Below are 144,179 nucleotides of genomic sequence, written 5' to 3'. Positions count from 1 at the left end.
CAACCAGAATTCAGTTAAGCTTTGTGGAACAGTTATTATTAACTTTCTAGGTTAAGATTTTCAAATACCAAGCACAGAATATGAAACTAGTTGTTGCTTATAAAAGGACACAGTCAAAAACTTGCATTGGTAGAACAAACAGCACTTTAAAGATACATCAGTTCTTTTTGTGGAGGATAAGTTACCTGAAATAGGCGTACAAGCCAAACCATTCTTTTTAATCCCCAACCCCTAAATTTCCAATTGCATTTTCATATTATATACAGACTCAAGGGGCATCCTGTTTCATATGCAATGTATAAATTATCTGAGGTATGGGCAATTTCCTTTGGTCTCCTTCTACTGCAGTCAGCACAACAAAGTGCAGGTTCAGAGCTACAGCTCTTAACAATACCATGACAAAATAACAGACCATTGAACGCCTTGCTTGAGAGTGTGTTAACACGTCCGGTCAGGAATCAGACCAAGTACTCAATTAAGAAAAATTGGTCAGGGCAGCTACATGCAAGAGTGGGTTTCAGCCAGCAGCTCCCAAATTGGACAACATGTGGACTCATCAGCACAGCAGCAGCCATCTGGCCACCTAGTGACTGGCCAGACACTGCCACAGCCCAACAGTTTTTGACACACAGCTCTGCGCATCCCACATCACCATGTCCCTGCTCTGGCAGTAACAGGTAACCCATCCGTGCATAAATAGCAGCTTGCAAATCTACAAAGTAATAAGCAGCTGTGAATATTTTCTTTGACTAATCCTGTGATATGATAGCAGCATTTGCTGATCTGAGCATAACGTGGCAGTACAGATCTACACCCATAAGCAGAACAGAAGGCTGACATGTCAGGGTCACCCAGTAAACATCTGAATAACTAGAGACACATATCATAACTGCATAGATAATTGTTTGGAAACAAACAAACAAACCAGTTGTCTTTGTTTAGTCCATGCTATTTCCTAAACTAAGTGACAATGACAAGCAAATTAAACATCAAAGTAGTAAAGTAGCCACTAATAATACTAAATAAGGTCCAAGTTCAGTCAGGTGCTATAGTCAAATGCATCGCTACTGGGTGTGCATCTCCTGAAAGAAGTATTAACAAATATCGTGGGCTTTTTCCATCGCAGTGGTATAACTATGTTTCCACAGCATTTTATCACCTCAGTGTTTAGTAGGTTGCTAGCACTTCTGCTCATTCTGAGGGATTTAATCCACAATTGCACTTTAGCCTCCAATGCAGAATTGTACCTATAAGCCAGTACAGGTTGTTATATTCTTTTACTATGAGCTGGGATGGTGTTAAGACCTGTCTAGGGTTTTACCTTTTCACACACCTGGAAGTGAGGGACAGGTTTTTCCTGGGACTGAGAAAGCCTGAGTGGGAGAACCAGTAGCAGCATAAAAGAAGCTGACACAGCTCCAGAGGATCAGTCAAAGCAGCAAGCATATTGCATGCAGCAAGAAACATTTAAAAGGCTTTTGAGAAAATAGCTGCAGTTTCAGCTACCACATCAACTGAATGGCCCCCCACACAGCCCTAAAACACATGAAATAAAATACTTTTCTTACAATGTGCCAGGAAAAGAATTGAAACAACTATCAGAATGAGGGTGCATCTTCCTTAGCAACTTATTGTGTAGTGTCAGTGCTTTTCCAGTGCAAAGCTCCTTGGTGCCTACTTTTGAAGTGCTTCAGATTGTGTTTTGCAGATCCCCCAGCTGGACCTTCCCCAGAGAAACCCATGTGGAAGCTACACACCAGCAAACCTACCAGTCAGGCAAAGATCATGAATGCAATATCCCAAATGCCAGTTTGTAAAATCAGACTTTGAAATAAGATTACCAGTCTAGCCCTAAGAGACACAAACAGTCACTACGGATGACAGGTCCTTGAACTGTATTGCTTCGCTTTACAACACCTCTTGTTGTGCTAAACTGTTTGCTATTGCAGATACACCCTGGGGATCTACATATTTCATGGCAATTATCTGATGCTGTAAAAATTACTCCTGATGTCTAGTCTCAGAGCTGTTATGTCCAGTGCATCCCTCCAACATTGGCCCTGCTATTCTAATCCCCTGCATTAACATTTCTGTTAAACCCTCTACTGTTTCACTGAAGTTTCTGGGAAATGGCTTCTAGCTTTGTCTGTCAAGCAAGACAGTAAAGATTTGCATTCTAGGATGTTAAAAATGCAGTGTAACTGTAGACATGGAGATCTACATTATATACCAGAGCCTTGTTCTTCCACCAAGTGAACCCAGCAATCTCTGCATTCCGGTACTGTTACTCAGAAAATGGATCTTAGGGACAAATGTCTGAATCCAAGAGTTTCTCAGGGAAGTCGTGATTTTGCTTCAGATCAGGGCAGATGGAGTGATAAAATACATCTCTCCTCTTCAGTCAGTTTCTTTTATAACCTTGGTTTTTATCCTTAGAATAAAGTCAGAAAATTTTGTGGGGTTTTGTTTTTGCTTCCCCCCCTCCCCCCCCCTCTAGTCTAAAACAAAACCAGGTTTCCAAAGGTTAACTGATTCTTTTCTATGGCCTTAAAGAGACTAAAATTTCATTTCCCCATGCACAATAAACTCTGCATGTCATCTCTCAATACCTGTAGCTAAATTTTGAAAGAAAGTGGAATATACAGCAGGTTAAATTTTTAAAGAAACAGGTCTTAAGTTTAGAGCTTATATAATAATGGGTTTATCAAATAAACCAGGTATTGAAGACAACAGCCAAATCATATACTCTTATTTTAGCAAAAGAAAGTGGATGAGAAAAGAGGAACTAGATCCTTCACAAAGACAATGGAGAAAAACCTGATTTGAGAGAGTTCTGGGAGTCCCGCTCTGTTGCTTACTGGGAGTAGGATTTTGGGACACATCAATCCTTCCCTTCAATTGTACTTCCAGAAATTCTCTCAGCCCCTCCATTCACACTACAGCTCATTCACCTTTGTTCCTGTCTGAAAATCAATATATTTGCACATAATTATTGTTCCGTCAGAGTCATCAGATAGTACTGCTAACTCTGAATTCAGTCACATATCCAAAAAGAAAACAGGCCAAGTATTTATATATAACTGCATTTCTGCAGCACCTGTGACTCTTAATTAAAGACTAGACCTCCTTGTACTAGCTGGGACAAACACCAAAAAACAGAGTGGGTTCTTGTCTGCAAGGGTTTTCAATCCAAATGTCAGAGAAGAGAGGGTAGGTGGGAAATACAATGGGAAGTATATGAGCACCACAGAAAGGTCTTTCTTAAGCCACAGAGAACATGTCTGCATAAACATTTTCTGAGCAGCATGTAGATTCTGGTAACCAGATTAGATTGCTCCTTTCCAGGACACTAGGAAATGGCTCTTTCCTGCAGAAGACCATTTTTCACCTTTACTGAGGATAGCCACCTAGAATCGTGATAATGGAAAGGTCATATAGATACAGATAGTAATAAACTACTACAGAAATACATTGCTTCAGGGCTAGAAATGACCACCACCACTTACAAATTGGCAGATTTTTATTGTCACATGAGGCTTCCCTTTTCATCTCACACCCTATCATCCTGTTGTACCTCCAAGCTCTGTCCCCATCACAAGGCTAAGCAGGTAGTTAACAAGGGAGGTTTAGATTCAGGACAGCTTGTTAAGACAGAAATTACAGTAGCTTGCATGACAGAATAAAAGAGCATTTTAGAGTTTGTTGATTGTTGCATTTAAAAGGTATTGATCATGGGTTGTGGAACATGAAATCATGCTTCAAGTGCAATGGGTGTAATATCAAGTGCAATTATCCCAAAGAAAATATGAGGGATTGTGTATTAAAGCTATTTTCTTGTAGCCTTTCCTTCTTGTCTTTTAACTCTTCTGCAGCATCAATTGTTATGCTAGGAATACAGTGAACTTTGTTTCTCTGACCCCTCAACGGGAGAGTTTGCTTTTTTCATTTTAACTCTTCCCAATAATTCTTTTGTAGGCTTGCCTGCTGAAAAGGTTGTTAAAGGTGAATTTACAGGGAGCTTGATCAAATCAGCCTTCTAAAGGAAACATATTGCCTGGCAAATTTTTTCTTATTACAATAATATTAAGTAACCATTTCCACACAGGAAAGAAAGGCTCCCATTTCAAGCTGAGTTGTGGCAAGCATACCCACATCTTATGCAGTTGACCTGTATGTATAATGTATGTGCATAACTATCTATTTTAAAGAAAGAAAATAGTCCAGTCAACACATCATTGTGCATGAGCTTTTCTTCCTGCTTAGAATACAACACCCCAAAACATATGTTTTAGGTGGAGCAATCACCAAGCACCTGAGCTGGTCCTCAGAGAGAAACATATTGTTTCCTACAATGTATAGAGAGGAAAGTTAAGGTATAAAAGTGTATAAATGAGAAAGTGAAGAACCAAACTCAGCCTTTAGCTATAGGTTAGAGTAAAGCAAATAGAAATAACACTCCATAAGACCGCTTCCTCAATATTTGTTATAGTAAAACCTTTTTTGAGAGGAGAATTATTCTAGATTCTTTGAGCTATGACTGAGGATGTATAAGTGACATCACTATGCATTTCTTTTATAGCCCTAGTTCTTAAGATAACCTATCCATTTTCAAAGATTTAACAGTATTGGTAAGACCATTCATAAATCTCTGAAGTAAATTGAAACACAAGCTTGTGAAGAACAATGTGATCAAACAGTCCCCTGACATTGCACAAAACCACACATAACCCTTTTCATAACTATTTCTTACCTATTAAATCCACTTGCTTACCCTTACTTATTTCCCCTACTTTAAAACCTCAAATCTCTGACATAATCCCTCTCCCAATCTAGATTTACCAGCAGCTTTCTTGTACCTACTTTGCACACATGCACCCTCCTTCCTTCCTTCCTTTCCTCTCTCAGCTGTAGCCAAGTCCAAAAGACCTTAACAAGCAACACCTGAAACTTATTGCCTCCCAGTTCCCATAATGCACTAGAACACAAGGTTAAGGAATTTATATAAGGCTCCTTTATTAAGTGCTTTTCTATTTTTAATGAGAAAGGCATTTTTAAGGAAAGTGTATGTGTTATTTTGGAGTTAAGACTAGAGCAAATTTTGTAGGTTCTTTTGAAGTTCATCATTTCAGACAAGGGAGGTATTACAGGAAATACTGAAGGGAGGGAGCTAAGGGATGGTGGAAAGGAAAAGGACTAGTAGCTATTTAGTTCAGCTGTAAGATGTTGAGAGATGAACAGCTCAGAAAAGCTCAATCTTGATTTTAGGATACCAAGTGATTTCATAAATACGTATCAATTTATTTTGAAATCTCCTGTTTTAGGCTAAAATCTACCTACATATTGGTTACTACTAGAAAGGAGTTTTACTTAGTAGCAGGATAATCTATAGCCTTATCCTTAGAGCCTACTGATGCTGCCTATTCTTAAAGGTAGCAGTGTATTGCTGCAAGAATGGTGGTTGATCCAGGTTTCTTGCAGCTTGTTATAAAGTGTTGATACTTGTGGTGAGGTTGCAGCTGTGATTGTTTAAGAATTGGTATTTTATAGCTTAGAAAAAGTCTCTATGTTCAGGGAATTGAAATATTCATCACTAATTATTTCTACTGGTACTTCCTATTAGGCTTGTTCTCTTCTTGCAGGTTTTTTTTTTTCACAAAAGGAGCCTCAGGGATCTTTGTCAGGAATATTGCTCCCTGTGGAGGGGTTAAGGACTGGTTCTCAAGCCATAGCAAGTACATTTCTAGTACATGAGGCAAAATGCTTTGTAGAGCCCTTGTATTCTTGTTGGTATCTTGTTGCATCTGGCAGAACTTCAAGAATCTTCAGTCTATTTATTACGTAGCTTCAAGAGCGTGAGGGTATGTGCTGAAAGAGAGAGACTGGGTAGTACCCAGTTTGTAAGTACATAGTCATACTCATTTCCTCTGTTTTTGAACTCAAGGGTTTCTGGGGTTTATGTGGTGTGTCTAGGTTTGGCAGATGTCCATGTAATCAGGTTCTCTATTTTCATGACTTCTTCACAGCCCAAATTTCATGTGGGAGGGAAACATAATGAGACAAGTGACAGCAATCTGTATCATACATAGGTCACTTAGCAGTGCTGGATTGCTTATGACCAGGAGGAATAGGAGGGAAGACTGATAAACACAAATCCACAGCCTAGTGTACTTGAGGTAAGCGACTTTGTACGGACAGCAGGATAAACTACACTTGTATCCTGCTTAACAATAATAGTCTAAGCATCCTCAGCAAGCATTCATTGGGATGTAGTGGATTAGCCAGAAGGAATATAAAATACTGTACCTGCCTCCCACACATGGTGTAAGGCTTTTGCAAGATGTTTGAAGGTTCTAGCAGGAAAGGGGCTATTACAAATGTGAAGAGCTGTTATCAATCTAATGTGCTAAAAATATTCATTTCTTTGCTTCCGATAAAGCGTATTGTTAATGAGCTATTTCACAAATGTCTAAATGAATTCAGTGTAAAATGATTTATTGCCATGCTTGCAATAAAGAAAATATACACACGTTCTCAAAGAAACAAACTCTCACTCAAGGAGCACGTTTTGGCAAGGTTCATAAATTCTGCTGTTACTTTAACAATTCTTTTTTTGTTTCTGCCAAAGCAACTTGCCAAAATAAAATAAGACATGGCCTGTATTTTCTTAAAGTATTTTATTTCTGTGTGTATTGACTGTTTGAGGTAAGGTAAGTTCAATTGTCCTGCAGTTTTAATGCAATTAAAATTAATATGAAGGTCTAACATGAAGGAACTTATCTTGAAAGTCTGATATGCTGAGTTGACTACCCAAAATATGACTATATTTGCCTTATTTTTTTTTAGTTTGTATATTTAAATCTGGAACCAAACCCCTTTAACTGGAAATAAGCATGTAAAATCTGAGCCTCAAAGGCCACATTACTGTCTCCCAAAACATATTGCAAACATGTAGATCTAGGCTTCAGAGGGCCTTACACAAGTGTTTGGTAAGATAAAGCCCTCCTTCATCTAAGTTATTAATTGTAATTTGAAAGAAAATCTTGAAAATAGTTGATGCTGTAGATGACTGCACATGTGTCAATCCACACCTAAAACAAGTCAGCACTGGGAGGGACCATCTGAGTTAACTCAGATTCAACAAACTAGTGATGAAATTATGCTGTTATTTGTTAGTCATAAAATTTTGTCAGCTTACCAGTTATAGAATCTATTCAGAGAAAGCAGATTGTCTCTCCTCATGTGTGTAACTTAGAGGCTTTGTATTTTCCACTACTTTTTGCTTATGGAAATTTATGAAACCAGGGAGATATAAAGCTATGGAAAGCCTGAGTGGGTAAGTAAAATATAGGGTAAAATCTAGTTTCTTAATTTTACATTATTTGGAACACATTTTGGTTCTGAAAGTATTAGAAAAGTCATTGGATACTGCCTTTAAATTCTTTGATGGGACTTTTGTAGTAAAAAAGCCCTATGTAATTTAGGGTCATAAGTGTGTTTAAAAAAAAAAACAAAACCAAACATTACCTAGATTTTTTTTTTTTGTTTGTAACAGAGCAAAACACTTCTAACACTCAAACTTCAGTTACCCAGATTTGCAGCAGAACTCTAGCTTTCTCAGCTCTGGCTGCCATGTAGGTGCAAGGTTGATACTGAGGTGTGGAATCTGCAGAGTTTATGAGGAGGAAAGAGTTGAAGATGCAGCGATTGTAAAGCATAGATAGCCCACAGCTCTTCTGAGGAAGACTCTGATAGTCTCATATAACATAAATGAGAAGCTCACCAATTTACATTAACTGGTTGATATTTTTACTAGTGCTATATGAGAGTAAATGTCAGTTGTCACAGCTGGTATTTTTCCCAACACTTTTCTTCAGCATTAGTGTCAATTTCATTGATCATTTATGCTGAAAAACACACTGGAAATATTTGCATTGTTCTGAGTCTCAGCTGGTAAAAATGGCAGCAGTTCCACTGATGTTAATAGAGATATGATGAGCAAAACTAGCTAGGGACCGAGTTTCTTAATGCTATATCCCACTGCACTGCTGTAGTTTGCTAAACCATGTTTAATGTCCTGCCACAGCCTATTGCAATAACTGTGAATATTGGCCAGTTCCAGAATACTGCAAATGTATTATTTATATCATCAAATGTCTTTTATAAAATACAAGGCAAATTGTACAGACAAGCTCCATTATTTGCTTGTGGCTAGAAGGCAAATGTCTCACTTCCTTTTAACAGAATATAACTTCCAGTGATTTATAGCTTTGCAGATCATTCCTTGTGTGATTGTTGAATTCACTGTCCAACAGGGACTAGAGAAGCTGTGGTTTTTGGCAAGTGCTATTCATCTTCTGTGCTTCAGTCCCCCCTGTTACGTTATCCTGATGTCTATGTACTACAGTAGCAATGATCACTGTAGCTGAACAGGAGGCTGAGATTAGCAGTCCTTCCTCACACGTGGCAAAACATTGGTTTCCAGAGCCTCTGGAAATCTGTAAACCCCATGAACAAAATGCTCAGCCTTCCTGCCTGAGATGTGAGATAACATCATTGTTTCAAGACCTTGGGGACGGAGGTGGACTTTCAGTCTAGCTTCTGTGGTAGTTCTACAACCAGATAGCAGCTTTTTCTTCTTGCAAACAGTTCATCTCTCTTTGGAATAAGCTAGGAATATAAAATCTGAGAGCAGCAGTGGTGGATATCCAAACAGCTTATCAAGGCTATTCTGGGCAGCCTGAAGTACGGTGAGTTGCACTCAGCTTTCCATATTTTGCACATGGAAAATACTAAGAAGCAGTTGGTCCCCTGTGAGGGTGGTAGTAGAAAGGTAAATGTGGAGACATGCCATCAGTAAACAAATATATGAACTTTAGGGAATTGCATTCTCCTTGAATGAACACTGAAATAAGGTTTGAGAAGTTTGGTGTATATATTCAGGGGAATGCTCAAAGACCCTACAGACCTCTATGTATACCTCAAAATTCTTCTTGCTATCAGTTTACATCTGAAAAAATGCTGAAATCAACCCTTGGGATGGACAGTCATTGTTTACAACATAAAGCACAAAGAAATCAAAATACAAACCAGGGTGTTGGGGAGTTGGGGGAGAAGCACAGCACAGAGGAAAATACCAAAATATTTTAAAACAATTTTCTGTGCTTGGCTGGTTGTTCAAAAAAGATTTGCTCCAAATGGTTGCCTTTCTAACATAGCCAAAGATAACATTGGAGTAGTTTAGATCCCACGACATTTGAACTGAAACATGACTTGGAAAATATGGAGAGCATGTTCTGAGATGTGGTATAAAAATGCAAAGAATAAAACACAGTATATTTCCATGATGGCATTACTTTGCCACAAATAGGTGGTTGTTACTAATCCTTTGAATGGCTTCTTAGTGCATGGGTCACTGAAATTAAAGAATATCTTGCAAATATGCATATTCTGCATATTTTGTTCAATAGTTAAACCATTATTTATCAATTCAGGGAAGAGGGTCTTTTTGTTAATTGTATGGCAGATAAATACTTGTATTTCACACTGGGGAGGAATTAGATGTTAAAGTCTTCCTAGGATTAGAGTAATTTTAGAGAAAATGGTGTGAATTATACTAGAATACTAATATTTTAAACTTGAAATCCCTTTGCTTTGCATTATGGTATGATCATGAAATACGATGTGAACAGTTTAACTCATTTATGTGGGTTAATGCATTTACTTGCACTTCTCAGCTGTGACGGCTTCAGCCAAAGACTTTGAACTTCAGAACTGGAAAAGAGTGGCACTAAAACTCATAGTTAACCACCCACAAACAGAACAGAATTGCTTCTTTAATACATCATATTTGATTTCAGCGTTCCTGTTTTCGGTGGGAGAACATCACTCTATTTTTTTCTTGCTCACTGTAAAGTTTCATTTTGGATATATTGCAACAGCAGAGCTTGTGATCCTGAGCTGGCTTGCCTGGACATTGCAACAGTACCTCCGTTTGACAAGCGAAAAAAATCAGTAAATCTGTTCATCATGTTTCTTTTGTTTTGGGGGGAAGTGTTGCTTCTATTTTGCACAGGAACATCTTTATGGTTTGAAAAAATAATGTGGATAAAATACTCACTTGAGGAGGGTTTCCATCTTGCAAGAGAAAGATCACATGTTCCTGTCGCCATTACTTAATATGCGAGCAAAGTGTCAGGGCTGTTCTTTTCTCCATACAGGATTACTAGGGACCTTACAGACAAATGGAGAGTAGTCCAGAGGGGAACTGCAGAAAAATGATAAAAGACTTGGAAAATGGAAATTGCAAGGGTGATAAAGAGGATTGACCATCTAACACTTAGAGGAGACGTAACTGTCTATACATACATAAAGGGATATTACAGAGAGAACAGGGACCAATTATTCTCTCAAGACATCAAGGGCAGAACAAGACTAATGGATTTAGGATGTTGCAGGGAAAATGTCAGTTTAACATTAGGAAATGCTTTGGGTAGAAGAACAATCGGGACAATGTATGATGCTCTCAAGAGGAGCTAGGTAGGATTTCTATCACTGAACTTGTTCAAGTGTAAGGCTAGATATCAGTCTGAGGTAATGGATCTTATCGTGCCCTAAAGTTTACCAAAACTAAAAGGCCTTGGTCCTGCAAACCTTCATGTAAGAAGGTAATCCTCATAAAGCCAGAAGTCTTTGCTTGATTAAGAGCTGCCTGGATGGTGCTATATACTTTCATAAATCTTTAAGGGGTGGTAAGATGTACTAACCCTTTTCTCAAAGAAGCAAATTCACAGGTAGTAGTTACTTACACAAATTGCAAGACAAGGTAAATCTTGTGGGTTTTTCCCTGTCAAAATCCAGAAATGTTTGTCTCTTGCTCATGAAAAAGTTGATTCGATAAAGTAATTTTGTTTTCCATGTGCACTTTATGAATTGGTTTAAATGTTTAAACTCCACAGAAATCCACCTTTCTGACATTTATATTCAAATTAAATATCTACTTATCATTTGTCTGAATTTAGTTCTCTATTGTGATTTTTTTTTTTTATTCAAATATAGAGCTATTTTTAACTTAGGTATATGGTTTTTAAGCCGAACTCCAAAAATGTCTCTCACAAAAGACTGTTTCCACAACAATAGTTATGGAAAGAATTTCAGTAAGTGGGCAGAATAGATTATTTGTATGTCGTGCCATTATAGAACCCATGCGATTGGTTTGTTCTCTGCATCAGTATTTCAGGAGAATTTTGGTCAAGGACAGTCATTCTGCTTTTATTAGTAATTGCTCAGGCTCAACAGAAACTCGAAAAAATGCTAATGAGTTTAATGAATCAAAACTTTCATTGCCTGCCTGCTGCTGCTTTGTCAAACTCCAGGGAAATTAAGGTGCTGACAGTGTTTGATGAACAGGATAAAATCACAATCCTCTCAAGAAACCAGACTTACAGCTGCAAATGTATCGAATGACATAGCTTTCTTTCCTTGAGGGAAAAGTAGTGGCTAGCCACCATGATGAAAAGACACCATACAAATTGCCGAAAAGGATCATCCTCAGTGTATTACATAGTTCTATGAAATACACAGGGTTGGTGGTCATAACTCTATGGCAGACAATAGTCGTAACAATTATGACAGACCTGGAAATTTTACATTCTCCTAATTGTCATTGTGTGATCTACCTTCAGAACTGGTTATGGTTTTTCATAAGAGATAGAAAAGTTGTGGATGTCTTTGAGCCTGCTTAAGCTTCAGGATAACCACCTTCTTATTTTGAAATCAGATATTTCTTTCTGGAAATTGTATAATTTCCTAGAGTGACACAGTCAGTTGGCCTCCTGGCTTTATTTATTTACATTGTTATTTACATCTCATTCTTCTTGCTACTTGGATCCAGGGTGTATTTCTAACTTTAAATTATCTACCTATAATGGTGTTCTGCTTTACATTGTGCCAGAGGGCAACTTTAAGCAATATTTTTACTAAAAATTATTTTCTTAGAATTCTAAGTATCTTATTTGGGCTTCTATAAAGAGTAGAAGAGAGTGTGTGCTTCTGTGATAATGATGAAAGGGTTAATGAGATACCAGGGAAATCTTCTGATGGTGTTCTAAATAGACGAAAATATGCAAGTGTCAATATCCAAAGTCAGATCTTATTTCATATATAGGCAGGTTGCCACTTCTAAGATTTTTGCATCGGTTTCTAGGTATGATGCAAGAATTGGTATTGTGGGTTTTCTTAAGGAAGTGCATTACCATGTTGAATTTCGGTTCCTAAAGTCCATCTCTACAAATACAAATATCAGTGTCTACATTTCAACAAGGTATGTAAACACGAGTTTGTCTTTTCTCTTCAAGAGCCCTCTTTGTCAGAATAAAAGAATTTGCTGTCTCTGTTCCACTGTTTCATCTGCCAGTCTCTGACCTTTGTAAACTACCTGGAGTACAAATTGTCTCTTTCAACATGAATGCAACAAGATGTAGAATAAGAGGGCAAAAAGTAAGTATGCCTGCCTTCCTACCATGTGACAGTAAGTTCAAATATGGGGTTTTTTCAGTTCATTTAACATTCAGATGCATATTTTCTTGCCTTCAGCCATGACTTCTCAGCTTTATGCAGAGTACAGGAACAAAATCTACCACCCAAGAATTGCAGAGGACTGGAACTATATTGCATTTAGGGGACAAATCAGGCACATTAGAATGCCCATAAAGCTGTTACAACAATACCAATACTAAATAAAAAAAAATACTTCTGTTCTCCTGTTAATCAACTCAGTGCTGTTCCTTAAGAAGCCCTCTAGCCAGACTTTCCTTCTACATATAGGAAGACATTACCACCCAAGGACTTGTCAATGGGCCTCAATATAATTCTTTCTGTGTGTTGTTCCTGGATAACCATACTAGACATGTTTATTCTCATGCCATTATTTACCATGGAAATAAGTGGAAGTGTATGATTGTTTTCTTTTTTGTTGCTCAGATGTGTAAATGTTCATCTAACCTGCCTACATTCATGCTTCACATATTTTCTCTGGCCAGACAGTTCAACTGATTTTGTATAACCTATGAAAAGGAGACACAGGGAACCTTTGCCATATGAGTGGAAATTTTGTCAGACACAGCTACAGTCAGTCACTACTTCATGATGGCTATACGTCCTTCTGAACCAAGGCAATGAGAGTCATGTAGTAACTTTAAGCATAGGTAAAAGCAGTCCATGGGAGATACCTGCAACAAAAACTCTGGGATATATGAGCTACTTATGTATTTTTGAGTTTGTCAAAAATCCACTAACAACCTCTAGGTATCTTTTTGCATAAAAACTTATTCTTCCTAGGTCTAAACAGAAATCTGCTCATGGGGAGCTCTTAAGTGTCCTGCTTCTGGTCTGGATAAAATAATTTGTAAGTAGAAAAATTCACAGTCCCTATAAACATTATATTGTTTTTTTATCATCTATTCCTCAAAATAATTGTAGACTGAAGGCATAGCTTGTCCTAATCCATATTTCTGTGGAGGTGACTGGGACTTGGAATAATATTATGAGTTGACAGTGGAAGGAGCTGGTAACTCATCCAAGAGCTACACTGAAAGTTGTAGCATTCCAAGAACCATTTTCCCCCTGAAATAACTTTGGCTGCCCTTATTAACAATTTTGAGAAAATATAATAAAACAAGGAGATGTCAGAAATAGTGCTAAGATAGAGTTAAAGCTGTCCCAACTGAAAAAAAGAAAAAAAAAATCTAACCCTAGTTTGACTGCACAGCAAGGAGATTTGTGAGTATAAATCACCATTAAGCAAAGAATATTTTCAAAGGTATTCTGGAGGAAAACCACAGAAACAGCTTTTCTTAAAAGCTTTATATCCAGTCACCTCAGCTGAAAGTTTAAGCTTTGAGGCATGGGTGAAAAACAGTACTCCAAAGACTTCTTACTGATAAGTAAAACTCGAAAGGGCTAAAGCAGTTATTTGCTGATTCCATAAAATGCTTCTCCTTAACTTTCATGGACAACTACACCTTTGCCTGTGGGTTAACCATTTCTTTCTGATTTGTTTTCCTATTACCTGTAGGATTTGGAGACAGGAACTTGATGACTTCTGCTACCTCTCAGCTCAGGTCTTGGATAGGACACGAATAAGAGCAACTCCTGAGCCTCTATTGGAAATGTGTCCAAAAAATACATACATGGGTAAAGCTTTTTCTTGGCTTATCAGAACTTCCTCACTGTGATTGAAGTAGCTCTTGAAAACTTTATTCGCCAAAATGTCTGAAGTGTGAACGCTTTGGAATCCCGGCTCCTTGGCCTGATCTTTAAAGAGAGCTGTGAATTATTTATCTAGAAAACAGGTATTCTGAGAGGAAACTTGATTTTAAAAACAGCACCCATGACATGAAGAGGGTATGTTCAAAACAAAAAAGAGGGACAAACAGCTACTTCCTTCACCAGACATTCTCACACAGGAAGAAGGCTATCGGCAGCAATGCTGGATGTCCTGTCAGCTACTGAGTTTGGTCTACATGGAGAGGAGCAGGAAACTCTTGACTAGTGCTTGATACAAACCTGACTAATTCCAGGAACATATTCTCTGTACAAAAAGACAGCATAATCTAATTCTTTTTCTGGCAGTTATTAATGAGTCTGTACATATACATGGATAAAGTACTGATGAGATATGCTAATCTCAATAGAGATAAGAAAGAATTTGCAGGCTGGGTTCGTTTATAAGTCTATCAGCAGTACGCATTTGTCATTGATACATATCTAATAAACTGTGTATGGAAGACATCTTGATAACTCACTTCCAACAAAGTTTTTGCAGTGTTGGCATAATACTTTAACTCATTCCCTTTGTACCTTTCATAATTTACAGCTGAGTGGATCTAACCTGGGAAGCTCTCAGTATTCAGCCTAAGTAATAAATAGAAGCTGGCTTTTTCTTTGATATAAATACAACAGTGCAGACTTTGTAGCTATATTCTGCATAGACAGCACGTTCACAAATCAATGTGTGCCAAGTATATCCAGTTCTTTTGCATTGTGTCCTGCTCTGTACAGTGTAAATAAAATACATGGTTAAAGATCTGATCAAAGTCTGAGCTAGTCATGTCAGGAAAGTACTATCAAATGTCATCTCCTCAGATGGCAGGGTCCAGAGGAGGCTTTTCCTACCCTTTCAGAAATACTTCCCTGACTTCTACAATGAATTGTAACATGTGTTAGCAATGTGTTATATTATCCATTTATAGTGTAGGTGCCTTTTTTGACAAAATTACATCATGGGATCCAGTTGCTGATAGTTGATTCTGTCTGATTAAGTGTGTCCTTCTGCATAGCTTGTCTGAAGGTATATAGTTCTTGACTCACAGATTTAATTTACTTTTGTCACAAACTTCATTTTATAATAGTGAATTCTTAATCAGAAAAGTCAGGTCACGTTTAGAAGACATAAGGAAATTTTCTTCACCTTAAAGAGTTTTCCTATTTTGTTCATGCAATCTATATTTTGTGGTTCACTGAAGGCCTGTCTTCTTCAGAATTGGCTATCCATGGCCAAAATTGATGCATCTGTTTTCCTGAACACACAGTTGGGAGTAAAGATTGTTCCAAGTGTAAAAGAATTGATCACTCCTGATTTAATCCAAAAAATGTCCAGGTTAACTCTGAATGAAACTAGACAGGCTGCCATAAACTTTATAGGTAGGCTGCCATTCCTAGGAGACATGTGCTTAGGGCAACTTCCAAACTTCAGTGAAAGACAATAGGAAGATTCATCGTGATACTATGGAACTTTGAGCAGGTTCCTGATCTTCAGATCTGACGAATATGAATTTGTTCTCACAGAGTCCTCAAAATAATTCTTGAAGGACCACCAGTTACTTTGAAAAGGTACATATAGTCTTTATTAGAAAATGTGTTTGGCAAAAAAAAAGCATTTTCACAGCACACAGGAGTGGTTCTAGCCTTATTAACTAACAGAAAGGCATTTCACTTTCTCATACTACTTAGAATGTAGGAGGGAGAAAAGAGGGAAGGGTGAGTGTTTGGATGATCTTATACTCATTCTACTTCTCAAAGGGTTTTAGTGTATCACTTCCATCTCTGATCAAGGGGGATTATCAGGATTTCTTTTCAGTGGATGCACAGTTCTGAAATGATACTCACAAGCATGTGAACACAGAAGAATTTCACCTTCAAAGCCCTGAAGAAGATGCGAGAGAAGGTGCATTTACATTTTAAATTTTTATTCTAAATCCAGCACAAGGTACCTGAAGGAGTGAGGGCTATTTAAAAATTCATATGAAGTTTTGGATTTGGAATCCTAGTATATTTCCTGTTGAGGAAGTGCATACATCACAAAATGCCATCACCACTTGCCACATTTATTATGCAGGTCATTCTCTTGAAATATGGCAATAGATGATTTCTGACTCTCAGGATGTTCAGGACTTAGACCATGTTGAGTGATAATGGTTTGTGCAGAACCTTGCACTGCTACTCCTCTTACAGCATTGATTTGTGGATAAAGACAAGACCTTTGTTTTTTCTTTTTTTCCTATAAAAGCTGACAATCAACACTTCCAGAGCACTTAAATAAATACAGAAGGAAAATAAAAGTTCGGATGAGTTTGTAGCACAGTTATACATCAAAGTTCTACCAATGCATTATGCATCTCTCTTTTCTTTTGAATCTTCCTTACACACCTTCCCCCATACTCCTAAACAGAAATAGCTCCTTTCATCATGCTATTGGCATAAATAGCAGCAGGACCAGTTTAGTGAAACTGTTATATTAATTTGCATATAAAGGCCATTTTACTTTGTGGAAAAGGAAAAGATCACCACAAGTAGACTGCTGTGAATCCTGGATTCTCTACGGCAAGCCATTATTTTGTAGATCATATTGAATATAAACATGAATCTATGATACCAGTAGCACTGTATGGGTAGCGTGTTATTCACCTTTCTCAGCAGCCAATTCATTTATTTAAACAATTGATTTGATATTAAATTTGTGCTGAGATCTCAAAGCCTTTCCAACAATTAAGGTACAGCCAGACTTAATTATTAAATGTTAGCCTGGCTGTAATGATTTGGATCTTTAAAAAAAGATAGATTATTGGCTTAATCAGATGGCGGTTCTGCAAAGAAAGCTTTTAAACTAGGGCCTTTAAATCCTAGATAGGTATCTAGAGCATGCAGTGACACAGTGAGCACTCTGAACTCTGCTCCCAGATTGCTGTTATTACTGTTACTTGAGAGAGCCATCAATTGAACTGTTACTGTATGCTGTTCATACCTCCATTCCCAGAGCAGGAATAATTGGGTATATATGCAAAGATATTTGTCTACCTGAGTCTAAAAAATTTTCAGACAGAGACTCCACAGTTCCTCTGGGTGGTCTGTCCCTGAGCTGCAGCAGTCCTCTAGCCAAGAAATTTTTTGTAATTTTTAATCTGAACATCTCCAGCTGCATCAGCTGATAGAAAATTCCTGTAACTTGTCATCTGATTCATAAGCAGCAAAACCTGAAGTGTGTTACCATCTCTTAAACCAGGTGCAGAGTATGTTTAAAGAGATTTAAGAAGTTATATGATTGTTGATTATATTGTAAGAACAATTTAGAAGAAACATCCGACACTAAAACCCTGAATTTGGATTCCTTAGATGAACTGTGGATTTCTTGTGTAGCCTTGGGAAAGGCCCTTCACCTTTAAAGTGACTGATTTCCTATCAAAAAAGCACAAAGCCTTTACTGTAGCAGTCTCTATGTTTGGTGAGGAAAGATCACAATATATCCAGACAGATAGTTGTACATCCTTCTTTAAATCTCAGCACATAGGTTTCAGTAGCTCATCACTGCCAAGGACTGAGCAGCTGTCCTTGAATCTTTTTTCCCCCTTTTCCTTCTACACTTTTTTTTCTCCTCCTGATGTATGTATTTACATTGTAAAGCAACAAGGGTATTGAAAGTAACAGTCAGTTCAAGATGAAATCCCTGGCTGCTAGATCAGCAATTACCTTGTTTTCAGAAGTTCTACATTAGCTTGAAATGTTATTTGAGGTTCAGTGTCTTTCAGATTAAATTGACATTTTAAAAAAGAAGAAATATTCATTCTCTTCTAACCTTTGGAAATAACATTGGGTTCAGACAGTACTATCTGCCTCTCTGCTACTTGTTTCTTATCATTTTCTACAGTGCCCAAGCTATTATTTTCTTTAACCTCTGATATGTGTTGATGAGCTGGTCTAGGTGCCAAACACCAGAAGCACTTTGGTAAAAGAGCAGTAGTGACCCACAATACATTTCATCTTGTTTCTTGGCATTTCTGTCATCATTATTTTACTGCATGAAAATGGTAAAAAAAAAAAAAAAAAAAAAAAAAAACAAACCACCTCTCGGCCCCTGTGAACATGAAGCCCTTCAAACAGAAATAGCCTGTACAGTACTGGCAGAGAGCCCGTAAAGGACATTCATCCCAGGATCCTGCATAAATGTCAACCAGTTAATTGCATGTTCCTTGCCTGGCTTCCATGCAGTTTGAGGGTTTTTTTCCCCTCAAATTGTGTGGGGCGAAGTTTGATCGCTCTTTCAACTGTTTTTTCAGTCTGATTTTGATTCATTTTATTTCTTATCAGAAAAGACTTTTACCAGTTCATACAGACTATTCACTATTCAGATTTTGGGCTGCTCTAGAAGTCTTGTTCTTCAGTGAAGAGAAGCTTGACCCTCAATCCAGGCAAAATGAATGCTTGAGAGCAAATTAATTTTGCACTGAGAGTGTACAACCCACTCTGCTGAAGAGGGGAAAAAGCCTTCAAAACATGGCAGATCCCTTACTTACATGTCTCCTAAACACCTTTGTTTCCCCACTACCTGGGAAATGTCTTTTCACTGTTATCATTGAAAGTCTGGACTATATTTCCTCCATAGTGAATGTCTTCCTCTGGAGTGAAGGATGAAGTGATCCACTGTATCTGAAAATGCCTATGAAGACAATGATCAGTTAAATAGAAAAATAAGTTCATGATGTTATTACAACCTTTTCTTACAGCACCAGAACGACAGCAAGTTATCAAGTTCCATCTGCAGTCTCTTCTTCCATTTTTGATGTCTAAGACTGAGTGATCAACCTTCAGTGATTTTTTTTTTTGAACCATTACAACCAATGCTGTCCTGGGGGACAAGACAGTTTGGAAGTCCAAGGATGAAGCTCACTAGGGATGTGGGTAAACCTTTCATGCAATTCAAAGGCCTCTTATTACCAGCCCTCTATTTATTCAATATTTTTTGCCAAAAACATCCTAGCCCAGTTTAAGTATTGACACTATAAATGGAAAGGGACTAAAGTATCTTTAAAATCCATTAGGAGTCTACAATCATCTTATGATCTAAATGTCTTCAAAATCATATCAATGGCAGGCTTCATTTTAAAACCATAGATGTAGATTGTAAGTACCTTGGAACAGGGAGTCCAAAAGCAGTAGGAATTGCAATGGGCCAGGTGCCCTGTTTTCTGACAGGGTACAATGTCAGCAACGCTATTGGCTAAATACCTGAACTCATGATACCTTTTCCATTAGGCTGCTACTGTAAATTGTGAGATTGGTGTGTTCTAGCAACTTCTTCAGGAAGGATCTAATTTCTCTATTAACTGTGTTTTGACCAGGTATTAATGTGCCATTCGGTGTTGAATATTCTTGATGTTGGAACTGCTATTGCCCTGTAGAACCAAGGAAACGTTTAAACCTGAATGTGAGAAGCAAGAGATAAAAAGAACATGCCTGAGAAACAGCAGAAATCTACCACATTGCTGTGGAATGAGGCAGTAGGCAAAATATTCTCTGCACAGGGATGGTAGTAGCTTACTTATATCTCCATAATCTTGTCACTTGGAAAGAATTTGCAAATGCAGATACTCCCCATTTAGTACATTCTCTTTGGCTCAACTCACTGAAATCAGAAAATAAGTCCAGGTCACTACGTGGCTGAGGATGAAAGACTCAGGTTTTTCTTCTCCTTGGCATACAATTTGTTATCTTGTTGCTGTGCAACAAGTGACAACTCAGTATAGAAATGTTATTTACTTTGTTTTTTTGTTTTTTACCCTAATTAATTTGCTTATTTTTCACTTACCTTGGAATAAAACATACAAATATGAAGGACAATTCCCCATATAGATAGCTATGTGTATTAGAGTGGTTGCCTTGTAGTTGTAGCTGACTGCTGGAAGTGTTGAACCTGAACTAGTGGTCCCCATGAGCAGTGACAAATATAGGAGATGGTTCAGTATAAAATGGAGTGCTTTTCACCATTTTGCTGTGACTGACTGAAAAGATTGGACAGCTGGGAGCCAAACCAGGTTTGTTCTTAGTGGTTTACAAGTTTACAGTGATGAAATAAATAACACTTTCTAGCTGTAGCTTTTGTCATATGTATTCATTGGAATAGCACAGCTTTGTAATAGTAAAAACAACAGCAACAAAAGCAGCACTGTAGTTGGAGCTAAACATATTTTATGACTTTTCTGGTCTTTAAAATCTTGAGTTTCCCCAGGAAATTTTACCAGGCTAAATATTTACTTTCACAGACTCTTTTCTAATGAGCTATTTTCATTCTTTATGCCATTTTCTATGAAAATGATTAAATTCATTAATCAGTGTTTGAATACTTTTTTTTGACATGCTTGCATTATTAATAGAGACATAGATATATTTAATTTATGTCCTATTATTTTTAAAAATGATTGATCTATAAGCAAAGAATAGTTTAATTCACCAAGAAGTTCTTCCTAAGAAAGGCTGTGGAGTTTCAGGGAAGAACAGATTCAAATTAAGACACCCCAGTATAGAATATAATGGGACCAAAAGACTAACAGAGTATGAGCAAGAGAAGAAAATGGTCAAGGGAAGAAAAGAATCTTACATCATCTAATGTCAATTACTGCACTTCACACTGCCTTTTACCCAGTTATTTTTATCTTCAGCTTAGCTTGCATGGATGCTCATGGAATGGCACATGGCCTGGATCAGAGAGAGTTTTAAGGGTCATTGTCTATTACAATATGTTAATTTCTGTCTTCAAAATGGCCCACAAGGTGAAGTACATTAAGGCATCACTAATGCTTTAGACTAACCTGTAGGAGAACCCATTAGTTAACTTTGGACATTAGCACTGGAGCATGAAGACCCCACTCCAATTTTTGCTGTGTAACATGTAGGCAAATCATGTGGCCTCGCAACCGTTGCATATATTCCTGGTGTTGTCTACACCAGGATCCCAGGCCTTATCAATATTTTTTACACACTTTTTTTTTTTTTTATAATGCAGCCCAACCCCTGGAGGAGAAGGTTCTCCACACACTCAATACATTCATCTGAGTCCAAGCTCTTGTTCATGGCCTATGGCACTGCTGGGGCAGAGATCTGAGGCTTTCTGCTCCAGACTCCACATCACCACAACCCTCTGCAAGGTAGGTGGGTATGCATCTTCTCCTTCCAATGCTGAGCTTATAGAAAAGCATGCTTTTCTTTCCACCAGCGATCCAGTGTCCCAGGGATAGTATTAAATTGCTGGCAATCAAATCCTAGCTACCAACACTGAGCTGCTGTAGATGCCGCTCTCACATCTCAGTTGCCAAGGGGGCTTGTTGACTGCCCCAGTGTGAGTCTCCTGTAAGAACATGACAGAGCACCCAAACTCCCCAGAGATACCTCCATTTCCTGATCATACCCTGTCCATGCCATCACTACCACAATGTGATTTATACTCCCTGCTGAAAGCAAGGAGAGAGCTATAGAAAGCATCAGCCTGGTTTTCACAATGCAACCTTTTGTGTCCATTTTTCACTTAACATAAGGTCCTTGGATACCAGTGGAATGAGTCCTTCTCTCTATATTTCTTCAGGTGTTGTTGCACCATTGAGACTTTCAAGGCTTTTTCATGAAGCTTACTGGGGTCTGAGATGCCCATCACAGTAGAAGACCCCACTACCTGTGCAAAGCAGCAACTAGTCGACACTGACTCCCCATCAGAGTGAGAAAGGGGCCCTGCTTACCATGAACGGGGCAGGGAGGAAGCAGTGTGAGATATGGTGTTGGTGGTAGGAGGCCAAGGAACAGCTGAAACTTTTAGTCTTAAAAACTATTGTCTAGGAACAAGTTGCCTAGAGAAGTTGTGGATGCCTCGCCATTGCAAACATTCAAGGTTAAGCTGGATGGGGCTTTGAGTAACTTGATCTAATGAAAGATGTCCCTGCCCATGGCAGGGGTGATGGACTAGATGATTTTTAAAGGTTCCTTCCAACCCAAACCATTCGATGTTTTTATATTTCAGTTTCTTGACTGGTTATTCAGCTTAGTTTAGTTAAAATAGTTCCATTAGGTAACTTTTTTTTTCCCTGTTTTGTTATATCAGTACTAATAACCTAAGCAGCCTGAGATCCTCCCAGAGTCACATTATTCATTGTATCATTTGACTTCCAGGAGAACTCAGACACCTCGGCAATGCCATGCAAGATGTTCTCGCTTGCACCATAGAAGTTGGGCGTCCCAGAAAATTGTGGCCAAAGGTTTTTGACCTGGGTGACCAATGAAATGTTCCCATGTACTGTACTGGCACAGATTTTTCTTTGGCTTTCCCTGAAAGATGTATGCTATTAAGAACTGCAAGTATTTGCTCAATATCCTACTTGTTTTGACAATTCTGAACTACTTCTGAGAGCTGTAAGAACAGCCATTAGTTTTCTTGGGTTTTATCCCATTGGAACGGATGATCTTTTTCATAAACATTTCTTTATAATAGCTCTTTTTTTATTCAGTTTCATCTATTTGAAGAGTGAATCAAAACTATGCACTGAGTTGGGTTTTTTATTATATGCCTTTGTTTAACACACAAGCAATATCAAAGAGGGAATTTTTCTCAGAAAGTGCAGGCTCAGCCCAGAGCACAAAAGATCTGTGACCTTGGACATGAGGCCTGGAAGAGGCTTTGTTGTGATATAGATAACTACTGTTTCTATTGCAAAGAGAAGCCAAGAAAAGAACAGAGAAACAGACAGCTGATGTTGAACAGGATAGCTGATAACAAATAGCATCATTCTATTTCCCTAAGGTACCTTGTTTGACTGAAATGGAGCATCCTTTGCCTTAAAACTGAAGTAAATTTCAGTAGAAGTTTGAAAATCAAACTTTCTAAACACTGTCAATAACTTTTTTAATCTATTAATTGGGCACTGCATATAATCCCAAGAGGAAAAGTAGTTTGTGATTATTTTAATAGACTGCTATTCTATTCCAGCTCCAAACAGAACAGACATTTATACGGAAATGAATGGCGTAAGATATTCTCGGTCTCGTATTGTTCCCATAGTCATAATAACATCCCATTTCAGAGTGCATTAGGATGTGTCTAGCATTGCTTATGAGGTAATAATTTCTTAGCAATAATTCAAACCATGTCCTTCATTATCCAGAGGTGTTCTGAAAACAATAAACTACTCATTTTTTAAAGCAAAGCAAGTCAGGAGTGCTATCAACATTTTAAGAAACATATCCATCTACTGCTGCTGAGTGAAGCAGTCACGTAAAAGGAAACTAGCCAAGTGAATTAAGATGTCCCTGTCTTTGGAATTTGCTAGGAGGGTGGTGAGATACAGTAATTACTGTGGCAATATTATATTGTGCAAGAGATAGGAAAACGAGGGAAGTGTTAGAGGTGGTGTTTATTTTTTGATCCTGTCATAAAAGTAATTGACTTTAATTATCATAATAAATGTTCTAGTTGCTTCAGATAATTACATGCAGTGCTTTCCATATAGTCTAAATTTATGAGGGTGTTTGGGTCAGTACATCAGCACGGCTTACAGCTATACATGAAAAGTGGATTCTGCTGAGAGTGCTCTCTTGGAGGTGTTGCTTTCTGAAAATCATAGAATCATAGAACGGTTTGGGTTAGAAGGAATCTTAAAGATCATCTAGTTCCAAACCCCCTGCCATGGGCAGGGACACCTTCGACTAGACCAGGTTGCTCAAAGCCCCATCCAGTCTGGCCTTGAACACTGCCAGGGAGGGGGCAGCCACAACCTCTCTGGGCAACCTGTGCCAGTGTCTCACCACCCTCACAGGAAAGAATTTCTTCCCTATACTTAATCTAAATCTACCCTCTTTCAGTTTAAAACCATTACCCCTCATCCTACTCCTATACTCCCTGATAATCTTTCCTGTAGCCCCCTTTAAGTACTGGAAGGCCGCTATAAGGTCTCCCTGGAGCCTTCTCTTCTCCAGGCTGAACAACCCCAATTCTCTCAGCCTGTCCTCATAAGGGAGGTGCTTCAGCCCCCTGATCATCTTTGTGGCTTCCTCAGGACCCACTGAAGCAGGTCTACATCCTTCTTATTCTGGGGGCCCCAGTACTGGACACAGTACTCCAAGTGGGATCTCACAAGAGCAGAGAGAGGAGGAGAATCCCTTCCCTCAACCTGCTGGCCACACTTGTCTTGATGCAGCCCAGGATACGGTTGGCTTTCTGGGCTGCACGCGCACATTGCTGGCTCATAGTCAGTTTTCCATCCACTAATACCCTCAAATCCTTCTCCACAGGGCTGCTCTCAATCCACACATCACCCAGCCTGTAGTTGTGCATGGGATTCCTTCCCTTTTTAAGTAAAACATAACTTGAAATTGTTGCTCTTGCACCACAGGAAACAAAGATGTTTCCTCTCTATGTATATCCTATATAGGACTATGTGTTCTGCAGATATAACTTAACTAGGTTTAGAGTACTCAATGGATGAGAACTTAGTGTATTTGTTGCTCAAAAGGCTGCTGTGAATTGCACCAAAGTTTTTCTTTGGCTTGCTTATGTGCAGGTAGTCAGATGAAAAGGATTCAGACAGGACAGGCATGATCAGGGCATGCCATTCCTGAGACTTGAAAGCCAGGATTTCATAAATGTTGATTTAACATCCATTTTATTAGCTGGAATGTTCAAAAGCTGGAGTTTTCACAGTTCTTTTAGAGCCACGTGCAGTCTCTTCACAGAGTGATATTAAAACTATGCCAGGAGAGCCCTGCACCCTCAGATCCACTGACTTCAGTTTCTTCTACTACATTCTCTCTTGCACAGTACAAAGAGAGACACCTCTGTAGACACCACCTGGAAAACTTCCATCTGCACCCAGCCCTGTGGCATGAGAGCTGGCAGAACTTGGAGACTTGGATAGATTGGATCGGTGGGCCAACGTTAACAGGATGAGCTTCAACAAGGCCAAGTGCCAGGTCCTGCGCTTGAGCCACAACAACCCCATGCATCACTACAGGCTTGGGGAGGTGTGGCTGGAGAGCTGTCTGGAAGAGAAGGATCTGGGGGTTCTAATTGACATGCAACCGAACATGAGCCAGCAGTGTGCTGAGGTGGCCAAGAGAGCCAACGGCATCCTGGCTTGTATTAGAAATAGTGTGACCAGCAGAAGTAGGGAGGTGATAGTCCCCTGTACTCTGCACTGGTGAGGCCACACCTGGTGTATTGTGTCGAGTTTTGGGCACCTCAATATGAGAGAGACATCGAGGTGCTGGAGCGAGTGCAGAGGAGGGCAACGAAGCTGGTGAAGGGCCTGGAGAACAAATCCTATGAGGAGTGATTAAAGGATCTGGGACTGTTCAGTTTGAGGAAGAGAAGGCTGAGGGGAGATCTCATCGTTCTCTACAACTACCTGAAAGGAGGTTGCAGAGAGTTTGGTGCTGGTCTCTTCTCACAGGTGATTAGTGACAGAACAAGGGGGAACAGCTTTAAACTCCCAACAGGGGAGGTTTAGACTGGACATTAGGAAAAAAATTTTCACAGAAAGAGTGGTTAGACAGTGGAATAGGCTGCCCAGGGAGGTGGTGGAGTCACCATCCCTGGATGTGTTTAAGGGTCGTTTAGATGAGATGCTGGGGGATATGGTGTAGGGGAGAACTTTGTAGAGTAGGGCTGATGGTTGGACTCGATGATCCCAAGGGTCTTTTCCAAACTGAATGATTCTATGATTCTAACTGCCCGGCTCTGCGCAATCCCCCTGCCCTTTCAGCACCTCTAGGGGACCCTGCACAGCTCAGAAACCACAGTCTTACAAGCTGTTCCTAGCCCTAATCCCCTTCAGAGCTGGGCTGGTGATAGCCTGGTTCAAGGTAATCACAGTTGATTCCTAAACTGTTTTACAGGCTGAGCCCAGAAGCATGTCCTTCTGTGCACCATTGGTGCCTTGATTCCTGGGAATTAAGACAGCTCTGACCAGCTTGCCAAATGTCTCCTCTCCCCACCTATTCAGCTCTACTGGCTTGCCAGTCACTGATCTCTCCCCTTACCAGATGATACTGAAAATCAAATGCACAACTGAATCCCCAGGCAATATGTGTGTGCCATATGCAGATTAACTAACCCAACATTTATCCATCATAAAATATTTGTAGGCGGGAAATTGCTCAAGTATTACAAGCTTCCTTTTTTTTTCTTTTTTTTTTTTTGTTTGTTTTATTTTTATGCTTTTCTTCTATTAATATCTCCTCTGCAATTGTACTTTTCCTAGCATGATGTTACCTTGCTTTTTGGGTTCAGCTTCAAGATGGGAATAAAAAAATTATTTCCATGCAAAAGAGATGCAAACTTGAGTAGAGCTGTTTTCTTCTGCTGTGGGGGCAGAGAGCTCAGAATTTTTGTTTGGGAAGGTTTGAGCTGGAAGAACTTTGGAAGCAGTCTAACACTAACCTCTGTAATTATTTGGTTTTGGATTTAACTTCATACAGTCTGATACTTTTTCTTTCATTGTACAATCAACCTAGCAGTTTGATGGTAGCTTCTGGTATTCTCCCCAGCAGAGATTGCCCTGGACAGTTTGATTTCCTGCTGCATTCTTTCTCTGTCTCATACTCGTGTGCAGCTGTCTGCTAGTTACACCCTCCAAGGGATCAGCTTTAATCCACCCAGATAAATCATTCCTTAAGTAGGCATGGTCTTTTTTTTTAGTTTTCTCTTTTGCTAGACGTGTGAATTTTAGTATTTTTTTTTTCTGTTATGACAAAAAGTCCTGTTACCTGCAAAGCTTGTAGTATGATGAATATTTAAAAAGGTAGCTGAAGACATAGCAAAGGACCTGCCCTAGGGAATGCCTTCCACAACCCCATGTCTATCCTTTTCTCATTTCAGCGACACTTCCTATCATTGATTCCATAGAATCATTAAAGCTAGAGTAATACTACAGTGGGGTGCAAATGCCTTGGTTTTTAATAAAAGTGTTCTGTGTTTATATATAATAAACCACAGTCTTCTCCATCTAGTCCTCAACTCATTAGTCAAAGAGGACTTTTTCAAGTGGAGATTTGATTTAAGTACTCTGTACCGTGAAGAACACAGAAATTGGATGGTCTCTATTCACTATACTGTCTTGTGACACAAGAAAGGTGTCACATATTGCAATAAAAGCAATTGATCTACTCCAAAAAAAACCCAAACTAGTTAAGAACAAGTAGAAGATTTATATATTACTTAAAACAGTATAGAGTTGTCTATAGCTATCAGTGTGTTAGGTTACCATCTAATCAGAAATGTATGGCTAGATTTATTGATGTACTGAAAAATTTCATGAAATCATTGTGTTTTTTCAGTACCTTAGATCAAATAACCTGTTATCAGCCTTCAGGATGTTATATCAGCATTAGCAGTCAGGAAAGAGTCTTTCCTACAACTGGAGATAAAAAAACCTTTTTGCTGTTTGTTACTCTGGCACATCCTACATAATGGAGTAGAATGATCTGACTGGGCTGCGTCAAATGGTTCAAACTCAGCAATTTAATATCAACTTACTTGAAAAAAGTTACAAAATAGTATAAACCATTGAAAGTAAAATCAAGGATCCATTTATGATTTACATCTTCTCCACAGATCCATGTTATAGCTCATGATTTAAAACAACATATTTAGTTAATCTCTGAACCTAGGTTGTAGAAAATGTGCTTCTCTGAAATACCATCCATCATCTTTTGTTTCTTTTCAGAATTGTATATTCAATAAAGAGCCATTTCAAGACAACCAAAACTATTCTTTAATTTGTGCAGAATTTACAACAGTTTCAGCCCATGTCAATATATTCCTCATTCATATTTTCACTGTTTTTTTTTTTAATAAAAACATAAATTACTTTGAAATTTATCCTTGTTTAGAAATCACCCTACATTTTTAAATGCATCAGCCTTCCCTATTAGAATGACAATGTGGTCACAGGGGGTTTATTATACATAAATAAGGAACATATTTGTTAAAAACCCCAATGTTTTAAATTTAAATTGGCACAAAACTGATTCACTTAGGTGGAGCAAGAGAGCAAACAGAATACTAATCGTTCAGAAAGATTTAAACTAAATTTTAATTCTTTGAGAGCATTTCACATGACATTATCATCATTGTGGTAGGAGATAGAGATATGTTTTCTAAACATGAATATGGTGCGTTCTCCAGCACTCTAGCTTAAATGCCAAATTTCCCACCTAGGTGGGACTTGAATTTTGGAGATACTCAAGTTTCAAAATAAAGCTGTTGGATGGTTTTGGTTTGGGAAAGATAGACATCATTGAAAACAGAACCAGGAAAAGGGGCTCCAGATGAAAAGAGCTAGGGAGCTTCTGCTCAACATCCAACATGAAACATGTTGAGAGAATAGCATATCCTATCACTTATCAATTCATTCACATATTCTCTGGTGACCTTCCATTTTTACTGACTTGTACTGCTTCCCAAGGCAGACTATAAGTCACTTTTTGCTAAAATCGTGATGTAGTCTATAACATGATCAAATCCGAGCTGACATGAAGTGTTAGGTTTTTTTCTGAAAGGTGAGAGAAAAAAGAACAGATCAGTTGGATGCTAAAGCTTCAGGTATCATCTGCATTCATCAAACAGTTGCAGAAAGGAACTAAGATGGAAATACACTTTTCAAAGTTAGGGGGAGATTCTTCCTCCCTTGTATAGGCTCCATTGGGGAGATATTGTCCTATGTAAGTATTTGTAGTAAACTTGGGTGATCCCTTTGGAGAATGAATATATGTCAGCCATGGCATATCTCTCTGAGATAGTAGGAACAAGCCTGATCATAGTCAAATCAGATTCCACTTTCCTCCTTCAGTACCAGGTGGGAATAGCAGCCCTTAACCCCTCCATGCTCACAGGCATTGCCCTCATTTCTTACCTTACAAGAGACCTGAGATATATGTCCCTTCAGAAAAATCCACCTCCATTATTAATAACAATTCTCCATTTATGATTTGAGTAAAAGCACCATTCCTCAAGAGGCTCAGGCTTCATATTCATTCCATCACCTGAATTACATTACTACCTGAAAATACATAAAAATGGGAAAAACTTAACAAGAGAGCCAAAAAGTGACAAAAAAAAACTCTACGAGAAAAGAGGGATTTCACAGCCTTTTTAAAGTTTAACAAAAGTTTGTCTCTGGTTCTCCTCTCCTCCATGAGATTTTTGCATAACAAGCTTTAGGAGCAGTCTCATTATCTCATGTGGCAGCCAGTACAAGCCATCTCTGCTGACACCTGCCTGACCATTTGAATGTATCTGAATTAGTTAAGGTTTATCTCTGAGCAAGGTGATACTTTTATAATGATGCCATGTGCTCAGTGGCTTTAGCAAATGTAAAAAACCCAGGAATTTTCTTGGCACCTCACTGACTGTATTTTTAGGATTACAGTCTCTCTTCCATTAAGATTGATAGGGTGATTAGCATAATTAAGTCAGTTGGCCCTGGAGCTTTTCTTTGCAAAGCAGCAATTACCAATGTTTTTTTTTCATCCTTTCCTATGTCTTCTCAGAGACATCTATTTTGCGTTAAAGAGAAAGGCGATTTTTTACCCCTGAGCAATTTGGTTTTAGATCAGGCTTTTCACAGCTTTGTCTCAGGACTCAGTATAACATCACAGTAACCAGAGATGGAAAAGAACAAATACATGATCTGGGCCCAAGGCACAGCTAGAGACAATGCAGAATTGTTTTAGACAACAGATTTGCTTATAGTTCTTACCCAGGTTGGTTTTAATTGACCTTTTATTTAAAGAATCATCCCACAGTCCTCTGGCATGCTGAAAACCAAGCCTGCACATTCTTTCACTTTTTTACCCCTATATTTCTGCCATTTCTTAACAAAGGTAAAAGAAGAAATATAATGTTGGTTTTAATATGGCATGCTGAATCTCACTGAAATAAAAACAGCAGTACAGTTTCCCTCTGAAACAGATTTTAATTTTTTTTTATAAGATGCTCTGTTCAACAGATACTCATAGTGCTGCATCCAAGCAAGATCCTTGCTTTGATCCCCACTTCAAAATCTTGGTGCAGATTCACCTTGGAGAAATGGTATCTTAGATATTACAGAAAGACCACAACCTTCTTAAAATCTTACAAGTGGTCTGTAGGGGAGCAGGAAATTGGACCTATGTTTCCAATGACCTGAAAGGGCACATTTGACTGTTAGACCACATTTTGCCCCTGAGATGATAATATTGGAAAAGCAAAGTATCTCAAGATGCAGATAAGCCAGCAAAGTTTTTATCCTTTACAGTACAGGAGAGACAAATGAATTTCTTCAACCTTCCTCTTACCTTGCTGTGTATTCACAAGAGGATAAAACAGTAACATCATTGAAGCTATTGGAGAAGTGAGGAGAAACATGTAGTTTACCAGGTGTTATTTAATGCTGAATCCCTTTAAGTCTATCCCATTTATAATACATATTGTTATGAACATGTCAGATATTCAATTAGTATTTGTTACTAATGTTTCCATGTCATGATTGCTTAATCTTATTACTGAAGTACAATCACTTATTAAAACCTTGCTCAGTCATTTGTCTGCTCTTTATGAACAATTTATCAATGGAACCTGACTGTAAACTGACCTGCTCTCACATCCGATAATACCGCTCCTCTGATTTCTAGATGGATATCTCTTTCTCGCAGACTGACAACCTATGGTTTGCTCACTAAAAATAGTCCCACTCCCATATCTTCCTTCTGCAGGGCTAGCCCTATATGACCACATTTAAGCAGCAGGGAGCTCTCAGGAGCACAGCAGGGAAGAGAAGCCCACAGCTGTTCTGCAGGGCAAACATGAGGCACAGCTTGGCTCTTTGAGCTTTTCTTATCAAAGAATGTTCTGGGATCAATGGGAACCAAGTTCACTGTTTACATGGGCACAACTTGAAACTAATTCTGTCTGTCTTCATTTCCATGCAACAGAAATAAGATCACTTTTTTTGTGAGGCTTGGTGTATCCTTTCTGTCTATTTGAAATTGTCCTCTTGCCATTTGAGCCAAAATGTTCTGGGTACTGATGTGCTCTTTCTATTCAAGAACTTAAAGACTGCCTGTGTCTAACTTTCCCCTTCTATGCATTTGTTTTCAGCACACTTCTGAACAGATCAAACCTCTGAGTTTCTTTCTTACCTGAGCAGACCTTATAGATGAATCTATTTTCCCCTCAGTCTGGGCAAGACCAGGGCACCATCAACAGCCATGATGGTGGCCATTGACAAAGGTTTTGGAGATCATGAGCAAATATTGCTCTTCATTTAAGTTGTGGAAATTGTATCTGGCCATGATGAAGAGGCAGCTCCTGTGCTTCCCAATGTAACTATCACATAAGGCTATTACCGGAGGATCTGAGCTCATACCACACTTATATTGGTGCTGAATGTGAGATGAAAATATTAACATGGCATACAAGGGTAAAAGAATTATAGAAACAGAAATGGTGTAAAGAGAGAAAAGATTAAAGTTGTCCATTAAGGGTAATGCCAGAATAATATAGGATGAACAAAAAAGTAAGTAAGGAAGAAAGTAAGGAAGGTTGAGGACAAAAGGCTGGGATGTCACAGAATCAGAGAGTGAAAAATCTGCAGGGAGATGGCATTTTAGGGACATGTACTCAGCCTTTTATAAAGCATGTGTCCTGAAGGTGTGGGAAATCTCAACCAACATTTTTGAAGGTGGATGTGTGGTAGGTACTTGTGGTGTGTCTGCCACATAGTTTGGGGAATATCCTAGTAGGTATGGAACACATTTGCATCAGTGTTTCCTCACAGTTTTTTTCTCAGGGAAATTAGTTTGCATGCATGAAGCCAGTGTAGAGATCTGAACCAACACAAAGTGGAGACCTGTGAACTTATATTACATGTATATATATGTCTATATATACAGTGTATATATATAAATACAAATATGAATATAAATGCAAATATGAATGTAAAATTTATAATTATATGTATAAGTATGTATATATTTTTTTTCTAGCCAAATTGCTAATAAAAACATAGCTTCTGTGTTAAAGGTCTAGAATCATCTCCTTAATTATTCTGGATGTCAAAGACATTTAATTAAACTCATGATTAGAGCCAGAAATGCACATGGGCCAGAACAAAGAGGGAGGGAATAGGAGAAGCTACGAAATTACTTGGCTTCTCCAAGAAGCCATTACTCGGCTTAAGAGACCTGAGAGATGATAGGATTTAATCAAGTCCTAATTGTCTTGAATTTGAGGGTTATAAAGGATGGTGAAGGCCTCCGTATAGATTGGAAAAGTAAAGTCAAATGGTTTATCCATCTATCATTACGAGAGAGGAGACTGGAGTTGATTGCTAGGAATTATAGAAGTGCTGGCAGTCAATATTGCTTTCATTCCAAACTTATATTGATGGCTTGACTTCTGGGATGTTGGGGTCATTGCAATTGGGTTTTTTGGCTAAGCAAAAGCAAAATCATATAATGATCAGCATGTGGATAAAAAATGAAGCAAAAGATGACCACTCAAATCACAAAAAGGGAGAGAGGGTGCAGCAGATGGAATCCACTAAGGAGATGGTGAGATGAAATAATAGAAAGATGAAATGCACCCCCAGTGAGCTAAATTTTCTCTGAAATGCCAGCATCTTCAGTGCATAAAAAAAGAAGCTCAGTTCAGCCAGGGAGCTGTCAGCAAAGGTTCTTCTTAAAACACAAGACTTTTTAAAGCCAGAGTAAGAGTGAGATTAACATTCTACTTTTTGCTACATAAGCAATATCAACAGTTTCTATGGCAGAATATGAGACAGAGGGGTGCACCAAGGTTTTTTTCCCTATTGAATGAATTTCTGACTGAGAAAAGCAGAGGTTTTGGGCTGTCTTAACCCTTCTTGATTTTGATTATTGCTCACTTTGATTATAAAGTTTCTAAATCTAATAGAAAACATGCAACCTATAATTCTCTCTTTCCCTCCCTCCTTTTTAAACAGAAATAAACATTAAAGAGAAACATGATGTTTCTTGCCCTAACTGCACACTGCACCTCCATGCAGGTCTCTGGGAAGCAGAAGTCATGGCAAATTCTGCCCCTGCATCACCTTGGAGCTGTCCACTGGACCTCTCCATGTGGACTCTCAGACAGTGTCTGTCTGCTTCCACTCCTTAATTTTTTTTGCCTGCCTGAAACAAAATTATACCCCTAGAATATGTGCTAGTAATTGCCCCTAAAAGTGAGCTCTTCTATCTGGTTTAAAAAAACATGTCTAACTAGTTTGTTAATAAAGCTAGTTAATACAAACTAGTTCAGAAGCAGTTTTCAAACTGAATGTCGCCCTAAATCCACAAGTGCTGCCAGCTCACTGACAGGAGTGAAGAAGGGTGAGTTTATTTCACCTCAATGTCCAGATTATGAAAGAGCTGAAACTGTCTCCAGCTGTCTCTTGTGGCATACTTCACTCCTAAATTGTCCATGATGAGAGTTTGCATGTATACAGCCCCTAGCACCATGGATTCCTCTTGGCTGTTTAATACGAATCCTCTGGAAGCTGATCTGATAAGAAATAAAAAGGGGGAACAATGTTTTCTGAATCCTCAAAATGGGATGTGATGTGATGTTTGCAAATGCCCAGATAGTGGGGCTTTGTTAGCTGATAAAAATTGTGGAGGAGGATTTTGTTCTTTCTCCTCTTTGGATGAATGTTGGTGGATTTTTAGAATGATGGAGAATGAATTTGAACATGAAGGGACGGAGCCAGATTGAATATCTCAGCCAGATTTATCAGTCTGGGAGTCCTAGAGTATCTGGAAATACAAAAGTCGAAGCACCTGAAAAGGCAAAGTTGAAGCCTTATAAACACCAATTATGGTATCCCACTAAGAAATATGGGGAAAATTCTCTAGCTAACCTGAACCCCTACTTTATATAATTATATCATGCACAGGACAAAGAGTCTGTATTCCCATACTGTTCCTGCATAGGATAAATCTAATATTTATGTAATGAGTGCCCTGACTCTTTAACCTAAACATTTGAGGTGATGAGACCTCAGAAAGATGAAAGTGAAAGACTTAGACCTGGCACTTTTCATAGCAGTTTCAAATCATAGACTCTATTTTGCATGTAGGGTAGTGAAGTTCCCATAAAAGCCTGTGCTGGATTTGGCTGGGATAGAGTTAATTTTATTCATAGTAGCTAGTATGGGGTTAGGTTTGGATTTGTGCTTAAAACGATGTTCATAATATGGAGATGTTTTCACTGTTCCTGAGCAGTGCTCACACAGAGTCAAGGCCTTTTCTGCTCCTCACACCACCCCACCAGTGAGTAGGCTGGGGGTGCACAAGGCGTTGGGAGGGGACACAGCTGGGACAGCTGACCCCAGCTGACCCCAGGGATATCCCAGACCATATGGCATCATGCTCAGCATATAAAGCTGGGGGAAGAAGAAGGAGGGGGGGGACATTCAGAATGATTGTGTGTGTCTTGCCAAGTAACTGTATGTGTGATGGAGCCTGGCTTCCCTGGAGATGGCTGAACACCTGCCTGCCAATGGTAAGCGGTGAATGAATTCCTTCTTTTGCTTTGCTTGTGAACATGACTTTTACTTTGCCTATTAAACTGTCTTTATCTCAACCCATGAATTTTCTCACTTTTACTCTTCTGATTCTCTTGCCCATCCCACCAGGGTGGAGTGAATCGGGCTGGGTGGTGCTTTGTTGCCAGATGGGGTTAAACCATGACAAGGCCAAAAGGCTTTCTTAGGATTTTTATGCTTGGTTTAGCAATTAGAATACAGAGGGAGGTGCGGGAAAGAAGGGGGAGGCAGGGAGAGAGACTTTTTCTTAATGAGTGTTAAATGACTGCCTTCCCCATCTTCCTCTCTAGAACACAGCCATTTACCTTAATGCTTATTTAACTGATGCCATTACTGAATAGCAGTAGCCGTCTTACTAAAGCCCACAAATCTCTAACCCATCTGTTTGCACAGAATAAATCCTGTTCTCCAACCAGCAGGACTGAGAGAGCAGCGCAGTGTTGTCTGCAGCAGCATCACAAATGTGAAGTGTTAAATGAGATCTCTAGCCCAGGGCTGACCTATAGCAGAGAGAACTGGAAATGTTAAGATGGATTAGCAGATGGTTAGTTAGCAACTTTAAAATAATTCATGTTTACATTTTCCCCTTTCCCAGTGAATATTCCCTTTTACAGGTTCCTTTCTTTGTTAGGGATGTGTCTGTGATTTTAGCCAAAGTTGACTCCTCTCTGTGTTCAAACTATCCAAACCAAAGGCACCTCTATCTCAGTATCCTGTTTCTGTCAATGATCAAAAGTGGAACCTGAAGGAAGGTTTACTGTGATCAAGTTTAGTTATTGTGACATAACATCTTACTTTCATGTTATCCTCGGTTGAGCATCAGCAAACCAACACTTGTGCTTATTATAGTACAGTTAAATTCTTAAAAGTATAAGCAACCTCCATGAAACTAGTGCATTTTATGAGAGCCTAGGGGCAAGTTAAGGTATCTGAAGTCAGCTGATGGGTGGTAACTTGCTGTGCTGTCATAAAATGAACGTCAGGGCTGCACCTAGATACTACTTTAAATACTGACTCTCAAGACTGGAGCTGGAATACAATACTATGGAATAAAAATCTTCCCCTAATCTATTCACTTTTTATTACAGCTCCTGCAATAACACAGCTGGGACCAGAATAGAAGCCAGATGAAGATGAAAAATGTTTTACTGGAAGAGTCCCATTACCTGCAGTTGTCAGGAAGGGGTGACTGCATTCATGGATCCTCTCCTACCACAGAAAGGCTTTTTAATGTACCACACTAAAGACTGCCAAACCATCTGAAATTCACGTCTTTTTTTAGGGGAGACCCTGAGTTCAGGATGGTTCAGATCCAAAATTTTGCTTTGGTGCAAGACAGACATACATTATTCAGAAGTAATTTTAAATTCAGGACCTTACCATTGTGAAACTTTGAAATTATTAGATATCCTGGCTTTGTTTTCTATCCTCAGTTTTATTTATATTGCTAGTTACTGCATTGGTAGCTGGATTTTCTTCATTTCTGTGCACAATAAAATCCTTACAGGTGAACAGAAACTCCTTGCTCATGCCAAATACTCTTTTGCATGATAGACTTTGGACAGAGATTTCAGTCTGAATGAAAACTTACAGTGAGCTGATTGTAAGTTTGTGCGCCAACAGATTTCTAAACCAAGGAGACAAACACAGACCTCCCACTGTCTTTATTTCTGCATAATGCCTTTCAGAATATGCTGCAGTTTCTTTACATATGGTTGCCAACACACATTCATCTAGAAAACTTGGCTTACTGAGGCAACTTGTAACAATTCATAACAATTAAATGGCCATGGGGTGAGTGAGAAAGATCAAGCTGCCTTTAAACTACATTGATAGAGATGAGAAATGATATTGCCAAGCAGGGATGTCCTTTCTTGTTTTCAGGAATTGTCTGCTACAGGGTTTGTTGCTGCAGACCTATTGGGCCAGATTTTGAATTTTCTTTCAATGGCAAAGGAAAAAAGTCAGTGTGAGAGAGATCAGAAACTCATGATGTGCACAGTTTATTTGGAAATACTTATTCCTTTATTTCCTCCACTGTAGGTAGCAAGTTCATTTAGCCTGGAACTTTTTAATAGGCTTTGGGAAACTGGACACTGAAATCCAACTGAACATCAGGGGATGTGAGTTTCTAAAAGCCTTGTAGACTGGGCTAGAGCTTTGTATTTACCAACAGCAGCACACTAGCCTAGGCAAAAGAGGGCTCCACATGCACCATTCTAATGTTGAAATATATAGTTTAAGGGCGGTCCAAATATCCCCTCTGCTGAATGAGGGCCTGCAGTAAGATTCCTCTTAAACATTTGTATATTTTAAAATCATAAAGGACTACTAGAGCTACTATATGTAAAACAGGCATTTTAATTTTATTTGGGAAACCCTTTGTTGATTCTAGTTCTTATGATTGTAGCATTTTCTAGCCACTTAGTTTTGATTTAAAGGCTTCTAGCTCTGGAAAAGTTGCTATATTTCCTCTGTCAGTTGATCTACTGGTTAACCACCCTCATTGCAAAAATCAGTAACTTAGTCCTAGTCTAAACTGCTGTTAGCTGGATCTACCAGCTGGTTCTTATCATGTTTTTCTGCAATAGATGATTCTGATCTAGTTCGTTCAGATACTAGAAAACCTTCTCCATGTGTGTGTGAAAGAATATGTCATATCACAGTTGTGCTGCTCAAAAAGTTAAGGGCTTAGCTGGAGCCAGGCTGATGCTGTATGAGGTGAGTGACAACTCAGATCTCCTATTATAAATACCAACCCTACCAAAAACTAATTTAATTTTGTTTAGCAAGGAAACAAAACCCCTAGTACAGTCTACTGTCCAGTGCAACTCTGGGACATTCAGACTAGAACCCAACTTTTGCAAAGTTATTTTTGCTGCACTTTGCACTTTCATAGAGAAAATCAAAGCAAATGTATAAAGCATCATTGGTATTATGATGCTTTTCCTCAAAAGATCATTCTCTCTAGGATTTGTCCTCACAAGGCTTGTTGGTCTGTGTGTAAAGCTTCCCTTCCTTACTGAGGTACTTAAAGGTCTGTGGTACTAAAGGAGATCTTTTCTAGTTAATGCAGAAAAGTTCTGCTGGTTTTAGCTTTTACTCAAGAATTTAGAGTGGGGCAGGCACTTATTTCAAAGTTTTATTCAGTTAAAAGAAAAAAAATGTCACTTAGACAGGATTATCAGTTGCTGGACAGTTCAGTAGTAGAGAAGTAGATATCTTAATATCTGCAAGTCCCAGAAACAGAGACACTTTAATTGGCTGATGCTGTACCAAGTTTCCTAGGTGGCATTTTGCAAGTGCTAGTCCAGCAGAAGAGTAAGATTTTTTTTGTTTGTTGCACACAGTTATAAGGGAAATGGATGTACTCACTTTTACACCTAAGCTCTTTCCTGAAGAACTGCTCTGAGAAAAAAAGAAACAACTGCCAAGAAAGCCATTACTGTAATGTATTAAATGTACTTTTCTGAGTCAACTGCTGAAGTTGTAGAGATTCTCATGCCTCTACCACCAAAAGGTCTGAAAGATAGCTAAATCTGGCAAATAAAAGCACTGAGAGAGCTCACTTGTTTCAAGGAATCAAAGCTTCTGACATAAGATGCAGTGTTCAGTTCTGGCAGATATCTGGGGCATTCCCCTCATTGTTCAGTCTTGACAGATATATGAAACATTCTGCTCCAACTTTGAAAAGAAATAAAAAAATGTAAAAACCAGTATGGGCTCTTCCCAGTTTCTGAAATTATCTTTTATGTAAGCCATGCTTGGCTCAGACACCTTCTAGCTTTCACAGGAGCTTCACAGCTCTGGACAAGAGTCTGCTGTGCTGGCTTTTCGATGAATTTTCTGGCTTAATGCATGGATATGTGAAAATCTCACTGGAATTGCCAGACGAGACTTCAATCCTGGGAAGCTTTAAGGCATATTCTTAAACACGAACCCAAGCTGATTTCAGTGAAAATATTCAGGCTTATTCAACTTAAATATGAACATGTAAAACTGTGGCATGGTGTTCAGGAAAGCAAATTTCAGAGCTGTTGCAGTTTTCATGTTTTAATATACTTACTTTTATTCTGAGCTTGAAGTAAAGCTGTCCCTCCTCTGGCAGATGGATCCATTCACCTACAGAGCTCCATAAAACTTCAGCCACTGACTTGAATTTCACAGCTTTATTCTACATTTAAAAGAAGATGCCAAAATTCAGATTCATACTTCAAGCCAAATTCTTGCCTGAGCTGGCCAACTGAATGTGTAGGTCTAGTTCTGCACTTCATGACCCCACTCTTTATGTCTATTTCCTAACTTAAAACAAGAACTTTACCATGTCACAATCTACATTGATAGAAAACGATGAGTGGTTTTGTAGTTAATTACCTGTCAACTCTTTTAGAAGGGAAACAGAGGATCCATGTTTAAAATATGTTAAATGATTCAGTCACCTCTGTTAATTGGATGACCCAACTGGAAAATCTTTCACCCTGTGGTGTAGATTCCCTTTTAAACCAAGGCACCTGCACCATTCATTTTGTTGACAAGAGGAAAGAGCTCATCTCTCATGATGACCTGCTGCTGTGGTAGCCATTTTCAGCAGGACACTCCCATTTTTCTTGAGACATTTCTCTTCTATCTTTAGCAGCACAACCAAGGCCCAGGACCATTTACCTTGTCGAGCTGCTTGCCTCCCTGGTAGGAGAACATCAATAATCCACCAACCCTGGAATTATTTATCTCCAAACTTGCTGAGCCCTTGGTTACTAAATGGAGAGTTATGAAAAATGTCTACCTACTGACACCATGTAATTCACCATGCTGTTCATGTCAGACACTTTCCATATGAGGGAAGGAGAGGCTGCTTCTAGAGTGTATGCCAAAGCAATGATAAAAGAGGAAACACTGTGCAACACACTGTGGTTATTTCAGCACTGCTGTAGCTATTCCTAATAGAATATATTCCCTTATGCAGAATGGCACAAGCCTATGTAGGCAAAAAACCCATTGTTTTTTTCCATATCATGATAATGGACTATTATCAGGGGACTGAACTTGTGACTTTAGGATAAGACAGACGCACTTACATGAGTTGAGGTAGTATACAAGTTTTCATAAGGTGTTCCTGTTTATAGCTGTTCATAGCTCATTTTTAAGTCACTATGAAGGGAAAGAGAGGTAGAGTATGTTGGTGTGGGTCACACATGAGTTTCTCCCATCTACCTATCCTTTCTTTTCACTTCTAGTCTCCACCCTTCAACTCAATTCATCCTCCCCTTTGCCTCTCAACCATCCTTGATACTTTCTCTCTTTTTGAAACCATCTCCTAGGCTCACTCAGACCCTTTCCCTTCCTGTAGCCCTGTCTCTGATGTAGTGCATTTGCTTTTCAGTTCTGCAAGAGATTTAGGTTGAAATCTACTCAAGATGGTTTAGGTTTAGTGGTTGCAATTCCAGCTGTTACCCCACCCCCTTCATGGTCCTGGAACTGGAAGAACTTTTTGACTTGATGAACATCTGGATTAGGTTAGTCCAGAGTAGGTTCAAAGTACTGAAGTCAACCTAGTCTTTTTGGGAATCCTTTAATGTTGGTCTGTCAAGGAAAGAATATTTAACTGTCACACAGACATTTAACTAGATGAGTAAATAAAATTCTAGGGGATCCACATTACAAAATGAGTTGTCAAGACTTTTAGAAAGACAAAGCTGATCGGGGTAAATAAAGGAAACAAGAGGGACTGGTTTGAAGGGTCATGGCAGATCTCTGCAAAGGATGGGGGAACAATATGTTAGAGGCCTAGCCTCTCACCCAGCAGACTGACTTTCTTACTGTTTCAACTTCTTCCCAAAATTCCTTCCATCACATGGATATGTTCAATGCATGCACGCACGTATCTATCTGACCTGGATAAGACAGCTCTGGAAACAAGCAAAATGGCTACAAAGATGAAGCATTCCAGCCTTGCTGCTGGCAATCAGTATTCAGGGGAGCCATGTCCACTTCTGCCAGACCCGAACCTGCTTAATTTACACAGCTACAAAAATCTAATGAGACTTTTCAGAAAGTCACTAATACTACAGGGCATTCATGTTGTCACAAGGCATTTTGATTTGTTAACATGATACAAGAGTGCAGATTAGTGTCCTGCACATCCCATTAACTTCTGAATGGGATGAGAGAGTGGGTTCAGGTGGCCACAAGAGGCTTGCTGTCCTGGCCCTGACTCTGCTGTCCTAGTTAATCGCTACAGACAGGCTTGAAACCCAAGAGCATGTTTTGAATTCTCTAATAAACTACTTCAGGGTTGAACCAATGGTTAAAAAGAAATTCAAGTTAAAAACAAAAAACAAAAACCAACAGGGGCACTGGATAAATGTTGAGTTTCAATGCTTAGACTGTGATGGTTCGTATTCTTCATCAAGGACTTTCTGTCTATTTTTCTTCTGCTTTCTGCATTCACAGCTAATCTCCAACACACATCCCATCCCATCCTGTCTCCCCTTATGCCAGCTCCCATGGATAACACAAGCATCTCCACTTTTTTCTCTAAGTCTAACTCAGATTGTTGTGGTCTTATGAGAAAACAACTTTGGGATAAATGATTAAAGCTAGGAAAGGAGAGGGAGAAAATGGCTTCAGTAACGCAAGCATGTGTTGGGGGAACAGAGGCAGTTCAGGATTGGATCCAGCCAAGAAGCTTAGTCTGATCCCAGTCCCTTTCCTCTACAAGCTGCCACTTTGGGAGCATTCTCATTCCATCAGATAGATACCCAGAAATTTGACACATGAAACTCAATTATCAGGCCACATAATATGTATTATTAGAAAATAGTAATGAATGTAAATGGAACTTTAATTTACGGTCATGTGATGGCTACACTGTTATGTAAAGGATGTCATGACAGCCAAGCCAAGCACCTAGGTGCCAAAGATCTCATGGCAGAGGGTTGAGAGACAGCTACATCAGGGGAAGGTGCCCTCTAACAGCATATTCATCCTGCAATAACAAGGTATCAAAGTCTTTTTTCCAGAAACTCTCCAAAAGGGTTGTGCAGCTGACAGTTGAAATCCCAGAAGATAGAAAAATTAGCATTAGAGCTCTGCAAAGGTGTGATGGGAGAAACAAATACAAGAGGGCCCATTCATAGCTGTGGTTCTCAGGACAGGTCTGATGTAAGGAGGAAGAGCCTGATCTGAACAAAGCACCACTTTGCAAACTTCCCTTCATGAAGTGAAAAGTGCTGACTTCTTGCATGATGCTCTTTGTGGTCTCTTTCTTCCCTTGAGACTTGCTGGGAATGAGACAACCTTCAGACCTGATGCCAAGACACACATATATAGGACTGCTTCATTACAGCTGCTAAGCATACCAAGATGGAGCTCACACTCTCATGCTAGTTACAGCTGCCATTGTTACAATAAACTTTGCAACTCATGTATGTGTGATATAAACACATCTAAGTGTATGATGTGAGATATAAATAACTGTTGAATTTTCAGTTGTTTTTTTTTTCCTAGTATAGAGAACTGTTAAGGGAGAGGGAGTGATAGCCACAAAATGAAAGTTCTGAATATACATTTTTTTATTTCAGCGAAAAAAAGTTGAACTATTTGCCTTCTTTCCTCACCCTTCACCAAATTTGAACAGCCAAAGAAACACAGCATATAGTAGATCTATTATAGAGAGCAAGTCTTTACATAAATACACAAATTTAAGTTTTTGAACAAAACAAAAATACGTTTCTCATTTTGGAATGATCTGTTCAGTTCCAGAACATGCACTGACATAGGCCAGCCATACTCTTGTGTCTGGACAGAAAACAACAAAGTAATAAATAAAAAAAACATTGTTATTCTGGAAAAAAAAAAAAATTCTCAATTTTGTGTGAAAATACAAGAGAAATATCTAGGGAATTACGCTGTATTGGGTCCTGTAACTTTGTTCAGAAAACAAGACCTCACTTTTTTTTTTTTAAATGTCCATTACCTCTCTAAAAAGGAGGATGTCTACTTTACCATTTTTCTGAGCAAGGTAATAAGACCTATGGGGGACCACAGATTTTAGCTAAAGCCTGTCCTTCTACCATACACACATGGGGAATACACACGGGTATTTCTTTTATCCTAGTGGCTGCTTCCTGTGGTCTGCTATGTAAAAATATTTCCCTGACCAATGTCTGATGAGACGATTTAAATGGAAAAGTGAGAAGTTATTATGTCACCAAATTTCCCATCGTCTTAGTTATGCTCTGGACTTACTGTCACACTGATGACTCATTCAAGGAGAGAGTGATCTGGAAGTTAAGATTTAAGGAGATGCATTGTGCAGTTTCTGGCTTAATTAAGCCATTACGATTTTTTTAGGGGTTTAAGCACACACAATTTGAATGCATAATTCAGCATGCACACTGGCTAGCCTTGCACTTCTCTTGTTCTGAGGTGAAACAGATTGTGAAGGGGGAGACAGCTGTGAGAACATCCTGAGCCAGTCCCTCATTTACATTGTGGTCTCGGAGATGAATTAATTATATTTTCCTAGCTTGAAGTTGGCAATAAGCTCTTAGACCCATGCTGGGCATACACACCCTGTTTGGCGTGGAGCTGGCACTGTGGAGCAGGAGATATTGATTTGACAGCTCAGAGAGATTATCTGTAGTCTCGCGAAAATGAAGGGAACTGGGGGAGTATTGGCTGTTATTAACTGCTCTGCTGGGAAGTGCTGCAGTGACCTTTGTGCCTTTGGGATTGTAGTATATCAGCTGCTTTCATACCATTGGTAAAACAATTGATGAAGTTGTAGCTTTCTCTATCCTTAAGGTACAGGTCACATTGGATAATGTGCAAAACTGGGTGAGAGGCAGAAGCTGTATCCTTTTACCTGGCTAAGGACAAAACAGGAAAAATCTGAGTGCATGCGTGTGTTAACACCTATTCATTATGAACTTTAAAAATTCCCTTCACTTTTTTTTCTCACTTGTTTTCTGTGCCAGTCCAAAAACTAAAAGACATCTACTAAAGTATCATATAGCTCCTATGTTGGGTAGTATACAAAGAAACTGAATGTAATTCTATTATGTAGGAAGACTATAGTTGATACATTTGTGACATCTTAAATCATGAATGACTTCCACAAAGAACAGGCTTATGCTATCTTCTGATTTTATTTTCTTTCCTCTTCCTTCCTCATTCCTCCTTGATGTTCCAGCCAAATTAGAAAACCAATGTTTCAGTTCTGAACTGGAAAAAAAAAAAAATTAAATCAGCTAATGACAATATTTTTTTGTTTTCAGCTACTTTACACTTCTGGGTTTCAAATTGGCAGAAGCACTTAAGTTCCCAGTCCCCTTCCCATTACTAGGATCAGAGAAGCTTGCAGTGAAAATGCAGACAGGGCAGCAATTGTTCTGCTAATGGTTACTGTACTGATGAACAATCTCTACCTATTCATGTCAAATTGAATCACCAATCCTCCTAATACCCTTGGAAATTGGTGTTTCTCCATGTTCCTCTTCTGAGAATAAATAAATCAGTCTCTGACAAAACTGCTGCTATGGCACATGCATGATACAATCGTGTGCCATCTCTGTAGTCTTGGGGATTTCTGTTACATGGTTCTGTCCAAGTTTCCCTTTATTTTTACACACATGGCATAAAACTACTCAACTTTCTCCCAAATGTTTGTTCCCTGGCAACAGCTGAGTTTTCATCAGCAGTTTTAATGCAGAAGATTAGCTAAAACCAATGAGCTCAGTGATGGATAACAGAAGCAACTGGTTGTTCTGGCAAGTCCATCCAAGCAGCTTTATTAGCAACTGTTGAGATTCCCGAAATCAATTTTTCTACAACAAAAGATCTTTTGAACAGAGCTGGGTGGGTGGGTGGTGTTGTGACGGGGGAAGCATTAAAGGAGAAGGGACTCTGGTATCAGGAGCACTGAGTGCTTGGACTTCCAAGACCTTTATGAATGCCGGTTACCAGTGTGGGAAGATCACACAGCCAATTGTAACTAGCTCATGGGATTATCTAGGTGTTTGGGGGATCATTGAGCTTTTCAAGCACGATGTTATTGCTTGTCAGAGAGCAGCCAGCAAAGCAACAGGAGATGAAAAGAATATTTCCTCCTGCTAGTCTATTTCCTCCTGATAGTCTTTTTCAGAAGTCATGAATATTTATATACAATCAGTAGACACAAGAGCAGACCTCTCATTTTAGGATGATGGTTTGAGACATCTGAAACTTGGAAGCAAGTAGATGGGTGATCCTTTTGGTTAAACTGCTTACCATTTTAGCTCTAAGCACAGTTCTGCAAAGCTTTTGAGTCTAAGTCCAAATCTGATGCAATCATTTCAATCAAGATACGTCACTTAAGTAGTATAGTTGGTAAGAAAATAGTGTTCTGCTCTTATAAGACAAGATAAGTATTCAACAAATCTGGCTTCAGTTTTCCACATATTTCTTGCACCTGCAAAATACACCAAATATTTTTTTTCATCCTTTTTCTTGCACATTCAAACAGTAAACTATCTGGGAAAGAGACTGACTCTTTTTCTACGTTTGTCAACAAACATTTCTGAGTTTTAGTTTGGACTTAGAGATGGTGCTACACGGCAAATAGCTTTAAAAATTGTTCCATATTTCTTCTAATTCCAGCCAGTTAAAAGACAGTGTTCTTGGATGAAGACTTGGTCATCTGCATCACTAGATTAGACTGCTGCTGAACACCTACCTGGGAACATAAGACACTGCCCACTCAGAAGCTTTCCTTTATGCAGCCCATGACAACCTTTCTCATACACCATACTGAGTAAATGTGTATTGCACTGATAGTGCCAGGATTTCACCCCTGCTGCTTAGCCTACTAAGCCAGTTATGCTTGGAAGTAGCAGTTATTTGTTAAGATAATAATATCTTTTTTCTTTAACAAGAAAATTATCCCATTGATGAAGTCTGAGCATGAAATACCACCTGTTAAACAGAACAGATTACACATGGAAGGCCATTCATTATCGTCAAGGCTGCCAATGTTTGTTTATGCATAAAGAAACTCTAGCCTTTGTGGTTTTATGTTTCTATACCCATTAAATTTTATTTTTTTAATAATCAAGTTACAGCTGTTCCAATCAACTCTCCCTCATGGGTATTCTGAAGTTCTTTGCCTGATTCCCACTTACTGTACATAAATACTTTCTCTGAATGATCTGTCATGAAAACGTGATTGTTATTTTGAGCTATATTATAATTGATGTGTTCTCTTACATGCAAAAGTGGCAGGTTAACGAGGCAAGGTTTTAAGGGGGAGGAGTGATGGAATCTTGGATAGGATAAAGTAGCCAAAAGACTGATTCAGGCAAATATGGTTAACTCCCAGTATATTTTTTTTTAAAAAAAAGCTTTACTAAGCAAAGTCATGCACTCTGGGATATTATACACTTGCTTTATTAGACACTTTCTCGGGCAAATGCAAGGTGATTGTTTTACAAAATCAGAATAATATTAAAGACTAATGATGGAATGTAATAAATTATGCAAAAGACCTTTTTTTAATCTAACACTTGCACTTTTCAACACATGTTGAAAAGGACCTTAGTCTCATTCTTTACTATAAAGAAAAACATGTCTACTAGTGTAAGGCTCAAAGCTGTTGCTTTTTTTGTCTGGTTTTCCTTTTAGGTAAATCTCAGCATCCTGTTTTGAATATATAATAACTAGAGTTTTTCATCAAAAGCCACATAATAGTTTTCACAGTCTCATTTGATTGACTAACATTTCTTTATTTTGAGAAATAAACCTTTCCTTAGGAAATAACATTCTCCAATAAGTAATCAAAGACACATCCTGACTGGCTTCCTGTTGCCATCTTGTTGCTACCTCACACATCTATCCACCTTCAATTTTGTTTAGTGTCCAAACAGAATTTTGGCATAACCTTGATCCAAAGCCTGCAGAAGGTGCTGCTGGTACACCTAGGTCAGTGTTATGGATCATTTATCACCACATAAATTCTAATTTGTAGCTATACTAAATGGCTCTAAAGTCATGCAGATTGTGATTTTTTTCTGGAAAATGAATATTTTTGAATGATCACGCCAGTTTCCTGTCCAAATGTTCAACAAGGTTTCCAGAAGCATAAAGCTGACCAGTAGATTTCAGGTTAAGAGGGTAGGGGTGATCTACTAGTTGAGCCAATCTGTAGATCATGCAGAAGCTGGTAAAATTTCCAGAAAAAAAATACAGCAAATATTCCTTTCTTTGACTTGGAGAGGCTTCTGCAATACACTGAGGCCCATTTGCAATAATAGGAATGGACAGAGCTTGCCAAAATCTTGTAGCCTAATTAGGCTGACATTCAAATGAGAGAAGTCCAGCTGCTAAAAGGAAAACTGTAAAGCTGAAGAGCTAGAAACAGTCACAGGTAAGTTAGAGATCCCTGCACATACTGATGAAAGCAAATCTGTCTGGCAAACCTTGAAAAGTATTGCTCAGTGATTGTTCATCCTACTGGAAGATTTTACCCCAGGCTGTAACGTTTCCAAAATCTGCAGCAACACAAGTGTCTGTCTCACAAATAGAGAGGCCTGGGGCAAGTGTGTCTTATATGCTTGATAGGACAAAAAGTTTGAAGTTTACCCCAGACTTTTGGTCAGCTTAATTTCATTTTTTCATGTTTGCAAATTTTCTTTCCATCCTTTGTTCTTCATTCTCACTCTAAAATAGATTGGGTGTTTATGCTCTAACAAACTCAAACTGATTCAGAGCTGCAGGGGAAAATCTTCCCATCAGCCATGAAATCTGTCTGTCTGTTGTCTGTCTCATGTGTTTTACCCAACTTCTCCAAATCTAATGTCTGTTCATATACATATACGTCTGTGTATACATATATACACACACATATTAAGTACACATCATAAATATCATTAAATGTATCTTTTTTTCTATTTTTTACTACTTAAAATTCATGATGCTTTAATATACTTGAACACTTTTCGCTTTCATATCCGGACAAATGAGTGTAGAAAGATCAAGTTTACTTTATATTAGACCATCAGTTACATTACATATCTGCACATCTTGGTTCTTATTCTTTTCCTAATCCTGGCATGCTCTCATGTGGCTATTATTTATAGCCACACTTATTTTAATCATCCACCTTTGGATGAGTTAATATTGTCAACCCTGGCTTTCAACAATCATGTTGTAGGTCCCTAAAGTATAAATATCTTAAAAATCAGCAGTTTCAGAGACGTTTTGTGTTTCTTCTTCATTTAACTTTTAATGTTCAAAAGGCATTGTAATAGGAGAGTAATAATGGCAGAAAACTAACCTGGTTCCTTAAGTGTTGCTGTTCTGGTTAGGAGAAAGTTTGTTGGAGATTTTTGGCAGACTGTAGTACCACCCGCAAAAAAGTGATTTACAAGGCACAAGCCTCTTAGAAATAAAAGTAACCTCTGTCATGATCATTTATGAGGAAAACATTGAGCTTGGGAAAACTGTGGGAAAGTTTATTAAGAGCATAAAGCAAGTAAATCTTTGCCAAAGTCTCCATGTGTACATTAATTTAGTAGTTTTAATATGTGACTGATAGAAACCTTTCACTGTGTTAAATAGCAATAAATTATGAATGGATTATCTGATTTTTGGGATGACATCCACAAATCTTGCATTCAAGTCCTGCAGAAATGCAGCATAGATTTACTGTTTCTGCACAGAACTGCTTGCTAGAGAATTCTGCTAAATGGAGGTTTTCTTGTTTGTTTGGTGGGGGTTTTTTGTGGTTTTGTTTTGTTTTGTTTTGTTTTGTTTTACTGCAGTTACTGCTCCAAAATACTATTAAATCCTGGCAAGAGGTTATGAACTCAGTAAATTGATTAGCAATTTAGGAATTAGGCACTCAGGCACTTCTGTCCCAGATCAAGCTGTGCCAGCTGATTCTTCCCATTTTCAATCTACACATACATTAGTTCATGAAAAAAATCAGTGTGTAACAGACGTAAATGTAAAGAGAATCTGGTCTAGTTTTATACCTATGCACTGCAGCTGAAGAGAAATGGTGGATAGCTGACAACAGAGCTAACTTTCATAAACTGATTCATGTTATTGCTATAACTTGACTAAGACCAGAAGAGTCGTCCCTGGCTTTTGCTATGTCCTTTGCTATGGGCATCAGAAGCAAATTTTAGCTGTTCAGTGTAACTACAGGCACCCTGCACAAATCCTATTATCACATCTTAGCTTTGACTTCTCAGTTCTAGACACAACTCAATAGCAGTCAGATTGGCTTTTAAAGAGCACCCTTGCATCCCTCCAGGTGCATTGTTGGCCACCACCTTGCTTAAAACTCTCTTTTCTGCCTTACATTTTTATTGGTTGTTTGTTAATTGCTTCCCTTTCCACATTGTCTCTGATCATAAGATATTGACCATGAAGTTGCTTTTTCCCCAGTGTATGTGAAATACATAGTGCTTTTTTTTTGTATTGCAACTTACACCTTTTAAAACTTACTCCAATGTGCAGCAGGCACCTTTTTGTTCCTTCTGGAGGTAAAGGTTTGACTGCCTTTGCAGCCTGCCGTGTTAATCTACCTATCTCTCAGCTCTTGAGACAGCATTTCTCTTGGACTGGTGACCTCTCACCATGCTTGGTTTACCCGTGCCTGCCTGGGCACAGAATTTCATTTCAATTAGACTAAATCTATAAGCCAGCAAGAAGTAGTACTACTCTCACTAACTCAGAATTACTTCAAAATTTGATTTGCATCTCTTGAAGCTATCGGCAGGGCAAATTCAGGTCCCATATTCAGAGAAAACTTAACTTTTGAGGAAAGCTTGGTTTGGGATCCCAACTCTTACTTGCTGTGTAAAGGGGATTACTTAGTTTCCAAATTAATTAAGAAATATGGTTTTTAGTAATGAAACCCCTTTGGTGGGCAAAGACTAAACAACTTGTCCAGCGAGTGCAAACGGAGAGGAAGGGTGCAGAACACAGAGTGAATAGCTGAAAAACTTCCCACCTGAAAAAACCAAAACACTGAGTGCATTTGTTGATACTGATGATCACAAGCATCTGTTTGGATTAGTTCTTTCAGCTTTTTAGCAGGATAGAACCCATCCACTTGTACTTCCAGTTTCACCCCTGAGAGTTACTCAGGAATGAGAAACTCTGTGTTTTCTGTCACCTTGTCATGCTCCAAAATCATGAATGAATCAACCCTTTCACCAAGAAGCGTAACACTACCACTGTTGTATTCACCATATAGATAAAACATAGTGCACTTAAGAGAAAATTTCCCTAGAAATAAAACACCAAGTCTTTTATTTTTTTAGTTATAAAGTTTCTCGGGCAAGCATGTATATATAACATTTGTTTCAGTGATGTGACACAGCATGGATTTTTGTAAAAGCTGATAGTGGTAAAGCAGGGACGTGGGTCACCATCCTATCTCACTTTGTGGTGTGAAGCTGATTGTGAAGGTAGAAAATCAATATACAATAAAGGTGGTGCATGTTGAAACTAAATTGAAATGATTGATTTTTTCCCAGGACCATTAGATTCTCCCCAAAAATCTTTGTTTCTGGTTGTGGAGAAATATTTGCTCTTCACTTAAAGTTCATGGTGCAGTTCATTTGTTTGTGTGAGTTTTTTTAGAGAGTAAGACATTACTTGTGCAGGAAACAAATGCTGGAAATCACTGTATTTCAGAAGCATTCCCAGAAGTCCCTGTAGACACAGGTCTTAATCCATGAACATCTTTATCTGTTGTAAATCCCCCTTCTGCCCCCTGGAAAGTAAATAATGCAGTGTATTTGTGCAGTGTCATTTGCCATTAGAAGACTTTGGGTATCATTCTGACTGGAGGCAGAGTTGGTCTGGGGCTTATTATGAGCTTAATTGCAGGATGAGAAAAGCACCTTATTCATATTATATCACCTTGCCCCACTCAGATACTTCTCACCTGCTATGTATATACGCACCAAGTACAAGTTTCTTAATAAATCAGTTTCTGTGGTCACACCCCAGGTTAGACTGCAGGAAAACCACTGACTGCTAAAGAATAATTCAAAGAAAAGTCTTGCTGATCTTTGGGAGACTAACACCTAACCTCTCCCCATGTTTCAGGAATCTAATGATTGGCAATTGAAAACATCCTGCTATCCATACAAAGTAATCAATGCCTTTCTGCTATCTTGCACTTAACATATGTTTATGTATCAGCTGTGATGTGTAAATGATTGGAACTGCCTACATATTGCTACTTAAAGGAAATGGGATGTTGAGTGAACCTGAGTAGTGTTGGTATAAATATGCTATTGATATCGAACTCTGCATAAATTTTCACCCCTAAAAGAAAAACTGGTTCTTCAGGAGTAATAAAGCAAACCATAGCTGGCCATGAAAGATCCCCCAGCAGAAATCTGTGATGTTTGGTTCAGACCTATGTTCAGTGAACTTTGCTATGAGGTTCCTATAAATTCCCCAAGTTCATATTTCACTTTCTAATTAATTTCACCATCTGGATGTGTTTCCTTCTATTTATTACATGTAGTCCTTTCTTAATACTTCCCATTACTGACAATCATATTTCTGAGGCTAACCAACTCCAACCTCAATTTTTTAAGAACCTGTGGAATGTGATCACCAAGCAAAGCAACGGGTGCACTCAAGAACAGAAGCATTCACATCCCTCAGTCTGTCCTCAAACTGATTTCCCTTATGTTTTTCTCACTGGATTTCACAAAATCTTTTCTTTTTCATCTATTTAGTTTCTTATTTTGCCGCTTTCTATACAGTTCCAGGCTGAAAAGATCTTTCTCTCCCATTGACCTCACAGTGATTGTTTTATTAATTTAATGTCCTACAAACTGCCTTAACTCTGACCTCCACCTTCACTAAGCAAGTTATAACCTTTTTACAGTCAAAACCTGATAATAAATCTCTGTGCCTAAATTTTCATGTGTAGGTCATGGTATTATTATAACCTAAAAATCAAATCTTCACCATTTCAATAGTCTCTAACACTTCTATTTAAATCTATACATGACCTTTTTATCTTGCTAATTTAAGATTTATGCTTGACAAAAGTTTCCAAAGCATTATCTATTGAGTGTTTACCCTACAGCAACAGACATAAAAGTCTGAAATGTCAAATTGTGAAACAGTTATTTAACATTTTTTAGAGCTTCCCCCCTCAAAATAGCCTTTTTTCCCTAGATTGATAACTTCCACGGAACACTTTTTTTCTCTCAATGCTGCCTCTGCATATCCTCTATCTCTTTTTCACTGTTTTCAGTGGCAAGATGCAAGATGACAGATGAAGTAGAAGAATCATGGGAGAAAAATGCATACCATATTGCTCTTCCTTCTCCTTACCACCATTTAAAAAAAATATATATATACATATATTCATAGGGAAATAATCAAGAGAATATCTGAATGAATTCATGACTATTACATTTCCCAGTTTCCATACTGGAGCATCTTTTAAAATCACAAGCACTCTTTGTGAAAAAATATCCTGTTTTTCAACCTGCTCTAGAGAAAACATAAATGGTTATGGATGAAAAGTTCTGTAATTCCTCTCTGGTGTTACTGGAGTTACAAACCTATAACACATCACAGTTTTCTGACCATGGCAAAGATTAATATTTACATTTTAAATATTTTCTACTCTTTGTTTATATGGGTTTCTTAACAACAAACAAGATGTCTTCATCTGTTTGATCACAGAATGAATGGAAATGAGATCAGAGGGAATATATCAAAACAGCAGTGCTGTATTTCAGGTCAGTCCCCATTCAACTCATGAATGTCTGTGTGTGCAGCACAGGACAGATTCACCCCATGGACTGTTCCAGCCTCGATCATCTCCTTGCAGTTCAAGTGCAGCTAACAAGGCTGTCAAGACTAGTGTGAGAGTAGGTCCTTTTAAATCAGAAGTCCAAAGTCTTCCATTTTTTAACAAGGAAAAAATATATGTGCAAAAATCTGTAGGAGGAATGTTAGTAGATGGAGGGTCATTTTTCTTCTTGTCCCAGGTGCAAAGTAAAACATACTACCTTAGAGGCTTTGCACTAGCATGTGTGTGATACCTCATTGAGCCGTGCTTCTCCAATAATGCATCTGAGTCACGCTGTTGTGCAAACAGGGAATTGTTCTCTTGGTAAGTGTCGTGGATTGAACTCGGCCAGCAGCCAACCACCACTGGTTGCTCACCCTTCCCCTGCCTGGTGAATGGGGGTCGAGACTGAAGGAACACGAGGAAAACTCATGGGCTGAGATAAAAAAAAGCAGTTTAGTGAGTGTAATAAACCAAAACAATAACAATAATGGAAAGTACAAATGGGTAATGCACAATGCGATTGCTCACCACCCACTGACCGATACCCAGCTAGGCCAGCGACCCTGACAGAATGAAGATCCTGCTGTTGCAGACTGGAAGTGAGAGAGAACCCGTCTCCTTTATATACGAGCATGATATGGAATACTCCAATAGCCAATCCATGCCTGGCACTCTGGCTGTGGCCCCTCTCAGCTCAAGAAAATTAACTCTATCCCAGCCAAAACCAGGACAGTAAGTTCCTAACTGTTCTTAGTGTATGCATTTCACTTTGAGAAGATTGAACATCTTTAAAGCTACCAGTTTATAGCTGAGCAATCATCTTCTCAAGTAGGATTAATCTGCAATGAGGGTCATTCCTGCTTCTGCCCTTTATATGACCAATATCAAGTTTTCAGAGGCACTCAGTTCCCTTTTCTCCGGGATGGCTGTGATCTGCAGCTAGTTATCATTTGTAAAGCACTTTCCAGTCCCCAGAAGAAAAGGTCTTGACGCTGCCCAGCAGAGAGCTATAGGCCCATGCTGGGACACAGCTGGCGGAGTGCCCTGCTCCACAGAGTTTTCCTCATGGTTATTTTAGGATAATTATCTAATCCAATACTTAGTGTGCTTCATAATTCTTATCTAACATGACCAATTTGCAAATGCACATACTTCTGTTCATGCACAGCTCTAATTGAAGCATATTTGGAGGGCAGACTGCTGAAGCCACAGAGACAGCAGCTGTACCACTACTGCCACAAAATAAGCAGTAGCTGGTGAGTAACAAAACCTTCTTAAAAAGCAGACTGCCTAGGTGCAGGACCCAGACAAGGGAAGGGAAAGCTGTCAGTAATTTTTCTAAAATGTGATCTTGGGTATACAAATGTGTGTGAATGCACTAGACAAACTTGTCCTGGTTTCAGCTGGGATAGAGTTAATTTTCTTCCTAGTAGTTGGTATAGTATCATGTTTAGGATTTAGGATGAGAGTAATGTTGATAACACACTTTAGATGTTGCTGAGCAGTGCTTACACTAAGTCAAGGACTTTTCAGCTTCTCGTGTTGCCCTGCCAGCAAGGAGGCTGGGGGTGCACAAGAAGCTGGGAGGGGACACAGCCAGGACATCTGTCCCCAACTGACCAAAGGGATATTCCATACCATATGATGTCATGCTCAGCATATAAACTAGGAGGAAAGCTGTTGCGGGGGGTGGCACTGCTCAGGAACAGGCTGGGCACTGGTTGTTTGGTGGTGAGCAATTGTTTTTCATTTGCAACATTTGTTTTTTCTTAGGTTTTATTTCTCTTTGTTATTTTCCTTTTCATTACAATCTATTATTACTATTATATTACAATTATTAAACTGTTCTTATCTCAACCCATGAGTTTTCTTCTACCCTTCTGATTCTCTTCGCCATTCCACCCGGGGGGAGTGAACGAGAAGCTGTGTGGGGCTTAGTCGCCAGCTGGGGTTAAACCATTACAAAACTGCCAGGCTCTCACTGGAGAAGACAGTCACCCCTTCACACCTGGCAATGCAGCACTGTGGAGTGAGACACAATTCAGCTGAAATTTAGAAGCAGCTGTTGCATCAGGGTTTGTTTAAAGCTGTTTTTCTCCAGGAAGTCATTATTTGAAATAAATCTTGTCCATTAAAGAGACACTCTTGAGCAGTTACATAATGCAGCATAGGGTTTGTTAAACTAGAAAAACATAGGATATTCAAAAGCCTAATCTGGATAGAAAAATTAATATGTGATTTAAGATGGAGCATCTATGTATCTGAAAAATACCTATGTTTTTCTAAATCCAAGCTTTAACATCTCAGAAGCTATTTTTCACTGTTGGGCACTCTTAGAAAAAACCACAGAAAAACCCAAACAAAAACCCTTGCCTCTTTCACTATCTCAAACTGAGCCTGTCAAAATAGATACATCTCTGATTAATAGGGATATATTTTCTTTTAAAACACAGGGTCCACTTTCTACATGTTTTTAACTTGCATTTTCAGAACCATCTGCCCTGTGCATGAGGACATGAATTTGAAGATAATGCTATCTAAGCTCAAAGACAGTGAATGAATGAAAACCAGTCTGAAAAAAAATCCAAAAATCTATGGGATTTATTTGAGCAAAAGAGAAATGTTTAAATATTAACAGCATCTCTATACATAAAATAAACACTTGAAAACCCCTAGTTTGATGTACTATTACAAGTCCTTACTTGGAACAAATCCTCAGCAGTAACAGACAATTGAAAACCAATTGTTGCTTATGGGCAAGCTTCAGGGGTTTTTTACTTGGGGATTGGTATAATCAAACATATCCATCAAAAACTGATTCACAGGCAAAAAGGAAATGAAACTAAAAAACTGTATTTATAATACTGCTTCGGTTTTGAAGCTGTTATGGTTCATATGTTCTTGACCCAAGGATTTAAATACTTATTTTTAATTAAAAGCAGAGTCTTGTATTTATGAACTTTCAGCAACCCAGACTTTGTGATGCAAATACTCAGAGCAGTGGAGTTTGATCCAGCCAGATAACATGAATTTGGATTACAAAGACTATTTCACCTCCTTTACACTGAAGCTGTTCTGCAGTTACTACTGCTGTTACAGCAGGGTGAATCAGAGTGTCTCACACTCTTGTCTTCTCACCACAGTGGATGGTCAGGGCTATATTTTTAGGTGGAACAGAGCAAATTTAAGTGACACGCCCGGGATCACAGGAGAATTCTGTTGCAGTAGAGGAATTCAATGAAGAACTATCAAACTCCCTTCTAAGTCTCCTCTTGGTTGAATTCCCCATCCCCCTGAAACTACCTTCCATTAGTTGCCACAACATGTTACATCTCATGCAATGCACTCACAATTGTGTACTCCAGCAAAGTGTGAATATTATCTGACAGATAGCTTATGATCAGTGCACATAAGCAGAGCTCAGGCGGCTTGCTTCTATTTTCAGCTGTACTACCATGACCTCTGATCCATGACAAGGTCACCTGAGTCAATGAAATCCCTGGCTGCTTGTCTCCAGTAATTAAGCAGTAAAACTTTTAAATGCACACCCCAAATTAGGAGGTCACTGTGGTGATTGTCTGTGTAACTACCTTTGTAGGGAAAAAAATACCAGGTCCTAAAGGGCTCTTTAGGCTATACAAAAAAGTCTAATGAGAACCGAGAGCTGGTAGTTAAAGCTGGACATGTCTGAATGAGATGCAAGACAAAGATTTTGAGTGCTGAAACTGAGTAGCCATTTGTAGAAATTATGAAGGTGATAGATTCTGCAGTTCTGGAAATCCTTTGTCTGAAGACCTCAACACTTTTCCAGACAAGATTACCTCAACTGAGAGCTGGTTAGTGGGTTCAGCTCAGAAAACTCCATATAGTTGTCATGCCTATGATATGTTTGTGGTGGTCTAATAGCCCCTTCTACTTTAGCCACTTCAACTGCCAACTGCATTGTCCAAGAAAGTAGAAAATATATAATTCAATAGGTCTGTGAAATCTACTGGGTTAGAATAACATATTTTAATAAGATGAAATCTACATATATTAAAAATCTTATGAAAATTTTTAGTGGTTTCAATATAATTGTGGATGACAGCTAATACAAGAAAGATCATTATTTAAACTGAAACTCTGCAATAGTAGCAGGATGCAAGCAAGATTCTTCTGGAAGAGCAATTCTGGATGATTTTCTAGGAATAAATTTGTTGCCTTTAGAGAGGTGGAGTAAAGAGCAGCCTCTTCCTAAAAAACTCCAGAGGGATGGAATTGAAGAAATGCTCAGCTGATATTAGCCAGAAACTAGACTACAGGCCTCAAAGAATTATGAAATGTGTCCTTTTCTTGTAGAAAGGCCTAGACTGACCTAATGAGGCCCAGTGTGTCCCAGGTGTATGGTCACTCAAAAACTACCCCAGTAGATTTTAACTTTTGGATAAAAGTATTTTAGGTGAAGAAAGAAAAGATCTTTTAATTAGGAGTGCTCTCCTCTATGGCAGTGGCTCTGCATGATTTCTACTGTTTACTAGCAAATAAGACATGGGGGCATACCCTTTGGGGAAATTAATGTCTGTTTTAGCTTTGATGATGGCCAACAACCACAGCCAAGGAATCTGTCCCTATAGACCAACATAACAGTGGGTTGTCGTTACTACAGAGGAGTAAAATTCAGCTATTACAGAAATTCCTTCTAAAGAAGTTGACTCAAGCTATCAGTCACCTGTGGCTGAGAGACAAGAGAATGTGGAAACAGATTTTCTAAATGTGATTTTAGTTCCCCCAACACCTTCACCAATAACAACTGAACCAGATGGTTTAATTCATTAATAATGCATTTAGAAAGTCTAGTTTATATAGGTGATTTGGGTTGATTTTCTGACTTCTGTAGGAGGCCTGAACTGTGATGTAATGAAGACCCTTGAAATCATCTTTGTTATTGCTAATGAAAGCCAGGAGGAAGTGCTACGACCATCAAAAACCATCAAAACCATCAAAAAATCTATCTGCGATTTGGCCATCTGTCAGGTAACCATAGAATAATCTATCTAATCAATGTTGAGAAAAGGGTATTTCTGACATTTCTAAACATTTCTATGTTCTGTCCTTTTATTCCTTTTTTTTTTTTTTTTTTTTTAATATTGGGACCATTTGCAAATGGCTGACATTTTTGCACCATGCTGACTTTGGCATAGGGTTTACTCTTACTTCAAATGTTTCTCTTTGTATAATGCACGGGCTCTGAAGAAAAACATGATTGCCTTTGATGAAGGGTTTCTTGGAATAACTGTCGTGACTGGTAGAATATGAGTTACTACTATTGATCCCAACAAGCTGTAATACTTCTATGAAGTACAAAATGAGTAGGATCAATGGAGTCAGATTTCTTCTGAACTGTAAAGTGACAGTGTTTTCCTCATATCAAATCACTAATTGTCAGGGATTTCTTTTTTTCCTGTTAGATGGTTTTTTTTCCTTGAATAATCCCTGTATAATGTCTTTTCAAGACACTCACTGATCTTATGTCTTCTCTAATCATTCAATATAAACAGTCTGTGTATAGGAAAGTATGCAATTTTCACTTATAGGCCTCCTCAAGGAAGAATTTCAAAGAATTTTAAATCAGGAAAGTGAAGGATTCATAAAGGTTTGGTCAGAGGCTTCCCTTATTTTTATAAAGAAACAGCACGAAATGACTCAGAAGAACCAGACCTCATTTGCAAAGCGGTGAACTGATGAGAATCACCTAGAGAAAACCTGGACATGTAGAAATAGTGACTGCAAAAAGGCAGGCTGAATTAGGAAAGATAACACTTTGGCTGTGTTCACTTGGAAACTTGGTAAACAATTATTTCTGTGATTACTTGATCTTTTAATTTAATAGTTTGGGGCAATCATCCTTCACTGGTAATGGTTTTTGTCATTCTTAGCTATTTGCCACTCAGCAATATGACACCTTTTATAAATGTTCCGACATCTCATGAAATATTAGCTAACGGGAAAAGACATGTCTTTTGAGGGTAATATGGGAATTAAACAGCTCCTGGAAAAGAACTAACATAATTTATCACTTTTTGAGACAGCTGAAGATCTCAATCAGCCACCTGTTATTTTGGAAATGATCATTAAGCATTAACAAGGCCAATTTGCAGCTTTTAAAGTTCATTTTCAAGCTTTTACTCATGGTTAATATTAATTCACTGTCAGTAACTCATGAATATCAAGAAGCTCTGAAAGGATCTGATCTCCGGTCTCTTAAGTTTCTTCTTCCAAAGCTCAGAGAACACTCCCCATGAGAATGGTTTAATTGAATTAAGGCTGGGGAAGGTTGATGTAGCTGGGCTTTCATCCTGTCTGTAGAAATAACTGAGAAGTCTTACTTCAGCTTCTTTTGAACTTTGCAGACAAACCTATTGCTTCAGGTAGACCAGGAGAAGCAACATAGCTAAAGTACAGAAAAGAGCAGACAGGGTCTTCCCCGCACTCTCCAAATATTGGACCTTAGGAATTGCTTAGATTTCATGAAATCTGTGAAAAGACTAAGGGATTTTCTTAAAATATGGCAACATTGTATTAGGACTGTTCTGTTTCAAGTCTTCTCTCATGCAAGACATCTTCCTGAGCCAGGCACAAGTTTAGAAAGATCAAGCAAGTTTACGAACCCAAGAAGACAGTAAATAATTATTAGGAGTATAGTAAGAGGAAAAGAATCAGTACAGGGCACTAGGAAAAGATTTTAGCTTTGAGGGTGTTTGGTATAACTTACTATACATGTTTCTATTTCTTAAGGAGCAACATGGGGGTTTTTTTAACTGAAGGGGTGAGAGAAGGAAGAGGTTAGACATTCATGCAGTATTGGAATTGCATATAAAACTCGAACTATACACAGAATCTGCATCGATTACTAGGTTTCTTTGTAACTAGTCAGACATGTAAATAACAGTTTTGCCATGATTCCTTTCTGATGGGTCTTTTTGTGGGAGGAGATTGTATGAGGACCAAAAAATCACAGACACACACACCTACTGGAAGTAAAAAGAAGCAGCAGCTTCTTATGAAATAAAGGTCTGACAAAAAAATCTAGCTAAACATTAAATTCCATGTTCCAAATTATGTCTTTAAAAATCTCTAATAGGAAATAAAATTAAAATATATAAAGTAATTTTAAAATCAAAATGTTCTAATACAGAAATATCTGAATGGAATTGTGTGAAATGATCATGACTCTCTATTATAGATCAGATTTTGTTAGCATTGCCAAGTCTTTTTACAACCCTTTTGCTGCTTAGTAATAACTTTTTTTTTAAGGGCAATTAAGGAACTGAAAAATGGGGATTTTTAAAGGGCAATAGTCATTGCAGGAAATTCCTGGCCTGATATAAATAATAATCAGTCAGCACAGAAAACAAATGAGCGAGCAGCACTGGTGGGGTAAAAAGAAATAGTGTAGTATAAAGCAGATGGATTGAAAATCATATGTATTCTGTGAAGAGTTATTCTACAGAAGTCAACAGTTACACAATTAAGTGTTAAAGAATCCAGGTCTGGAGGATACAGGATGTACTAAAGAAGCAGTCTTCCCTTTAACAACAGAATTAAAAAAAAAAAAAAAAAAAGAAAATCCAACCTAAGAAATAATTGGTTCCAAGGGAGAAAAATTTGTAAACTCAGGCTGATTTTGTAAAATGCAGCAAACTCACAAGGTTCTCAGAAATCACTCACTGACCTGACTTTTACTACACATGTAAATAAAACAATTTGGATCTCTTTACAAAGGAGGAGTTCCCATGGGATAAGAAGAGTAGGGTCATACTATGTCATTTTGGAGGTATAATAGCCTTGTTAATATGCAAAGCCACAGGATTCGAGACATACTGGTTTATCAGTAACACCAAAGGGACTGCTCCAGGGACAGCTCTAGCCTTAAGCAAAGCAAGTAGCGACCTGGTGTAACAGACAGCTGAGATGATAGCAAAATGGCAGTTCCCCCTATTGCATACATTAAAACCCTAAAGCCCAAGTTAGAGGTACCAAAGGAAGAGTTAGGTTGTGCTGATAGCCTCCTCTTCTGAGAAACAAGCAACATAAAAGACAGACAATATTCCTTTGAACTATAAGTGGCCATCTTCATTCCTGGACAGCAGCAGCAAGTTGGTCCAGTTCCTTACTTCTACCCTGTGGCAGAAGCAGTCCAGTCCTGGCTCTTCATTCCCAGCAGGACAGTTTTTGCCCTGAGAAACACTGAGAAACAGAGATGGGATCTCCTGCATGTTTAATTTTAGTAGCTATTTCCTGCACCATTTCTGCTTCCACAGCTGAATCTAACCTCCCTCTCTCAGGGCTCCTCCACCAATCCTCAGACAACGATGGCAAAGCAGTCACAAAGCTAAAGGGGGTGCAGCTTCTCAATCCACATGACACAGCTGAGTATTCACCTTGTGAACCTGTATTGTCCCTGTTGCAGTAGTGGCTTATCTAGCAGCGAGAGTGTGACCATGCAGAGTCTCAGCTGGTGCTGGTTGGGATGCTGCTACCTTGAGCTCCCTCTGCTCTTCTCTACTGCCATTTCCAAAATCAGTAGGGATGGGGACAGTTTAGTCCTGTCCATCTCTTCTGTTACAGATACGTCATTAGGGAAGGATACAGTCCTGAATAAAGTCTTTGACTCAGATAATCCATCACAGCCTTTACTGTTTCATCTTCCACAGGGCTGTAAACTAGATTATTTGATTTAAGCACTGGTGCAGGCATGGAAAACAAAACCAGTTTGTACGCATGTTTACAGCTAAGTGTCATAACCCCACATCCCATTAGATATTACAGGCATCTTCCTCATGACACACTACAGACAAAAAAAGAAACTGGAAATGGAAGTGCTGCTAGTTCTAATGAAGTGTCACTGAGGATGAAAGTGAGGCCAGATAGTAATTTTGTTGCAATTTCAGTATAGACTTCTGAAGTGACAAGCAATGCCAATTTATGTTAGGCAATATCAGTTTACACCAGGTGGCAAATTGGTTTTATCCATATCTCAGGGAAAGCCCTGCTTTGGTTATTTTGTTCATTTGTTTTTTTTGTTTGGCCACAGACTTCACCAGTTCCAGGTGGTACATGCAATGGAAAAGCAGAAAATAAGACAATAAAGGAATGATGACCTGCATAACGTGTTGGCTACCCCTCATACTCTTGGAGATATGCAATATACTTCATTGCCCGCTTTGCTTCACATTCATTGCTGCTGCCTGCTCCTAACATTCAGCACTTTGTTCTTCTTTTGCAACACAAAAAGTTGAGGTTTTCCCTTTCATTTCTCACGTGCACCACTTACCTCTCAGAACAAACCTTCCTGACCTTTTCTCACAAGAATTTCAGGGAGTCTTGTACTACAACAAGTTTACAAGCCCTATTGCTTTTAATGATTTATTGGGGAGGAGAGAAGGAAATGAGGAGGGTGAGCAAACTGCAGGTGAAGTTTTGTAGACAAGAATATAGCCATAAAATGTGGGCATGCATATTTTATCTTTCTGTATATTCTAGAAAATAGTAAGTCAGGAATGGATAATGCTTTTATAAAAGAGAAATGCCAGTTTTCCCTTAATATTTATGTGGGTATAGTACTATTTCCTTTTATATTACCTTTTATATCTGGAAGGCTCATAAGGTGCTTTATGTACTTTCTCGAAGGCTATATGAGGAATATTTCACTCATCATTGAGATGCAACTACGTCTGGTGTAAGAGATGTGGCTGTTGTTTCATAGTTCACAGTGAAGCAATGATAAAGCTCAAGATAAGAGGTGAAAGGGAATACTCTGTAAGCTATGTCAGTACATATTACTGTAGGGCTACTGATGGCTGTGTTGATTTATGCTTGGCTATATTTACCCACTGGATCTGGTTGAATTTATATGGCAAGGTAATGTAAGCAGGTTGAAATCAGAGGACAAATAATTTGATATGTTGGTTCGAAGGAGGAGGGGAATTGAACCACACTTTTATATTACACTCTTGTGTATTTTAGGAAGTAGTTTAGAATTTGTAATACTGGTGCCCTGGAGAATCCAGTCTCCATTACAGTCTTACATGGTGAAGAGGTTGCCTGCTAAATTTTAATTCAGAAGAAGTGTGGTACCCTTCTAGCACCGGGAAAGGTTATGGGAATTTAATAGTAGTACTCAAATGGTCATTGTTGCTATTCTAATGGAGCAGCACTATCTCTCTCCCAAGCAATGTGACTCCTCCGTATGTGTGTTGCAGAATTTCAGATAATCACAGAGCTAGAGGGTTTTCCAAGGATCACCTTGCTGAAAGGAGGGTTGGCTCCTAAACCAGTCCTGAATGGTATTAAACTAATCTTTTCCTAAAGATTCCCAAGCACTGGGGGTTTCTCCCCTGCTTTCTTTGGCAGACAGTTCAGTTTCTACATAATAGGGGTATCTGCAGGCAAGTGGAGTCAGGAAGCAAAGGGGTGTTTGGCACCAGCATGCCAGTGCAGGAAAAATGAACTTGTAAACAGCAAAGTTCATACACCCTGCTTTCCTCTGGCTTTAACAATCCTGTTTTTCTCTAGCACTGACTTCCCCAGGGCACCACTTTGCTAAATCCTCCCCATCAAAATTCTGGGCATTCTCAGGCGCATGTGGTAACTTTTTATAATTCATAATGTGGATTTATCTCTACTCTCCTGTTTAATTTAACCTTTTGAAATAAACATAAAGGAAAACAATGATGTGCCAGGAAGAGGACATTATTAAGAGATACTGTGTGTAATTGACTCAGCGGGATCTTTCAAGCACTTTGGAAAGAAAAAAAAGGAAGACATAGTGGGCACTAAAAGCTCTCAGGGATATAATCTTCATGAGATAATAATCCAGCCAAACACCCAAGATTAGCACTGATAGGAGGTATTTTAAAAATAAATGTGTATGGTTTGGATATATTAAGTTACTCTGAAACTTGTAACTATTATGTGGGCACTACTTTTTTTCAGTTCTGATGATTCAGGAATCTCACCTGTGCCAATGTAAACCTGGAATAACTCTGGGGGGGACAGTGTGTATAGTGGCAGAATAAGAGTAAAATTAAGTCCTGGGCATTTTTTTAGCTCAAGGGTCAAATACCCAGGTGTCATAAATTAGGGTATTTTCCTGTAATTTGAAGGCTATGATGGTCTGACTTACATTACTTGACAACCAAGTCAACTAAGGTAACTCCTGATTCACACAGATTCAGAAGAGCTGCGTCAATTTTACACCTTTAAAAGGCAAAAAGCTCAAATAAATTTTTCTCTTGTTTACATTGAAGAAACCCTGCAAATAAATGGTGCCTGCCAATCTAAATGAGGAATTATTTTGGTGAGGGGTCAAAAGTTGCACTTTGGTGTAAATCAGAGTAGGGCTTAACCCCTTTAGACAGCTTTAAAAATAATTGAAGAAACCTTTCATCTAAAGCTGCGCAGCAAATCCCCTTTTTTCATTTTTCGGTCTCCTCTTACAAAAAAAAAAAAAAAAAAAAAAAAACAACAAAACCCCCCCCCAAAACCCAAACAGAAGCATTAATGAGCTATTCAAATATTCAAACCTTGCCAAGGGAGAAAAGATCCTTCAGACATCATGAGCTCAACCTGATAAATCCTTTTTAATTAGTGTATATGCAAACATATTATAAAGCAGTCATGAAGTGGAAACCCCACAATGCAAAAGTAAAGAGGAAATATAGTATGAGTAAGAGGAACTAGAGCCCAAAATATGCCTGCTCTGGCTTTCAGAGAGCACAAAAAGCATGCTTATTAATTGGTTAAGTCCCCCATTAATAAGCTCTCAGCTATGTTCAGTCTGTTCCCTAGCACTTCACACAATGTCTGAGCAGTAATATGCTGATAGAAAGGGCATTTTCTGGTAGCTGATAATGGGGCAGCAAAATGAGAAAGTTGAAAATGAGAAGTGTAATAAATGCACTTTCCTTCTTATTCCAGGTGGTGATTCTCAACTACTCAGTTAAGGGGTTGACTTTATTGGGGGATTTCTCCACTGGGATGTTGTTTGCTCCCCTTTAAGAAGGCATTAATGCCTTTAGGACTATCAGTCACTGAGGCAGTGGGCTGCCATGGGAGTGGCTGGTTGCTGTCTCTGGATAATCCCAGGTTTCTCGTGACAGCACTGAGTGTACTGACATCCTTGAAACCTTTTGGCTAATTGCTCTGTCTTTGACTCAGTTTCCCAGTCAGCCCAGGACACCTCATTGGAAACAGCAGTGCCAAACAGTGATTGAAAATTAAGAGCATTCACAAACAAGGCTTGAACTGCTATTTCTTTATCTTAAAGAGTGAGAACTGTATGTTTTAGATGGAATTGACTGCTAATTTGGGGCCTTTTGCAATCAGACTTTCCCCTGTATTAATGCTGTTAAGGTGAATCATTTGATGAAAAGCAGTGTCTCATAAAATAGAAGAATTCAAACAATTAAATTCTATGCCAAAGACAGTCATGAAAACAAGATTCATAATAAAACTGTGAGCTGGCAATGATGCAGACCCTTCTATATGTCTTTGTGAGGGACAACCTGGCAAATGGGACAGATTTCTGGCTGTTGTAAATTGATGTAGCTCTTCTGCTTTTGCAGGACATACACAGCTTAAACCATGTCCTCAGCTGACATGTGAAGCTCTGAGGGATCATAAGAAGTGATGAGACAGACCACGGTGACTAGAAAGGTTGTTTTCTTTAAAAAAAAAAAAAAAAATCCCCTCTCAAGCAGTGAAACATCAGCTCATTTGATCCAGCCTATCTTTCACTGAAGTTGAAAATCATCATTACATCTTTTCCCTAATAATTAATGTGCTTGGCAGCTCTTGTTTCTCTCCTTAAGAAATCCATCTGTATCATAAAGCTCTTATTACTTTACACATATGTGGTACCTTCTATCAGAGGTGGCCAAAGCAGTTTGCAACATTTAATTTTCTGAGCTTCACTAATGTTCTTGCTGAGCTGGTACACAGTATTTTGCTGTTAGGCCTGGATGAATATGTGAAATGAGATTTGGATGTGCATTTGCCATATTTTAAAATAGCTTCCTTAGGATATAATCAAATTCCTTTGGTGTCTTGCTCCCTGCCATCTGTTACATCATCATAATACTGTAACATGTTTAGCAGCCCTGAGTATGACAAGCTTGACTGACAAGGTATGTGATCTTAGAGGCTGAAACTGAGAAGAGGGGTCTTTATAATTCCTCACCACTGACATGTTAGGAAAGCCAGATAAGACTGATTATGCTTTCATAGCTTTCTCTCACTTATTCATCACTCTTTTTCACCAGGACTGTGAAGAAGTCAGTGCATGACAGACACTAAACACACTTGGATTTTTCTGTATAAGATGGGGAATTGTTTGAACACAGCAGAAAGCTGATATTTTCCAAACTTGAGAAGAAACCACACAGAAAATCAGTGATATGGACTCTTTTGGAGTTAAAACCATGCACGTGAATTTATACCCAACTTCAAATAATTCAAGAGAAAGCATGAGCCAAACCCCTCCAGGCAGACATCTCATAGAACACATTTCTGAACAAGGGTAGCACATGGACCACCTTCTGTCTGTGAGGAATAGTTAACTGGTTGGACTTGACAAAGCAGCACTTCAAATAGTACTCTAGGCAGAAGTTTCTCTTTAAAAAACTGAGGAGTTTTGCATAGGACTTGCTTTACAGGACAGGAGATACAAATCTATGCTGACTATCAGAGCCAGCTGTGATGAGGTGGTTGTGAGTGCCAAGACCATGCCAGAACAGGCAGTCAAAGCAAAGCATGTAGGTTACATACCTGGGTTTCTATTTACTTCCATAGTCAGCTGTGCACACAGAGAAAGAATGGAAAAAGCAAACTGAAGCTTGGAGACAGGCAAGAAAAGAAGATGGAGCCACATGAGTGGAGACAAGACATGAGTTTGTTAGATAGACTGTAAAGGAAATGACTCAGAGATTTGAGACATGGAGGGGCAGTTTGTGCAGGGAGTCCTGAACCAGCTTTTCTGATGTTGTGAAAGTGAGGAGCAAACAAGGGGCGCAGCTGAGAGGTTTACACTGATACCATGGGTATCACCATACAAAGTGGTACTGGGCCTTGGAGCCTTCAGAACAGTGCAGCTGAGCACCAGGAGGAGGATCCAGAGAATGGGAACAGTGGATCTGAAGGAGTGATTGGCAAGTGGTCCTCCTGGGGTGCAGAGATGGAATAGGAAGAAATTTTAGATTATGTCAATGAAAATGTATGATAACACCAAAGTCAGAGAGAGAGGGGTATCTCAACCAGAGTACTAGGAAATAGCACACATTTTAACTCACATTCACAGCACTGCTTCTAATCTCTCTCTGTCTCACTCAGCTCATGTTTAAAAAATAAAATAAAATAAAGGAGGTGAAGAGTGTTTTTCCCTGGAATCTAAATTCTCTGGGATAATCTGTGTTAGAAGGGCATGAGATGGCTCATAAAAGGAAAGTATAACAGATCTGGCTCAGTTAGTGAATTATATAGTGCTTCCAGGTCGTTGCTTGCAATATAGAAAATTCATAAAGAGGGTTGATTAGGGGCACTGGACAGAAATCAGAGGAGGTATTAGCTGTCCAGCTCTCATACTACAGAAACCTGACATACTTCTCACAGATGGATTTGTCATCCTTTATTTGGAGACTCTGGTAAACTCCAAACTCCTTAAGAAAAAAATCAAGTTGGTCCATGTTTTGAAAACTGGATAAGAAATGTGGGTCTGCTCTCATTTATTCTAAGGCTCTTTTCCATGATGGCACTGAATTGGGCTATAAAGCGAGCATAAATGCAATTTATGTCCATTACATGTAAAGAGGGATGAGTTCAAATGGTAATCCAGCCATGTATCATCACGCTGCAGACTGCGAAATGGAATCCATTACGGGACCGTGACTCTGTCCAAGGTACTGAAACCTCACCATGTCTGAGATACCCCTGAGAGAAGGTCATTTTATGTGGGTTTGGTTTTTTTTTAAACCTTCCCATTGACTAAGAAATCTTTTTCTTTTTTTCTTTCTTTTTTTCCCCTCACTGGGTTATGTTCTATTATATTCCTGCAGTAACACTTTAGATTAACAGCCCAGTTAATTAATATGGAATCCAAGTGGAAATGCTATAGAAGCACTTGTGACATTCACATTAATAACGGAGGGGGTTCATCAAAATTAATGTTATTACAGTAAATACCAAGAAAATTAACTGTGATTAGCTCATTATTTTAAATTGTCTTCCCATCTGCATTTGGCTCTTCCAGACAGTTGTACAGAATAGGTATGGTGATGATTCAGGACTTGGAATCAGAAAGAAAACAGAAAGCACAATGAGCTGTGATCAGTATTAGAGAAAGACTTTAATCATGGCTCAGGTTCACTTTCTTATAAGGCACTTAAATCTTGGAAGCCTCCTGTCCTCATGTTCCTATCCAACATATCTAGGAAGTTTTGATAGTACCATATTAGAAATTTTTATTTATTGGTGATTGAGAAAAGACTCCAATGTAGGAAAAGTCTCTCTGTGTGCGGTGTCATAGTGGTATTAGGAGATGATTCCTGCATCACCCATCTCTGAGGCTAAATTCATGTGATGATAATAGATAAGAAAATTAAGGTATAGAATGATGATCACATGAAGTGACTTGACAACTGCCAATTGGAAAAACAGACCTTATATTCAAGTCTTTTGGGTCTTTATCCAGTATACTGTTAATTTGTTCCACCACTATCACAAATATACAGATAATATCTTTCTGGATAGAAGTACTATTCCATATCATCCTTGTTGAATATCTAACACAGAAAGCAAATAGGACAAATCAAAACATTTGGGTGCCCTACAATATTCAAGAAAATGAGAGGGAAAAAAAGAGTTTCAGATCAGAAAGCATATGGAATATGAGGACATGCAGAAAGAAATCTATGTGTTCTGCTCTGCAGCAGCAACACGAGTGTGCGGAATCAGGAATACACAGATTTGCATTTTGAAAAATTGTCTGTTTGTTGTTTTCCACATCTCATTTTCAAGTTGAATAAAAGACCACATAAAATAAACAGTCACCTGATGTAAATATTTGTAACTTAGTTTAACAGGAGCTATTTTGGTATGCTACAGAAAAGAAACTGGGCCTTAGAACTCTGCATAAATAAGAAATATAATAATAACATGTAGGATATTAAACACTTAGTGTAGATAAAAGTAATGGTAATTAAATAAAAATTATGTAAAAAATGGAGGAAATCAGTTATCTGATACACCCAGTTTATTAATATCATCATCAACTTCAGTGGAGTTTTTCTGATTTATGCCATTTTGAGATCTCATTGAGAAGCTGTGGTGCCAAAACCAGAGTTTGAATGAACTGAAAATCCACAGCTGTTTGGTTCAGTGATGTCTGTGTTTTTTCCTAGGTGTGATTTTATTTCCTAAAACCCCTGTGATGTCCTTAGTGCTCTCATCATTGATACTTGCTGAGAAGTGCCTCCAATATGCATATAACTGATTCAGTAAAAATAAATAATAGAAGGAAATCATAGTAATTCCCGAATTAACTTTGGCTTTCATTTTAACATTCAGATTTAACAAAATGCCTCTTTTTGTAAGGAGAATTGCTTTTTTTTTCTTGCTTTAAATTAAATTTCTTCAAACAGAGAAATGAGTTTTCTGCTTCTGTTGAAGTTGAAGCAGAGATGACAAAATGAACTGCCTATCTTCTTAACAGGAAACCTTACATTTGAAAATACCATTCTGAATAGAATCTGGGAATTTGTACACACTCGTTTGTCACAGAGGCCATGAAAGCAGTACCCTCCATTCCTCTCTGGAGAGAAGGAATGAGCTATCCCAGCAGTGATACTACTGCAAACTGCAACTAAACATAGGAGATTTCTGAAGTCTACTACCATGGTCCATTTCAAAGACAAGCAATTTTTTCCCCTCTAAGGCCTGCTCTGGAACAGGAGGGTATATGTCTTTGAACTCACAGAGGGATCCTTCATTTTGTCTGTTGTCACTAAATTTGTTTTGCATCTTTAATGGAACCAACAAAAACAAACTAAGAAAATCATTAAGGTTAAATCTGCTCTGCTCAAATCGTTGTTCTGCTAGAATATATTTAAGAGTCTGAATAGGGAAGTTGAAGGTGAGGTAGATGGGGCTATTGACTGATGCAGCGGGTAACACACAGGTTGGATAAATCAGCATGTGGTAGGTGTTGCAGTCCCAGCCTTTCCACTGTCTCAGGGTGTGACAGTGACAACTCAGTTTATCCATGCCTTAGTTCACCCAGCTGTGATAATGATTGTCTTTCTATTAGAGGCTGCTGAATGGTTCTGGTTAGTTCATTAATGCACATAAAGACTTTTTAGCATCTCCTGAAAACATTACTGTCATTTACAAGGCACACCATTCTTGATGTCAAATTAATCTACAGCAATAAAGGACTGGGCTGCACACCTCTGACATACTACATCTGTAAAAGTATGTGCAGAGACTGCACATGTTTTGTGAAGAAAAAACAAAAACAAACCTCTCTTTAGCCTCATCTATTAATTAATCTATTTTTAAAAATGATTCAGAGACAATGTAACAGGGAAAGCAGTCAATTTGCAGTTCTTCAATTTGATTAAATGCTGCCTCTGTCTCTGATAATTCAGGGTTAAAAAAGAGGGAGTAATGGTAAACATGTGAACTATTATTTCATATATAAAATATGTTTTACAGAAAAAAGAAATTTTATGAAACAACTTCTGAATATATGGATAACCATCTTCCACACCCGTGCATATGGACATGTGTACACATACCTTTGTAAAAATTAAAAGGTGAAAAGGGATAGGCAAAAGACATCTCAGGTGGCCAGGAGGATTACTAATATGAAAACTCTCTTTATTGATTAGTATCATGCTAATTGAGATGCTTGCAGCATTGTAAATCATCTTGCTGCATCAAGCTGAACGAAAGACTTACAAAAAAAACAGAGACAGAAGAGATGGGACATGTTGATTTAAAACCAAAAAAATTCAAAGAAGCATAAGGACAATCTGCTACACTGCTAAGTTTATTCTGAATCAGCTGAGCTATTCTGATTTCCAGCAGGTGAATCTGGTCCTTAAAATGAGGAAAGTGGGATTTTGACAGCCTTTTCCTTTTACAAAGCCCAAATTGTCAGTGAGCCTAAAGTTTGCTCCTGTGAGTCCACCCTCAGCAACTTCAGTCGTAGGCTTAGCATCTTGCTGGATTGAGCCCATAAACAGTAGGCCAGATCTGGCAGAGTTCCCCGCAAAGGTATAAGGCTGATCCATTTGAAAAGCACATCAACATTTTTTACAGCTGGCCATGGGCTCAAAATGCTCCTTTCAGGGACAGGGACAGGACAGTCACATCCTGTCTTGCTGCTGCAGTGAACAGCATGATCTGTAACTGATGGAGGCCACACCTGTGAAGGGGAAACAACCCAGAAATACTGAGACATAATTCATGTATCATGGATAACTGTGCCTCCATAAAACTACCCGAGGAGGTCAGAATGAGAACCCATGTCCTTTTCTTCCAAACATACTATATTTCATTTGAAGGAGAATTGGCCCTTTCAGAAGTAAAGTCTCTATCACCTTTGTGAGCCCAAATATAAGTAGCACAGCCATTTATGGTTTGCCTTAGCAGGATCACATATAACAGAAACAAAATAATTACATATTTTTTCTCATTTGTACAGCAAAACATCAAGGAGAAAAATCTCATCTTTCTTTATTCCATCCTTTTCAGGTCCAGAGATGATGGGGATGAAGTATCAATTTATCAAAATCCCTGAACTACTGTGTAATTAACTTGAACCAAGCAATAGAGAGATTTTCCTGTGATTTTGTATTACAGTCAACCTAAGTATGAAAGGAAACAGTGTAAGGACAATATGCAGTATGATAAAAGTTAATATTCTAGAAGATAATGAGATGTAAATTGCCAGTTGGAACAATGCCTACAGGCCCAACTCTTCAAATTTTTTTGCCAAAGATAGGGGTATTTTTATGTATTAATAATAATTTTCAGTTCTTGAGCTCTTTATAAAGGAGATCAGTAAAAAAATGCCTTTTCTTTCCAGAGAAAGAAATTAAAGCAAAAAGAGGTATGATATACAGAGCTCCTTAGCTGACCAGATACTCATCACCATACCACAGACTTCATGAGTTTCCTTTTAAATTCTGAAGTATGATGGCTTTTACATACTGTACAGTTTGTCAAGCATTAAATAATGACCATGTGGTTGGGGCAATAGTTTGAATTCAGAAATCAGCTTTCAGACAAAACTAAATAGTCAAGAACTTCTGCTGTTCAAAGTGTGTCCCAACACACATTGTATCACTCTTGCCATGCACATTAACCTAGTGTTTAGCAAATCACACTAAGTACTCAGATTCCTGTTTTAAATGAGCAGGGGTTGGTTATGGGCAAGAGATGTGATTTAGGCATTTTCTGCATTCCAAAAGGGATTTAGACATCTGAGCTAGACATAGACCTCCCTCTGGCCTAGAAGTGTTGTCTAGGGACTAAAGCACTGGATTTCAAGTCAGAAGACTTGCATCCTGCTCCTGGCTCAGCCATGTGGCAGCTGATGACCTTGGACTTGATAGCTCTTTCCTAGGACAACCTTACCTCATCCTCTGGTTTGTCTCAAGACAGCTACTTCCACGGTCCTATATTCCTCCTAGATCTAGCCCTACACACATATAGGTCTCTCTTCTCTAACTGTCTGGAAGATCACATTTCTATCAAAGTCCTACGATGCAGTAATTTTCATTTCAAACATTTTTGAAGACTGACTACTTATGTTGCACCAACAGCTGTGTCTTCCCGAATACTGTTGATCCTGTGCAGGGAGAATTATAATAGTTCAGCTGGGCAGTCTGCCACAGCCATAGGCGAATGTGTCACTACTCCTTGGCCTCAAAGCAATTCAGTGACAATCATTGGTTCTCTGCTGTTAAAGGCTAAAAAAGATCTTCCCCGATTCTTTGGCTGGGGTCCTGTCATTCAGAAGCAACAAGTCTAACTTTACTGCAAATTGCTTTGATGAGCTCTAGTACATAGTTACAAACACATTAGACATGGGCTCACTGGCTCCCTAATTTGTGCTCTGAGAAAGCTGAGACAAAACAGTCTGCACTTGCACGTTTTGTGATTTAGTGTTTGCAAAGTGCTTTACGATCTGTGGTGCTGTGTCACTGCTGTTCTGGAAAAGTGCTGCCACAAACAGACAATGGCACTTTTCTGTTCCAGTCACTCAGGGACAAGATAATAGCTGCAACTCTGTCTTTTTGTGTGCAGAGCATCATGCAACAACCCTCCCATCTGGGATGCTCTCATCATTAATATAAGTAAGTTGTTGCTTCAAGAGAGCCTTGTTTTCCTGTTTCTTTAGCCTGGCTTCTCTTACCTGTTTGAAAATATGTCCTAACTGCCAGTCTAAAACATGTATCTCCACAAAGGGTTGTTTCTCTAAGCAAATATAATAATCACCAATGTCACGATGACCCAAGCCAGATGTTCAGTTCGATATTGTGCTGAAATGCCTTTTTCTGGTATGCACACTATGGATGAAAGGGTTCATTTCCGTAGGATTGAGAGATTTTTTAATCTTTCAAAGGAAGAGATGAACCTATTTTAAAATAAATGCTATGCAGTATTGTCCTCTGGACAACTGCCATTCTCTCTACTACATACAGATGGTTAACTACGTGAAAGAAAATATTCATTTTCCTTGCTGGTCCAGACACTGGGCTGGTAGGAAAACTAACATGGATATGTGGAAAATAGAAAAACTAAAAGGTTACTCTGTCCTGAAGTCTGATTAAAAAGGGGGGCAAAAAAACCAGTCACCCATTTCAGGTCCAAGATCTGGTGATTATTGTTATGAAACTTTTTTTTTTTAATTAATTTAGGGTGAATCTTAAAGGTTTAAATTTACAAACCCAAAACATAGTAAAAGTCTTCCCACTTAAATCATGATGGAAAAATCTAGAGGTGGGAGACATTCTTTTTGACATGGGTCAGACTTTTCATTCAGATTTGGTTTATTTTTTTTTATAAATAAATAGATAAATAGAAAACAAAAGGAATGAAAGATCAAATCATTCTGGTTTAAATGCCACAATTAGAATGTTTTAACTCCATTTTCACATTTTATTTCAGTTTTTGAAACTTTTTCAGTTCTGAAGTTAGAAGCAACATGTTTCGGTGAATATATAACAAATCGGTGTATATAACAAATTAGCATTTTCCAACTGGAGTAAAGTCTCTATTACTTCTCTTTAGAGATGAATCATCATCATAAGATGACTGCCATCTTAGCCAGCACTGGGGACAGAGACAAATGTCTCTAGTTGAAGTCATAAGTCTCTACAGTAATAATCTCAGTGCTGGGCACTGTGAGCTCTGGCTATAATAGCTTTCCTATATCTTATTTTGGGTGTGTCAAGAACTGACAAGTGATTTAACGACCTCAGAACAATGCAGTGGTGTTATTCCAAGCTGGTGAATGGAAAGAGTTTTTTTGATCACAAGGGTTGGTTGAGAGATCTTTGTGGCTGAAATAAGGTTTGCTTCATCTCAGAGTAACTCAGTAAAAAGCATCTTACCAGGATGCATTAACGGTTCCTCTGCTCACTGACAAAGAAAAACAGCATCAAGGTTTTTCATCTCCTTTCAGAGGTTAAGAAATAACAATTCCTTTACCAATCAAACAGAAACCACTGAGAACTCAACTTGTGAGACCCAGTTCTTGGTAGTAACTTCTAATCCTGTAATGATAGGTTAGGACAAAAATTTGGTGGTCATGGTGATGCTGTCCACACAGATAGATGAATATCATACTCTTGTTGCTAATTTAAATCCCTTAAAGCAGTCTTTGCTTGGAACAGGGTGCTGGGAATAAACAAATCTAGCTGACAAATGCACGAGGGAAATCAATCAGCCACAATAACTCTTTAGTGTCCTTTGCCAAATGGTGCAGCAAAAATAAATGTTTGCTGTAAGAACAGCTCTTTTGCAAAGTTAAGTTGTTCTGAAGAAAGCTGATCAAAGTTTTCTTGGCATCAGTTAGTATTGCAGAACACTATTGTCCAACTGTAGATAAGTGTTTCTCCAGAAGTGCAAATTATCACTGCACCTGCAAGCATGGACTAAGATTTTAATTCTGTCCCTGTGATTTTCCCTATTCATCACCTTTCGGACACACCATTTCATTAGGATTTAACCAGGAGATTAGAAGATTGGGTAAAGAGGAAGAAGCTTTGGGATTGCTACCTCGAGATGTTCTCTACCTGTGGCTCTCTACTGCTGTGCCAGCTGTGCGATAGGGTAGTCAAGAGTTTTAATTCTGGCAATGGAGAGATAAGCAAAGAGTAATTTGCAACTCAGGCTGGAATAAGGATATAGTTCAGTTCATGGATTATTTGTTTATTTGTTTGTTAATGTGGTCTGGGAGAGCATTTATAATCTGATTTTCTTTGAGCATGCCCTGTGTTTGTGCTCAACAGGCCTGTCACCAAGAGGTAAATAAAAAACCCAATCTCCTGTCTAGGAGCTTGATTTTAAAATAATTGAGAGAAAAGAAGTATATCAACTCTTAGTTCAGATTTCTTAAGTTCTTCTCCTTGAAGGATGAGTTTCTAGTGAGGAAAGACTCCTGGGTTTTGTTCCTGGTCATGCCTATTCACAATTTGTCCCTCAAATGGCCATCCCACTATCAGATGGCTTTAGAGCAGCTGACCTTTGTTGCTACATGAACTTTCTGCTCACAGTTACACCATGTTCCACTCCCACTGCCTGTAACAGTTAAAGAGAATGCAAGTTTCTAAGATCACCCCCGGACAGGGATACCAGAGACAGTTCTGGCATATTTTATTGCATGCTTATCCTGTATAGCTCTGTAACTGTGTTGCCCTGTTATGTGTACTATGCAATGGATATAGGTTATCCTTGGAGAAACCATCATAATTCATAAACAGCTGGGTTTTACTGGCACTACTTATGTGTATATACATACATATATGTGTGTGTTTCTTAAAGAGAAACAAATAGTTCTTCCTTGTGATGTAAGCATAGCTTTATAGCTACACATGAATGACTAGGGATGCCAGTAATTTTCTGGGAGGAGCTTCACCTTCTTGAGAGCTGTATTATGAGGGTTTTCCCCATAAAAGTATGGGAAAGGATAAAAAGGATATGCTTTATCATCTTTCCTTGAAATTCCCTTTTTTCCTCCCCAATAGCAGCCATAAACCGCACTGCCGAAGGACCCATTGCACATTCATCACTTCTTTCTTCTGCATCACAAAGCTTCGCAGCCTTCAACTGCCGATGCAATTCCAGCCTCCAAGATGCTGTTAGTCACAGATGACAGGAACAAGACCCTTGGGAAGAGGAGTTGTTGGGTCAGCGCTAGCATGGGTGCGTGGGTCAGTGCTAGGTTTAGACTCCACGAGCACTGGCTTCCAATCTTGGCTCTGCTGACACTTTGCATGTTAATGCCTTGACTTCCTGGCTGAAGCATGTTAATGATGACATTTACTCCTGTCTGTTTTGACAGAGAGATGTTGCAGCAGAGCTGTTACAGGGACTTCCTGTGAATTTTGAGGGCACAAGGTAAAGCTAAGCTGTGGCCTTGAGATGTAGCCGATCTTTTTCTCCTCTCCTCTTCCCTCATCCAGCCAGCCAGCCATTTGGGCTCTGGAGAGGAGGGTAGGACACGGGGATGCTGGCTAGAGAAACTGCAGGCCATCTCTAGGCAAAGCTTCTTATATTTCAACTTTTTTTTTTTTTTTTTTTAAGTTATCTTTCGGATGTGTCTTTTGATAATATTTGTTTTACTGTCTGTTTGGACAGCACCTTGACCTTAGCTGTGGCCTGTTATCAGAATTCAGGAACAGAGCCAGAGACCAGTCCCTTGCTCCCACCAGAGCCCTGGTGTTCTCACAGTGCCTCTCCATCTGCATTGATTCATGGTCTGCCCATCTCTTCTAGTCCAGACTAGCTGGAGCTGTAGCAAACCTCTGTTTCTGCCTGTGTCTGTATGTCTGCAGGCTGTGATCCTCTCAGATCACACACACACAAAGGTCAGGCGGCGGAGTACCAAACCCTCCCAGAGCCCAAGGGTGCTACACGTGTCAGTAGTGACAGGCCAACATGCTGCAGGATGGCCCTGGTGCCACAGCAGGGCCCAGAGGAGAGTTGTACTGTTAGATATCTCTCTGATGAGAGCGAAAAGCCAGGTTCTTGCTGCTACTGAACATTGCAAATCCCACATGTTTTCTTTCCTTAAAGAAGAGATGTAGAAATTCATATGTTTCATCTGTATTTACTATCCTGTTTTTTCTAGGTGAGTTTATGAAGGGGAAGGACCTTATATGAAGTGACTATGGTTCAGAGAGGGAGGCTGGAGCCCTCTGTTCTACCCCACATCTCAGCTCAGGCAACTAAACACCCTGTTCTAAAGCATTAGAGCATAAAACTCCACCTTTTTCCAGATTGGTTCCGAAGTTACAACTCCAAACCTCTGGATATAAATGCTTAGGCAGCTGATTCGGAGGCTAAAAAGAGCAGTCACTGGAAGGTTTGCCCATGGTAGAAATGGAGCAGGGGTGTTACCCCCAGCTGTAAACTCTGACATTGATTAGCCATTAGAGGGAGACAAAGAGCTGTGTTGCTTGCACTTCACCACGGTTCTGCAGAGGCAGTTACTCAGTATTGCCCAGCTGCTCAATCCAGATGTTGTTTTATTTAGCAATGGGTAAAGCAACTTCTAAGCAACTCCTGCCACCATGAGGATGGGATAGCTACAGGGCTGCTCCCCATTTCAGGGGCCACTTCTAGATACACAGGGCTAGCTTTTGCTCTCTACAGTGATTCAGATAAACATGAAAGGCTCAAGCTACAGACACTGCAGCCTGCCTTCCCTACTTGCCATACCAGTTCAGCTAAAGCTTCCAGGTCATCTAGCCAAACAGAAGCTGACACCCCCTCCTTCCCCCAATACATTTCAGCTTTCTTTTGCACAAGGAGAATGAGGAAAGGGTTTACTAATAAACTCCTAACTCCTACATTCCTAATAAACTTGGACCAAAGAACATGCATTCAGCCCATAGTACACAGAGTTATCCTTTAAGCACTATTATCTCATAATGTTCTAAAATTATTTTCCCAAGGATTCATTTGACTAGTGACATGCAGTGTAAGGCAAGGGACCCATGCAGGCTTATCATAAGTCTTTCTATCACATCTGTGAAACTGCCTGAGTGTGGGACAGGGGGGAATGAACAAAACTTGCCAAAATTTGAGACCAGACATGCTAACATTAAACTCCAAATCTTTCTGTCACTGTATTTTAGTGGTTTAATTCACCATGGAGAAAAATGTTAAGAAGGGGGAGATATCAGAAGCTGAGCATATTGGAAGGTAATATAGAAGGGAAGGCGGTAATACAACTCTTCATATTCTTGACAAGGTTACTTGGGAAGTTTGCAAAGTGTCCCTCTCTTTCAGTCTGTGCTCTCCCATAAATCTTGCTTTTTGTATCAACATGAAATGGGGCACAGCATTCAAACAAGTTCCAGCTTGGGGGGATTCATGGGGGTAGCCTCATTGCTGGAAGAGTAGCAAGCATTGCATTTCAGAATGCCCTCAGCAGTACACCCCTTCATTAATTACACAGGACTTGAGCTAAACAAAATGAAGAGGAAAAGCAGTATATCATCTTTATATGAAGGCTTTACATGATGATAAACAATATTGTACACAAGATTTTAATGAGAAAAATTATGTTTCTGTTGTAAAACAGTAACACAAAATATTCAAGTAAGTAAGGAAAGGAGTTTTCCACCTCTAGGATTGGTTTCTGCCGAACAAACATGCCTGAAAATGTTTCAAGTTGCTTTTTCCACTTGTGGAATGCAGGCAAGGTGTCTTGGGGACAGATTCTGAACTGGCAGAAATCAGGACAACTCTGCTGTCTCTGGGGAAGTTCGATTTTCACCAACTGAAACTGTTACAGGTAAAATAATAGTTTGAACCATGAATGCAAACAGGTGGCAGATAATTGGGTGTACACATGTGAGGAGGTGAATGACCAAAGCTGAACTTTTTGGCTGTTCATGCATTGTAGTCTACTGCTCTGCATGTAGGTAATTTAGGTTGGGAAAACAGGGGACTTGGGGAATTGGAAAAAGAGGAGGTAGTTTGAAAAGATTTCCCAAAAATAAATGGTTTTAGAAGGAAGGAATGGGGCCAGAAAGAAGAAGTTGAAGATCCTGCTGGAGGAAAGAAGTGGGGAAGATCATAGAGATCAGGAAGATGAATGCTTGAGGACAGTCAGTGACCTTGGCTGGTAATGCCATCTCTTTGTGGGGAAGGGAAATTGAGACCTGGCAAATGCCTAAGGCTGGGGGAGAGTGAGCATGTGAGTGTATTTTTGAGATAATCAAGTAAGCTAAAAGCTCTAATCTCACTTGTTCTTAAATAAATGCCAGTATCCAGATTCACTGTGGGCTGTGGTTTACTCTGTCTCGCCCTTGCCAAAGACCCAATCCCAATCAGTCATTGTAATTTCATTGTCCTGTATATAGTTTAGTGAAAGCTGCTTTCCCTCCAGAGTTGTCCCAGTCCCTGTGAAAGGGGTGAGCTTAATTGATAATGCAGCTCACAGCACAATATTGAACTACACAGTCAATCAGAAACACAGAAGTTAAATCTTTTTCTTTCCTTATGTGTCCTCTTTGGGCAGTTTCACACTTATGCAATTCACTGAAAATCAAAATAAGTACAACCCTACACAGGGAAAATTGCATTTGAAGGTTTCCCAGAGACTCAGTGCTGACCAGCACTAAGAGATTACTTTATCAGCCTTGAAAGAAATATTCATCACCATTTTGGCAGCTTTGTCATTCAAGTGGCAAGAAGAATTCAGTTTTCCATTCAGCAGGTGCTAATAGAGTTATATCAAATCCTAAGCATGGGAGAAAATAACCCACACATACATATACATGCACAGTGCTCCTGCCCTTCCCCCACCACCTCTTCAAAGCTCAGCAGTGGAAGGGATCTGACCCGACATGTTACAGCCAAGTTGTTATTTCATGCCCTGTAAACATGTGCCAGATGATTGCTTCATCCCCTCAGGTGGAAGGATGGAAAAATATCAGGTCCTCACTTGCTAACAAACCTTGGGAGTCAATCTGCTTCTCCCTTTAAACACCAAATCTGTTGCTTTGTATCTGGGAGGCTTTTCACGGCTTCCCTTCAGTCCCGCTAAAGATTTGACTTTAGACCCTGAGTGTTGGCACTGCTGAAGAACTCAAGATTTATCTAGGAGGGACAAGAACTGAATTGAGTAGGGCCCACCAGAAGAAATGTCACTGAAATGAGGGACACTTGCTATTTCCAGCGGCCTAGTTCTTGATTTGTGAAGAAAATGGGACCTTGTTGAGGAAGAAAAAGGTTTCCTTGCAGACAAAGGGATGTCTTTGTAAATGACATACCAACACACACTTAATATTATGAGGTCAAGCCATTTGGTGTTTTGATTTGTGAGTGGGAAAGTGTATAGACATCTGGTCCCTTCAAATTTCCTCTACCTTGGCTCTGATACTGTAGGAACATTGCTGTTTATGTATGATTATTTTAAAGTGAATTAAGAGAGATTTTAGCTTTAGTTTGTAGGGTTACCTAGGCAGCTGAACCTAGGCACCTAGCAGTGAGAAGCAGAAGATCCAGTGGAGTAGCTGGAATGGCCAGATGAGAGCAGGAAAAATTGTAGTCTTCCCAAGATAAGTTGTTCCTGTCTGTGAACCAGGGAAAAATGTCTTTTAGCTGCAGAGGAGGAAAAAAGAAAGGTATTTCTCACATACTGGAAAGTAATAGAAAGGACCTGATTTCTTACAGCAAACTGAAGTAATCTCTGTTTAATTATATCAGCTGCAGGGCTAGGTCCTGCTATGAGGGTTACCTGATAGTCTCAAAGTTTCGGTGTTGATTACAGAAATAACAGAGGGCAAAGGAACCCTTCAGCTGAGAGACACAAAGCAATGCTCGAGCTTAAACCCCGCTATTTCTCACATAAAGTTTTGATAGACTGCACACAACTCCCCCGTTACATTTTCTCATTGTTGACATATTTCTGAAGGAACCACTTGACACTGTGTGTATTCATGCTGCTTTTCCCGTTAAAAATATCAACCTCATTGATACCTTGAGTGGGAAGTTGAGTCCCTGAAACTCTGAAAGACCCTTCCCCCTTGGGTGACAGAAACTCAAGCAAGGCCAGAAATCAATATAATAGAGTTGAAGAAATGAAAAATGGAGGATTCATATACCTCATACAGTGGTTTTTCTACTCAAGTGTATCTTTCCTTCAGATGACCCCAGTCCACTTACCTTCATACCTTCTTGAAAATGTTACCCATGGGCAGGAAAAGCAGGAGGTCAGTTTTCCTGCCCCCTTTGTATTGTACTCATAATTGATATTTTTGCCATTTGTGTCTCCTTGCAAAATTGTCCATGGAGCTAATTTATAATGCTTGACTTTATTTCATCCAAAATTGAACTGTAAATCTATTCTATCAAAAATACCTGTGCATGTGACTGCAATGTTACAAATTTTCATTGAACCCGTTAGCTATAACAATCATTTCTTATTATTGTACATAGTTAAAACATAGAAATCTAAGCTGCAGGTTAAGGAATAAAGCTGAAAATACCCACGCTTTCTATATTAGTGAAATTTTACTAAGACTGTTTCTTAGTAGAGTTTTTAATAAAATATTTTTAATAATTGTTGGGGGGAGAGGGAAACAAAATGAAGAAAATGTCAGTTATCTCTAAAATATACAAAGACGTAACACTCTTTTTAAAATCACATTCAGGCAAAACATGCATTTCAGGAAAAATTACATCTTCTAGATGTACTAGCATGTCTCTGCTCTTCTGTATTGTTCTTTCACCTTTCTGAAAGAGAGATGCTTTCTGCATTTCTGATTGTATTTTACCACAACAGACAGGAATAATACGATCTGACAAGTTGTCCCTGAGCTGACTTCTGTACACGCTAAATGATCTTTGCAGTGGATGACATTCGACAACACAGATAACCTTAGCACAATAAAGATGAAGCCAGATCCTCAAAAAATATAAATTAGTATAGCCCCACTGAAGAAAAAAGAGCTAAGCCAATTTATACCAGCAAAGAAGTTGTGTGATACAAAGTCAAGTTTGTTAAATTACAATTTTTTTTTAATTATTTGCTGTAGGTTAAGAAAAGGAATTTATTTGTGTTCACTGTGAATACCTTTTCAGTAATGACTCTGTGCCTTACATAAAATATTTATAAAAGGTCCAGGAGACTCTCATCATATTGTGGTTGGACAGCGCAGAGAGTGTTTAGACACTGTGAGCCAGGCAGTAATACTGGAACAGAATTTGTGTTTGCCTCCTGAGGTGACTAATATCACTAGCAAAGCTTAAGTGTAGTGATGGGAGAAGCTTTTGTTTTAGCAGCCACACTGTGACAGGGGGCAGCACGCATGAACTTAATTCTGTCACTTTTTCCACACGCTGTTTAGAAAGGTTTAGCAGAATACTCAGTGTGATGTGTTAAAGCATTGCCCTAAAATTCAATGAGAGATGACTTAGTCATGTTTCTTTTCTAAAGTCTTACACTCTGAAGGATAGGTGGTACAACAGAAAAGCACAGTTTGCGTGATATGCAGGTGGTAAAGCACATGTAGCAAGGAGTGCCTTGCAATCAGGGTTAAACACATCCAAGAGACATTTAGTGTCAGGGATTGTGGCTAGCAACATATTATTATGTACCAATAGATGTAGTCCACTTGATTATCTTTTATTGGGTAAAACTGTGCATCCAACACTGTGACAGTCTGGAGAGTCCTCGCACGGAGACAGTGGCACATGATTACAAAAATGGCCTTGTTATATGCTTATTGCCTTTCAAAAGGTCAAAAAGTGTGCTCACTGTGTAAGACAGACAAATGTTCAACCATTTTGATCACTGAGAAGACTCTTGTTTCATTTCATGTCATACAAATCCAAAAAAGGTCAATCCAGAGCTGAAGAAATACATAAGGCACCTAAGTTACTGTGGTGTCTATAACAAAAATCACTTCAGAGAATGCTATAAGCATCATAATGTTAAGCACCATGATGGATTTAGTGGAAAAGGGACAGGCTCTGGAAGAAATCGGGCGTGCAACTTGACAATAAACCCATGTTGGAGCAACTCAGATACTCTACCTCTGCATTGAAGAGTCCTTTCTTCCTTTTATCACCTTTTGTTTTAGCCCTGGATCCCAGTCTAACTCTGAAGCTCTGAAGAGACTCTGGGATATGAACAGTGTTATGGAGTTTACATGAAAATCAGTCTTCTTTAACAGAGAAAAGGAAGAATGTTTAAAAAAATCTCTAAAGTATCTGATAAAAACAACTGCTATAAAACTTTAAAGCAGGATCTAAGCTCTGGGCAGATGAATGTTTAGACAGATAAGAAGTCTGTGAAATGACAAGTTCAGCCAGGGAATTCCCTTTAACTTGATATTGATATTATTGTTGTCAGGAAAATAAGAAATAACAAAAAAAAAGTCAAAAGCACAGAGCTAAGAAGCACATCCCCCAAAGCTAGAAGGCTGCTTCCTTTCAAACTTCTCTAAATAGCCTCTGAGATCAGAATATGATTTGAATTCTAAAAAACTATTAACTAGATAGAGAAATTCAAACCACCTCTTGCAGCAAATGAGCAGGATGCAGTCAGATGTGGAACATTGGCCTGGGTCAGAAGGCAGTTAGACAAAATCATTAGGTTTAACCCACAGAAGTCAAATCTCGTGGTCAATTGAGTCCACTGGCTTTGTTTCTGCAAAGTATTTTCAGCTGATTAGACCAGGCCAAGAAATGCCTTGCAGTATTATCTTGGTCTTCAAGCTACAAAACCCTGAGAGTAAAAGGATGAAATTTTAACTGTGCTTACTGAAACAGGAACTGTGAAGAAAGGTAAATAATATCACTGAGAATAAAAGTTTGAAAGCCAGATGGTTATGCAAGAGAAAAAGTAGAGAGAGAAAAGCTGCCACACAGCTCTTCTGAAGCTAACTGAAGCTGTACAGACTGGCTTCATTCCAGGTGGGAAGAACATCTGAAAATTTTGAAATTTTCCAGGAAGAAGAGCTCTACCTGATGACCAAGAATCATAGAATCATTTAGGTTGGAAAAGAACTTTAAGATCATCCAGTCCAACCATGAACCTAACACTACCAAGTCCACCCCTAAACCATGTCCCTAAATGCCACACCTACATGTCTTTAGGTGTTTAAAAGATGCCCAGGGATGGTGACTCAACCACATCCCTGGGGCAGCCTGTTCCAATGCTTGACAACCCTTCCAGTGAAGAAATTTTTCCTAATATCCAATCTAAACCTCCCCTGGCACAACTTGAGGCCATTTCCTCTTGTTCTATCACTTGTTACTTGGGAAAAGAGACTGACACCCACCTCACTACAGCCTCTTTTCAGGTAGTTGTAGAGAACAGTAAGGTCTCTCCAAAGAAACAGAAGGGTGGATTGTTTGGGTTCTTCAGAATGTTTCATTCCAATAAACCACAAATCTTTCATTTCTATTTCTATTTGAAATATTTAATATTTCCCCATAGGAAAAAAGCAGTAAAGTGGGCAAGTGGTGACTTCGAAATCAATAAATAAAGATTCATAAATTTTCAAAAGAAACATTGTCACATTCTTAGAATTTTACTCTTTCTTCTTTAAAAAAGAAATTAAACTGAGTCAAAGTACCTCAGTTTCAGTAGAATCAAAATGGACTGACTGTAGTTCTATCACATTTCCTATAACTAGCTTTACAGTAATACACATTAGATCCAGAAGTTGTCATATACATTGACAGCTTTCAGAAGTGTTATCTTTAAAGGAGATAAAGAACATTTAGCTATCTTTGGAAGGCACCGGATACAGCTGTATTTCTGTAACTAAATTTATATCCTTTGCATTGCATGCCATTGATACCTATGCTAAACAGGAATCTAGTTATATGCATAATGACATATATGCAAAAATACTGCAAAATATTAATAAAGCCTTTGAATTTTGCATTGTAAGTGGAATATTCCAGTATCCTTGATATAAGCTCAGCATACTGCTGATTCTCAGGCAGAAATACTTTGAATCACAAGTTAAAATATAGTCAACACAGAACGAGAATGAAATATGCAATCTCAATGAAAGATGAAATACAGAGGATAAGACTGCCTAATTGTACCAAAGATTCTGTAATTCAGCAGTGTGGCTTAATATTGTCAGTGGTACACATATCTGAGGAAGATATTCACTGAAAGAGCCACTACTTTATAGTGAAAATGTTTTTCCACTTTTTAAAGTGCTCCTTGCTATCCTTCAGGCCCAGGTCAAGCTCTACTTTATCACTAGCTCTTACAAGTCATTAAAGACAGCTTTATTAAAAAATCTGGTTACACTTCTTTTCAGTGAGAGTCAGAGAAAACAGACATTTCATTTCAGGGAGTCCATTTCTTTTCTGGAAAACTACGTACTTATACATAGACGTTAGGAGGCCAAATGAGTTTCATTGCATGCTCACATACTGTAGGCAAAATTTTACCATGAGCTAAAACAATAATAAAAATATATATTTTGAGGAGATCAGCAGAAAGAAATTCCTAGGAAATGCACAGTGTATCGTGTTACATTCTGAGAGAACAGCCTAAAACAAGGGCAGAAATAAGATGAATTAACATTCCCTTTAGTCTCACTCCATTTCAACATACTTTGAGCAGCAAAAAGGCCCTGAGGTATAAATTAGAGCAACAGCTGGTTTTAGCTTGCAACACCTCATGTTAAGCTGCCTGCAGACTTCCATGAAACTTAGGATACCTGAACAACTATTTCAGAAATGTTTAAATTCATATTTTGCCTGGGAATATTCATCCAAATCCCATACAATCTTGCAGGTGCCAACTTTGCCCCACTGAGCCATTACTAGTTATGCAGTTCTCCCCTCCTCTCCAGCCTTCATGTTTTTTGGAGAAGCTTTTTCATTTTGTCAAGAGCAACTTCTGCTTTGGGACTCTTTCGTTTACTTCATAGCCTTTCACAGGTGGTATGGTGCTTGACTGTAGCCTATTTTTACCTCCAACAGGGGATGCTGTCCTTCTTTCTTCCTTTGTGCTGCTCCCCTTAGAAAGGTTATCTAGGTGAAGACAGCTTTCACTGCTCAGCAAGGGACAGAATGGTTTTTGTTAATTGTTCTCCTGACGACTCTCACCTAGGACAGAGTTAAATGTCTCTCTCCTAACAATAGTACTCAAAGGGAGATTTGAACTGAATGCAAGCCTGTTTTAGCTTCATTGACTGCAAAGTATCTACTAGTTTTATATCAATAGCCCTTATTATGGAAGACTTGGATCACAAACATCAGATAAACAGTGAAATTAAGTAGCACAATTGCCACACCTTATCTCTGGTTTGCTTTTGATCAGTCACACAAAGATTATTAGAGAAAGTAGCAGGCTTGCTTAAGCAGAAATCAGGAAGCAGAGTTAAAATTTCTGCGTATTTCCAACTTCAAAGCAGTTCTGTGCTTTATTTATCTGAACACAACCTGCCAGATATGGGGTGCTATGACACCTGGAAATAATTGTCCTGTGGAAACTCCATACAGCCACCTCCTCAGGCTTGCCTTTCATACTTTATTGCAGCTTTTTTACATATTCACTTCCTAAGCATCTCTTAAGGGTGCTGACTACCACATTAGTATATAACTCTTACTGGTTATGCAGAAGACTTCTGTTATGCTTACCTCAGCAGTTATGCTCCTTGGTCTTGTGGTAACTACAACCTGACTTCACAGTTCTCTGTACATAATGATAAAAAACAACCTACACTTTCTAACTGAGCAAAAAATACTGTGGTGTTGTTTTCCTTTTCTAAACCAACAGATACTCACTATAGGCTGTCAAGCTAATGTTTATGTCAAGAAAACAACATAGATCTAAATTTTGCCTGCTTATGTTTTGCTAAACAAGAACAGCTTGGGAAGAACAACAAGACCTCAGCTCTTGCCCCATGGTGTAGTCCACGCTTTGATGAGTGATTTGAAAGATATGTGCAAGAGGAAACGTCTGTGCATCTTCCCTGGGATGATATAGATAGTGTGGGGTAATCCATCATATTGCTAAGGTCCATACTAGCCCTGTCAACTGCAGCCCCTTTAAGTATTGTTTCACTTCAGGGTGGACCATGTTTTCCTTTTTCCCCTGTTCTTAGGAATTCTCAGTCCATGTCTTAAGACAGAGAAAAGAAAGGAAATTTTTCCCCTTTGAAACCTGTTGCAAGGTTGATGCTCTGACTGGTCTGAGACCGTGTGGCCTGCTCAGACTGAGAACATGTGGCTAAACATGATTTAGCTCACATTTGCAACAACAAGACTCTCTTTTTGAGTGGTAGTGGTTTTTAGGATGGGATATTGTCAAGACAGTAGATCCTGAGGTGCTATAGCAATACCACAAGCAGAGGGGAGAGAAGGAGCAGATCTGGAATGACAGCAGATGATGCACTTCAGGATCAGCAGTAATTCAGTGGGAGTCACATATATATCATTCCAGAAGTGAGATTACAGTACTGAGCTCCCCTGAAGTTCAAAACTGGAGCAGAAAGGGTGCATCGCAGCTTTAATTATGCTATTAAGGTTTCTTTTCAGGGGAATTACCATCCATTTTCAGGTACTCACAGAAATAGTAAAATCAAGGAATATTTAGGGAGTGGGAGAGTTTTAATACTGGGTGGCAGAGCTCTCACAGGCTCTAATTTTATTCTGAATATTAGAAATTGTTCCCAGGAGACACTTGCTCAACACCTGAGAAGCATAATATTAATCACTTCTCCCCAGTTCTAGTTTTCAGGGTACTCTTGAGTAAAGCAAGCGACCAGGAAGAGTATTTTATAGTGGCAAAAAATTAAACGTACCTGATTTAGTTTCTGGTTGCTCTCTAAATCACCACCATTAGCAGAAGCTATTACTATCTGTGCTGATTCTCCCAGCTTTATTTTTCCTAAAGCCTGAGGCTTTATCAATATAATGTTTAAAACAACATGTACAGAATCCAGACACCTCAATCTCATGCACGTGCACATTCACACACATGCACAAAGCATGCCTGAGCAGCCCCAAAAGTCACTGACAAAAGAAAAGACTAGCAAAGATAATGTAATCAGTCTCTGACATCCCGAAGCAATTGGCAAAAATCAAGGGGAAAATTAAGCATGCCACTTAATGATTAGGCTCCACCATGTCTTGTGGACTTTAAAATCTCAGAGTGCTTTTAGACATGAAATTTATGTCTGCATTAGTCCTTCCTTTCTCCATCCATCTTGACAGCTCTGAGTGGATGAAAATCTCATTAGTTTAATAGGAGGGGACATGCCATGGAGGGCTCATGGTTGACGTATTGGGCTGTGTTCTTTGAAAGCCCCTCTTCACCAAACATTTTGTTTGTGCCCTCTGAAAGTAGGACAGAGATGAGGAACATAATTTGCTACTTCCTCCATCCTTCTTGCTCCTCTGAGGCCATTCAGCTGAGTGTTTCTCCCTGGCTGGCTTCTAGAAGACTAGCCCCACTGTCACTCAGGATATGTCAACAGCTTTCAGCACAGCTCTGATGTGTTGCCCCTCCTGCACCTTTTTGAGGTAAATCAGTGCTAACTCATGAACAATGAACCAAGGGACAGTGGAAATCTCTGGACTAGAGTCGTTAATTTAAACTACCTGTCCTCCACCCACTTTCCTACTTCTCAGCTATTTCCAGTCCTGACATTGTCCTTCTCTAGCCGGTTAACTCTGTCTGATCCCCGTGCTCAAGTGGTTCAGCTGCTTGTTCACAGCTGTGAACCTCAGAGCATCCTGGAGAACACAGGGAAGCTGCCAGGGAGCTGAGTGCACTAATGCTTTAACACATTATCTTCCCTTCATTGAGCAGCAGACCTTGACCTCATCTCTATTCGCAGCACTTTCGAGATAGGATCTGTTCCCAAGACCGTGGAAACCAAAAAAAGGTGCTGAAACGAAGAAATTACCTCCACAGTCAGAATCCAATATAACTGTTAAGCAAGTAATCTATATTAGCAGTGCTGGGGCCGCCCTGGGGATTCTCCACCATAAGGGCTCCCAAGAACTAGCAAGGGACATCAGTTTACGCACACACAAATCAAACATATTCATTAGATTTCCTGGAAAGGGGTGTCTTGAGTTCCCGGAATTCATTTACATAGTCTGAGCATGCGTAGTAGAAATAGGGTGAGGGTCTTCAGTGGTCGAGGGAAGAAGTACGTGGTCTTCTTCACGGTGTCTGCTCTTTCCAGAGCATGTGCTGTGAAGTCCAGGTGTCTTCTTCCTAAATCGGCGAGATCATCCTCCCTAGATGGTATCTCTGTGTCCTTTTGTTCAAGTTCCCCTTATCTTAGTTTGCCCAAGTGCCCACTGAAGGCTTTGAGTCTGCTATCAGTGAGTTATATAGGGAGCGTTTTACTTTTGCCTAGACAAAGAGGCCTGGGGAAAACAGTTGAGGAGTCCTTGGGAAACAAACACAAGCAAAACTTTCATGCATCACAGTTTAGTCTTAAATCAGAAATTCATTAGTTTGAGCCCTTTCAGTGCTCAGGCTCAGATTCTTAAAGAGGGGAATGTAACTCTTCCCTACTGATTTTCACTTGTAACTGGGTGCCTGTGCACCTGTAAGGGTCTGAGTTTCTACAGCATAATGAATCCTCACAGAAAACAAACCTCACCTCTTCATCACAAATAAGTGAGCACTAATCTTTCCATTAACTGTCTGTATCAATTTACAGAGTCAGAAATTAAATACTCTGGGCTTTTTTCTGTCTAAAAAGGGACAGTTCTCATCCACTTATTTTTCATTTTTTTATATGAATTCTGCTTTTTTTTAGTATGCAAATGAATATGTATGCATATATAAACACATGTGCACATCTACATGTATGTGCAAATACCCAAGCCCTTAGCATTGGTGCACACATCTTTTTCTGAATCGCAGACATGCTAAACAAAATCCCTCCAGGGCTTTTCTCGCCAGTCCTTTTTACATGTTTGACAGTTTCCCAGGGAATTAGTGCATTATTGGATAAGTGTTCTAAATAATTAAATTTGACAATTATGTGGGAGAAATCTCAGACAAAAAACACTGAAATCTCCAAATGCAAAAAAGTAGTGGAAGGTTCTTTTTCTTTCTCTCTAAGCTATTCTATCCCTCCCTTTGTCTGTATCTCCTATCCCATTAAATGCCATTGCTCACCATGTTGATATGCAGAATCTCATCTCAGCAGGTACATTTAATTTATTGAAACATTATTTGAGAACAACTTTATTAAAGATTCAAGATGCCAATACAAGATGACACAGTGCATAGCAGCTTGTAACTTGGAAAGCTTTACAGAATTAAACAACATTCAACAGCAGGCAGGATACAGTGTGAATTACAGAAGGGAGTGGTGTCAAACTGATCCATGGTGAATAATTTAAAAGTGTTCAGTCCTATGATCAGTAATGAAGATAAGCAGGAGCAGGGATACATAGACAAAAGAAGAAAGTGTGTTTGGGAAGAGGTGGGGAGGGGCAGAGAAAGAGGCAAGAACACTTACTTTAGGTTACAGGATATGCAGAGAAGGCTGTGGGATTCAGGAGAAAGTGATACCTGGAAAGGCAAGGGAGTTCAGCTGCTGTACGGTTTTCTGGCTGACTGAAGGTTATTCTAAAAGGTGAAACATACTCTGTTTAGATTTGGGTATTGGCATCTACTAGCAATGATTGTCAACTCTGCCTTTGGGGGCCAGAGTTCCCAACACTCTCATGTGTTTCTCTGGTGAAGGACCTGGCCCCCACAAATTGCAAGACCTTCGCTTAACTAAAGCTCTTAAGTTCGTTCATTGCATATTTCAACAAAATGTGAACACCACAACTGAGTATCAGCAAAGAAAACATATGAAGAATAGCTGGGGGTAAACATCATGAATAATATTATTTGTAAAGAATATCATTTAGCTGGAGCCAGAGCTGAGTACTGGATAAACAGATTTGCAAATAACACATTTGAAATACACTGAGAACAAATTTATCCAAAGTATTAGTAAACCAAGCTGAAACTTTATGTCCATATCATTTTTTTTTTAAAAAATGCTCTTTAAAAAAAAAAATAGGGATGTCCACAAGAACTATTTAATTGCCAATTAGGGATTTCTTGGTTTTGTTTACAGCAGAAAAACAGTCTTCAAAGGATGCTCAGCAAAGCAAACCTGACTAATACCACTTTCTGACCTTTTGAAAATCATCCTTGTGAAGTATTTTTAAAAAGTCAGTTAACTTTGAAAAATACTGAATAAAAATAAAAATATTTCCACATTCTTCCAGAAACAGGGAAACATCCACAGTTGCCGAAGTTACTGACATTTTTGTTTTCCTTTTCTGCTAGTGAAGACCCTTCTGTGTCCCTTGATGTTTCTAGAATATATGTTCACACTTCTCTAGAATCAAAGAAAAAGTGACAGCATACTTTGTGTGGTAAACAAAGTTCTGGCACGCTCAAACATCACCTCCTTCCACCACAACAAGCCACCTTATAAATCCAGATTCCCTGCTGCCATATGATCTTCCAGTGTGTGCACTTCTAGTGTTTCTATCAACTTTTCCACCATAAATTACAGGTTTTACCTTTTCTTTTCCATCCATTTCTGTCACAGAGCCACCATCTTTTGCAGATAGGGAAAGAACACCCAATAGGACAGAAAAAGCATAGGTTAAAGGAGAGGCAAGGAAGTGAGCGTGGCCCAATGTGTGAAGCATGACTTTGTAAGCCAAAACATCTGGATCCTTTCCCCAGTTCTGTTTATGAACTTCATCTTCTTGTTTTCATTGATCTTGTGCTCAACCTGAAGATTCTTAGGCCAGACACTTACCCTCAAGTCTTACTTGCAGCATGCATAGTATAGTAGAGTCTGACATCCTTTAGATGTATCCAGTAGGAAAAAATATTAATAATAAGGTTGATACTTATCCAGCTGATGTGTATAGGAACTGATGGCTGTTGTATTCACCACAAAATATTTCTGCAGAAAGTATTTAAGATTATCTTCTTAGGAATAGATGTCTTAATGTAGGAGTACTTTTTCCATGGCAGGTCTGTGTCCCTTTTGTTAGTTCACTAATAAGTTGCCATTCAATTTCATGATGCAAATGCCACCTGTAAGGAACTGATCTGAGAACACAAAGAAGCCACATGGCAGAGGCTGCTAACCAGTGACCTGTGGCCACAGCCATGACAAACACAGGTCTCCACAGGAGGTGAAGGATTCTGGCCAGCTCTTTACTGCACCCTCAGCTCACATTTAGGCAGAAGTGAGCCACCACAGACTCACAGCTGAGCTGGAAATATAAATGGGCAAGATGGTTGATTGATCTCTTTTCAAGGGAGGTTCTTTTTGAGGACACCTGGAATGAACTCAGGTAATCTACAAGTTTTGGCCCAAGTTCATAATGAAACATCTGACTTGACTGAAGTTTCAAATAAACTTATGAGTATGCAAAAACTTTGCACCTTTTCTGTACTCATTTTACTTAATTGTTATATGCAAAGGTAACAAAATGACGTGAAAGAACGTGTTCTCCATGTATAAATGCTCATTAACAGAGATGGGAAAGCAAGAGAAGGCTCAGGAGAAAACTTTGTAATGATTTCCAATCTTTTTTTTGAGACCTAAAGCAGACTCTTCCAGAAGTAAGCTGTACTCAGACAAATCCATCTTTGTGTCTGGAAAGTCCCCAATCATGAAACCTCAGAACTTGGTGGTATTTAGGAACGTAATTCTCATTGCAAAGTTCAACTCCTGTTGGAATCAGTTCAGTGTGCCAAAAACTCTGAAAGAGCTGGATCTTTGCTAGAAAAAGAGGTGAGTGCAGCTCTGATCTTGTGTTGGGTTTGCGTGGCAAGGTTCTAGTATTGGGTCGGCTACCGGAGTGGCTTCTGTGAGAAGCTGATAGAAGCTTCCCCTATGTCCAACAGAGCCAATGCCAGCTGGATCCAAGATGGACCCATCGCTGGCCAGGGCCAAGCCCATCAGTGATGATGGTAGCACCTCTGGGATAACGTATTTAAGAAGGGGAAAAAAAAACCCCAGCACAACAACTTCAGTGGTAGAGAAGAATGAGAATATGTGAGAGAAATAACTCTGCAGACACCAAGGTCAGTGAAGAAGGAGGGGGAGGAGGTGCTCCAGGTGCTGGAGCAGAGATTCCCCTGCAGCCCATGGTGCAGCCCATGGTGAGACAGCTGTGCCCTGCACCCATGGAGGTCCATGGTGGAGCAGAGACCCACCTGCAGCCCATAGAGGACCCCACACTGGATCAGGTGGATGTCTGAAGGAGGCTGTGACCCCGTGGGAAGCCCATACTGGAGCAGACTCCTGGCAGGACCTGTAGACCCATGGAGAGAGGAGCCCACACTGGAGCAGGTTTGCTGTCAGGACTTGTGACCCATGCTGGAGCGGTCTGTTCCTGAAGGACTGTGCCCCATGGAAGGGACCCACACTGGAGCAATTCTTCATGAACTGCAGCCCATGGGAAGGACTCATGTTGGAGAAGTTTGTAAAGGGCTGTCTCCTGTGGGAGGGACCCCATGCTGAAGCAGGAGAAAAGTGTGAGCAGTCCTTCCCCTGAGGAGGAAGGAGCAGCAGAGACAACACGTAATGAACAGATCACAGCCCCCATTCCCTATCTCACGGTGCTGCTTGTGGGGAGGAGGTAGAGAAAATTGGGAGTGAAGTTGATCCCAGGAAGAAGGGAGGGGTGGGGGGAAGGTGTTTCAAGATTTGGGTTTATTTCTCATTATCCTACTCTGATTTGATTGGTAGTAAATTAAACTAATTTCCCCAAGTCCGGTCTGTTTTGCCCATGATGATATTGGTGAGTGATCTCTCCCTGTCTTTATCTTGACACACAAGCCTTTCATTATATTTTCTCTCCCTCATCCAGTTGAGGAAGGAAACAACAGAGTGGCTTTGGTGGGCACCTGGTGTCCAGCCAGGGTCAACCCATCACAGATCTCTTTCACACAGTCCCATAGATATGACTAACACATTCTTAGCTGCAAGTTCTTTGATCCTGTTCATTCAGCATTCAACATTCAGTAGATGATTTGGGGTGTGTTTACAGAAGGAAATCCTAGGATAGGTGACCTGGTCACAAATAAGAGATTTCTACATTGCACTCCTGCAGTTCTGGGACTGTGAAGATCCCAAAATAGCAGTTGGTCACTGACTGACAGTTTTCTTTCTGCCTGCAGCTAGTTGAGTGGGGTCACTGTTCTGGAATATGAAATTACCTGGAGAAACATCTACTTTGATAGCTGGATTGAGTACAAGGGAGAGCTGGAGAAATTATCCTTAACAAGAGAGCAACCAGCAGTCAGTTTGCCCCAGATCACAGCAAACTCCCAAATTAAACAAACAAACACCAAAAAAGCTCAGTGTCACTTCAGGTCCTTTCTAGACTCAGGCCCATCCCTGTCTTCCCAGCACAAAGGGGTCCTTTTCTGTGGGAAAGGGAAAAGTCAATTACACGATTCCTCCTGTTCTCTTCTGGATTAGACTAGTGCGGTCTAGACTTGTAATTTAGAAAGCTGTTTATAGGCAGCTGCTTGGCAAAGAACAGACATCTTTCTTGTAGTCCAATACATTTAAATATTTAAAGGCCAGCTGCACAGAGCAATGTCCCAGAACATTGTCACTGGGACATGGTGACTCATGCACAGCCGGAGGAACATGAATTGGACTTTCTGCCACAAGATGGGGCTCTGCCTGTCCTATTTCCCCATATACCCTATTTTATGCTTTGCTTCCACTCCTGCATGAAAAATCATTGTTTCCTTGGTTATAATGTGTCTTCTTTTCCTTCTTGTTTTGCTGTACTGAAGCACATTTATTTTCCATGGCAAGAAAACTACTTTTCTGTCTTGCCCCCAAACAGACACACAAAACTGACAAAGCCTCTAGGATCCCCTTGGCTGAAATAGATGAGCTGTAGTTACAGAATTAAAGTAAAACCTTTATTGCAGAGGGAAACGATGCTATAACCAAGCCATCTGTTTCATAGCCTCCTGAAACGGAGAGCATTTGTGCAGGTTTCCTGCTTCTTATTATTTGAGTGTTTTGGTCCTAACAAGCAGAGGACCAGTGACAAGATTCTGATGTTTGGTGCTCACTGGAGAAATAGGAAGAGGCTGAAGTTCACAGAACTGTGCTGGATTTTTGTCCAGGAATGAATAGCAACCTCGGTTTATAGCAAAGAAATTATTAGTACTGTGGTTGTGCCCAGGGGCTTTCATCAGATCTTCACAAGGACTGGTAGTTAACACATACATATAAAGGCAATTTTATGCAGGGTCAGTTGGCTGAAAACTCAGCACCATTTCTTTCATATGGGATGGGATAGCTTTGAATAGGATTGGTGGTTTCTATCTATCAGGTACCAAAAGCCTTAACTGAATTCCATCACTTGTACTTACTGGTGTGTGAAGATGGTCGTACCAGAGCTGCCCATCAGCCTCTATCCATATACTGTTGCAAACAGTAAAAGTCACTACAATCACTTTAGGAGGTGGTCACCCAGACCCAGCAGACAGTAAGGGGACCTTCCCTCTCCCTGCAGTGTGAGATGTTCCTAGGTGGTGGATCTCTGGATGAGCACATCTGAGGATGATCACATGTAGCTCTGGCACTGCAGGGTGATCACCTCTCAGGGCAGGGAACCACCACGCATGAACCTTCCTGTCCAAGTGTCCAGAAATGTATGCTGAACATCTGAACTTCTCCAGCTAGCAGACTTGGTTCCTGCTAAGAGAGCTAAGAGAGACACTTTTTTTTTTCTTTTTTTTTTTTTACTTTTGTGTCACCCCTCTCTTGTTGCTGCTCGTAATCTCAGGACTCCCCTTCCTGCACTAAATCTTCTTGCATCTTCTACACTTCACTGTCCACCCCACCCACATACGTCCTCTAACTGCTTCCAAGCAGTAACAGAAAAAAATGGCAATCATCAACATGGCCCTTGGAAGATACCTAGCCAAACCAGTCCTCTGAAAGTCTGGCAGCCATGCCTGCCATGACTTCCTACACATTATCAAACACTTCAGTGTGGACGAGCTGGTTCTTTTCTTGATTTTGCTGTTTCACTCTTGTGTGTCCTTTACATATCCCATTGTTCATCCTAATTGTAAAACAGAAATGGCCATATTCACGAAGGCAATTTAACCAAGTTACAAGCTGTTGGAATCGCAGACCCCTGGCAACCCTCTACCTTTCTCATAGTCTGTTATGCACAGTTACTGCTAAATTTTAGCTATGAAGGTGACACTGTTTCTTTGAGCAGTTGTGAGCCATTTAGAATGGTTTTGCAGACCACTAGCAGCCTGTGAATCACTGGTCAATGCATGTTACCCTTAACATAAAAAATAGAGGCCTCGGAATGATCCCAAATCTCACTTCGATTCCTCATAACTTTTATTTCTGCTTCTTCTGCTGTTACATACTTGTACATTTTCTCAGTAAGTACAGGATGCTGCTCAACTTTTAAAAACACCGAAACACCAAAAGAAAAGGTATTCACATCTTCCTAAATTTCAGTGAAACAGCCTTCAGCACATTTAAAAGTTGGAACCAAAACAAATTTTTTGGATCAAGTCCAGTCCTCTGTGACCTGAGGTTGCCTACTCATACTAGCTCGTTATAAATTTGTCAAGGTTATTTTAAATGAGTTAGATCTTTCTCCCCACTAGCCCAGTTGGAAGATTGTCCAGAACCTTTCTGTGCTTTGCTGATACAGGAATCTTCTCATTTTAAAGTTTAAACTTCTCCATAGCCCTGAGAAGAGGGATTTCATGTGCCATTCTTTGCAGAACAGGGCAAGGGAGAATGTCAGAGGCTTTCCTTCATTTGGATACAAGTTGTTTTTACAAAAGGGCTATGAAGTTAGTGTAAAGTGATTATTTAAGCAATGGGCCCAGGGAGTGAATGTGCATTTTTAGGACTAGGACTGTATGCTGGTTAGAAATGATGAAGAATCCTCTCTGTACAGACTGTACAAAAACCATCAACAATTCCCATCAATATTTTTTAAAATTAATGGTCAATTCTCAAGTCTTTATGTGAATTAGCATAATACAAGAGTAAATGGAAAACACTTTCACTCTTATCTTAAAACACAGTTTTTACAAATCATCTTTCTTTCTACGGTCACTGGGTGTTTTAGGGCAGACTGTAAAAGAGGCCTGTGATGCAGAGGGAAGCTGGGTATCAGGCTTCCTCTGGTTGTGCTTCTTGATTGCACTGATTTTTTAAAGTGTGTTTTAAAGACTGCTGTCACTTCCTTGTCCTTCTCAGATGGAAGCTGTTAACCTTGTCTTACTGAAGATTTCTTCCTGGAAAACTTGTAGCAATGATCTCAAGGCTGAGCCTTGTATGCTTTCTTCACAAAGACTGAATACCAAGTTATCTGGGAAGCAGTACCTTGCTTAGAGGAATAACAAAAATTTAATTCAGGTAGCTCAGGAAAGTGGACAGAATCAGTAAAGCAAGGCTGGGCTGAAATGTAGGACCGGATGCATAGAAATACTCAGAAAAAAAGACGTAGTCCTTGTCTGCACTTCACATGAAGACCCACCTCCCATTTCTCTTGTAGATTACATAAATCCCAGCCATGGTTCTGCTACTTATTGCCAATAACAATGGACAGGCAGCAAGAGATCAGTGCATCCCATGCCTGGGGTGCCAGGAAAGCTGCTGAGCTTGCCCTCTGCCAGCTGTGTCCACCTGCACACATTCAGACATCTTCACACATCCAGTGGTCTTGCTTACTTGGGTCACGAAATACGAGTGGTTCAGTCTGCATTGAAACATCCTCGCAGGATCACAAATGCTTTCAAAGAAAATATTTTCATGTCTCTTTTCCTCCATCCTGCACTTTTCCTCTTCTCAGAATTTGTTAATTCCCTTAGTACTTCCTTTTCTTCACAGTCATTTCCAGACTAGTTGTCATTAATTATTGGTTTGAGGAACTGTGCCTTAATGAAGATAAATGATCCTGCGGTCTCTGAAATATAAAGCCATTTGCACAGCAGCAAATGGTGGGTCAGGCTGGTGGGTCTGCATCCAGTTCAGAACAACCAGCCAGATGTTTCTACCATAAGTACTGTCACCAGAATTGTCACTAATCATCAGTCTCGTTAGTAGCTTCTCTAAATCCAGGCCAAGGACCGATGGGCCACAGAAGGCAAATTTCCCTTAGAGCTTACTTTTACCAACAGTGTTTAAAAATGCATTTAGCAAGGGGCGGTGTAAGAAACAGCTGCCTGTACTGTTCAGTGGGTTAAAAGATGGCATTTCTTCAGGGCAGTCAGTATGGCACTACTCACTAGCAGCAGTCAGTGCTGGAGGACATTATCAGTGGTTGCACTTTCAGAAAGAAGTTGCTTATGCACCTCAGTATGGCAGAAAGGAGGTTGGGGAAAAGGGCTTCTTTTTTTCAGGTGACAGTGGTGGCCCAACCACCATGAGGGCATGCTCTTTCTGAGTAAGTAGGTGCTGCCTTTGGAACAAAGTTCTCTTGATGTTTAAAGATTGAAAGGAAAAACAAAACCAAACCAAAGAAATGAAAATCCCTTAGGAAATTCACAGAGGAACAACAGCAAGATTTTTTTTTAAATGAACATTTTTCAGGTAGTTGGAAAAGCTATGGCAAAATGCCGCACAAACACTTTATTTCCCACTCTTTCTAAGTCTGATAAACAGTGTAACCGGTTTTGATGAAATTTTATAGAATAAATAAAACCAATACCCTCAGCCAAAGGAGGAGTCCAACACTGCAATTTCATCACAAAGAATTAGCGAAACAGTTGCAAGCAAGCTCATAAAGGTGAAGTTTCAAGGAATCTTATCTCCAGACAGTCCTGTCAACTTAGTTTGTACGTCCTCTCCTTCTCACATATTCTCACTATTCTGCTTTGTTCTACCAAACTCTTTTTTCTCTATTATTCTCTTTTTGAATAATACTGAAATGAGATCTTTTTCTTCTTTCTCTTCCTATCTCTTCTAAATAGAAGCAAACCTTATAATCAATGAAGTGCAAATCCAGTTTTCCACCCAATGATGTCTGAGTGGATTTGAAACTCAGAATATAACCATTTGTTCCATTCTGGCTAAATGTTCTGATAAGAAAAGAATGTTGTTCCTTCCCTTGGGTAGCTGGTCTTTTGTATGAACGGTACAAATGAAAACCTGTAAATCTGAATATATTATATGGACTGCTGTATGATTCTGTATGACTTCCTGCACTTTCTCATCTGCTAAAACATTAGTAAAATGGAGGATTAGAGATGTTCATTGCATTTCTAGGTAATTAAGAAAAGTACACAAATTATCATCATTAGTAGTTCATAATACAGCAATGAAAACATGATTGCAGCTTCACCCTAACTCTTAGCTGATAGAGCAGGGCCACTACAGCAGGGCTGTGGAGAAATGCTGTATGACAAGAGGTTTGTAATGATTTACAGGGTTTTCCTTAATTGCACAATCAGTTGTTTGTTCCAGTTAATTGAGTTCCCCTTCCAGTAATTACTCTTTGCAGTTCTTTATGTCACTGTATCACAAGCTTAAATTTTCATACAGCTACCTTAGCTCAGTTACCTCCCAGGACTTTTCTGCCTCCTTCAACAGAATTATTATTGCCTCTGGAGTGGTTCACCAGGAATGATGGATTTACTTCCTATATAATTTCCCTATATATTGTGCATGACTCTTTGGAGGGTGTGGAGGGGTGCAAAGGGGGATATAGCTGTTTTCTTCCAGGTGCACTACATGTGGAGTCTTGATCTTTACTCCAGAAGTCACTGCTACACCCATGGCCAGAATACAGTTTAAACAATCACCCACCACATCCTTGACTTCTAAATGTCTATTTCTGTCACAGAGGAAAAAATAGCCCACATTTAATGGAATCGGAAACTAAGAAAAGCCTGTATTTATATATGTTACTATAAAACTAGGGAACTAATATTTCATGAGAATATAAGAATGAATATGCAAGATTGAAAAGGCTGTGATACCAGGATGAATGGAAGGGGTGACAGCTCTGGAGGCTGTCTCACCAGCTACTGAAATTTGCAGACAATCTTGTATTTCTTCCATCACTCATGAAATGTTAACTGCTCCTGGCTGTCTGCTGCTGCTTATTTTTAAACTGTTTTACTGTTGTTTTATGTTAACCAATGTTATATATACATAAGTAACTGTTTTAATTTACATTTTTATGAAAGTCTTTGCTGTGCTATAAGATGTTGTAAACCTCTCCTCTGTGTTTGTTTGCACATATACCAAGAGACACCTACTTAAACTTTCCATGATCCTTTCAGTGTGAAAAAAAAAAAAAAATTGCCTTTAGAACTTGTTTATGAAGTACTTTTCCTTCACACCCTTTTGTATTAGCTGTAAATGATTCATGTGCACATTTTTTTTAAAGTTTCTATTTTTAGGATTGCCAGATACATATTAGTAATGCTGATTTGTATGTTTCATACACATTGATATTTCTGGTACTTCTGCTCTTAAGATACACAGATGGAGGTTAGCTAAATTTCACCAAGCTATCTATTGTAATCAGGTAGGATATAATTAAGGTAGTATGAAACAATGTGCTGAGCTGACCCTTATTTTCAGCTCCTCTGTTACTACCACAGACCAAATATCGATAACATATGTTTTATGTCAATGCTTGCTTGTCCTTTATAGTTTTCAACAATAAAGCAGCAGGCAGTGGAATCTCATTACTCTGCTGGGGTTTTACGCTGTTAGACACAGCTGATACTCAGCATCTCTTCTCTTCTGTACTGTTTTACTTTCTGTTGAAATCTGGTAAGGATTAGAAATTATTCTCTCCACAAATTCACCCATTCAAGATATGGATCATCTGGATTAAACTGACATGCAGAACAGCTGCCATTTTGATGTGGCATCCAACTGGAAAATTGGGCAGCAATAACTGCTTATAGTTAAGCTAAAACAAACTGTGTATGTATGAGAGAGAAAACCACTTTTTTTATGCTAACCTGAGAGCTTTCTTTCAAATAGCACAACTATGTCATGTTTCATTTCAACTATGTGATGATTTTCAACTTTGATTTAGCCTCTTAATTTTGATGTAGTTCAGCTTTAACTTCTCAAAAATATATGTCATTCTGAAGCAAAACATTAAAAACATAAAAAATAAATCTTATTCTGAAAGTTAAAAAAATCTTTTTAACAAATGTCAACTTTAAGATTCAAAATCCTTGTAACAATTTCTTTTCTTCTTAACTACAGAACTTATTTGTCAAGTGTAACCTCACTTCATAAATGGTTGTAAACTTCTTAAACTGCTCCACCCCTCCAAAACAAAATTCATTATAAAAAAAGGAAAAAAAGGTAGACACTTGTATTTTAAGAGATTTTAAAAATAATCTCTTCTTCATAGGACATTCAGTTTGGTAGTCTGAGTGAACTTAGAAAAGATGGTGGATGTCCTGTATCAGACAAATGAGTCCTAGCCCTGACACTTCTAGAAAGGAAAATAGCAAATACCAAATAAGACAAATATCATTGCCCAGAGTGCTGTGTAGTTCCTTGAGTGCATAACTGTGTGGTTTTAGCGTTCTTTTGGGTGGGTGTGGCAGGTGCACCCACCCAATGAAAGCAGAGCTTCTTGGCTGCTGAAGTGCAGCAGCTCCTGACTGCCTTTGTTCTCAGGGCTTCGCGGTAATTGGGGCCTTTGGCCAATGGGAGCCGCTATTGACTACAGGTCAGATTCGGCCTGGGTATAAATGGAGTCCTCTGGGGGAGCCATTTTGAGCTTGTCCCCTGGAGCAGCATGCTGTGGTTGAGGACTTTCTCATTGGGTCAGGATGCTGCCCAAGGAAACCCCTTGAAGGGCCTTGGGTCCTGACACTGCCCTGAGCAGGTCCTGGAGGTTGAGAGTCCTCACTTATCAGGTGAGTGATAAAGTTTTGGATTGTTGTTAAACCCTAGAGAGTGGGGCTTTGTTCTGTGTTTTGGGTTGCCTTAAACCCTGACAGTTCTTTGTTATGCGTTTTGGGTTGCTGTTAAACCCTAGAAAGTTGTTCTGTTCTCCTCTTACAGACATTTGAACCTGTAATTTACAGAGAGCTAGTTAATTCTGTTAATAATAAATTTTTTATTTTTGGTGGTTGGTTATTTGAGAGCCTATGTAACAGTGGGTAGTTTGGTTACTGTTGAAAAACTTGAATTTGAAAGAAGAAAAATAAAAATTGACTCTGAACCAGATTCTCTTCCAGTAAGTTTAATTTCCTAATTATTTGTAGGGTCATTCCTGAGAGCTGCCAAGGTGTGACTCATTTTTATTAAGCACTGTGCTATCCAACACTGTTCATCAATATCTTTCAGCCATTCATTCCTCTCAGCCAGTGTCCCTTTTAAGCAGAACTCAGAGCACTGGATTCAATTGCTTTAGCTCTAGTGAAAAGCAAGCTCACATCAAATATGCTGAAAAGTATGTAACCATTATCAAAGAGCTAGTTAGGGGACTAGGATGGAGTCCCTCGCTATAGAAGTAAGTGGTCCTGTTGAGCCTTGGAGGATAGTTTAATCTACAGATCCATACTGAGTCAACATCCAAAGACTGCCATTAGGGACACCTCTTTTTAGCCTATTACCTTTCACAGAAGCCTTTAAAAAAGGCATTTTTTATTTGTGTCATTAAAAAGCTCATGTCAGTTTTTTTCAAGAATAAAGATTTATGCTACCTGTCTGACCAAATTCTGTTTTGCAGTTCTGGTTGTGACCCAGAATATTTTACATCATAGTCTACTCTGCTGTAATATCTGCAGTCAAAAATAAATAAATACAGATAAGTCCTTCTGCAGAAATTGCTCCAATTCCTGTTATGGTTGATGTTTTCTTTTTCTAAGCTGAGGGTCTGAGGACTGAGTAGAGGGCTGTTAATCCTTTTGGTTAATTCTGGATTAAAAGGAATTTTCTATATATAAAATGATTTATTGTTATTTCCATAAAGGCAATGGACAGAGAGAGAGAGGGACTAAGCAATGAGTGGTTCAAGAATACTAAGACCGATTTGGCACTGTTCATTAAGGCAGTTGCATTATAAATGATCATGAAATGCACTATTTAGAATTCTAACGACCCCAGTAAAGGCAGCACATTTATTTTTAGAGAATTGTTAGAAACAATTGCTTGGTTCTTCTTATAAACAGCAGCAGCCGCAAGTAGAAATTAGCTGCTGTGTAAACACAGTTGGGAGGTATACGTGTCTGTGTTAGAGTAAATGAGCTGTATTGCACAGCAAATAAATATCAGCCAACTACTTTTTTCTCTGCTTCAACAAATGCTACAGGAAATGCTCTGCTAGCTAGTGTGATCTGAGGACAGCCCTCGAGGACACACTGCAGAAGCCCTGAACACTAAATCCAGGTTGTGGCTACCTTGTGTCTGTACCTTCACAGGCCATCAAAACCACAGTAACCACTAGAACCACTCTGCCTAACAGCAGCACTTGTTGAAACAGTCTTCAGATGAAAAAGTGTAAGTCTAAAGGCTTCATTTCAGTAGACAACATCACCCGGGAGGTCTTCAAGAACACCTACTGCTGCTGATGTGATGGGGAAATTCAAGTGCTTACATTAGAAGAACTGCTTACTGAGTACCAAAAAGTTGTGGGTAAATTACATGCTTAAATTATGCAGACTAGAATTCTCATTTTGAATTGTTATCACTTAATCATTTATAAAGTTAGCTTGGACTCATTTCCAGTGTCTTCCCTAAATTCACCCCATTGTTCAAACTGGGAAAGAGTACGTACTTTGCTTCAGCACAGACGTGTTCTGGATCAGCACACATTTTCATAACAACCTCTTTCCAGTTTCAAGGACACTTTTTTCCAGGTGCTATCACTTGTATATGGTATTTCTGGAGACTTCTTACCCTTAAAGGAGAGGATGTTTTTCCTATTAATTTTTTTGAATCTATGCTGCCTTTGATGAATTCATAAAAACCCCAAAGTCAGTAGATACATGCCTTGTTCAATACAAAAGGGTCTTCCAAGATTATTTGCAAATTTGGACTCTATGGTCCACAAAGCCGTTTGCCACTGAGACCACTGCTTTTTCCTCAAGGTTTTCTGAAGTATATTCTACCTTGAAAAAGAAACTGCCCAAACAGGGATTTAAATGTATATCTGAATATGAAAATTATTCTCAGTCTTGCATAGCTGTGAGGCTGTGCTGAGTGGAGGTCATTTAAAAAAACTTACATTGATCATCAGGAGAAGTTTTGTAATAGTAAAGGTTTGTTGTTTATTTAATCATCTCCCAAATGAACAGGGCAGGGAAACTTGAGTCAGGAAAAGAAAATCTCACCTCTGAAAAAAACACACTCAAGATGCTATTTTAAAAATTCCACCTTAAACCTGAAAAATGCAAACCACAAATCTTCCCCCAAACTGGACATGCTGAAATGTGTTCTGTCAGGGCCCACTGAAAAGGTTCACACTGAAAATCATGAAATAATTCATTTAGATGTTGACTTAAAAAAAGAACAAAACACTTGATTAAAACTAGCTTAATGTTTAAATATAAAGGCAATTCAAATTGGAACACTTTTCTTCCTTTTCTGAGTGTCAAAGCAATTTTTTTGACAACATTGGCCCATTTTTAGCTTAAAAATTAATGTAGACTAACTTTCTTTGCCAAAAGTACAGTTTCAATAAAGCTGCATTTTAAAACAAAAAAAATCTTCTGAGGAAATAATCTTAACCATGTCATGTTGTGTCACCTCTTAACACTGAAGCAATGTGGACAAAGACATTTTAGTGACCAAAGCCATGGAAAGTATACTCAAGATGAGAAAGTGATTTGTGACTATGAGAAATAACTAGTCTGAAATATGGGTTGAAGTATCATTTTGCCTTATAGGAATGTTGGAAGGATAAACATACTGGAGACCTGTTCAGATGGCCTTTTGATGTCATAACAGATAAACAGATCAGCCAAATGCAAGATCAGTGTTCTGTGGTCTATGAACTGTTTGTGATCTACGGTTACACCTGAGACACCCCTGTTAGGCACCTGAGGAAATGCCAGTTCATACATGTACATGCAATCTATGGAAGTGGCATGTCCACATTGGATCCTGGCTTCTAGAGAGCTTTGTTAGGACTTGAGAGTTCAAAAGCAGTTGAAAATCACTGCATTGAGCTGCTGAGAAAAGTTTCTAACTGCAGAGTCTCAGAGCACGATTGTTTACCCCCCTAATGCTTTTTGAACCTCCTTCCATTACTGACGTGTGGACTGATCTTTTCTTTTGTAAATACAAACATTCTGTTCCACAGTGCTGCCAATTAAAGCATTCCCTGTGTGTTTTCGTTTTCCAGTAGCTGAAGATAAATTTTAATTACCTTTGGAAACTTAATTGTCATTTCTGTGCCAGAAGGGTCTGAGGTGAACATCTGCCCCCCTCAGCCCCTTAGCAGGCAGGGACCCACAGGCACCACCAGTTAGGAAGAATAAAACTGTCCCCCACTCCATGGTTTGTTTTCAGAGTATTTGCTTGGCAGAATCCTTCTCTTCTATGCCCCAATTTTTCAAGGAGATACTGTAACTAAAAAAGGGTAGCTTGCAACCTTGTGGATATTGGGAAGACAAGTACTTTCTAAATCTCTCAAACTGATCACAAGATTGTGTTTCAATTTTAGAACCATGCAGCTAAGGAGGGATGCACTTTAAAAAATTCCCTCTGCTCATCCTGCAGTGCAACACACAATTCCTGTGATTAATAAAAAGCACCATAAAACCATAGCTTGCCGTCTGCCCAAATCTATTAACCCTGTGTGAAGGTAGACTACAGAGTCAAGGGCTCTTCATGAAACTTTCTATTCTCCTGATAGCTATATCTTTTTCCCTTATTAAGATTACTCACATCTGCTTTTAATCAGACCTTCTAGAGCTTCATAGGGAAGTCTGATTGTTGATTACAGAGTGATGTTTGCCCAGATTTCTCTGCTTAGTTTTCCTTAAAGGCTCACTTGGAGGGTGAATGTCTTTTTGTTCAGTCTGCTGTTACAAAGGAAAGTAGAAATTATGAGTTTGCGAGTGTTTTTAGTTATGAAATTTTCAACCAGTCTGGCATGGGTCAACAAAGATGTACTATTTTAAGAGTCGTGTGCATTGGAGGTGGCTGCCTGCCACCCAGCTCACGGCTCAGAGGGAAGCACTTTGCCATCTCTCAGGCCAGTAATTCTTCCTACATCTCAGGAGATATGGGGTCCACAGCAGGGCACACTGTATTTCTGCCAGAGAAAGGGACTAGCCAGCTTTTGGAAGGATGGTTTATGGGAGGTTTTGCCACAAGGCACAAGCCTCACATGTGAGACAGAGCCAGAGGCTCTGAGTTGGGTTGCTCAGTTTGCTTCTTGGTCTCTGTCCCTTCCCTGTGTGTGGTCAAGTAGAGCTTTCCAACTTTTCTCTAAAGAATTGCTGTTTTATGCTTGGAGAAAATTGATGTTTCTGGTCCAACAAAGGAATCTGAGCTGCTCTATAACTATCAAGAAAGCTGTTGGTGAAGCGTTGTCTGACATCATTCATCCAAGAGAGGTCAGCTGCAGCTATGTTAAGAAAAGCACCTACTAATAGTGAAGAAAGTAAAAAAAGCTGGCCAATGTGTTTGTACAGAAGAAAGAAGAAAAATGTCTTTCTGGTTTAGGTTTCTTGAAGGCTGAGTAGTAAAAGTAAAATTTATAAACCACAGATTTTTCCCTCCTTTGGAGAATTAATTCCTACCTACCAGGAAATTGCCAGCAGGTTTAAGCAGTAGCTGGCAAAGACAGCCGTGTATGCAACAACTCATCGGCAGCCTGTGCAATAATGCACAAATCTTAATGGAAAAGCTGAGCATCTGCCAAAGAAAATAGCCTGAGGGAAGGAGGTACGCATTGATGTTCAGAACACCTGAATCATGGGCTTGGAGACCAAAACTGCTTTGAAGCTCTTTGTTTTCTGGTTTCAGGCACGGAGTTATGAAGGGGGTTAAGGCAGTCCTTAGCCCTACAGGTACTGGAATTTTTTATTCCTGTGTCATGCCTATGTAGCACATGGTCTTGTTAAATCCAGATCAGGAGTTCCTTTTTTGACCATGGCCTTTTCTTTCTTCCTTCTTCAGTCTTAGTCACCCAATTGCATCTTCTATGATTTCTCTCCCCTTTGCTGGTGGGGTTTTTTTGTGGGTGTTTTTTTTTTTTTTTTCATCCAGACCATATTTCTACTTCATTACAGTAATTCTCTTCAAATTGCCTTAACATCTGTTGCAATATTTTTGAGATCTAGTCATATATAGATGAGGGGCATATACGTCTGTCAATACAACATCTTGAGAATGGGGTCAAGAGCAAAACAGTATTTATGTAGAGTTCCTGCTTGTTTGCTAGTAAATCTCAATATTTACCAAGAAAATAAAGCATCTTCAGACAAACTCAGATTTCTTTCAGGTGTAAGGCACTGCTATAGAACCTCCTGGAAACTCTTGTTTGGTTGGTTCCTTAGTCTTCAGGGCAAGACTTCCTGTCATGCTTCATCATCTTAGATGAGTCTCACTTGAAAAAAAGTCTGAATACAACATAGGCAATGTTGTGCCCCTGTTTTAGGGTTCATACAGATATTGGGAAAACGATGCTTTCTATAACACAATTCAAAGGAGTCACTGGAATACAATATTTGCGTTTGTCATAATCTGTTAAAAATGGATTTTTGGTAATTTTTATAACTTTAGGAAAACTTCCATTGCCTCTCATTTCACGTCTATACTTTTTCTCAAGTTCACATTTGCCATTTAATTTCTTAGTCTTTCCTTTAAGGTGTCTCTGTATTTCTCATCCTTCTTACAAACACAGACAAAGAATAAAGTTTTCATTTGTGACTAGAGAAACCTAGTATTCATGGACAAAACAAAGTGTGTCCAGGAGAGCCCTAGCACAAGTCCAGCTTTAATACGTGAGCAGGCTTAAAATAATTAGCCAAGATTATGATCTGTTGTCATGGTAACATGGCTAAAACTCAGGCTTTACTAGCACTTATACAAGTTCTGGTGAGGAAGGAAGTGTTTAATCCATGCTTCATGCTCTGGAGAAAGGGCACTAATTTTACTCTTTACTACTAGTGCAAAAGATGACTGAGGAGATTAATTTGGGACAATCCAGAATAATATCTTGTTCACAGAAACTGAATGACTCCAGGAGTCTGACTATCTCTGAGACTTTCAGGCATTGCTACAGATCCTTTTCAGCCCACAGAGGGAATTCACCAACCATCACATGGGCACATGAGCAAGCGGGCCTGAAAGAACCAGAAGAAAAATGCTCCACTGGCATTTTGGTGTGTCTGAAGGATCCACATTATTTCCTATGTTAGCAGATAGAACAAGTCAGGCCAAAGGAAACATGGAAACCTTCCAATCATGGTAAGAAGTGAGAAGGACATAAAAAGGCTAACAGGCTGACAAATCTACTGTTGTCATAGTATCAGTGATATGCCGAATGTACCATACAGCCTTGGTAATCTCTGGGAGTGTACTGCTGGGCAGAGCTATACAGAGGAGGTGCTAAAAGGAACATAGTTTCCCTTCTTTTCTGTTGTGCCCGTTGGTCCATAACATGAGCCTCTTGTTGTATAACATGGTCATGGGTGAAGTTTGGTTTCAGTCCTGCTTGAAGATGCATCTCTGGAGTAAATTGTTTTATCCTCAGATCCTCTATTCTACTTGAGAACTTGTTAGACTTACCTTTCTATATACTTGAATATGACATTTAAATTTAAAAATACAGTCACACTCTTTTGCAGGCTATGGTTTTATTCATAAGGCTTCTTATTGTCATGATCTGGACCAAGCAGCTCTTTATTTTTGACCTTTTTCCATGATTTACTTTGATTCAGCCAGACTTCTATATTGGTGTTACAAGCAAATAAACAAAAATATCAGGTCTTCACAAACAGTACAGCTCACAGTTCCAGGGGACAGGTGGTGCTGCTGCTGTAAATGTCTCAATACACAAAGGAATATTCCTTACCTTTGCCATTATTACTGAAACAATTGCCTCCTTATGTTAGAATAGTTAACCAGCCTACTGGAAGGCGTTAGTTTTGATTACAGTGTGACATGACTGATCTATTGTGACAGCAGCTAAAACTGTCCAATTAACCTTGAAAGTCAGTCTATGGCTCAGCAGTATTTACTTTTTTCCTACGCAGAGCATTTCCACCTCTCTCACCCATTGTAATGTGATACAGTAGCTTCAGCTTTGTCAAACCTACTCCAGACTAACCTGACTGATGTCAGCAAAATCACGTGTCATCTGTACTAGGGCTGAGGCCTCCTTATACATTCTAGCTTGAGCAGGGAGTATTGGTGTGTCCATGATCTTGAGGTCTGTCCTTACTTTCATTGGAGTTCTTGCTAATTACAACAAGCCATCAGGCTTTAACTTGACATGGTGAAATCTGCAGTCTTTGTCACAAGCAACACACTAGCTGGTTCTGTGGGTGATCCAAAGGGTGTCCTGTCTCCACATAGTGTGGGAGCAATCCCATAACTAAGCCCCTGCCCCTTGGGATTAACTAGACTTCTCTTTGAACACATCCTAGATCCAGACTTTGGCCAGTATGCAAAATCAAAGATGACCCTGACAAGAAATCCTGGTGATGAGCTTGTATGGCAACTATCTGCAGTGCTTCTGTCTCAAGGTCATAACAAACGCTGCCTTGCTAGGTGAGATCCTAACCCCAAAAATATGTCCTCTGATATAACAAAACCCTTGTCAAGGATTCATATCTAAAAGGGCACTCCTCTGTTTAAGGCAGAGGTTTTTAAAGGGAAAATGACGTTTTGGAAGAGATAATAAAATCTGTGGTGGAAAAAAATTTAATAAATTACTACAGAGAACTGAGTAATGGGTCATATAACAGCCTTGGATAAATCTTTTTCTCCACCTGAAGTCATCAGTAGATAAATGTTATACACCCACTCTTTCCACTTTCACATAAAGTCAGAAGGAGGCTTTGCCAAGAGACAACCCAATTCAACACCTTTCATTCAGTCACCATATGCTGAATATCAGCCTTTCAGAAATGACTGAAAGCAGTTGAGCAATCAAGGCTGCCCAGCTTAAAATAATTGACAGAAGGTTTTGGCATAGACATATCCTGAAGTGCCCCAGTTGTTTTTGTATATCAAAGGAGCATCTTGGCATGGCACCATGGTTGGAGTTTTCATCTTGTATAGAGGGACATAGACAAGTGTCATGGGAAAAAGCATAATGTTACGGTCTACAGTGGTGATTTACCTATCAACACTGCAAAATATTGACATTGTCATTTTTAAACCTTGCGGTAGAAATCTTTAGAATCGAGTACATCTTGCCAGGAGAGCATCCTCATTTCTAGCTGCTTTTACACTTTTTTCTTGGTTTTGGACTATTTTGTCAAGAACAAGATCAGAAAAGCAAAGCCTATCAACTGCTTGCTAAATCACCTCTATCATTCAGTCTATTTTAATTCATATACAGGCACTGCACACCCAGACTTACACTTTGAAGAATCTGTTCTCATATTCTGGATGACAGAAAGATACTCCAGAGGTTGCACAAAGGAAAGATCCCAGGGAGCTCATTTCTCCTGTGGCTAAAGTACAAGATTCAATCATCAGTTTTAGATTCTTTTTTCATTAACTTTCTAAATTGTGTAGCACTGCATTTATTGACTATTTTTCATCTAAACCCTCTAAGAAAAATATGATTTTTTTGTTGTGATCCTGCATGAATATGCCTAGATTGCTGTCAACAACACCCTGCTTAAGCAATTTCAGATATATTTGTTAACAATCTTGATGCCTCACTACTGCCTCTCTCAAAGTACTGTGGTACCCATGTTTCCTCTCACTGTCATTGGTAGTTCTGTTATTCAAAGTGATTTCTTTTGCTCTCTGCCTTTAACAGTCTGCCCCAAAGCTTGCTTATGTCTTCACTAAAGACACTTGTAACAGACAATGAGATCAGGTAACCACAAGTGGAACGGCCAAATGTACCCTGCCATAAAAAGATCCTAGATGGTGCCATCTACTTCTGAAATGTTATTCTCTTGAGTTCTGACATTCTCAAGAGTTCAGGTCTTTACAGTCATGTCCAGCAATGGGACTGTTCCTTTCACCTTTTGCATAAACACTTATTGATATATAAGAGATTAATACACTAATATTAGTGATGGGAGAAGATGCAACAGTTCAAAACTGGACTTTCTCGAACTTCATGGCAAATTCTTCTGGTTTAAGAGTCATGATGGCATCACACAAACCTTTCTGAAATGAATGTAAATTATTCTATCCTCTTCTGCCATGAGGATCATCTCTGTTCCCTACTGTCACACTACGGACTTTTGATACTGCAAAGGCTAGATCTTATCAGAGTCTAGGACAGCATCAGTGTAGACACAAGGTTGGCCTTATTTATGAAGTTTCAAACCCAGAAAACCATTGAATCTGTAAGCCTATGTCTTGGACATTAAAAGACCTACACATGGAGCAGAAGAATCATTATTTTCTGTAACTATTGGTGCTGTTACATTCTTTCAATCATCCAGATGCTACCCCATAATTGTTTATTGACTCCCATAATTTAGTCCTCCCAAGGCACACCTGCTCTATCATTACCTGAACTTCTTACATGTTTAGCTTGAAAATTGTATAAACCCCTGCACAGATAAGGAGTGGAAAAGATAAGGAAAGTTATTTTTCAGGAAGAATTTTTCTGACTGTTCCTCGCTGTAAGAAATACATGTTCTGTGCTCAAAAAAGGTAACACGCACAGCCAGTAAATCTGATTAAAATGGATAAAACAAACTAAAATATCAAGCTCTTTTCCCCCCAGTTTTGTGAATCATTCAAAAACTCCTCCTTCTCATTCCCCCACTTACCTGTGGAGGAATAATGATCTCACTTGGTATTTATTAGTTTCCCGTAATTATCACTGGTGTGGTTTTGGCCCCCAAAGCTTTGCTTCTTTGTCATGACTGACTGACTTTTTTCCAAAGAAGCCAGTAATGAGTAGAGAATGCAAAGTCGGTGCAAATTCATGAAGCCTGGGAATCACAAGCATGCATTTCCATTACTACCTATCAATTATTTGAATATAACCAGTAAGTAAAGACTGTGCTCTCATGAGGTAGCAGCAAATTACACTTCAGGTGTCGGTTCACAAACGTGATAGTGAATCTGTTTGTTCATTGTTCAGGCAGTTTTATCAAGTCCTGTTTGAGATAAAGAGGTTCAGTATCTTTTGATTTCTCCTTTCCAAAAGGGTGCATGCCATGTAAGGATTAAGGCTTCAGTTTATTGTACACATCCTCCTATGCTCAGGTCTCAACAAAAATAGGGAATGGCTATGCATTTCTTTCTGAAAATCTGTGGCCATAGGTTCAGCTTGCCAAGCCTAGGGTTGTGCCTCGTGCCTTCTGTCCACACGTCTGCCTCATGAATCACCAGGCCAAGCAACTGCCTGAAATACCAGATGTGCTCAGAAAAGTCCTGAAGAGACTGTAGTCTGAAGCGACAGAGCTGAAGAGACTACCATGACACTTTATCTCAAGCACAAACAGCAGAAGTCGCTGGTTCTGTAGTCAATATTGTCTAGTAGACATCTCAGAACCCAGTTACACCAATTAAGAGATTTGAAGACAGGAAAGATATTTTCCTTAGATTAAGTTAACAATAACAACTTGATTTCTTAGTTTCTTTCACCTTTCTCTGAAATGTGGGATGTAGTCTGCTTCCTAGGGTGATGAGAATGTTGCAAATTAATAAATTTCCTGTTAAGGTGGGAATCATACACCCTTGCAATGCTCTTCATTTCTCTTTCTCACTCCCTGTGATACATGGGATACACTTACATTGCATGCTAAATCCTGATTCAAAACCCAGTTACGTACTACATATTATAAATCTTACCCATGATGTCCCTTTATATAAGATCTATAAAACTTCCATGAAATTTATCTAAGTCTGGCAAGAGTTAGAGACTTGGTCACTAGTTTGGATGAAGGGGATATGGGTGGCTGTTTTCTCCCACCTGGGACCCACTATGCAGACAGGCAAACTAAGATCTGAATGTACAGCTCAGTACCATCTTGTATGTGTGCTTTGAATTCCTTGTATGTATGTGTATGAATGTAATGTGTGTAGAGGAGAGACTTCTTCATGCGAAGTGGCTTCAGATGTCAGAGCCATATTGCCCCTGCTGTAGAGTTATTTCTGCCACCTCATAAGGTCAGTTCAGAAGAACCATAGTTGGCACAGGCTACACATGCCAATCACTACAAGAAATATATTGTAGATATAGTAAATCTAAGTCTTGTTTTATTTTTAAATGTATATATTTCCCCTGCCTTTGGCAAATACAACCCCTTGTGCATAACCAGCTTCAATTCCTCACAGTTTGTCAGATGCTAAAGTCAACAGTGTGGGAGACCCTGCTGGTGCCCTCACTTCCAAACCAGCTGCAAAAGTGAAAAATAGATCTGGCTTCAAACTTTATTTCATTTTACGTATTCAGGTGCGTCCTCTGAAATTATGCAGGACACCAAATGAGGAAATAGGAAGAGGAGGGGAGATTAGGTTTAATTGTGATGTTCAACTAACAATTAATTCTTGATTATAATTTTTTAGTTACACAGGAGACATTGCTACTTTAAGACAAAAAATAATACATTTGACAGCTCTTGCTCACTCCACTGCTCACAGGAGGTTGCTTAGCAACCCTGGGATGTGGGAGAGGGGAGGTTGCCAGAGCCAGGTGCAGGAAGAGGAGTGGGTCTGGCACTTCTCTGGATACTGAGCAAGCCCAGCCACCACTGATGACAGGAATCCAACTGCATTACGTATCTTGCTGCCCGTGGGGGATCCACGCTACTGTATGTGGTCAACATGAGACCTACCTGTGATGGAGTTATACAGCTCCTTTAAAGATCCAGTAGGACAATTTGTCCTTCTAGCTACTGTAATTATGAACCTCTAATGGGAAAGTGCCTTGAGTGGTAGAAGCAACGAGGTTTAATTCCTAGCTTAAAGGTTTAAAAGTATTCCTCCTTAAGAGGAAAAGAGAAAGTCCAGTGAAGGCAGCTGCTTCCCTGAGAGTGAGGGAAGAGCTTTGAAGGAGGGGAATGCTACATTTTGCTTAAAGTTAATAGGGTAAATTAAGCCTATTTGAGATGCTGTGTGAGGAAGCCAAAAAAACTCTTATTACCTACTACAGAGCCAAATTTACCCCCAAAGGTGGGGATGGAATGCTGGGGAACTCCTTGTGTGGTTCAGGTCAATTGGATCTTAAATGGGAACAGAGCTTTACCAGCTAGTTGGAATCTCTCCTTCCTTTGAATTCATTGATCCTTCTCCAGAAACTTCTGTAGTCCATGCCAAAGTCACCTGTCCCCTCCCAATTAGTGATGCATTAGGGTGAATTGCCTATATTTGCCACAACCAACCTTTCATCCATGCCAAAACCAGTACTTTGTCCCAGAGAAAGGAGGTCTTGCTCCTTGCAAGCTGAAGTGAATCTGGGGCCCAATCAAAAGAAGAATAACATCTGTTTTCTCCATAGGCTTTGTTACCTGATTTCATGATCTTCCAGATGTGTCATTTAGGTCAACCTAGTGCTACAGCTTTGTAAGAAACATTTTTCTTGAAGGTCAGATCTGGTACTTGGAGAGTCTGCAGTCACTTTGTATCTCTGCTATAGGTTTCTCTGAGATCTTGGCCAGGCCAGGCCAGTTAACATCCCTGACCCTGGTCTCATTACCAAAGTAGGGTGCAATTACTTTTCCTCCAAGTTTAGATTAGTCCTTTCTCTGGAAGGGATATGAATATATATGGATATATGAACCAAACACAGAACTGCCTTTTTCCCAGGTCAGAAGGAAGCCCTGCTGCAATGGAGCATCACCTCAGTTTGAAGCCCCTGGATGCAACTGTCATGAAACTGACAGTTATTCTGAAAACTCACTACAATGAGTGGGAAATAAAGAGAAGCCAGGGAAAAAGCATATAGTCTTTTACTGAGGTGTAAGAGCAGGAATAAGAAAGCTTGTAAAGCCCTCCTACACAAGGCCTGACTGCTGTTTCTGTTGCCAGCAAGCAGAGTTTTTCACAAGTAGATTTCAGAGTAGTCCTTACATTTTACCCTTTATGTCATCAGATGGTGCTGGCATTTTCTGTACTGATGATGTTTCTGGTCACTGCAGATCCTATTAACCTTGTTACAACCTTCCACAGACACTCCATGAACTGGGGCACATACTTAGACTCAATGAGAAACTTCTCCCCCAGCTGGGACACTGTCATTTCTTACCCTGGGAAATACCTTCCTCTCTCTCCTGCTCTCTGTGGCTGAGGTATCATCCCCTAATTCACTTAAGGACAAGCTAGGATCTCACATGGTTTTATTTAAATCAAAGCTGAATTCCATCCTGATGAGGATCAGCATCTGTTTCTATTTTTTCTTTTTCTTGGGCAATGAGCTAGCAGGATAATAGGAAATGCTGCATGGTCTTATGGCTGTATAGGAAGAAACTGAAGGAGAGTTAGCCCTTGCTTTCTGACAGTCCAAGTTCAAGTACTCCTCAACTGCTTTGATATTTACCTTGCTGTGTCTATGGTCTATAAGATCCTTCTTCAGGTCCTCCTAACCTGATGGAGCAACACTACATACCACTACATAGGTCAGGTCATCTATGTCAGATGTTGCTTTCCAGAGTATTCTAAAGCCTTCTTTTCAGTACTGTTACATTGCTGGTGGTCTTGGCATTAAAAAAGGAACAAAAGAGTACATCTAGCATAACTGCAATGCAGTCATCAGGTCCATGCTTGTATCTTCTGCTCTGAGATATCATCAGGCCCATGATAAAGTTTTGAGAGTGTTTAGGGTCCTTCTGAACAGGCCTCAGTATGTATCCAGAGAACAAGCTCAAGGAACCATGTGCTATGGTAACACAGCAGTTTCAAAATCAGTACTTTTGCAGGGGGAAATAAGAAGCTGCCAGTGTGCATATGGCTGTTGGTCTACAGCAGCATGGAATAAAAGAGCTCCTGTAATCCAGCCTGGATTACTCTTCAGTGTGAGGAGCTGAGCGTGCACACATGATCAGTTATTGTGCTTCAGATAAAGGGGGAAATTCAGCTTCTAGCTGGGGACCAGTGGCTTTCTAAAACACACTGACATGACCATGTCCTAAACTAGAGATGCACAGCACATCTGTCATATTTATCATTTCTCCCTCCCCCTTATAAAAACAAACTGTTTTTCAGGCTGATTCCTGTTTCCCTTCACCAAGTCTTGACTTTCTACTGGGTGCCATAAACCACTGAAATGATTCTCATGTACTGCAGTGCATGAAGGATGGGTTCCACCATGCTACTGCTCAAAGAACAATGCATCACCTGTCTTAGCTGAGATAAACTAGATTATAACTTAGATATCTGTCTCCTCAGCACGTATCTCTAGTGCTGCTGACAGCATTGCTTCACACATAGGAGATAATGTCTACTCATCTTTAGCAACACTCTTTTGTCCTTGACCTTTTGGAATCATATATCACACTGTCTGCATGCCAAAACTTCAGGCAAATGGGGTGAGTCTTGTGCTTCCAAGACCTTCCATCCACAGAAGTGGTGGGTACAGGAGAAGCTGATGGGCACCTCAACCACAACAGAGTAAGGTACTAAACCACATATACTGTCAAAGCATCAATCAGCCCATGCATGAAGTGGACGCTCACCTTATTTTATCAAGGCAGATGCTATTTGCTGAATGCTTCAACAGCCCTAAGGGGCTGACAGTCAAGCATGGTGACTTAGAGGAGAAAGCCAAAGAGAGCGGGGTGACGGCCAAAAGGGTGTATAGCTGCCATACTCTGCAGGAGAATATCAGAGTAGCCTAACTTCTTGCTATAAACATTACCAAGTTCCTGTTTAATTGCTACATGTTTTTGGGCCTTCATGTTCTGGATGGACTACCCAAAAGCTAATGCATATGAATAATAATTGCCACAATATTAATGAACTTATGATTAACCCTGGTGGACAGCCTGAAGAGAACCATATTAGATTAATCTGTTACTGTGTTTGGTATAATAACCCTTAACTTAAAAAAAGCAGGTAGCCATCCATCTAGGCTGTCTGGGAACAGCAAAACTGCTCGCACCTCCCTGTCAAAGCCCTAGAAAGCCATGCTGGCTGTTGCTAGTGTCAAGGGAAGTACTGAGGTCTGTGGGGTGGCAGCTTCTGCTGAGATGCAAAGGTGACCCATTCCAGAAACAGAAGTTGCATCCCCTGATTGCCTCTACCTTTCTGGCAGGAGCAGCAAATATTAATTAATCAATTAAGCATGATTTTCCACAACTCTGTCATTAACTATTTACAGTAATTCTTACATTTTATTTCCCTTTCCTGTAGCAGTCTGGGCCCAGCCTCTTAAGTGTGTTGGCAGCATAATTTAATGTTGTCTCCACTACTGAGAAGCTTTTAACTGGTTCCATCCCTTGTGCAGAACTGCATCTTCCACAGTCTAATTGATATAAGTTAGAAGTTTATCCTCTGTGGAGCAAAATATGAAGTCAGAGGGAGATTGTGTGACTTGCCCTAGCTGGTACAATCAGTAGGACCATAAATAGCCCAGATTCCCTTTCTTCTGGCCTTCTTTACTGTGAAGACTGAAAACAACTCGGCAACGTCTTTTGTTGTGTCTGTAGCTCAACTCCACAAAATCAAATTACTCCAAAACAATTTTTTTTAAAATAAATTTTGTCACCAATCATTTAACATTATAGAGCTGATCTCTGATACAGCCTAACTAGTCTATCCTAATAACATCCAGCGTTGGCTCCTTCTAGGAAACACTGGTGATCATGGGACCTGCAGTGCTTCTCCTGGCTCTAATGGATTTCTCATACTTAAAGATTTATAAAACTACTGCAGATGTTACTCTTGTTTTTCATGTGCCTTTTAGAGCCTATTCCCAATATCCTGCTGCATAAACTTCTTTTTCTAAAATTGCCTAAGACCATTCGCAATGTCCCTGTTACCCCGGAGTGGTCACTGTTATCAGCTATTAAAGGAGTTCCTTCCCACATTCTCCAAATCCACCTTCTTCCTACATGTTTTCACCATGCAGTATTCCCAGCTGGTTCTCATACACAGAAAACCCATTTGTAGTAATTAGATATAATCACTTACACCTGCTCAGCAATGCACTGCATTTTTATCTGCCATAAATGACATTTTCTCCAAAGACTGCATTTTAAATGAAAAAGGAATCTCAGATGTTTTCCTCTCCTTGCCCTCTTCACATTCCCTCCCAGTTCCACTTACTGTTTGTGGCCTTTTAACAGTCACCCAGTAGTTATTTTTTGGTATTAAATCCAGGAGAGCACTGAGCTGACAGGTCACTAGCTTTTGTGCGAGCACAAGTACGTTAAACTGAGTTTAATGGTGAGTATGGGTGGCACCCACAATGGCAGTAGGCATGGCACAATTTCAACCTTGTAACTGCACACTATGCATAGCTGTATTATTTAGCACTAACAGCAAGTAGAACGATTTGTGCCCAGACTGGGCAAACAGGATTACTCTCCTGCATGAATAGCGTATACTTCCTCAGCACTAGATTTTTTTTCTTGAGTGTCAGAGCACTAGAAGTTGAAGGATGTTTAAGCAAGCAGTAAAATACCTGAAGTTGCAGGTAGCAAAAAATTAAAAATCAAATAATAATAAACTGAGTTTCCCAGATAAGCCAGGTAGAATTAGACCATACAGAGCCCATTAAGTGTTTACATAAATTTAATAACCACTAAATCTTCCACTGCGAGTCATCAGTTTCCATTAAATCCAGTGGCAGCTTCCAGAAGAATGATGCTCATATGGAACCTTTTAAAATAGTCACTGAACTTCTTGTAAACTTTAATTCATTTTTCCCCACAACAACCACTACTAAGTTAGGAAGTACTTTTATCCCCATTTACTAGATGAGGAACTTCACAGAGCAATTCCTTCATTTGCCTAAGATCATATAAGTATCAGGATGCCCAGACAGAAACTAAACTTGGTTTCTCATATCCCAGTCTCCTAACATAACCACTGGATTAGGCAGTGGTTGATATGAACATGTTTTCAGCCTTTTTAAACAAGCAAGACTATCTCTGCAGTATGTCTCCATTGGACTGTATACAATGAAACCTCTGTACCAACAGTCTACATCTCCTTCTCTTTTCTTTTCCCTGTAATCTGTTACAGCTCTTCCTGAGCCAGGAGAACAGGCATGGAAAAACTGTACATGTTCGGGCCTAGGCAGAAATTGAATGTATTTCTGTCCCCAACTTTGCATTTCCCACTGTCTCTGCATCATAACTGACTGCTTCTGGCGTCAGATGTGGCATGACTTTGTGCCCAGGTTGTCAAAAACAACATAAAAAAGACTAATCCTTTAGGGATTTTTCTCCTAGCCTCTCTCCAGTCTGATAGATTTCCTGTGTGCCACATCCATACAAGTTCACATTACAGCTTTGTTATCCATTTAAAAAATTTTAAACTTGTAAACCTCCTTTCTAAGGTAACAAGGAGTTTCTTTGTGCAGGGGGGGCATCAAATCCTTTACTGAGGTACAAGTATATTACAGCCTCAATGTATCCCATATCTATTTAAAAAACAAACAAAAAACCAAAACCAGTTCTTACTAAAAACAACAGAAAGATATCAGGTTTTTCTCATTTCAGTTTACTATTGAAAAACACATAACTGCATTTTGTCCCTATTTCCACTAATATATGTCTCTCTCTATTTCTTCTTTCAAGGTTTGATCCATCTATTTTGTATACTATTATATACCAATCAGCACACAGTCTACTGAGTAATCTGCTCCAGGAAATGACAACCCAGAGATCTCAGCAGCAGAGCAAGTGCCAGGAGATGCCTTTTGGAGAAGATATAAGGCTATTCCAGGCTACAGCGGAAGGCCACCTTTTTGATAAAGCTGGTAATGATTTTCTTTCAAAGCCAGGCCAGCAAGACCTACAGAAAGAACAGATTTTTTCAGAGTGTTTAAAGGATCTGATTTTCTGATATTAATCATAATAAATAGGAACTTCCATAGGGCCTGTTCCATGTTCCTGGTAGAGTGTGGGAAGTTGTTATTGACTCTGGTGGGAAATAATAAGCCTTTTTTAGGCCATCTGAGAAATCTACTCATAAATACCTTTTTCTACCCTTTTTTTGGTATTACTTAAATAGGTTTGGTGTTTCCACACAGAGGTGATAGGTGCTACAGAGACAAAGTATGTGCCATAAACATTCACTACGTAAAACCAATGACAACTCTGTAATATAATCAGCAATAAGGTCCTTAATTATTGTTATTGAGCCTTGCAGCCATAGTAGGTTTTCTTTTATTTTCTGCATTCCTTTCAATAGTTTCAACATTTTCCTTTGGTATTTCTTTTCTGTGTAGTATCTAACAACAAATAATTACAAAACTCTTCTTCTGGCTGTCAGAAAAATAAAATAAAATAAATTCTGAGATACTATATTCAGAAACAGAGAAATATAAGGAGCCTACAAATTCATTCTCAAATATTAAGTTCCCTTAGCACAACCCTGACTCGGAAATAGAAGTCAAATTACTGAGGGGTGTTTGTGAGTGTTGAATTTGTTTTTATTTGTGCTTGAATTTGTTTATGTTACTTTTGGGCTCTTTCACTTAATGCCTCTGGGAGCTGAACTGGCATACTGTATATTTAAAAGAAATGCAATAAAAACAATTTAGCACCTTTTCCCTGTGTCTGCATTTGTTATTTCCTTCTCATAAGAGAGAATAAATTGTTAATATATATATTTATATATTTATATGCATATATACATACATATTTGTTTTGTTTTTTTTACTAACAAAGGCAGGAAGCTAGAAGCAAAAGCTTTGTCTCTAACAGGAGGAATAATTTTCTTAGGAATAGGATTCACTGAAATAAGTTCTGGATGCTACTATATTCAAAAGACAGCAACTATTGCCTATGCAATTTCTCTTTTTCCAGTACCATCACACACTCCAGTCTGCAATATTGTGAGGTTTACAGAAAGTTGAGAGTTACTGAGGGGAGAAGGAACTCACAGATTCTGTGTTAAAAATCAAACCATACCTTATCTGTACTTATTACTGATTTGTATATTTAGTAGATCTAATGTCAGTAAAAGGTCCTCTCCTTCTTTCTCATAAGGGCTGAACAATCATATGACACACTATAATGTTTCACTGTCAGGCCAGAACTTGCCTTACTTCTATAAACACAACACACGAACATGATCAAAACTAGCTGTACAGTATACAGCAGTGGATCCTTGGCACAGACTTTTAAAATGAGCTGCACAGTGTGCAAAAGAATTAGGAAAGGTGGGTCTCCTAGTGGGTTGATCTTATGGTTGCATTCTCTGGTATCTAGCAGTGAGGTCCAGATGAAGCTTTCTCTGTGGTTGGGACTCTCACAGCTCTCTCCTACATATATTTTCTGGTTTCTAGTAAAATGCAAAATCATATGTCAGCACTTCCTCAGCTGAGGACACTTTCTGAGCTATCAGGTTTCATAATACTTGCAGTAATTTCATCTTTGAGACTTCTATTATTCGACCTTTTGTCTCATCTCATTGTCTTTGATGAATTAATTAAAAAAAAAATTATTAGAGAGGATGGTCAAGTAGATGGACAATTCATTGCTAAAGAGTGGATATATAAACCCTGTTTCATTAGGCAACCAATATAAAAGTCCATTTAGGTTCACTGAAACAAAATTCATAGATTTATTCTTCTTACTACAAGACCTTAATTCACAACAACTGCTATTGTTATCTGTTGAGTACTGCAGCTAAGAGCAGTTTATCATAGGTAGGCATTACATAAAACTGATTTGGAAAAGCAAGCAGACATATAGTCCAGACGTGTGATGCACTGAACAACTCTGAATCAATATGTCATATGATAAATTACATATGAGTATTTTCACAGTTGTGTATAAACAGAGAAAGTTATGGTAGTCCTTTATATGAGATTTGAAAGGACAGAACAGTTAGTGAGAGTAGAGAAAGAAAGGGAAAATATTACAGCATAAATCACAGAATAACATAGGTTGGAAGGGACCTCTAGAGGTCTGTAACCCAGTCTTCTGTTCAAATCAGAAATAACTGCAAAGTTAGATACAGGTGCCCATGACCTTGTCCAGTCTAGTTTTACAACTGACCAAAGACAATACAGTGTCTCTGGGCAGTCTGATAAACTGGGCAAAACTGACAGATCCTGTGTACCTATTTCCTGATGAAGCCCAAGTCTGCTTATCTGGTATGCAGGGTCTTTATGTTGTTATTTGCTTTCCTCACTTTCATCACAATCTGAAACTCCACTCACTGTCACTGCATCTAAGGCTTCCCTGGACATCACATCGCTGACCCATTCTGCCTTATTCACAAGTAAAAGAAATAACATGTATAAAAATATTATACGACTCCTTCCTTTTGAAAGCCCCCATTTTGCAATTCATGCAGGACACTTTTCTTCCTCCTGGCAGGCTATTCCATCTCTACACCTCTCATAGTTGAGTAGTCTTTTTAACTGATACGGGAACCATCGGGTTATTGTACTTCAATAATGGATGTTTTCTTTATCATGGAAAGAGTCAAGGATGGTGCAAACTTGTCCAAAATACTGGGGAAAGTACAGTTCAAAATATAGCTCAAAGAGGGAATATCAGTAAATAATAGACCCAGTTGCCCCTAATTGACCCATGTTCTCTCCTTCGATTGGGTAGAGGCCTGGATCAGACAGTCCAGGTGTATGGGGCAATTCACATCACTTAGAACTTTCTTTGAATTATGTACCATGCATGTTATTAGGTCTCCATGAACCAGCAAGAAGTACTTTTCATAATAATAAGTAACTTAACTGGGTACAAAATATTTAAATACCATTTCTGGTTTTTCTGTTAGCTCCTGGCATGAAGCCAGTGAATCACTGTGTCTCTGTGTCACAGTAAATAGGGATATGGGGACTTGGTGTCTCAAACTGGGACAAAAGATGTATCTTATGGCTTAGTAAAATACCCAGTGGACTGGGAAATGCTCTTGCCTGTTTATAGTGGTAATGATTTCACACGAAGCAATTAATGTTTTATGGTTTACTATCCCTAGTAAGGTCTGCAGCACCATATTGATTGTTTCTATTTCAAACAATAGAAACAGATAGCTGAGGCCAACTCATTTGAGCTCAAAGGAAACCAGCTGCTTAGCTCCACTGATCTGAACCCTTAGTACTGACAGTCAATCTTATTCAAACTATCAGCTAAGATCACCATACCATGATAGTTAACTGTACAACCCTTTATTCAGCAATTGTGTATTTTAAAGCTTTTGTACTCCCAGAATTAACAGATATCTTTTAAATTATATGAACTTCAGGTCACAAGATTGGTCTGGAAGACAGAGGAATTATATTTATACAGCAAAGCCGGAGGCTGAAGAAACCAAACCAGCCTGTATAAAAGCATATGAATTTGCCAGAGGTGATCTTATACATCTGGGTATTCTAGAGTGTGCATTTCTTCTTCAAGAAGAATCTTATGGGATTTGTTAAATTACTGAGAGCTATTTCATTGTATTTTCTGAGGAAGGAGGAGTCTGGTCCTCCATAGCTGAGAAAAAAAATGAATGGGGAACAGAGCAGCTGTGAAGGGACTATAATGAAACATGCAGTGGCCTAGCTTTGCTGGTTAATTTATTTTGTGATGAAAACTTCCTTAATATACTAAGTTGTTTAGAACATGCAGTGTCCAGCTGGGTTAGGAGAGCAGCACACCAAAACTCTTAAGAGCATGTAGTCATCCTGCCTATTGTGTGTTGCTGAATGTACTTTTTTTGTACCTGGTTATGTCATTCTGGCACTCCATTCCCAGCACAGTGTTTTAGTTCACCCAACTGGTGATATTGTTATGTTTATCTCATGAGAATAACGTCCAAAAAAACAGTTAAATACCTTTGGTGTTACCTCCCTCCACATGATGTGAGACACTGAGAAAGTAAGTGGTAGAAAAGAAGTTATAAACCAGTTTGTTTTTCTGCCTCGTTTCTTATGATCTCAAAAGTCTACATGCAATCAAGTATGTAATAATGTATAACTTGCCATATATGAACCTAAAAATCTTCCAGAAATTATACATAAATAAATAAAATAAACCAGTGTGGTGAAGGTGTCGTGTGAGAAGTGATGAGAATGTGAAGAAAGAAAGGGAAATCACTTAGGGTCTCCTCAGGGCTACTTCTATAAAAAAATGAAAATGTGACCTTTGCTGGAAGATACAATAAAGGCTTGAGAAATCAGAGTGGAAAATCAAGCACCTCTGAGCAAGAACTGTGGGAGCCAGGGTCACGGTGCTGAGCTTACACCAGTCTGCTTCTAGAGGAATTGTAACTCCTCTTTTATCACCTCTTAGTCACATACTAAAACTGAAGACACTCTCCCTTTGTTTGGGGCAACACAGAGGAATTATTATCTGCATGTTCTTGTGAAAAAATAAAGCCATTTGAAGTGCAGGGTATATCACATTTCATTGTGTCTTAAAAAAACTTCCAAATGAAGATATTGCTTAATAGACTGAATGATGGGTACAGGGGTGGCAAAGCAGCTAACAGTGTGGTAATCTGGCATATCACCTCTAACAAATTCAAGACAATATCTAGACGACATTTCTGTGTGATGGATTCCTAAGAATTGGTTTCAATCCTCTACCTAGTAAAACATTCCAGATGTTCTAGCATCTCTGCTTTTTAAAATAGTAAAATTGTGAAGACAGTGTAGGAAGAGATTTCAGAGATGAATGAGAAATCTTGTGGGCAGATAGTCAATGGGAACAATCTATTTAATTTGTGAAACGTATGATGGAGAGGTACCTTGTTTACAACAAGTGAACAATTTTGTGAGAAGAAAATACCCAATAATAAAAAGTTCTGGTGGAGAACAACTGATAGCTGAAAACACACTCAGTGAGAGAATCAAGGTCTAAATGTCTTTTCCCACCACTGATGGTGGTAAAATACTGGCATAACTATAAAAGAACCAGGAGGTTTTTCATTTCTAGATGACTTCAGTAGTGTGGTTGCTGCTTTCAAAGACTGGCTTTGACAGCCTCTCACAAGTTCTGGTAGCATGGGTGAAACGTGTTAAGACTGCTGTGGTCATACTAGATGAGCTAATGGTCCTTCCTGGCTTCAGAGTCTATCAACCTATTAATTAGCAGCTAATTAGTAGCTGGTAGCAATAATAGGCTATTATCTTGTAGCAAATCAGCCGCTACAAGAACAAGTAATACATTGGCACATGATATGACTGAGTAATACTCATTTTTAACAACCTTACTTTTGCTATTTATAATTAAGTGACATAGTTATCTGAGATGTACAGATGAATAAATAGATTTAGCCACATAGTAGAGTTAGCCTAACCTTAGAGGATCTCCCTTGCTACTGTTTTGTCCTCAAGTTATAACACAGATGTGAAGGAAAAAAGCCACACATAGTCTTTCCATTAGAAAGTGTTTGAGTTCTTTTTTGAATGAGAAATGCAAAGTCGGACTTTAAAATTAATAATATCCAGAAGAGGATATAGATCATGCAAAATCTACATTTGAGCAAACATTTTAATGTTGCCATGTTATTTTTTGTGACCTAAAAAACTTTTAGGTTTATTGTAACCTAAAAAACTAGGTTAAAGTTTTGAGTTTCCAAGTTTTCCTTGGAAACATTAGCAAAAACACTTTTTTCAGTTTTCTCAAAATTCTTTGGGGGAAAACACCATATTGTTCACCCACCTCTGATAACACTTTCTGTTTGCTTTCCTTAATTAAAGTTAGCTTCTGGATAGACCCTGTCAATTGCTGTTTTGGAAATCTAGGAACAGAGCCAGGAAAGGAAATCTTATCTTAGGTTACTCTGGAAATCTACCTCATAAACTCCTTCCTTTGTCAAAATGAAGATAGAAGCTTCCCAAAAGAGTCACCCTAAAACCCCATGCTAGGTTGGGCTCTGGACAATGAAACAGATTAATATTATCCTTGTGAGAGTAGCCTTTGTGAATGGTTACATTAACAGTCACTTTCCTCCTCTATAGAAAGCAGCACTAATACTTTCCTCACTGGCAGGAGTAACTCTTCACTCATTAACAGACTTTAAGGCAGATGTCCTCCAAAAGCATCAAACTAAATCCCAGTGCTAAGGTACATTCATTAGCCTACAGGGTTTTGGGTTTTTTTTGATTCTGCATTTGTGGTCTAAATATTCCTACCACAAAAGCTGGGATTGTACACACAGTAACTCTGAATTTTGTGTGTGGACCAAGCCAGACAGATTGATGCAGCTTCTTCATCTATTCTATACCCTAACCTTTTTCTGTATGAAAGGGAAAGAAACAATGAAGAGAGATAAGAAACAAGTAATTTGTGCTGGGTCTTGGCCCTATTGCTTTCTTATAGATATTACAGATAATATACCTCTGCAATCCTGTTAGTATGGAAGGGCTGACAAAAAAAAAAGCACAAAAAGCCAAAAAAAATCCATTACAGAGGCCACAGAGAGACTAAAAAAGGGATTAAAATACAATAGGAAAAGTCCTGAGCAAAAGGAGGGTTGCTTCAGGTCATACAAGGTCTCTGACCTAAAGCAACAGTAAAGTAGTGACAAGCTAGTAAGAACAACTCTTTGGTGGGAAGTGCTCCTGATCTCTAATATTAGTTACCTGGAAGATATGGTATACCTGGAAGTCTATTGTTTTGTCCCATGTAGTTTTAAATACCTCAGACAATACAAAAGAATCAGCAAAGAGTTATTCTTCATTGAGTGAATATTCTGCACCATTAATGTTCTTTTTCTCATAGTATTTTGTCTCTCCTCTCACTTCAAACTTGTAAGTTCAAGGAGGCTCCATTATCTCTGTGGTTAGACAAAACCAGTTTAGACATTCTGGTAATTTCTTGGCTGCTTGTACAGTTTCCTCAACTCCTTCTAGGTACATTAGACAGCAAAGAGAGTAGGTAGTTGCTTTAGTTGTGGGATCTTTCTGTCAGTGTTTTACTGGATTTGTCCAATAGACATATCCATAATGAAGACTTTGATTTCTTCTTTGTTGTCTGTAAAGAAAAAAAACACACACAATGCGTAGTCTTTTGTTAATCCACATTCTGCTCAGATGTGGGAGAGTAAGATTCTAATTAAAGGCTCTGGGCAGTCCTGTCTGTCTCTCTATTAAGGCTCTTACCAAGCCTGATGTTTTGCATTTTATTATTAGAGAGTAAAGGTGAGGTGAGGGAGGGAAAAAAGTGGAGATAGAATGAGGTGGTTTATTTCTCTTGGGTAAGGACTGAATAAAGGAAAAGAGAGTATTTCAAAAACAAAAGGGAGGAAAGAAATGAAGAGACAGATTTAAAAGTAAATATGAAGTGACAGGAAAGAAGCAAAAATATTATTATTGCATGTCAATTTTTAGTATATGTAGATACTGTCATCAGTGTGATTTAAAGAAGATGAAAGCCAGATTTCTAACTTCGGCTAAGAAAGATTGTCTTGCCCTATTTTTAATACCAAAAGAGTTCAGTTTCAATGGTGCTGAAAAATAGTGTGAGGGGAATATAAAGAATGAAATTCTGAAAAAAACAACACACATTACAGTCTCACAAAATTAATTGCTGCACAGCTGAAAATATTAGGCTAGAATATCCAGTAGATAGACTGGAGAGATAACAAATCTGTGAACACTATTACTCCAGGGTGAAAATGTCAGAGCCTATTGTACTAAAATAAAAATTCCATTGGTTATGGCAAATAATCACCAATTGAATCAGAAATATTCTGTCTATTATACTACTGTATAAACATCACATTCATTCCATCATTCGAATGTATAATCACTGTCCTTGTTTACATAGCTAGTGTTGGGCAGAATGTGATTTTTTTTGCCAAAATATAAAGCACTACAGGCTTATTAAATCCTAGCTATAAACTCTTTCTTGAGGAATAAAAACAAGCTGCTTTGAAAGGCTGAAATGGCTGTTGGCTCACCCAAAGTGATTTGTAGGGAACAAGGGAACATGCACAGAATGTGGTATTGCACAGAGAGCAGCACCTGCTTCCACAGCTGAGCCAAGGTTGGGTGGATGGGAGCAGTAGATCACACCGTAGTGAGGACTAGGCAGGACCAGGCAGACTCTCCTCCTTCCTCAGAAAATTTCAGGGTAGATTCAGTGCTGAGCTTTACCCAAGCAACGGCCTTGCTACCTGTTCATGAGTCACTATTTCCCTGAAAGTCCGAACAGAAATTTCTATTTGTACAAGACTTCATTCATCCTAGCAAATGGCTATTTATTGTTACAGCAGTGGCTGGGAACTGAGGAGGCTGTTATTTCAAACCAGGCAACATAAACTTATACAATGAGAGAGAAGGTCTGTGCTATTTCTGCCTCTTTCCCGCTAGCCAAGACAGTGTACACTTTGAGTGGCATGACAGGAAATAGGCCATTTTCTGGCTTTCAATTGTATTATGATTTCACCTGGCTCTGAATCACTCCTCTTTTTGTAATGCAAAGGGTAGGAAAGGAAACAGAGAAGTGCCATTCCCAAGGTCAAACTATAAATCCATGGCAGACTTTGGAATAGCAAGTAGCCTCCAGCCTGTTGGTTTGTGTTCACAAAACAAGACTGAGCAGGACATTTTTTTTTTTTTTTTTTTTTCATCATGAGCTTCCTAGAATATTCTTTTTCCTACCCATGCAGTGTTGTATATCATAGTGAAGAGACCTTCTGTGGTTACTGTCAATTTTGTTAAACATCAACAGCTATCTAAGAACACATGGATTATCATGATTGAGTAATCCCTGTCAGGAGTGTGGTGGATTCTATGTCTCTGGGATTGAGCTACAAACATGCTCTTTTCCCCCCATTTTGTGTTCTTTCTGTAGATTTTGCAATTAAAAACTTGAAATATAGAGCATGGAAAAGGAGATCATTTATCCAATTATCTTACATTCTAAAGTCTCATCATTATGTACAACATAAACAGAAACTGTTAATATAATTTAATATTCAATTGGTTTGGCTTTAAGAATATCACATATTTCCTTTGATCATAGAGAGCTATGCACTTTTCACATGAACATTTGCATTAAAATAAATCACATAGTGCTATGTGAAAGCTATATAAAATACAGATCACTGCATCAAGGGGCTTTGGCAAAGCTGTGTTTCCTTGTGATTACTACTGGAGCATGGGAGTTGAGACACCCCCATTCTCAGTCCTGGTCTGTCATTTATCTGCACTGCTTGTTCTAAGACTTGGTGCTCTTACCTCTAAGAGGGGATAATAATGCTAGTGGATCAGGAGGCTTAATGAATCTAAAAGTCCTTTGGAGCTTCTTGGATGAGAGAGACCACAGAAATTCAAAGTATTATTACAAAATCCCCCAGCACCTGCTCCACCGGGGAGATCATCTGAAAAGCCTTTTTTCCCCTCCCAATCTGCTGTAGAGTAAATGACTGAGCAAGATCCTTCAAAGGTTGGAGTCAGCAGGTGAAAGAACTAGAGAAGGCCTTTGCAGTCAGTATGAAGAAAGTAAAGTGCCCTACTATCTCAGCAGCTTTTGCAGCCTCTTCAAAGAGGAGCAGGAGTTGTCTCAGGCACAGGGCTAGGTCTCCCATCTGCCTGACTGATGCAGTATCAGGAGAGTACCACAAAATGATGAGCCAGGGCCTTCAGAAGAGGCAAATAAGAACAATGAGCCAGGACTAGAGACTGGTGGGGAAGGCAGAGGTGTTATGAAAGGGTTTATAACACCATCAGCCACAGACTCTTTTTGTCCCCTAATGGGGTATCAGAGAAACCTAAAAGGTAACCCCCTCTGCCAAAATTCACGGACATGCTGCCTTGAGCCTTTCAGTCAGACTGAGGTTACCCGGCTCATTGTTCACATTGAATTGACTGTACGGTTTTTCCTGAACAGAGCACACCAATAACATCCTGAGACAACATTTGCCTAGCAAGGCATATGCTTTTCCCTTTCTCCTCCAGAAACAGTGGAGGAAATGGGTCTTCTGCATACAAGCAGCAACTCGTTTCTCATTGAGTGATGAAGGCAGTCAGGTCACTGCTTTAGGGAATCTCTCCATTTTAAAGCTTCAAAGCACATTTTAGGCCTAGGAGTTGGTTTATGCCCTGATCATTTACCATGCTGCAGTACGCTCTTTTTAGAGTTATTCAACAGCTTTATTAATAGATTCCTTGGGTCAGATATCACTTAAATATGTGTAAAACTTGACTAATTCACATTAAAACAATGACAATAAAGCATTTTATAGCAGATTAGCTGCAATTAGAATCCAGGCTTTTCTATTTGTTTGTTCTCTGAAGGACAATTAAAAATTTGTGATCAGAGATAAACATTTATAATGTATCAATAATGTTTTCCTGTTTTTCCCCCCCAGAAGGCTAATACTTTGAACCCCATAGGAATCTAACAATCTCCAACAGAGCGTAGTATTGCAGAGTCTAAAAGCAGACAGAACTTTACTGAAACTGCAGGGGACATTTTAAACTGACAGATGACTTATAGTCAAATGTGCCTAGGGCCCTGGGAGTAGCATAGCCTCTTTACTGATCACTAAGGCAAAGGGACTTTCATTTTGCTCCCCTCACCTCCAGCAGCAGAGTTGTTTCTAATGATAGGCTACAGACCCAAGCTAGGGCTTTCAGAAGTCTCTTTGGCTCAGACTCACAAAGGAGTTTAGATTTCACAGTCCTAGGCTACCTTTTTGTCACTTACTGTGGATTGCTCTGGGCTGTCTGTCATATAAATAATGGCCTGATTAAATCCTCCACATGTGGACGTTGTCACATATTCAGCAAAAGGCTGTGGGTTTCTTTTGATAATCTGGAAAAGAGAAACCACACTTGTTCTGTGTGTGCAAACCCTCCTAATAGAAAACATACCTCACCCCTCTCTCTTCCACACCCAGATGATGGAAAATTATCTATGACAAGGTAACTGACTCTGTAGACAAGGGGGAACCAGTGAGTATATTTCAGCACAACTTACATCCTTGTAGCCAAACTGGGGAGATAGGGACTGGATGGATAGACTCATAGTGGGTGAAAAAGTAGCTGGACTGTTCAAACAATACAACAGTTTGAAGTCTAAATGATGCCCAGCTAAGAGTGATGTTGTTCCTCAGATGTCATGGACCAATACCATTTGACATCTTCCTTGACAACCTGCTGGGTAGGAGAGAATGCACTCTTAGCAAAGTCACATGTGATATCTCATAAGGTGGGCAAGAGGGAGCTGTTGGTAGCCTGGAGGGTAGGGCTGCTCTTCAGAGAGACCTTGGCAAGTTGGAAAATTAGGCCAATGGGAATTTCAGGAGGTTAAAAAATTTTTAATAGAAAATCCTGCACCAGGAGAGAACAACTCCATGCAATAGTACAAGCAGGGCATAGATTGCACAAAGAACAGTTCTGCAGCAAAGGGCACACAGATGCTGGTGGACAACAAATTGATTATGTGTCAGCAAGGCATACTTATAACAATGAAGACTGAATATTGGTCTGTGTTAAAGAGAGCATAAATAGAGGTCCAAGGAACTAATTATTCCTACTTGGCACTTGGTTAAGTTGGCCTCTGGAGTAGTATCTGGTTTTGGGCCACCCATGCAAGTGAGACATTGACATACCAATGCATGTCCAGGAGAAAGAGATGGATGTGTCAAACTTGCACGAGGGAAGGCTAAGAAGAGAACTAACTGTTGTTTTTGGCAAGAGTTGAACAGTCATTCCTTTCAACAGAAGAAGCATCCAGACTTCAGAGTGCAGAGAAAGAACAAGAGACAGCAGCCACGAGCTCCAGCAATAGGAATTTGACTTATCAAGAGGGGAAAAGAAAATCTACCATGGTATAGCCCTGAACCAGAGTGCCCAAGAGGCTCTGGATTTTCCTTCCAAATGTGGATTTTTGGAACTTGGCCAAACACCCTGAGCAAGCTTCTCTAACTTTGAGCCCTGTTTTTCTAAATTTGAGCCTTGCTTTGAGCAGGAGTTTAGAACAGAGACCTCAAAGGTCCTTTCCAACCTTTCCTTCCATTATTCAATGATTCTAAAAAAAACATTTACATATTTCCCTCCTTTTGATCCTGTTTTTTAGCTCAACCAATTCAAAGCTTGCAAGGAAAAATGCTGCTATTAACAGACAACTCTAAGAACTAATTGGATGGCCAGAACACAAGCTACATTTCTAAATCAAAATATAATTAAGGTAGGTCACTACTCACTTGTATGATCGTTGGAGGAAGGACATGGAATGGGAAGTTACTCATGTAAGTCTTGCTCACGTGTATTTTGCTTAATCCAGCATGGAGAATTTTTTCTTATGTACAGAACATTAAAAGTTATGTGTAAATATACATGGGTTCCTGATGAAGTTTATACTTACTACTTGTCGTGGTTTGAGCACAGAGGGAAACTGAGCACCACGCAGCACCCCACTCACTCCTTCCCCCTCAGGGATGGGGAGGAGAAAATACAACAAAAGGCTCGAGGATCAAGATAAGGACAGAGAGGGATGATTCACCCATTATGGTCATAGGCAAAAGACAGACTCATTAGGGGAAGACAATTAACATCAATTTAATTTAACCACCACCACTTAATTTAACAATCAAACAGAGTAAGAAAGTGAGAAATACAACCACACCTTAAAAACACCTTTCCCCTACCCCTCCCTTCTTTCGAGGCTGACCTTTGTTCCTGATTTTTCTATCTCCTCCTCCCCAGCAGCACAGGTGGGAAGGGGATGTGGGTTGCAGTCATACCTTGTCTCTGACCCTCCTTCCACCTCAGGGGGAGGACTTCTCCCACTCTTTCCCTGCTCCAGTGTGGGGTCCCTCTCACAGGAGACAGTCCTCCACAAACTTCCTCAGACATGAGTCCTTCCCACAATCCGCAGCTCTTCCCAAACTGCTCCAGAGTGGGTCTCTCCTGCAGATTGCAATCCTCCCAGTGACAAATTGTCCTAGCACAGGCTTCCCTCAGAGTCCCAGCCTTCTTTGGGCTCAACCACCTGCTCTGGTGTGGGGTCCTTCATGGGGTACAGGTGGGCATCTGCTCCACCTTAGACCCCCATGGGCTGCAGGGGCACAGCCTTGCCCTCTCACCATGGGCTGCAGGGAAGTCTCCACTCCAGTGCACCTCTGCCCCTCCTCCTTTCTTCAGCTGACCTGGGTGTTCTCATAGGTGTCTCCCTCACACCTCCTTCTCCCAGGTTCCCCTTCTTAAATATGTTATCGCAGAGGCACAGCCACCAACACTAATTGGCTTGTCTTGGCCAGAGGTGGGTTCAGCTTAGAGCCAGGGGAGCTTCGAGAGGTTTCTCACAGGGGCCACCACTGTAGCTCCCTCCCCCGCTACCAAAGCCTCCTACCACACACACAAACCCAGCACACTACTTCACACAAGTTGGTATAAAATCCCCACTGGAACAAGGCAGGGCTTCTGAAATTTTAGAATAATATTGCCTTTCTCTGATTTAAGCAATATTGATTTTGAACACAGTGACTCATATTCTACTCCAAAGTAGCTTCGTTATTTCAGTATTATTGTACTAGTTTTCTCAGAAGAAAAAATAGTTTGACAACATGGGCTTACCATAAAATACAAAGTCTTACATTGTTAAAAGCAGGCATTTATTGTAAAGCAATTATCAGGTGAAGAACCTCTGTAGGCTCATCCATCCTATCCTAAAATAAATGTCTAAATTTAGAGGAACCTACTCCCATTCACTGAGAAGGGAACCTGGACAGCTAGCCCATATTTTACACTTAAGATTTAGGTAGCTATGCAGAAGTGTTTCAAAGATAAATTTCACTGTAACAGGAGTGAAGTGGTTGATAAAAAAGTAAGTAAACCTAATAACCTGTTGTTCCCAAACAAGCAATGAGAAGCTCTGTCTCTTCTATATATTCCTAAAACTAAACATGGTTGAGCTGCATTCTTCTGCATTTACCCTTAATTACACCATTGATTTGATGTTGGTTGCCAGTGAAGCTTAATAATGAACTCAAATATTTATCACCAGAATTCAGTGAAATGAGTTCACTAGCTTTGTTCCAAACCTGGTTCATAACACACAGGTTCTCCTCATTGTAATTTACATTATTTGCATTATTGGCAGTTCTCCCAACAATACTGTATTAGGCTGAGAATTGCAAGTCAAGCATATATTTGTTTTAGTATCACTTAGGCAATTATTCATTGCAAGGAAGGATTTGCTTTCTCAGTTTAGATATGACTGTGGTTTAAAGACCCTTTCAAAAAAAAAATCTATTTCAAATTGAACTGCTAAATTTACTACTAGGCAGAAGTTCAGAGCCAGAAGCTAAGCCAAAAATATATGCCCTTATATTGATCCTGTCAAATGTATTGATGCTTGTTAACGCCATATAAATCTTAGTTAGTAGGTTTTCTAATTCTTGTTTCTTTTTTTTTTCAATCCTCCATCATACTCTGAAGCCACCACCTGTAGTAAGGAGACAGCAAAGAAAAGTAAATCTAGGAGTTGAGAAATTACCATAAACAAAACTGTTCTTTCACTCACTTTACATGGCCTCAGCATTCAAGATGACATTTTTTCATTTGGAGTCAAAAAGCAAGTTCCCAGGTCAAGACAAGCATCTTCTAGTAAACTTCTGACAAGTCAATTCATCTTTACTACAGCAGAGGAGGAAAGTCCATTTGTTTCCCCACCTCTATAAGTTTTAGAGACCTAATTATTTCCTATGATTCAAGGTTTGAAGAACATATTCTGAGGGATGTTGGAGGACTAAGAGATTCCATACATAAGTGTCACCTTCTCCCACATTATGCCAAACTGTGGCTTCCAGCTGCTTTAGGACTTCTAGAATGACTGGTAAGAGTTGTGTCACACATGCAGGGCCTGATTTGGAAAGCTGCCTGAAACTGCACTAACAATTAAAGATTATAATTAACTAAAACAGTAATCCTAACATCAGTGTGTGTTTCCCTTTTATTTCCCCCTGAACCCTCCCTTCTGTGTAAACACTATATTACTTAATCAGGAACTAGTTTACCTTGGTTTTCTTTTTATAATAAATCAGTGTTACTGAACAAAGCAGAGGTAACAGATGAGTATACTAATTGGAGATGTCAGGTCATTGGGGATTTCATTAATGACTGAGAAATGAACTGAGAAACATCAAACACTTCCTCTCGCCTCATCTACGTGCTCCTTATCTGTGGAAAATGAAAAGCTGGTTAAGCCCTTTAATATTTTAGCAGAGTTTAAAAGTTGGTACCAAAGGAGTCATCTCGTCAGATCAAGTAATGTGGAAACTGAGTTTATTTTGTCAAACAAAATATTAGAATAGAACTAAAAACAATCCGTGAGAGTGCTTTATTCTAAGCCTGAATTTTACTCAGCCAAAAATAACCAAAATCTCTCCAGAGAAGAACTTAGCAGATAAACTAGCTGCACAATAATATATTTTAATGCTTTATAAACCTTTCAAAAATCTCTTGGCCACTGACATAATGGAGGAATGGAGAGCGCAATACAGGGTTTCATACAACTCTGCTAAAGCAATGAACTGGGAGGCAGGACTCCTGGGTTGGTCTGTGAGCTCCACTGCTGTCCGACTGTCGGCAAAACACCATTCTGTTCCTAAACCACCACTCTTCCTTTTCTAATAATAAAACATTGATTTGCCATTCTCCTTTTTATAAAATGCTTTGATATTTGAAGAGAAAAAGCATTGCACAGGCTGTATTCTCCAAACCTTCAGTGTATAAATCAGATTCTCTACAATGTATGCTTTATTGAAAAAAAATCTGATTCACTGAAACTGATTGCTTTTGTTGAAATATATCAATTGGACAAAAGTTCCCTCAAGTCAAATGGAATTTCAGACAAGTGAGCATGAAAGAGATTTCATTCACCATTTTTCACTGCAGAGCTGCTCCCTTTCATCTGAATAATGGATTGAAGGAGGTGAACTTGACAATCAGCTGGCTGAGACAATCAGGTGGGTGCCCAGAATGAAGTTCTCCTTTGAATAAGGATAGAAAAGGGACTAAGCCCTTCATCTCCCCCTTTCTAGCTGTACTCACTGATTGAGTGTCTTGCCATAGTTTGCTCTCATGGTGTTCCCAGCCTTGGGCAGGAGACAAGCTTTCACCAACCTTTCCTTCAGCTGCACAGTGAAAGGTAGGCTTGAGTGCATTTCTAGGTTGAGTGCTCTCTGAAGGATCAGCTGCTCATGATGCTAATTTACTGCTGCTATCCTTATTATCAGGATATGAATTTCTACTTTGATATGTCTAGGAGGTTCTAAGAAGAAACAATACCTTTTTCTAGCTAGCATGAATTAATGTTTGTAAAGATAGAGATTTATTGTGAAGTTTTACTCTGCAATGGAGATTCTATGAAGTTATTGGAGAGTTTAGCTGAGACAGCCCTGGACAGCGTTTGTTTATTGCTGACATTTCTGTGGCGTCAATATGAGCCAAGACTATTAATTCACTATAATTTAATTGGAAAATAAGTATTTTTTTTTATAAAGGTCTGTCTTAAGTTCAGAGGAAGTTTAGTAATCAGAATTCAATCTTCAGATGTTCTATTTTGATCATCTCTAGTTGAAATTACTTGCTGGATGCTCTTTTAACACAGGGTGATGTTATGAAGAATTCTGTTTCAGTGACTCAACCACCAGATAAATTTGCTTCCAACTGTAGAATAAAATTAGATCTGTTCTCGGAAAGTGGCCATTCAAAAAATCCTGGTCCCTAGTAAGAGTAGTATTGTTCACTTTTTAAGTACCAGTCTCCTCTCCAGACCACTATTAAATCTTTACGTCAGTTACAAATTCCTTTCTGAGGCAATGTAACAGATTTTGTCCCAGAACTTTGCAGAGATTACCTTCAAAACATTACATTTTTCCAGAGGGAAAGTTCAGAAATTAACTAATCAATTATTTTCTTCCATGAAATAATAAATATTTTAAAAAGGAAATGCTTTTGAACTGAAAGTAAATTTCCCTGGGGAAAAATGTTAATTTCTAAGTTGAGATTTTCAGCGAAAAGAAGGAAATTGTAATAATATATTTTTTTCCTTCCAAAAATTAAAGAAAAACATCTATCCTTAAAAACCCTACATTTTTTCATAATTCTTTCAAAACTACACCTGTTTGCTGGCTGGTTTGATGAGAAAAGAGTATTTTTCCACTGAGGTTTTGTTATAGAACTAATTAAACCATATTGTTAAAATTAGTTAAAATTCCCCCAGATCTAAACTGGTACTGTGGAATCCTGTCACCAGCGAATAATATTGTTGCTTATAGTAAATTCTTTTTGCTAGCTTTTTTTCTTACTTACAGTTCCAACTTTCACAGCTAGTTAATAATGACTATGTTAAGATTTATTGGAAAGATTAATAGTTATTTTGATGAGTCTTCCTCTATGAATATATTTTTTTCTCCTTAATAATAAGTGAAATGTGCAAATATCCAACTGAGATAAAGAGAGAAGAAAAAAAGGCCACATATCATCTAATGGTTTATCACCATGGAAAATACCACAAAAGAGCCCATAATTATGGAAAATCAAGTATAAGTGAGCCCATAAAGCTAACTTCTTTCTTTCAACATGCAGTCAGGGGAAGAAGAGAAAAAAAAACAAAAAACAAACAACCAAAAATCATATGAGCTGAAAAATGCATTAATGTTGTAATTCCACAAAGATAAACTTTGTAAGGCACATGATTAAGACTTTCTGGGAGTCTAAAATAAGCTATAATTTTTTTCATAGTGAATAAAATTACGTACTAAAAACCACATAAAAGAAGAAAACCCTAGTTTTGATACGGTGGTGAGCCCACAAGTGTATCTATACATGTTCCTTTATTAACAATTCAGGCTTCTTTCAGTAGTTGAATAGTACATTATGGTTTCAGATGAGAATCATGATGCAAAGGAAAAACATCACTGATAGCTACAAAATCAATAATTTCTAACACAGATGAGGGAATCCTTTTGACTTGCAGTCAGCTACCATTTTTACAGTTAATGGTTAGGGGACCATCTTTTCAGTATGCAAGTTCAGTCAGGCCAAATATGGGATTTTGATACAAAAATGCAGCCATCCTCAATGCAGGATTTATCTGCATATTATCAAGTTTTAAAGCACTGAGTTCTTTTCATCTTTGTCTTCTATGGTACATATAAAAATCATGGAAAAGGAGAGAAAGCTCTCTACTCACTTCAGAAATAACTTCATCTTAACTGTGAACCTTTATTGTCCTCCTGTCAAAAGGGGCTTTCTTCAAAGAAGGTGTTCCCAGCCATCTGTTCACAAGGGACATTGTCAGCTGGCAAATTTGGTTGGTTTTCATTACTTAAATCAGTTTCAAAAACTTCAGACTTTCCAAATCTGGCAGCAGATGCAGAGTAGCAAATTTGTGTCTGTCAGCCCACTATTCCCTGATGAGATGCCTGTGAGCATGCTGATTATGCATATGCAACTAATTAGGACCACGGTTAGGAAAAGTTAATGGATTGATTTACCTCCAGATCCAGTTAAGTGGCAATCTCATCCACACACAGAGTAGCAGACACTGCCCCACGATTTCCCACTGTCTGAGTCTTGCCAGCCAACCTGATGAGGCCAGACTTCCTGTCTCTTCAGTCACAGATTGCCTTCTAGAAGCTGTGAAAGGGGAGAGATACTTCAACATGGGCGGGGGAAATACAACTTTTTAACAGGAAGGAATGGCTGTTTCTTAGTGTAAACCCCATTTTGCTGCTTTGTTTCCTTTTCATGAAGTGCTAAAGGCCTCTGGCGCTATTTTAACAGGCTGTCTGGTTGAACATAAGTAGCAAACTTTTGGCAGGGTGTAGAAGCCAACTCTTCATTTATAAAGCCCCTTGTTTCTGTGGTGCCAACTATCCCTCACACAAACTCCTCCTTACTTCAGCCTAATGATGAGTGAGGTCCCTGCACAGGGTTATGGCCAAAGAGGCTTGGTCAAGTCCAAGGCAGCAGCCACCTTTTTGTGAGGCAGCAAGGTTAGAATGGAGGAAACATACTCAGCAAGGACAATGTGTCTAGTGCTCCTGGCACTTGTTGTAAAGTCCAAAGTAGTAATTACCAGACTGGGACAGGATAAATGTTTCCTGTGTAGGATTAGTGCACATTAAAAGCACTTCTGTGTTGCTTGTGTGTACCGCTCCTGGGTCAAAATGCAGCTTCCCTGACTGGGATTCGACAGTCTGCAAGTATGGTCATCACACATGGGGACTTGTACAGATTCCCCTTGGTGGGACCCACATTGATGTTTCAGGGGCAAAATTCCTCTCAGGCTAAAGGAAATGCTAATGTCGGTCAGATCAGCCATATGCAGAGTGGATGTATTTCTTTCCATCTGCTGGGTCCCAGAGGGACCTTTGTGGGTAACTGCAGCTGCAGACCTCCAGGCTTCCTCCCCTCAGCTCTGTGTGACTGAACTGCCAAGTCCCACAGAGAAGGGACCACCATTGGAGTTTATTCAAGGAAATAATTTTACTGGACTCTAGATGCCTGGCAGGGAGAGTCCCAAGTGTTCCAAATAAGTTTCTTATGAAGCACAGAATGAATATTCCTCTTACATGGCCAAGAGTGGAAAATTCAACTATGATTTCTTCCACATAGACTCAGCCTTTCTCTCAACATACAGTTCTAGTAGGGAATTGAGGAATCAAATTTATTTTTGTATGTATTGTACAAACACAGAGGTGCATGTGCACAAATAACAGGGATCATATGCTGCTAACCTGGTTTTCCATTCTCACCGATAACTTTATAATACATTGACCAACTCCATTCAAATTTGGCAGAAGGAAAGTGATCTTACTGCCAATTCACAAGTAACAAAGAAATTTTGTAGAAAAGCATGTCTCAGGTCTCTGCTTACCCAATAAAATAAGTAAGTCAAGTGGTACAAATTCAAGGTGACTCAGTCTTTGTTCTGCTCATCATTAAAGTATAGTTTCTGATGAGCTGGCATTGCTCAGTGTTAGAGAGCAGATCCAATGGCCAGAGAGCCAATGGCTTTGTCTAATTTCATATCCATTATGTGTTTTTCAAACATTATCTCATGTAATCTGTTCTCAGTTCCTTGCACTTTGAGCAGGGAAGAGCAGTGTTTGCAAAAGATCCACAGCATTGTGATTTCACAAATCATGTTTGGTATCTAATGAGCAAACTCTTTCTACAAATAAATGAAACCATTATCACACCATGCATGCCGTAGAACTCCATCTGTCTTTTTGCCCCAGACTTTGGCAGTTTCCAGTCTATGTTTCATCTGAGCAATGTGATGGGCAAGGCCTGGCAAGGAGCAGTATTCTGGGTCCTTCGAAGCTGAGTGCTTCTGAGCGAAGAATTTCTAAAGTTAAGGCGCAAGAATAAAAACATAATCTCAGAAGATGTGGTGTACACTAAAGGCTTCACTAAATGTTTACTGAAAGAAAAAACTTACTGTTTTCGTCTTTACTATAGAATAGTGTTTATGTATATATTTAGTGGACACATTGTCCTGCACTGTCCTACATGATCTGTTTACTGGGGATGGAGTAGTACATGTGCTAAAAATCATGTCAATGTTTAAACATTACACTGAAATGTCATATAATAGCAACATATTTTAAAGGATGTAGAGCACTAGAAGGACTGCAGGGTGATTAGTAGACCAGTTTGCAGAATGATTTAGGAAAATCCCTTCATCAAAGAATTTCTTAACTGCAGACCTAAGATACATCCTTAACTGCTTTGGTCAACCAGGTCTTCTACAGAAGTACTTGTCTATCTCGAAGTGTATTAGATGCAACACAGAGTTAACTGAATTATTTGTAGGCTTCACATTAAGTTGTGCTAAAGGACATTGCTGAATCAGGGATTTAATCAGCAAACAGTTAAACAAAGGAATCATGTGCATGACTTGAGCCGGGAATGAGGAGGCAAGAATCCAGAGCTTTCTGCACAGCTCTGCCTTTGGGAAAGTGAGATTAATCTTTATACTTTTAATAGATTTTGAGTTTTCCTTATATACTGTTGTATCTCAGGCATCCCATATATAATTAGAAATAGTAATCAAGTGTCAGGCTCATGCTCATTGTACTTAGCAATTGTGAGATTTAGTTAATTAGTAAATTTCATGTGCTTTGGGGTCCTTGGGCAATGAAGGTCATGTATCTACTTAGATAGATGTTTAGAAAAATGCAGGCCATTATTATTCAAATGTACTTGAAGTCTTATCAGTCACTTATAGAGATATGAGGCTGTGATAACCACTCCAGCTGTCAGAGGCCACCAGTTCTTAGAGAAGATGGATTCCACTATCAAAATTACAATAAATTAAAAAAAAAAAAAAAAAAAGGGGGTGTGTGGATGGGGGGAAACAAACTGTGCTGAAGACAGTGGAGGAATGACAGCCAGGATGCTTGCGACAGGTCCTGGATAGAGGTTCTTTGGTGCCTTGAGAGCATACCCAAAGCCTGTCCTGCCATTTGGAATATACATAAGATTTATTTGGTCCTTTGTCTCTCTAGCTTCTAAAACATGCAGTCTAACATTCCCACCTTTAGCACATGGGATTCTGTGGAAGAATCTGTCTCACATTTATATGGCCAATTTATCTTGAGATTTCTCCTTGAGACTTTTCAGTCAAATGTGGTTAATATTAACCAAGGTATTCAGTAATGTTGGTGAGGGGAGAGGTGGGAACAAGCAGACAGACACACTAGAGACACCTGCTTTCCCTCAAAGAAAGTAGTGAAAGAAATCTATTAACCTTTCTCTTCTATATCCATCAGTGTTTCAAATCTCTTTGTCCTTTGAGTGACTATTTAGCTTTCTAAAAAAATGTCATATGCACTTGGTTTAGTTCCAACATTCAGACTTTATGTTAAAAACAACTGTAAAAATGAGCAAAAAGTTAGGGAGGGACATGCAGGGGAACAGAAACATTTTTAACATTTGTTTTCCCAGCTAGTAAGCAACACTGGTTGCAAAGTCAAATAACGGAATAGCTCAGCAGAAAAAAATGTAGTTAGTCAGCAGCATTTTCTCCTCCAGGGCTAATATCTATAATGATAATCAAATGTGTACAGGAGTTCATATGGGTCCAATCTTAATTTTTGTGAAAAAGGCAAGGATTGCAAGATGCAAAACAGATGAAGGAATCAAATATTGATGGGCAGGCAGCAGCAAATTCAATTCTTTGAATTTTTTCTATTTTTTGCTACTTTGAGCCTTAGTCTGAAAAAGGCTTATGCATATTAGTAGTCTACTTAAGCTCATCAGTTTCTAGATTTTAGGATTGGAATGGCCCATTATTATCATCCAGTGTGACCTGCAGCACAGAAGCCAGAGAATTCCAGCTGATAATTTCTGCCGTTCAATAAGCTGCTTATTGACTTGATCCTTCAAAATGCTGAGCTTTCTGGCCTCAGTCGAGCCAAACATTTGAAAGTGATCCACTTTAAGAGGGAGACAAGGTGACTACTCACAGCTTAAAATTACCCCCAAACGTGTCTTACTTGAATGGTGTCCAAAGCAGTTTCCTAATAAAGGACTTAATCCTTCACTGTAGTAAGAAGGTGATTTAGACCTGCAGTGCTGGACCCATAACCAAGGCAGTTGAGAGTTGCATATTCACTCGTCTTACACAGAAAGGATCACTGCTAGGGCTGTTCAGAACATAAACTCAAAATTTGTCATTCCTCAAATATTATTTTGTTGGAATCAAACCAGGTTTTGAAAATGTGTTGATCAATGCCACTGTTGACAGAAGACTTCTAAGACCTGGAGAAAACACCTTGGATGATTCCAAGGACCTTGAAGTTTGCCCAAACCCCAACCTTTTTATTTTGGAAAGGGGTATTTTAGCAAAATTCGATTTCGTTCAAGCTTTGAGTTTAATTCTAATGCAGAAATAAAATAACAGTGAAATCTCTCAAGTCATTTTAGAAGGGAATCCTAGATTCCTGAGAAAGCAGATCCCTTGTTTCTTTCTTCGCTGCCCTTTTAAATGGGTTTTTATACTCACTTACTGCTCTCTGGGACTGCGCTGCTTGCTTTCTTTGAGCACTTTTACAAAAACAAGAAAGGCAAAAATACTTGTCATTCTTTAATCCTTGAGTTCAACAGACAATCTGGGATTCCACTCTGAAATGTGAAACTGCTTACATACACCTGCAGAACAAAGTTGAATTTTCAAATCTTTTATTTATTTATCTATTTGGCTGGGTTAAAAGTTATCCTAGTACCTGTCATATTCCTTGTTAAAGCCTTTTGGTGAAAGGACTTTGAAGCACTATTCATAAATCTCATTCGTAAATAGCATTCTTTTGAGGTAAAAAAAAAGACAAAGCAAGCTCTTTATTTCTCACTGCTCATTAGATTTTCATATCTGGAATGAGCATGGGGCTTTAAAAGGAACAAAAGGAAAGCAGCAACTCCAATTGCCTCCAGTACTGCAAGCACTGTCCCTATATATGCATTCAGTTCCCATCCTAACACACCACATGTGTGTTCAATTCAAAAAACTGTGGAGAATTTGTATGAATCAGTTGTGAGTTTTGTCCATCACAAGTGTTATGATGTATATATGTAATGGCCTGAATTCAGCTTCTTCACATGTTATTGTCCAAAGGCCAGTAGCATCTGCCAGAAAGTCCCTGTATAACTCATGTAAGGTCTCTGTATAACTGAGTGTCTCCAATTTGTTTGGCTTATGAAATGGGGCATATCACCCCTTGAAGATCTGATCTGTTTTTAGACTCCAGAGGAAAGTCAAAGCCACACTCAAGACATGAATGATCCAGAGAACTGAAGCTAGTGAGTTTATCCCACTTCCTTTGAAAAAACCTCACAATTGTCTTCAGTTTCATTTGAAGAAAAACAACAACAAACCAACAAAAAACCTGCAATGAACTGTTTTACTTTTTCTCTGCTGTTTTTAAAGAAGGATGCTCTCTTGGTGTGAAACTTAGATCCAGTTTATCTTTCTGAACATGAAACAT

General features: G+C 39.2%; 1 long non-coding RNA gene across 1 annotated transcript; it reads left to right on the top strand.

The window, feature by feature from the left end:
• The first annotated feature begins 53,895 nt into the window (after window positions 1-53,895).
• Window positions 53,896-120,817, top strand: LOC141945663 (uncharacterized). The gene is made up of 3 exons (XR_012629572.1): window positions 53,896-53,987; window positions 57,608-57,744; window positions 119,843-120,817. It is a non-coding gene; the product is annotated as an uncharacterized LOC141945663 (long non-coding RNA).
• The last annotated feature ends 23,362 nt before the right edge of the window (window positions 120,818-144,179 follow it).

The sequence above is a fragment of the Strix uralensis genome, chromosome 7, assembly GCF_047716275.1.
Source record: "Strix uralensis isolate ZFMK-TIS-50842 chromosome 7, bStrUra1, whole genome shotgun sequence".
In the NCBI taxonomy this organism is placed as follows: Eukaryota; Metazoa; Chordata; class Aves; order Strigiformes; family Strigidae; genus Strix; species Strix uralensis.
Note: the sequence above shows the minus strand (reverse complement) of the source record. Positions and strands in the feature narration are given on the sequence as shown.